At 42.8% G+C, this 144,179-nt stretch overlaps 2 protein-coding genes across 2 annotated transcripts; both read right to left on the bottom strand.

The window, feature by feature from the left end:
- Positions 1–19,608: 19,608 nt before the first annotated feature.
- Positions 19,609–21,045, bottom strand: LOC121560994 (putative GATA zinc finger domain-containing protein 25). The gene is made up of 3 exons (XM_045215039.1): positions 20,586–21,045; positions 20,370–20,509; positions 19,609–19,761 (listed from the first exon to the last, which is right to left on the bottom strand). The coding sequence occupies exons 1-3, from the start codon at positions 21,043–21,045 to the stop codon at positions 19,609–19,611; spliced, it is 753 nt and encodes a 250-aa protein (XP_045070974.1).
- A 23,792-nt stretch (positions 21,046–44,837) lies between these two features.
- On the bottom strand, positions 44,838–136,304 carry LOC121560995 (ecto-ADP-ribosyltransferase 4-like). Its single transcript, XM_045215041.1, has 3 exons — positions 136,230–136,304; positions 48,023–48,097; positions 44,838–45,987 (listed from the first exon to the last, which is right to left on the bottom strand). The coding sequence occupies exons 2-3, from the start codon at positions 48,086–48,088 to the stop codon at positions 45,241–45,243; spliced, it is 813 nt and encodes a 270-aa protein (XP_045070976.1). The 5' UTR covers positions 48,089–48,097; positions 136,230–136,304; the 3' UTR covers positions 44,838–45,240.
- Positions 136,305–144,179: the final 7,875 nt, after the last annotated feature.

The following is a 144,179-nucleotide window of genomic DNA, read 5'->3' as shown; positions in this document are numbered from 1 at the left end:
TCTCCTCTGGTTGCACATGTGACATGCTGGTAGAAATGAGGTAAAACAGATTTAAGTTTCCCTGCATTAAAGTCCCCGGCCATTAGGAGCGCCGCTTCTGGATGAGCATTTTCTTGTTTTCTTATGGCCTTATACAGCTCGTTGAGTGCGGTCTTAGTGCCAGCATCGGTTTGTGGTGGTAAATAGACGGCTACGAATAATATAGTTGAGATCAAAGAGAATTGAACTAGTAGTAGAACAAGTGGCAGGGACACGGTTGTGTTTTTCAAATCCCAGGATGTACACTAACTACTTTCTTAATTCAATTCAACACAACACTAACTACATACACTACTTCTTTAATTCAACAACACAACCACACTAACTTCATACACTACTTATTTAATTCAACAACACAGCCACACTAACTTCATACACTACTTCTTTAATTCAACAACACAGCCACACTAACTTCATACACTACTTCTTTAATTCAACAACACAACCACACTAACTTCATACACTACTTCTTTAATTCAACAACACAACCACACTAACTACATACACTACTTATTTAATTCAACAACACAGCCACACTAACTTCATACACTACTTCTTTAATTCAACAACACAGCCACACTAACTTCATACACTACTTCTTTAATTCAACAACACAACCACACTAACTTCATACACTACTTCTTTAATTCAACAACACAGCCACACTAACTTCCTACAATAGGATTCTTTCTCAGTCGTCTAAAAATGTTTCCTCTCCTTCACTGATCTGAAAGAAGTGACCAGGTGAAAGCTAAGCCAGTCTAATGATGAGCTTCCTTCCACCATATTGTTTTCACCTGTGAAGTATTTTCCAAGCAGTTGAATGGGAGAGAGGGATTTTTAAGTAATTGGTCTTGGTTACAGATACGCCATATCCACACTGCCATCTATTGGTCGATTCTGGTATTTACGATCACCAGCGACCGAATAATGTATCAAGCTTCTCAGAGTAACATTGCTGATTTAGGATCAGTTTAGCCTTTTAGATCACATTGAATAAGACTACATGGACAGGGAGGACCTGATTCTAGATCAGTACTCCTACTCTGAGACGTTTGACACATACATATGCACATTGTGTGCCTTTATTTGTCTTATTAAAAATAATTGCTGATTAAAAAGGTCTACAACAGATTCCAAGTGAACAAGCAATACTGGTGTTCTATTGATGGACAGTATTTCTCATGACACCAAATAATGTTTTAAACCGAATAATGATTTTAAACTGTATAATGATTTTAAACCAAATAATGTTTTTAACCAATAGTGTTTTTAACCAAATAATGTTTTTAATTGATTGGTTTTTATTCATTATCCTCTAGTATCAAGAAAATACAAAATGGAAAGTTTTTTTTAACTTTCAATGTCAACTACTTCCATCATTTCACAATATGTCTACAAACTACAGTTTACTGTATGTGTGTGTTCACTGCAAATGAAAAATAACATTTGTAAGAGATCATAAACAATATCAATATTTGTTCGATACAACTCAACTTTTTTTTTGTCTTCATCATGGTGATAGTTTTTCCAACTGAAAGCCATTTCCTGCAGGCTCTAGAGCAGGGTTCTTCAATTCTGGTCCTGGAGGGCCGAAACACCTCTGTTTTTCATCCTCTCCTTCTAATCAGGGGCTAATTCAGACCTGGGACACCAGGTGAGTGCAATTAACTACCAGGTAGAAATAAAAAACAGAAGTGTTTCGGCCCTCCAGGACCGGAATTGAAGAACCCTGCTCTAGAGAGTTCAATCTCTCATCATTATCATCATCATCATCAACTACAAAAAGAAAATCACCATCATCATCATCATCATCAACAACAACAAAAAGAAAATCATCATCATCAGTATAATTTCATCAACTGCCAAATGTATAATCACCATTGTCAACAAATATCATCATCATAATAAATGCAAACATAGTCATCTGTTACGCTATGGTTCAACCCAGCACTCAGAGAAACCAACACGACAAAGGGAGTGGAGGAAACAAAAATTCTTTAAAATAAAAGTTTAATTTGTCTTAGTCCAAAAACAACTGAAGAAAAGGAACAGAGTGGGCTAGTCGGCTCCGGAGGGAGGAGAGGCTGAGGCAGGCAGGCAGGCAGGCACGAAGGCAGGCAGGCAGGGAGGTATGTCTGAACTGAGGACAAAGCAAACGACAGGTTAAGGAGAGTAACAAGCCAGGCTGAAGACTAAGAGAATATAACTTTACTGGTGAGCCAAGTTACCGCTCTAGTAAGAACAACGATCTGGCGCCGGTGGAGAGCCATGCCCAGGAATTAATAGTGCAGGTTGATGAGAGAATAGGATGCAGCTGCGTAGGCAGGAATCACTGGAAAAAACCCGCAGCTGCACAGGAGAGGCAGATCCTGAGCACGCCCCCGATCCACTCCAGACACACCCACATAAAGGGGACAAACACACATACAGATACAACAGACAAAGAAGGGACAAAACAAGGAGGAAGGGAAACAGAAAAGGGAGAGACAAGCTGCCCACATAACATCATCAGCATCATCAATACCATCGTAATCATTAGCATCCGAAACAACAATCACAATGCAATCAAAACATACTATATACATTAAGCATAACTGAAGAGTATTAATGAAGTTACATTACTGATGGTCACTGAGCAGTACCTCAAAACATACTATATACATTAAGCATAACTGAAGAGTATTAATGAAGTTACATTACTGATGGTCACTGATTATGAATTACACTTTATCCAAACTAATGTGTTCAAAGCAATGAAGTCATTGAACAAATCACTATTTGAATGTGTGATCAATTAAAAACATTATCTTTTAAGTCTACTTAGTCATTCTTATTGAAGTAAATTAATTGAAAGACATACATGTGTAATGCCTGTATATGAAACAACATATGCATATTCTCTAAATAAAGAATGACATTAAGATTAAAAAGTAAAAGCCAAACAACATGCATATTTCCTAAATAAAGAATTACATTAAGATTAAAAAGTAAAAGCCAACTGTTTCCCACTGTACCATGCCAACTGTTTCCCACTGTACCATGCCAACTGTTTCCCACTGTACCATGCCAACTGTTTCCCACTGTACCATGCCAACTGTTTTCCACTGTACAATGCCAACTGTTTCCCACTGTACCATGCAGCCCTTCATAATCTGTGATTAAGGCATATGAAGCCATAGGTTAGATGGTAAGTAAATGAGAGAATAATAATTTTTATAATTGAAACTAAATGAACAATGTCAGACTAGATCCTTATTTACCTGTGTATTGTGTTTATCTATGGACATTATCAAGTCAAACACTCTGAATCTGTTGGTTAACCTGTTGATGTTGATGTTGTCTTTTCTTATTTGTAGGATTTCTGAATTAATTTGCTGATGTACTTTATGATTCGAATATTGTATTCCTTTCACATAAAATTCAACGTGTTCGCTATTTCATTATGGAACATCAGATCTGTAAATTGCTAAGAGGTCATATTGTTTATGAATGTATTTGCAAGTATTACTTTCTGTGATCCAGTTGTGTATTTCCAGATCTGCACATTATTTCAACAACTTGTGTGGGCGACTGGATCCTTATATTTTGATTCTGTGATATATCCATGTAATGAGAGTTATTTCTGGTTGTCAAGTCTTTGAATGTTCAATTATATGTTAACATGTTGGTCAACAAGAGTCATTATCTACAGTAGTACTCCACTTTATGTCATGTGGAAAGACTCTTTCAAGCTCTTCATTGCATCATCAGGTGTTAATGCCTTCCAGTCCTCTGGGATATCAGCAGGGAGTGCCTTTCTGTCTTTAGCGATTCTCTCAATGAATGTGGCCATCACATACTTCCAGTAGTCTGAAGCCTTGATGCTGGAATCTCCAATTATGATCCAGTCAGGGTAATATTTCTGGTAGTCCTTGAAGGGATGACCTTTCTCTCCCGTTAGAGTGTTGATGAATGTTAAATTACTGGTCACATCAGAGGAACATATGTTAATTACTAATTTATTTGAAGGTATGAACTTTACACCATTTAGACCTTGTGGACGATGAATAGATGAAAAGTGTTTGGCATGCTCGTTCCCCCCTGCTTCACAGGGTACACCGCAGAAAAGGACATTGCTTGCCACAGCCAAACAGACTGGTGAACATCTTGTCCTGAGGCTTGAATGGCAGAGATTTGAGTCTCTCTTTGATGTCTCGTACCGTGTCATACTTAGTTCCTCTTCCCTTCTCATACTCTGATGCCAGGGACTGCTCCATTTTTCTCACAGAATCTATGAGGAAGTTAGAAAACTGTTCTGTGTTTGCAGGTTTCAGAATCATGATGGAATCCAGAGCATCCTTCAGAGATAGCTTGTCTTCAAGGACACTACAGATGTTCTGAATGAAGGTCTTGACATCACTTTCATTTTTGGTGCAAGTTGTTTTTCTGATTTTAGAAATCGCATCAGTAATTGCATTGACTATCTCTGTAAGATGTTTATTTTCCAATTCTGCCAGACGTCTCTCAGACAGTTGTTCGACAATTTGGTCTAATAGCAACTTCTTCACAAACCTTTCATAATGAATCATGTACTCTCTATAATTCTCATATTCTCCATCAAACAGGAGCTGTTTCAAAATGGAGAACTGGAAGGCCGTCCGTGTGCTGTAATCCTGTGATCCTTTACCTGTCTTCATTTCATCAACTACATCAGGACCAATCATTTTGGTCACATAGTCCTGTACAGCTGGCTGTACGAGCTTTGAGAACTCCTCAGCTTTCTTTTGGCACTGGTCTTGGTTATGAAACAAGTCTATGAACTCAGTAAGGTACTTGCTCTTAGACGGTTCCAGACACTTCCTTGGATCATTGACTGCAATGAAATCATCATGCATCTTCTGAAACTCTCTGGTTGCTATGCCAAAGATGTGCAGCTTCAGTGATACCTCACATTCCTCGCTGACGTTAGCGGTCTCGTGTTGTTTCAGTGTTTCATCAATCCTGTTCAGCAGGTCTTTGATGTAAGTGTCATGATAATCTGATTGTCCTTTAACCTTCTCTTTTATAAACTCCTGACACTGTGTTATGATGTCGTCACAGAAGACTTGTAGTTTCTTCCTGTGATGGTCATGATCCAAGTGCTTTGCAAGGCCTGTAGCCTTCCGCCACCAATCAACTGATTCCACAACAAAGACAGTCTTTCCACAATCCACCAGGTTTCCATCCAACATACTTTTGACATGACTCCCCCTTCTTGACAAATGTTTACTTAACACGTGGAAGGCTTCGTGAGCCACAGCTTGTCTTGGGAGACCTTTGAAGTTGATCTCAGACAGAGTTTCCTCCCACATTCTTTCAAACTCTTCTCTGAGGGCCTGATCTGATAAATCAGTATTTTTCTGTCTACAGTCTTGCAGCAAAGCCAGCACCTTCTTCTCCATCGTCTTTTCTTGTGAACTCTTAATGTCATCCACTTTAACCTTTCCTTCTTTGATCTCAACAGCTCCATGTAGAGTGTTCCTCACTGTGTTTTCTGTCTCTCGTCTCAGCATTGTGGCACTGGATTTAAAACCCTCCTTGTATCTTTCCACCAGATTGACATGGTCATCCTGCTTTTCAAAGTATTTCACCAGATTGTCTTGGATCTTCATTTCCCCTACTTCCAGGTTTTCATTTGCTTCCCTCATCAAGACCTTCAGCAGATCTCTTACTGTGGACATTGTGGGATTTAGACCTGTCATGCCAAAATTTGAAATTTTGTTTTCGGCACCGAACATCCAGGATTCCATCTCCTTCTGAAATGCCCACTCCCAACCATTGTACTCAGTGCACAATTTGGAGTATGCATCCGCAACCAAGCTGTTTTTGAAACTGAAGATGAAGTTCTCAAATTTAACAGACTCCCACAAGCTTTTTGTCCACTTCATGAAATGTGTCAAATCATCATTTTTCTGGAATTTAAAAAAATCTTCCATCAAGCTCTTCTTGAAGTTGTACACAGCCTCACTGTAGCCTGCGTTGACTGGAGCCATCGGGGGAGTCCCATGCCAGAGTCCTGGGATGTAGCAGCTGCTTGTGTCTGGATCATACTCCATCACGTCAGTGAACTTGGTGATATTCTCCTTCTTCTCCATTCTGGCTGCTGCCAGGGTCATTTCATTCAACTGTTCCAACAACTTCTTCCTGTCCCTCATGTTGTTGTCATGAGCAGACATGTCTGACACATTCTGGTGCAGGAAATGACATACTGGCTTCTTCCCCACTTCCTTCATCCTGATAAAAGCATGAACAACAATCTGCAGAATGTCTTTCATCTCTGTGGAGTTCTCCATGGCGATGTTGATAATCGTAACATCACTGAGTCCTATCACCAGTGTGGCCAATTCATTGTCATGTTCATAGCTATCATCTAGTTGAGCCAGCTCTGGTGATTTCAACCCCTCTGTGTCAATGATCATGATGAAGTCACATTTCAGTTCCTCCTTGAGTTCTTTGTTGACTTTAATCAGTAGCATGAAGGCCCCTCTGGTGCATCTTCCACTGCTGACAGCAAACTGGACCCCAAACATGGTGTTGAGGAGAGTGGACTTCCCAGTGCTTTGGACCCCTAAAACTGTCACAACCCGGATCTTGCTGTTAGAGTCCACAAGAGTATGAAGCTGAGTCAGTACAGCTGATATCCATTTCAAAGGGATATTTGATGCATCCCCATCCACAAGCTCAATGGGGAAACCATCCAACAGCATCTGAGCACACAATCCAGGTAGATGCTCCATCTGTTTCCTTTGTAGGCTACTTTCAGGGAGGGAGCAGGAAGCTTCATATAACTGGCCCAACTCACGAAGAAAGTGTTCAAGACCTAATGAACAGTCAGATAATTGCTTATCCAAATTTTTTATGTCGTCTTTTTTCTCCGGAGAATATTGGCAAAGATCTTTGTACTGGTCCCGCAAACCAGACAGGTTCTGACGTGACAGATTGTCCAGATTTATGCGCATCCATTTGAGGAAATAGGATCGCTCAGGTCCTGATCTTGACATTCCTAACATAAAGTTTGCCATTGCATCTGACATGTCAAATGTATGTTGTTTCTCTCTCAGCTCTTCCTCCTTTCTCTTCAGAGAGCTCTTGTAGTGTTCAATGTTTTGATCCCCTTGTTTTCTCAGCCTACATCTCTCTTTCTCCAACTGGGAAAGCTCTTTCCAGATTTGCCCTTGTAAGGGTAGCTGTTTGTCTTTGAATTTAATTGTGTCTTTGATGTTAATGGTGATTTCATCTGCCATCTTCCTGGCACTCTGACACTCATCACTGTCTTCATCAACCAGAATCTTACTCTGACGAGCCACGTCAGCCATGTTTTCAATTGTCAATCGGTTTATACTTTTTTCCACGATGTCACCCACCGAGGACTGAAGGGTCTTGACAAATTCTGCATCATTCTGCTTCTTCTTCACAATCACGTTTTTTTCTTTGATCCTGCAGTTTGTGATCATTTTTTTCAATGTGTCTACTCTGAATGTTTTTCTTTGAGAGTTGACGACCAGAAATAACTCTGCCTTTGTGTCTTTGGTTTTCAACAACTTGAGATCTGTCTTTAAATCATCAGTGAAAATGTAAACTGCAGCTGATGTTTGACACAGAAAGGAGAACTGTTTTTCAAAAGACCTGATGTCTCCTCTGAGATTGGCCACAGCGACAGGTTCTTTGAACATGTCTATATTTCTGTTCCCACATGGAAAGTACCAGCTGATTTCAACTAGACCATCTGAAATCCACTGAGGTACATTGCCACATTCCATATCATGATGAACAAATGTATCATGGTACTGTTGAGGGTTACTAAGCAACTTGTTCAAAATCTGAGACTTGGACAAGCTGCTCTCTCCTAGCCTAACAAAAGACACCATAGGAATATCAGAGAGAACTATTCTCTCCTCCACAAAAGCTTTTTTGGCTGTTTGGGAAGAGGGTCTAAACTTCTTCACTATGTCCCTCAGGGCCCACAGCATCAACGTGCTTTGTTCTGTGTCACAGTTTGGCAGCAGGAGAGGAACAGCAAACTGACACATGGACATTTTCTGGACCATCTCCTGCTGCAGGAAACTATCTGAGCACAGAAACAGGGCTGTAATCAGGTCCAGTGGATTAATTACATTGCTGCTATCAGAGTCAGTGTCCTGGTTGTCTACTCCATAATATGGAACTTCCTGGTCAGTGGACATACATTTGACACTCCTAGCATTTACATTTGCCATCATTAATTTCTTAAGGAAGGCCCCTGGAAGTGACTGCATAGTGGTAAGTGGTTCATCTGATGTAGTATTATCATTTATCTCAAGGACAGTACTTAACGTCAGTTTGTTTTCATAATGATCTTTTAGTCCAGCCTTTGACAACAGCTCCATGAAACAAGATCCTGTAAATAGAAATAAAAAAGCTGCCATGATTACAAATACCCTTTTCCACAGCCATTAGCAGAATAGTACACCAACAGGTGTTTTACACAGTATTTAGAGCAGGGATGGGCAACTTTAGGTGGGGGCCACAAAAAAATCACAACTCATCATGAGGGGCCACAGTTGCTCGCAGGTTGCCCATCCCTGATTTAGAGTAAAGTTCAGTAAAGTAAGCCGAGTCAGACCAATTCCTTGACACAATGAGTCACAGGAATTCTGGCATGTAATTAACACAGAAGTAATTTAAGGGCGGTATAGTGAGATAAGATATGGTAAGGCAATTGCAATTCTGATGCTCTGGTAAAATGTCTACTGCAATGCAAATGAGAGATCCAATCAATGGAGAAATGGTAAGCTAAAGAGCAACAGTCAGAGCATTACTATAATTATTACACCATCCACCTTATACAGCCTGGCAACAAGAATGCATCCAATTTGTTACGGTTGTCTTCCAACTTCAGGCGCAATGACACTCAGCTGGTGATGTCGATAAATCTAAATGATTAAATAATGAAGTGTAAGGGAGATGGCATGAAGAGCTTTTAAACAGGAGACAATACCTTTGCTTGTTTCCCTGTTTTTTCCTGAAGAACCATCCTTCTCTGGTTTTGACTTAGTGGCTTTTGGTGAAACCTGTTGGACCTTTTCTGATTTCTGTCAAAAAGGTTAGATGTGTGTTAACTTATTTAAATTCAAGATGACATTGAATCTACAATTCCAGGTATTTTTTAGAATAAAACACTATAGTTTCCATGTAGTACTCTGGATGGGGTTTTGGGTAAATAATAGATCAAAACATTAATGATTTCACTAGATCCACACAGTTACAATGAACCCTTCATTGATGTTCGTAGTGTATGTTCAAAATGTATATTTCACAAGTGACTGACTCGTTCTACACCATATACTACCATTCTGCCTAATATTTATTATAATATTATTATCAGCATGTTAATCATTATAGGTATCAGCATGTCTTATCAATTACTATCATACCCTAATTATGAGTACCTTTTTAATCACGTCTGCTGTTTGACATTTACAATGATGGACATTCACTTGGTTCTTTCCATTCTCACGTGTGAATTCAATTGAATTGCATGAATTTGTCGCTTTTTATACATGGTGTGTTGTGCTTCCGCAGATTGGCACGGACTAAATTACTGTGGGGAAAACTGTTGCCAATCCCTACCACCTCTTCACTCCCTGAACTGATTACAAAACATGCCCCAGAACTATTAAGAAAAGGGAACGTGAACTTGCCTTGGACAAGCCTCTCCACCCGGCATTTCTCCACGGAGGGACCTCTGCCTTGCTGCTTCTCCCCACTGCTAGCCTGCTGCTGCGGGGAAAAACACCATGACAATGCTTGCTACAGCACTACTAAAGGAAAGCATTTATTCCTAACGTGTGAGTGAGGCTCCCATTGTTGATCAGTATACACACTACTAGTTTGAATTAAAGCCACAGCACAGCTGAGAAGCTCCCCAACACTACAACTCAGCCGGCACAGAGTGATGGACCACCCTGCAGACGGCCAACGACTAGAGAGAGGACTGGCAGAACACTCACAAAGGCACTATCTAAACAAAGGAATGTGCTTGTTCCGGTGTATGAGTGAGTCTCTACATCATTGATCAGTACAGCCTCTCATTGTGCTTTTGTGTTCCCAATCCCTTCACAATTTTTTTTTTTATCAGCATATGCCAGCACAAACATACAGTGAGGGAAAAAAGTATTTGATCCCAAGCTGATTTTGTATGTTTGCCCACTGACAAATAAATTATCAGTCTATAATTTTAATGGTAGGTTTATTTGAACAGTGAGAGACAGAATAACAACAACAAAAAACCAGAAAAACGCATGTTAAAAATGTTGAAATTGATTTGCATTTCAATGAGGGAAATAAGTATTTGACCCCCTCTCAATCAGAAAGATTTCTGTCTCCCAGGTGTCTTTTATACAGGTAACGATCTGAGATTAGGAGCACACTCTTAAAGGGAGTGCTCCTAATCTCAGCTTTTTACCTGTATAAAAGACACCTGTCAACAGAAGCAATCAATCAATCAGATGCCAAACTCTCCACCATGGCCAAGACCAAAGAGCTCTCCAAGGATGTCAGGGACAAGATTGTAGACCTACACAAGGCTGGAATGGGCTACAAGACCATCGCCAAGCAGCTTGGTGAGAAGTTGACAACAGTTGGTGCGATTATTCGCAAATAGAAGAAACACAAAATAACTGTCAATTTCCCTCGGCCTGGGGCTCCATGCAAGATCTCACCTCGTGGAGTTGCAATGATCATGAGAGCGGTGAGGAATCAACCCAGAACTACACGGGATGATCTTGTCAATGATCTCAAGGCAGCTGGGACCATAATCACCAAGAAAACAATTGGTAACACACTACGCCGTGAAGGACTGAAATCCTGCAGCGCCCGCAAGGTCCCCCTGCTCAAGAAAGTTCATATACAGGCCCATCTGAAGTTTGCCAATGAACATCTGAATGATTCAGAGGAGAACTAGGTGAAAGTGTTATGGTCAGATGAGACCAAAATGGAGCTCTTTGGCATCAACTCAACTCACCGTGTTTGGAGGAGGAGGAATTCTGCCAATGACCCCAAGAACACCATCCCCACTGTCAAACATGGAGGTGGAAACATTATGCTTTGGGGGTGTTTTTCTGCTAAGGGGACAGGACAACTTCACCGCATCAAAGGGACGATGGACGGGGCCATGTACCGTCAAATCTTAGGTGAGAACCTCCTTCCCTCAGCCAGGGCATTGAAAATGGGTCGTGGATAGGTATTCCAGCATGACAATGACCCAAAACACACGGCCAAGGCAACAAAGGAGTGGCTCAAGAAGAAGCACATTAAGGTCCTGGAGTGGCCTAGCCAGTCTCCAGACCTTAATCCCATAGAAAATCTGTGGAGGGAGCTGAAGGTTCGAGTTGCCAAACGTCAGCCTCGAAACCTTAATGACTTGGAGAAGATCTGCAAAGAGGAGTGGGACAAAATCCCTCCTGAGATGTGTGCAAACCTGGTGGCCAACTACAAGAAACGTCTGACCTCTGTGATTGCCAACAAGGGTTTTGCCACCAAGTACTAAGTAATGTTTTGCAGAAGGGTCAAATACTTATTTCCCTCATTAAAATCTAAATCAATTTATAACATTTTTGACATGCGTTTTTCAGGATTTTTTTGTTGTTATTCTGTCTCTCACTGTTCAAATAAACCTACCATTAAAATTATAGACTGGTCATGTCTTTGTCAGTGGGCAAACGTACAAAATCAGCAGGGGATCAAATACTTTTTCCCTCACTGTACTTAAAAAACAACAGTGATTTAAACTCAAATTAACTAAACTAACACTGAGATTGTCATTTGTTTTTTCCTGAATTTGTAATAAATAACCTTTGTACTGACCTGTGTCTTAAGTTGTGTTCGCTGGGGGATCCTAGAATCTGTAGAGTCAAGACGCTGTTAGTGAATTCTACTTAGGTAACCAGATCGACCTCTTGACATATATACAGTGCCTTCGGAAAGTATTCAGACCCCTTGACTTTTCCACATTTTGTTAGGTTACAGCCTTATTCTAAAATGAATTAAATAGTTTTTTCCCCTCATCAATCTACACACAATACCCCGTAATGACAAAGTGGGGGGTTTCAGTGGCAGGGACTGGGAGACTAGTCAGGATCGAGGGAAAGATGAACGGAGCAAAGTACAGAGAGATCCTTGATGATAACCTGCTGCAGAGCGCTGAGGACCTCAGACTGGGGCGAAGTATCACCTTCCAACAGGAAAACAACCTTAAGCACACAACCAAGACAACACAGGACTGGCTTCGGGACAAGTTTCTGAATGTCCTTGAGTGGCCCAGCCAGAGCCCGGACTTGAACCCGATCGAACATCTCTGGAGAGACCTGAAAATAGCTGTGCAGCAACGCTGCGCATCCAACTTGACAGAGCTTGAGAGGACCTGCAGAGAAGAATGGGAGAAACTCCACAAATACAAGTGAGCCAAACTTGTAGCGTCATACCCAAGAAGACTCAAGGCTGTAATTGCTAACAAAGGTCCTTCAACAAAGTACTGAGTAAAGGGTCTGAATACTTATGTAACTGTGGTATTTCTGTTTTTTATTTTTTATAAATTTGCTAAAACATTTGTGATCTTTGTCATTATGGGGCATTGTGTGTAGATTGCTGAGGAATATTTTTTTGTTCATTTGAGAATAAGGCTGTAACGTAGCAAAATGTGGAAAAGGTCAAGGGGTCTGAATACTTTCCGAAGGCACTGTAACTAGAAAACCATGCTGGAACTCACTTTTATATAACCTTAAACAGAGACATTGAGTTTTAAACTTGAAATTAAACATAATTACATTAACATAATCAGCATGACCATTAAGGATGTAACCTATGTAAATGTGTCTTATTGTAATTAATTGGTTCTTAAAAACAGTTGTCATTTAAAACTCTGAATTACTTTGCTGTTACAATAAAACATTACATTAACTTAACAGACTCTCTTATACAGAGCGATTTACAGGAGCAATTAGGCTTAAGAGCCTTGCTCAAGCGCACATCAGCAGATTGTTTAACATGGTCGGCTCAGGGATTCGAACTCGTGACCTTTCGGTTACTGGCCCAACGCTCTAAACCGCTAGACTACCTGCCACCATCAAAGTTAAATAAATATTATACAATGGGTGGTTTGGAATTCTCATTGTTAGAGCCTATCCTGCCCATGGCATACTAGACAACATACACATGGCCACGTTCATAAAAAGTGCCATTGTTTACGTCGTTACTTAGCAACGCACTACCACTACCACTACTACAGGAATGCGATCTTTTGAAGAACATTTGGAGTGAGATTTGCTGTGTGAATTTCATTGCCCCCTGCCATAACCCCTAGATGGGAGACTGGGAGTCCTCCCCAAGGAAAATTTTACTTTTTTAAAGCTAATTTTCTGCAATTCTACGTATTTTGACATGGCTTAGGCCTATGACCAGGGTGAAAAAAATTAAATAAAATAAAACACAGGTCAGGTGTATTCAGAATGATTTTAACATGAAATGAAAACAAAAAAATTCAATGACTAAGCGATTTTGGGTGAACTCTCTCTTTAAAATAGGGCTGACAGAAAATTCTGCTTGCTCTCCAGGAGGGTTGGCCACCACTGATCTATGTTTCCCAAGTGCTCGGTGTTTGAAAATGTTCTTATTATACAGTAACAATTAATTTCTCAAAATCAACCAACCTTCAAGAAAAATCTAATGAAAATCACTATTCAGGTGGTTTATGTCTACTAGTTGAAGATCCTTGCTATCATCTTACTGTACATAGACAACATGTTATGTGTTTATGAGTTGTGAGTCCCCTAAAATAATAAAAATTGAATTTGATTGCTGGAGCATGTAATATCCAATGCTTATTTGTGTAACTTATTCAAAAAACTGTCCATGATTGGCTGCAAAAATATATAGCCTCATATCATTCATTTTCAGAAACAAGCAGGCATATCAGATTTCAAATGTGACTACACAAAATTGTGAAGAAGTGGATTAATAAAATAAGTGTGGTGAATAACAGTAGTGTTGTTGCTGACAAGCACATTAATTACCCTATATTTTAGCCCGTTGTTAAGAATGAGAATTGTTCCACTGATCAAACTAAATGAAGTATACTGAACAAAAATATAAACGCATCATGCAAAAATGTAAACGATTTTACTGAGTTACAGTTCATAAAAGGAAATCAGTCAATTTCAATAAATTCATTAGGCCCTAATATCACATGACTGGGCAGGGGCACAGCCATGGGTGGGCCTGGAAGGGCATAGGCCCACCCACTGGGGAGCCAGGCCCAGCCAATAAGAATATGTTTTTCCCCACAAAAAGGGCTTTATTACAGACATAAATACTCCTCAGTTTCATTAGCTGTCCGGGTGGCTGGTCTCAGATGATCCCGCAGGTGAAGAAGCCGGATGTGGAGGTCCTGGGCTGGCATGGTTACACGTGGTCTGCGGTTGTGAGGCTGGTTGGACGTACTACTAAATTCTCTAAAACGACGGAGGCAGCTTATGGTAGAGAAATGAACATTACATTCTCTGGCAACAGCTCTGGTGGACATTCCTGCTGTCAGGATGCCAGTTGCCCAGTCCCTCAAAACATGAGACGTGTGTCATTGTGTTGTATGACAAAACTGCACATTTTAGAGTGGGATTTTATTGTCCCCAGCACAAGGTGCACCTGTGTAATGATCATGTTGTTTAATCAGCTTCTTGATATGCCACACCTGTCAGGTAGATGGATTATCTTGGCAAATGAGAAATGCTCACTAAAAAGGGATGTAAACAAATTTTTGCACAAAATTAGAGAAATATATTTTTTGTGCTTATGGAACATTTCTGGGATCTTTTATTTCAGCTCATAAAACATGGGACCAAAATTGTGCATTTATATTTTTGTTCAGTATAAATAGATAATAAAATCTGAATACAAGATGACATAAATCTGCCCCTACACCCTAACCAAATTATATTTTATTTATTGTCCACCCTCTAGAATCAAACTTACACTTTTGGGTTCACAATCTGTAATGCAAAAGTATTTTCATAGTTACAAATCAGGTCACCCTACCAAACTTCCCTGCTAAAACAGACTGTAGGTCTCTGTCTGCTGCCTTTTCGTTGTCACAGCCTAAATGCCCATCACCAAACGAGGGGACTAATGCAAGTGTGGATTAAATCAACTTTAGTACATGCTTTCAAAAGGCTGCATTCTGCAACAGGGACGGGAGTAACAACAACCTAATTTTGTTGACAACATTGTACATAAAACAGCGCTACCGTGCTGCTCTTTTGACAGTTTTATTAACTCAGCGGAAAACGTTCTGTCTTCCCATTCAGCTCCACTCTAATCTTGAGGGGCATTTCTTTAAAACATGCATCCAATGCCCTTGATCCCTTACATAACTAGACCAACGATATGCTTCAATGTGCCACGGTTCACAGTGCTGTGGCAAGACAGGACCCTCAGCTTCGCCTGGTGGCTATGTCCACGTCACAGCCATGATCCAAATGTCATAACACATGGCCTCGAGTGTATTATAATTTTTTATGTCATTTCAAAGTGTAAAAGAGATAGTTACTGGATTCTTTAGCCAACACATGAAGCAGCCATCTTGGGCGCCACCCACTGATCCACTTACCCTCTTTGCCTCCTTCTTGTTAACGGGCTCTTCCAATACCTCCCCTGCTGGGCCTATAATTGAGGTTGAGATACAATACTGTAATGACAGCAGTAATTTAAAGTCATGCAGTGAGATCAGATAAAGTAAAACCCTTTTGATGACAAGCTTACTATTTACAACACAAATGATAAATCCATTAAAAACGTCAAGTTCAGTCTTTTCAACTTAAGACAGATTTAGTTGTTTCATATGGTCGCAAGCAAATCTCAACCAGAAACAGTCTGGGATCAACATGTTTTTATAGTGTCAGTTTGAACATCAGATCGAGTTGTGAAAAAGTTACATGATGTAGTAGCTGGGTTAAACAGTATTGTTTAAGTGCTTATGCAGTTTGATAGTGGAAAAAAGGTGTGATAGTCATATACAGTCACGACCAAAATTATTGGCACCCTTGATAAAGCGTAAACTGTCTAAAATAAATAAAACAAATACTGAGCTATACTGTATGATTAAAACATTGAAATGAACACTGCCTGTCAAAAGTTTTAGAACACCTACTCATTCAAAGGTTTTTCTTTATTTTTACTATTTTCTACATTGTAGAATAATAGTGAAGACATCAAAACTATGAAATAACACATATGGAATCATGTAGTAACCAAAAAAGTGTTAAACAAATGAAAATATATTTTATATTTGAGATTCTTCAAATAGCCACCCTTTGCCTTGATGACAGCGTTGCACACTCTTGGCATTCTCACAACCAGCTTCATGAGGTAGTCACCTGGAATTTATTTCAATTAACAGGTGTGCCTTCTTAAAAGTTAATTTGTGGAATTTCTTTCCTTCTTAATGCATTTGAGCCAATCAGTTGGGTTGTGACAAGGTAGGAGGGGTATACAGAAGATAGCCCTATTTGGTAAAAGACCAAGTCCATATTATGGCAAGAACAGCTCAAATAAGCTGCAGAGGATAAGTTCATTACAGTTACCAGCCTCAGAAATTGCAGCCCAAATAAATGCTTCACAGAGTTCAAGTAACACACACATCTCAACATCAACTGTTCAGAGGGGACTGTGTGAATCAGGCCTTCATGGTCGAATTGCTGCAAAGAAACCACTACTAAAGGACACCAATAATAATAAGAAACCTGCTTAGGACAAGAAACACGAGCAATGGACATTAGACCGCTGGAAATGTGTCCTTTGGTCTGGAGTACAAATTGGAGATTTTTGGTTCCAACCGCCGTGTCTTTGTGAGATCCGGTGTGGGTGAACTGATGATCTCCGTATGTGCAGTTCCCACCGTAAAGCATGGAGGAGGAGGTGTTATGGTGTGGGGGTGCTTTGCTGGTGACACTGTCAGTGATTTATTTAGAATTCAAGGCACACTTAACCAACATGGCTACCACAGCATTCTGCAGCGATACGTTATCCCATCTGGTTTGGGCTTAGTGGGACTATCATCAGGGCTATTTTACCAAGAAAGAGAGTGATGGAGTGCTGCATCAGATGACCTGGCCTCCACAATTCCCCGACCTCAACCCAATTGAGATGGTTTGGGATGAGTCTGACGGCAGAGTGAAGGAAAAGCAGCCAACAAGTGCTCAGCATATGTGGAAACTCCTTCAAGGCTGTTGGAAAAGCATTCCAGGTGAAGCTGGTTGAGAGAATTCCAAGAGTGTGCAAAGCTGTCATCAAGGCAAAGGGTGGCTATTTGAAGAATCTCAAATATAAAATATATTTTGATTTGTTTAACACTTTTTTTGTTACTACATGATTCCATATCATGCCTGTGTTTCAGACATAAGGAAGTGGATGGCTGAAAACGTTCTACTTTTAAACTCGGACAAAACAGAGATGCTTGTTCTAGGTCCCAAGAAACAAAGAGATCTTCTGTTAAATCTGACAATTCATCTTGATGGTTGTAAAGTCGTCTCAAATAAAACTGTGAAGGACCTCGGCGTTACTCTTGACCCTGATCTCTCTTTTGACGAACATATCAAGACTGTTTCAAGGACAGCTTTTTTCCATCTACGTAACATTGCAAAAATCAGAAATATTCTGTCCAAAAATGATGCAGAAAAATTAATCCATGCATTTGTTACTTCTAGGTTAGACTACTGCAATGCTCTACTTTCCGGCTACCCGGATAAAGCACTAAATAAACTTCAGTTAGTGCTAAATACGGCTGCTAGAATCCTGACTAGAACCAAGAAATTTGATCATATTACTCCAGTGCTAGCTTCCCTACACTGGCTTCCTGTTAAGGCAAGGGCTGATTTCAAGGTTTTACTGTTAACCTATAAAGCGTTACATGGGCTTGCTCCTACCTATCTTTCCGAGTTGGTCCTGCCGTACATACCAATACGTACGCTACGGTCACAAGACGCAGGCCTCCTAATTGTCCCTAGAATTTCTAAGCAAACAGCGGGAGGCAGGGCTTTCTCCTATAGATCTCCATTTTTATGGAACAGTCTGCCTACCCATGTGAGAGACGCAGACTCGGTCTCAACCTTTAATTCTTTACTGAAGACTTATCTCTTCAGTAGGTCATATGATTGAGTGTAGTCTGGCCCAGGAGTGTGAAGGTGAACGGAAAGGCTCTGGAGCAACGAACAGCTCTTGCTGTCTCTGCCAGGCCGGTTCCCCTCTCTCCACTGGGGTTCTCTGCCTCTAACCCTGTTACAGGGGCTGAGTCACTGGCTTGCTGGTGCTCTTTCATGCCGTCCCTAGGAGGGGTGCGTCACTTGAGTGGGTTGAGTTACTGACGTGATCTTCCTGTCTGGGTTGGCGCCCCCCTTGGTTTGTGCTGTGGTGGAGACCTCTGTGGGCTATACTCGGCCTTGTCTCAGGATTGTAAGTTGGTGGTTGAGGATATCCCTCTAGTGGTGCGGGGGCTGTGCTTTGGCAGAGTGGGTGGGGTTATATCCTTCCTGTTTGGCCCTGTCCGGGGTTTCTTCGGATGGGGCCACAGTGTCTCCGGACCGCTCCTGTCTCAGCCTCCAGTATTTATGCTGCAGTAGTTTATGTGTCGGGGGCTGGGGTTAGTTGGTTATACCTGGAGTACTTCTCCTGTCTTATCCAGTGTCCTGTGTGAATTTAAGTATGCTCTCTCTAATTCTCTCGTTCTCTCTTTCTCTCTGAGAACCTGAGCCCTAGGACCATACGTCAGGACTACCGGGCATGCTGACACCTTGCTGTCCCCAGTCCGCCTGGCCTTGCTGCTATTCCAGTTTCAACTGTTCTGCCTGCGGTTACGAAACCCCTACCTGTCCCAGACCTGCTGTTTTCAACTCTTAATGATCGGCTATGAAAAGCCAACTGAGAGACCTGAGCCCTAGGACCATACGTCGGGACTACCGGCCGTGGTGACTCCTTGCTGTCCCCAGTCCGCCTGGCTTTGCTGCTATTCCAGTTTCAACTGTTCTGCCTGCGGTTATGGAACCCCTACCTGTCCCAGACCTGCTGTTTTCAACTCTTAATGATCGGCTATGAAAAGCCAACTGAGATTTATTCCTGATTATTATTTGACCATGCTTGTCACTTATGAACATTTTTGAACATCTTGGCATGGTTCTGTTATAATCTCCACCCGGCACAGCCAGAAGAGGACTGGCCACCCCTCATAGCCTGGTTCCTCTCTAGGTTTCTTCCTAGGTTTTGGCCTTTCTAGGGAGTTTTTCCTAGCCACCATGCTTCTACACCTGCATTACTAGCTGTTTGGGGTTTTAGGCTGGGTTTCTGTACAGCACTTCGAGATATTAGCTGATGTACGAAGGGCTATATAAAATAAAATTGATTGATTGATTGATTTCATAGTTTTGGTGTCTTCAATATTATTCTACAATGTAGAAAATAGTAAAAAGAAAGAAAAACCCTTGAATGTGTAGGAGTGTCCAAACTTTTGACTGGTACTGTACATTTTAGTCATTTAGCAGACAATGACAGGAGCTGGTATGAAGAGCTTTTAAAACAGGAGACAATACCTTTTCTTGTTTCCCTGTTTTTTCCTGAAGAACCATCCTTCTCTGGTTTTGACTTGTTGGCTTTTGGTAAAAGCTGTTGGACCTTTTCTGATTTCTGTAAAAAAAAAAAAAAGGTTAGATCTGAGTGTTCACTTTTTTTTTAATACAAAATTACATTGAATGTACAATTCCAGGTCCTTTAAGCACTAAAGTCTATATTTAGAATTAGGGCACTTGCATGCTTAGTTGGGAATGCCTGGTTTCACACTAGGGTTACCATTGCCAGATTGACCTCTGTCATACTGATACTGATGCTGAAAACTTTACATAATTAAGTTGAAGGTACAGTATATCTGTGTGGAGACAGCAGCCGTAACATTACCGAATGGTAATAAAACTATTATACAAAATTCCAAGTGTACCTCTATGAAATGTAAGATCTCACAATGCAAGAGAACAACAGTGGATTATATCTTGCATTTTATGGAGGTACTCAATAATACATCCACAAATGAGTGATCTCACTAGATCAACAGTTACAATGTACTTTTAAAAAATGCGGTATTCACTTTACATACGGTAGCTTATGATCAAAATTTTAATTACAACAAAATCATGCTGGAACTCAACCTCATATAACATTAGCTTTGACCTTGAAATTAAATCATAACTCATTACAGGAACATGATCAACATGACCACTGGGGATGTAAAAGTGTCTTACCCTCTCTGCTTCCTCCTTCTTGCCAACGTGTTCACCTAATGCCTCCTCTGATGGGCCTTTCTTGTCAAGGTGTTCACCTAATGCCTCCTCTGATGGGCCTTTCTTGTCAAGGTGTTCACCTAATGCCTCCTCTGCTGGGCCTAAAATGGAGGGTGAGATATAGTATTGCATCGTTTGATCGTTATAAGAGCTGCATCTTTTTGATGAACAACTTACCTTGGGACTGAGGAGCTTGTCTTGTCAAAGTGTCTGGGTTATCTGCTGTCCGAGGGGTCACAACACATTGCTGCTTTGTCTTTCCTTTCTGCACCTCCTCCTGTAGCTGGCTGATCTGCTGCTGCATCTGCTGCTGCATCTGTTGCTGCATTGCTTGCATTGACTGTTGCATTGACTGTTGCATTGCCTGTTGCATTGCTTGTTGCATTGCCTGCTGTTGCTGCTGCTGCTGATTCAACATGAAGCCCTGTAGCATTGCTAACATCTCTGGTGTGCTATCAGGAGTGCCAGTACTGTGAACAGATGTGGTGACTCTTCTGTCCCCTTCACCACCCGTTGCACCTGGTGACTCATCATCATCAGGCCTCTCCATCACTATATCCCCACCTGGTGACTCCTCATCATCAGGCCTCTCCACCTCTATAACCCCACCTGGTGACTCCTCATCAGGCCTCTCCATGACTATAACTCCACCTGGTGAGGATTCCCACCACCAAAAGATGGACGGGCTGCAGCAGTCTTCTAAAGTCTGGCAGGGAAAACATAATATGGTTTTTGGAGTTTCTCAAAGGTTAAAAAAACATTATATAAATACTCTCACAAAAAAGTGGATGATCAACCAACACTGAAGACACATGGGCAAAGATACATCAAAATGTATTCTGTTTCAAAGTACAAAATACCTTCCAACAAATTATCAAAATAAATTACAAAATACTAGTGCCAGAAACGGCATTGTATTTTAAAATACTGAAAATATTAAATAGATGTGCAAGTAGCCTCCTTAAATGAGTTATAAAACAACCTGTGACCAAACCCATTCATAGACGCTAACTGCTTTAGTGCCTATTGACGATAGTATCTTTCGGTCAGTAGTTTTGTTAGGGCTAGTGTTCTGACGCGGCCATATCTCCATGTTACAGCGCTTGTTTATGGAAAACAGACGGAAGATATAGGTGGCCACCTTTTAATTAGCTATGTAGCGTGTAAGTGACCCTGACTCTTACTAAAGTAGAGACTGACCCTGACTCTTACTAAACTATAGACTGACCCTGACTCTTACTAAACTAGAGACTGACCCTGACTCTTACTAAACTAGAGACTGACCCTGACTCTTACTAAACTAGAGACTGACTCTGACTCTTAGGAGTTGTTTTATTTATATATTTTTATTTAACCTTTATTTAACTAGGCAAGTCAGTTAAGAACACATTTTTATTTACAATGACAGGGACTGGGATTAAACATAAAAATATAGGACAAAACACACATCATGACAAGAGAGACACCACAACACTACAAAAAGAGAGACCTAAGACAACAACATAGCATGGCAGCACCATATGACAACACAGCGTGGTAGCAACACCACATGACAACAACATGGTAGCAACACAACATGGCAGCAGCACAACATGGTAGCAGCACAAAACATGGTACAAACATTAATGGACACAGACAACAGCACAAAGGCAAGAAGGTAGAGACAACAATACATCATGCAAAGCATCCACAACTGTCAGTAAGAGTGTCCATGATTGAGTCTTTGAATGAAAAGATGGAGATAAAACTGTCCAGTTTGAGTGGTTTTTGCAGCTCGTTCCAGTCGCTAGCTGCAGCGAACTGAAAAGAGGAGCGACCCAGGGATGTGTGTGCTTTGGGGACCTTTAACCGAATGTGACTGGCGGAACGGGTGTTGTATGTGGAGGATGAGGGCTGCAGTAGGTATCTTAGATAGGGGGGAGTGAGGCCTAAGAAGGTTTTATAAATAAGCATCAACCAGTGGGTCTTGTGACGGGTATACAGAGATGACCAGTTTACAGAGGAGTATAGAGTGCAGTGACGTGTCCTATAAGGAGCATTGGTGGCAAATCTGATGGCCGAATGGTAAAGAACATCTAGCCGCTCGAGAGCACCCTTACATGCCGATCTATAAATTATGTCTCCATAATCTAGCATGGGTAGGCTGGTCATCTGAATCAGGGCCTTGGAGTACTCCCTTGGTGACAGGCAGTGGCTGAGACAGCTTGTTCTGACTTTATACACTGCACTCTTCGAGAGAGGTAGTTAGCAAACCAGGCCAAAGACCTCTCAGAGACACCAATACTCCTTAGCCGGCCCAGAAGAATGGAATGGTCTACCGTATCAAAAGCTTTGGCCAAGTCAATAAAAATAGCAGCACAACATTGCTTAGAATCAAGGGCAATGGTGACATCATTTAGGACCTTTAAGGTTGCAGTGACACATCCATAACCAGAACGTGAACGTGTAGCTTGTTGTCAACTAATCATAAGTCATCAAATTGGCACTAGGCTACAGTCAAAGGTAAGTCATATCAATAGAAGATGGAATTAAAATAACGGAATTAAAAGGAGAAGGAGAAGGATAGACTACAACGGCCAACAGGTAGGCTGCTACTTAATATTCTGAATGGAGTTGTTGTTAATTGTAACTGTAGGAAAAGAAAGGCATGCAGCCTAAATTAGCCTAACTAGCTAACTTTAGCTAGTTTAACTAGCTTCTCCCGGTTTGATGCAGTCAAGACAGGTACTACGTAATCATATTGGATGATAAATAACCTAGCTACGGCAGCTATTAGACTAGCGACACTGCCTTCCTCTTCCTTCCTTCTACCTTCTTTCACACGCCGACACCGCCTGAAGACCGACTCTACTGCTCGGGAGGAAGCGCCGAACCATCCTCTAAATATTTAGCGGAACATTGGGTATGTTACAAAGCTGTATTCCAAAGATTCCCTTGACATATCCAACACACAGTTAAAAGCGTAGGAGAGTGTTTATAGTGCAGGCTGAAATTGTTGAATTAATTGCCAGAGATCATTAGAAATGCAGAAGGTTTATTCAATATTTAAGACCATATTAGTCCCGTTTTAGGAATGTGCACAATGCCAACATCATAATGCCTTTATCATAATGTCAACATCATAATGTCATTATCATAATACCTATATTTACAAATTAAATGTATGCATTAGTTACTATCGTAACAATAAACTTATTACAGAAGGCTTTTTACATTAGTTATCTTGTTGTTATTAGTCCCTCCCTTCAGCTCCATTCAACCCCTCCCATCTATCTCTTAACACCATACAGAAGGCTTTGTATAAAATAATTAGCATATAGTCTTTACAAAAGTCGTACTTAATTTTTTATGTCAATTTGTAGAGACAAAACACCCATTTGTTCAGTGGTGGAAAAAGTTCCCATTTGTCATACTTGAGTAAAAGTAAAGATACCTTAATAGAAAATGACTCAAGGAAAAGTGAAAGTCACCCAGTACAATATTACTTGAGTAAAAGTCTAAAAGTGTTGGGTTTTAAAATATACCTAAGTATCAAAAGCAAATGTAATTGCTAAACTATGCTTAAGTATCAATTGTAAAAGTATAAATACTTTAAAATTCCTTATATTAAGCAAACCAGACTGCACCATTTTCATATTTAAAAAATTAACATGTACAGATAGCCAGGGGCACACTCAGGGGCACACTCAGGGGCACACTCAGGGGCACACTCAGGGGCACACTCCAACACTCAGGCATCATTTACCAACCAATACAGTAGAGATGGCCAGGGACGTTCTCTTAATAAGTGTGTGAATTAGACAATTTTCCTGTCATGTTAAGCATTCAAAATGTAATGAGTACTTATGGGTGTCAGGGGAAAAAAGTACATTAAAAAGTTCATTATTTCCTTTAGGAATGTAGTGAAGTAAAAGTTGTCCAAAAGTATAAATAGTAAAGTAAAGTACAGATACCCCCAAAAAACTACTTAAGTAGTACTTTAAAGTATTTTTACTTAAGTACTTTACACTACTGCATTTGTTGTATCAAAACATCTAACAAGACTGTGGTTCAGGCTTGTGTCTTGAAATAGTAACTTTATAGACGCCCTTACCTGCCTGTTGAGTTGGGTATCTAGAATCGTATGTCTACTTTACAGCGATGTGGGTTGTAGTTGTACTTCCTGAAGTGATAGGTCACCCTTCTCGTGAAAGTGTTCCCTTTCTAGTCAGTCAGGTGATTTCTTGTAAATCATGGAAGTCATTCCAGTCTGTCTAGCTCAGTTGCAGAAGCAGTTGCCCCTCCCTCGCATGCCTCCTGCCTCACCTGGGACAACATTAGATATTGCTGTTTCTCTACAGTCAAAACACTACAAAAGCCACAAGGCTGTAGACAACCAAGCCAACCATGACTGCAGTTGTTTAACATAGCAGACAACATATTTCCTGTAGTTAAAAAAATGATTGAACATTTTGTTTAAAGTAATAACGTTTTTTTTTCTTCCATTTCTACTTCAAATGGAGCACACTTTTTTAACATGTATTAAATCATTCAAATAAGTTGACTCACCCACATACAGTGGAATTATTGGATCCCTTGATCAAGATGAGCAAAAAATACCTGTATAAAATAAAGTATACAAATACTATTAATACTAATAATAAATATATATTGATATTGATAAATACTGAGCGATACTGTATGCTCATGTTTTTATTTAACAAGTAAAAAATAAAAAAATGGGTCAAAATGATTGGATGCTCTGTTTTCAATACTCCAGCCCCATCCCCTTGTGATGAAACACAGCCTTCTTCTAAAATGTGTTATGAGATTGGAGGGGGATCTCATAAATCATTGGGAGGGATCTTAGACCATTCCTCCATACAGAATCTTTCCTTATCCTTGATATCCTTCATCTGCGCTTATGGACTGCCCTCTTCGAATCAAACCACAGGTTTTCAAATGGGCTTTAAGTCCGGAGACGGAGATGGCATTGCAACATGTTGTGGCCCTACAAACTAATACAAAAGCTGAGACCCTCATCATGAACACGTACTGTACATGTCGGTTGTTTTGCTCTACGACGCCCTCAAGCATCACAAGACTCGTCTGAATGTAACCTGGTATCAGTTTAAAAAATGAATGGAATGACATTAGTGCCAAAAAAGGGGTTAAATATGGGGGGGAAATATTCTACACTGAACAAAAATATGAATACAACATGTAAGGTGTTGGTCCCATGTTTCATGAGCTGAAATAAAAGATCCCAGAAATGTTCCATAAGCACAAAAAGTTTATTACTCAAATGTTGTGCACAAATTTATTTACATCCCTGTTAGTGAGCATTTCTCCTTTGGCAGGATAATCCATCCACCTGACAAGTGTGGCATATCAAGAAGCTGATTAAACCGCATGACCATTTCACAGGTGCACCTTGTGCTGGGGACAATAAAAGGGCACTCTAAAATGTGCAGTTCTGTCACACAACACAATGTCACAGATGACTCATGTTTTGCAGGAGTGTGCAATTGGCATGCTGACTCCAGGAATGTCCACCAGAGCTGTTGCCAGAGAAATGAAGGTTATTTTCTCTACCATAAACCGATTCCAATGTTGTTTATTTATTATTATTTATTATTTTTTTTTTGGGGGGGGGGGGTAGATCAACTTAATATTGCAGATAGATTGTAACTTCCATCAATGTAATTGTCTGCATCACTTCCAATCCCCCATGTTTTTTATATATATACTCCCCTTTATTACTTTTCAACCCCGCCATCCTTTCCCTACTTGAGGTAAATTAGTGAACAACAATGCCCAGGCCTCTACTTCCAGCCTATACTTACTATCTACACCTTATGGACACAGTCAATTTTACAATAATTATATTTTATTTGTTTTTGCTCCTGAACTTCTTCTACTCTCAACCTCTCCGATCATTTTCATGATGTCCATCTGGTTTGCTTCTATATGCCATATCTTTCTAACTGTGCTCTTTCCCAAAAGCTCCCAACATACGACCTAAATACTTATTATGGACACAGTATGCCTACATCACCAGTTATCTTGTTATTATTTGTTGTTATTTGCTATTAGTCCCATCCTTCAACTCCATTCAACACCTCCCATCTATCTCTTAACACCATCCATATAGGATTTCTATTTGCCATATATATTTCAACCGTACTGTGATGTTTTACAAAAGTTCTGAACCTTTCTATTCTCATTGCTTCTACAGATTGTGAATTGAAAATAAACATTTTTGCTAAAAGTATTATTATATTATTGATCGATTGACTATGACTTTTCAGATCACCCAGAGGTACTTTACACCACGTTTTAAAGAATTTAGCAGTTCGTCAAACTGGCCTCACAACCGCAGACCACATGTAACCATAACAGCCCAGGACCTCCACATCAGATTTAATTAAAACACAGTATGTATCTTGTTGACATTCATCCAAGGACATATTAACTTACATTACACACCCTCACTGCAGAAAGATTTCTAATGAAATCATGTGACTTATAGTTAGAGAAAAGGATTCCTGTAAATTCACCCTGCTACAAGCAGGAAACAGGTTATGGCCAAACCAGAAATCTGACACCTGTTTGATAGTTCACACAGTCACAACCTAGAGTTGCTATCTTATCATCTTTTTGGCTAACCACATTGGAACCTTCTAATATTTTATGACATGAACTGGCAGAACAGGTTGAAGCAAAGTATAGTGTTATTGTTTTCAGGAAGGTGTCTCCATGGTGATAGGAGGGATGGGAGGCAGACTAAGGACAAGGGCAGGGGAGCCACCTGAGGACAATGAGGCTCTGGTCAAATTAAGTGCACTACATAGGGAATATGGTGCCATTTGGGATGCAACCCTTGTCTCTTCCACCTCACAGAGCACAGCACAGTTAGCATTGTCAGACAGACAGTGCATTCGGAAAGTATTCAGACCTCTTGACTTTTTCCACATTTTGTTATATTACAGCCTTATTCTAAAATTGATTAAAAAAAAAAATCTCATCAATCTGCACACAATACCCCATAATGACAAAGCGAAAACAGGTTTTTAGACATTTTTGCAAATGTATTAAAAACAAAAAACTGATAACTTATTTACATAAGTATTTAGACCCTTTGCTATGAGACTCGAAATTGAGCTCAGGTGCATCCTGTTTCCATTGATCATCCTTGATATGTTTCTACAACTTGTTTGGAGTCCACCTGTGGTAAATTGAATTGATTGGACATGATTTTGAAAGTCCCACACCTGTCTATAAAAGGTCCCACAGTTGACAGTGCATGTCAGAGCAAAAACAACGCCATGAGGTCGAAAACATTGTCTTTAGAGCTCTGAGACAGGATTGTGTCGAGGCACAGATCTGGGGAAGGGTACCAAAAACTTTCTGCAGCATTGAAGATCCCCAAGAACACAATTGCCTCCATCATTCTTAAATGGAAGAAGTTTGGAACCACCAAGACTTCCTAGAGATGGTCGCCCTGCCAAACTGAGCAATCGCGGAAGAAGGGCCTTGGTCAGGGAGGTGACCAAGAACCCGATGGTCACTCTGACAGAGCTCCAGAGTTCCTCTGTAGAGATGGGAGAAACTTCCAGAAGGACAACCATCTCTGAGGCACTCCACCAATCAGGCATTTATGGTAGAGTGGCCAGACGGAAGCCACTCCTCAATAAAAGGCACATGACAGCCCACTTGGAGTTTGCCAAAAGGCACCTAAAGGACTCTCAGACCATGAGAAACAAGATTCTCTGGTCTGATGAAACCAAGATTGAACTCTTTGGCCTGAATGCCAAGTGTCACGTCTGGAGGAAACCTGGCACCATCCCTACATTGAATCATGGTGGTGGCAGCATCATGCTGTGGGGATTTTCTTTCAGCGACAGGGACTGGGAGACTAGTCAGGATTGAGGGAAAGATGAACGGAGCAAAGCACCGAGAGATCCTTGATGAAAACCTGCTCCAGAGCGCTCAGGACCTCAGACTGGGGCGGAGGTTCACCTTCCAACAGAACAACGACCCTAAGCACACACGCCAAAATAACACAGGAGTGGCTTCGGGACAAGCCTCTGAATGTCCTTAAGTGGCCCAACCAGAGCCCAGACTTGAACCCGATCGAATATCTCTGGAGAGACCTGAAAATAGCTGTGCAGCAACGCTCCCCATCCAACCTGACAGAGCTTGAGAGGATCTTCAGAGGAGAATGGGAGAAACTCCCCATATACAAGTGTGCCACGCTTGTAGTGTCATACCCATGAAGACGTGAGGCTGTAATCGCTGCAATGGTGCTTCAGCAAAGTACTGAGTAAATCGTCTGAACTTACTGTATGTAAATGTTATATTTCCGTTTTTAATACATTTGCAAACATTTCTAAAAACCTGTTTTTGCTTTGTCATTATAGGGTATTGTGTGTAGATTGATGAGGGGGAAAAACAATTTAATCAATTTTAGAATAAGGCTGTAACGTAACAAAATGTGGATAAAATCAAGGGGTCTGAGTACTTTCCGAATGCACTGTATTTTCAGGCTCACTGTACTAGAAAAAGTGTTGGTGCCATCCATGATACATTCAGAAAGCATATTACGCCATGTCAAATTAGCATTTTCTGCTATCTCTCGCTCTGTGTGCATTTGTGTGTTCACTCTCTAAAGGCTAATTTGCTAAACCTCACAGACACAGGAAACTACTAACCCTGCTCCTGCTCTCCCTCCCTCCCATCTCCCGCTGACCTCACAGACACAGGAAACTACTAACCCTGCTACTGCTCTCCCTCCCTCCTATCTCCCTCTGACCTCACAGACACAGGAAACTACTAACCCTGCTACTGCTCCCCCTCCCTCCCATCTCCCTCTGACCTCACAGACACAGGAAACTACTAACCTTGCTACTGCGCTTCCTCCCATCTCCCTCTGACCTCACAGATACAGGAAACTACTAACCCTGCTACTGCTCCCCCTCCCTCCCATCTCCCTCTGACCTCACAGATACAGGAAACTACTAACCCTGCTACTGCTCTCCCTCCCTCCCATCTCCCTCTGACCTCACAGACACAGGAAACTACTAACCCTGCTACTGCTCTCCCTCCCTCCCATCTCCCTCTGACCTCACAGATACAGGAAACTACTAACCCTGCTACTGCTCTCCCTCCCTCCCATCTCCCTCTGACCTCACAGATACAGGAAACTACTAACCCTGCTACTGCTCTCCCTCCCTCCCATCTCCCTCTAACCTCACAGACACAGGAAACTACTAACCCTGCTACTGCTCTCCCTCCCTCCCATCTCCCTCTAACCTCACAGACACAGGAAACTACTAACCCTGCTACTGCTCTCCCTCCCTCCCATCTCCCTCTGACCTCACAGACACAGGAAACTACTAACCCTGCTACTGCTCTCCCTCCCTCCCATCTCCCTCTGACCTCACAGATACAGGAAACTACTAACCCTGCTACTGCTCTCCCTCCCTCCCATCTCCCTCTAACCTCACAGACACAGGAAACTACTAACCCTGCTACTGCTCTCCCTCCCTCCCATCTCCCTCTAACCTCACAGACACAGGAAACTACTAACCCTGCTACTGCTCTCCCTCCCTCCCATCTCCCTCTGACCTCACAGACACAGGAAACTACTAACCCTGCTACTGCTCTCCCTCCCTCCCATCTCCCTCTGACCTCACAGACACAGGAAACTACTAACCCTGCTACTGCTCTCCCTCCCTCCCATCTCCCTCTGACCTCACAGATACAGGAAACTACTAACCCTGCTACTGCTCCCCCTCCCTCCCATCTCCCTCTGACCTCACAGATACAGGAAACTACTAACCCTGCTACTGCTCTCCCTCCCTCCCTCCCATCTCCCTCTGACCTCACAGACACAGGAAACTACTAACCCTGCTACTGCTCTTCCTCCCATCTCCCTCTGACCTCACAGACACAGGAAACTACTAACCCTGCTACTGCTCCCCCTCCCTCCCATCTCCCTCTGACCTCACAGACACAGGAAACTACTAACCTTGCTACTGCGCTTCCTCCCATCTCCCTCTGACCTCACAGATACAGGAAACTACTAACCCTGCTACTGCTCCCCCTCCCTCCCATCTCCCTCTGACCTCACAGATACAGGAAACTACTAACCCTGCTACTGCTCCCCCTTCCTCCCATCTCCCTCTGACCTCACAGATACAGGAAACTACTAACCCTGCTACTGCTCTCCCTCCCTCCCATCTCCCTCTGACCTCACAGACACAGGAAACTACTAACCCTGCTACTGCTCTCCCTCCCTCCCATCTCCCTCTGACCTCACAGATACAGGAAACTACTAACCCTGCTACTGCTCTCCCTCCCTCCCATCTCCCTCTGACCTCACAGATACAGGAAACTACTAACCCTGCTACTGCCCTCCCTCCCTCCCTCCCTCTGACAGCCACATCTTCTCTCTCTGGTTAGCCAGCCTACTTGTTACTCTTTGGCCTCAAGTTCATTTCAAAGCCATGTCTAAGTGTTACTGCTCTGTAAAACGATGTCTAATGATTCATTTCAAAGCCATGATTAAGTGTTACTTCTCTGTAAAACGTATGTCTAATTATTAAATTCGAAGTCAATAATAAGTGTTACTGTATGTCCTACCTGCATGTAAGTGGAATGACAGTGTTGATCAGATTAGCCACATAGCTTATACAGTGGGGGAAAAAAGTATTTAGTCAGCCATCAATTGTGCAAGTCCTCCCACTTAAAAATATGAGAGAGGCCTGTAATTTTCATCATAGGTACACGTCAACTATGACAGACAAAATGAGAATTTTTTTTCCATAAAATCACATTGTAGGTTTTTGAATGATTTTATTTGGAAATTATGGTGGAAAATAAGTATTTGGTCAATAACAAAAGTTTCTCAATACTTTGTTATATACCCTTTGTTGGCAATGACACAGGTCAAACGTTTTCTGTAAGTCTTCACAAGGTTTGTTGCTGGTATTTTGGCCCATTCCTCCATGCAGATCTCCTCTAGAGCAGTGATGTTTTGGGGCTGTCGCTGGGCAACACGGACTTTCAACTCCCTTCAAAGATTTTCTATGGGGTTGAGATCTGGAGACTGGCTAGGCCACTCCAGGACCTTGAAATGCTTCTTACGAAGCCACTCCTTCGTTTCCCGGGCGGTGTGTTTGGGATCATTGTCATGCTGAAAGACTCAGCCACGTTTTATCTTCAATGCCCTTGCTGATGGAAGGAGGTTTTCACTCAAAATCTCATGATACATGGCCCCATTCATTCTTTCCTTTACACGGATCAGTCGTCCTGGTCCCTTTGCAGAAAAACAGCCCCAAAGCATGATGTTTCCACCCCCATGCTTCACAGTAGGTATGGTGTTCTTTGGAAGCAACTCAGCATTCTTTGTCCTCCAAACACGACGAGTTGAGTTTTTACCAAAAAGTTATATTTTGGTTTCATCTGACCATATGACATTCTCCTAATCCTCTTCTGGATCATCCAAATGCACTCTAGCAAACTTCAGACGGGCCTGGACATGTACTGGCTTAAGCAGGGGGACACGTCTGGCACTGCAGGATTTGAGTCCCCGGCGGCGTAGTGTGTTACTGATGGTAGGCTTTGTTACTTTGGTCCCAGCTCTCTGCAGATCATTCACTAGGTCCCCCCGTGTGTTGTGGACAGGTGTCTTTTATACTGATAACAAGTTCAAACAGGTGCCATTAATACAGGTAACAAGTGGAGGACAGAGGAGCCTCTTAAAGAAGGAGTTACAGGTCTGTGAGAGCCAGAAATCTTGCTTGTTTGTAGGTGACCAAATACTTATTTTCCACCATAATTTGCAAATAAATTCATAAAAAATCCTACAATGTGATTTTCTGGATTTTTTTTCCTCAATTTGTCTGTCATAGTTGACGTGTACCTATGATGAAAATTACATGCCTCTCTCATCTTTTTAAGTGGGAAAACTTGCACAATTGGTGGCTGACTAAATACTTTTTTCCCCCACTGTAGCTTCCTATTTGAGGTGTTAGTTACTAGGGGGTGCTGCTACTGCTTACCATTTTAAACCAATCAGAGAACAACCTGAGAACTAGTGGATTTGCTTTTAATGAGATAGAAAATTATCTTCTGTAGGTTAATACCAGATTTACACATGTTTGATAAAGAGGACAGGAGATGTAATATATATTCTGGGGGTTTATACCAGATTTACACATGGTGGATCAAGAGGACAGGAGATATATTGCTCAATGCTTTTCTTTATTGGTTTCAACACAAGTTCTAGTGCACATTGCAACAAATTTACCATCAGAGTTGTCATGCCCATAGGGGGAACAGGGGCTCGTGCCCCCTCACATTTCTCCTGTTTAAAATCTATATATATAAACCGTTTTTTTTCCTTCTCTAATACTACTAGCCACAATTTATGAAGTTGGCTTTAGCTAGCCCAAATAGGTTCCCAATTTCCCAACCTCATAACTAGCTACCACGAAGCCATTTCAGGCTATCAATAAAGTTAGAGTAGCTAGCTTGTCTAACTATCTTAGCTGGCATGCCTGCTGGCTAGGTTGATAGACTTTAGAAAAGCAAGCAATAACTAAATGTACTGAATAAGACTCACATTCCTTTCAATATTTTACCCATATTTGAGCAGAGAGCCAGCATATTTATTTTAAAAAAAATAGAACCACCAGTCAGGCGGATACAGACAGCTCAAGAGGTATGGTTAGATATGCAGAAAAAAATAGCAGGTTTTTGAAAAATAGAAAATGTTCCAACTTACGGCCTAGCACCCCTACAACACAATATTGATGGGGTGGGAGGGAATCAGTAACATAATGGGGAATATAAAACAAATCAAATCACATTTTATTTGTCACATGCGCTGAATACAACAGCTGTAGACCTTACAGTGAAATGCTTACTTACAAGCCCTTAACCAACAATGCAGTTTTAAGAAAAATACGTGTTAAATAAAAAATAGATAAGTAAAAATAAAAAACAAAGAAACATAGAAAAATTATTAAAGAGCAGCAGTAAAATAACAGTAGCGAGGCTATATACAGGGGATACCGGTACAGAGGCAATGTGCGGGGGCACAAGTTAGTCGAGGTAATTGAGGTAATACAGTGGGGAAAAAAAGTATTTAGTCAGACACCAATTGTGCAAGTTCTCCCACTTAAAAAGATGAGAGAGGCCTGTAATTTTCATCATAGGTACACGTCAACTATGACAGACAAATTGAGGAAAAAAAATCCAGAAAAACACATTGTAGGATTTTTTATGAATTTATTTGCAAATGATGGTGGAAAATAAGTATTTGGTCACCTACAAACAAGCAAGATTTCTGGCTCTCACAGACCTGTAACTTCTTCTTTAAGAGGCTCCTCTGTCCTCCACTTGTTACCTGTATTAATGGCACCTGTTTGAACTTGTTATCAGTATAAAAGACACCTGTTCACAACCTCAAACAGTCACACTCCAAACTCCACTATGGCGAAGACCAAAGAGCTGTCAAAGGACACAAGAAACAAAATTGTAGACCTGCACCAGGCTGGGAAGACTGAATCTGCAATAGGTAAGCAGCTTGGTTTGAAGAAATCAACTGTGGGAGCAATTATTAGGAAATGGAAGACATACAAGACCACTGATAATCTCCCTCAATCTGGGGCTCCACGCAAGATCTCACCCCGTGGGGTCAAAATGATCACAAGAACGGTGAGCAAAAATCCCAGAACCACACGGGGGGACCTAGTGAATGACCTGCAGAGAGCTGGGACCAAAGTAACAAAGCCTACCATCAGTAACACACTACGCCGCCAGGGACTCAAATCCTGCAGTGCAAGACGTGTCCCCCTGCTTAAGCCAGTACATGTCCAGGCCCGTCTGAAGTTTGCTAGAGTGCATTTGGATGATCCAGAAGAGGATTGGGAGAATGTCATATGAAACCAAAATATAACTTTTTTGGTAAAAACTCAACTCGTCGTGTTTGGAGGACAAAGAATGCTGAGTTGCATCCAAAGAACACCATACCTACTGTGAAGCATGGGGGTGGAAACATCATGCTTTGGGGCTGTTTTTCTGCAAAGGGACCAGGACGACTGATCCGTGTAAAGGAAAGAATGAATGGGGCCATGTATCGTGAGATTTTGAGTGAAAACCTCCTTCCGTCAGCAAGGGCATTGAAGATGAAACGTGGCTGGGTCTTTCAGCATGACAATGATCCCAAACACACCGCCCGGGCAACGAAGGAGTGGCTTCGTACGAAGCATTTCAAGGTCCTGGAGTGGCCTAGCCAGTCTCCAGATCTCAACCCCATAGAAAATCTTGGAGGGAGTTGAAAGTCTGTGTTGCCCAGCGACAGCCCCAAAACATCACTGCTCTAGAGGAGATCTGCATGGAGGAATGGGCCAAAATACCAGCAACAGTGTGTGACAACCTTGTGAAGACTTACAGAAAACGTTTGACCTGTGTCATTGCCAACAAAGGGTATATAACAAAGTATTGAGAAACTTTTGTTATTGACCAAATACTTATTTTCCACCATAATGTGCAAATCAATTCATTAAAAATCCTACAATGTGATTTTCTGGAATTTTTTTCCTCATTTTGTCTATCCTAGTTGACTTGTACCTATGATGAAAATTACAGGCCTCTCTCATCTTTTTAAGTGGGAGAACTTGCACAATTGGTGGCTGACTAAATACTTTTTTTCCCCACTGTATGTACATGTGGGTAGAGGTAAAGTGACTATGGATAGATAATAAACAGAGAGTAGCAGCAGCGTAAAAAGAGGGGGTTGGGGGGGACAATGCAAATAGTCCGGGTAGCCATTTGATTAGCTGCTCAGGAGTCTTATGGCTTGGGGGTAGAAGCTGTTAAGAAGCCTTTTGGACCTAGACTTGATGCTGCGGTACCGCTTGCTGTGCGGTAGCAGAGAAAACAGTCTATGACTAGGGTGGCTGGAGTCTTTGGCAATTTTTAGGGCCTTCCTCTGACACCGCCTGGTATAGAGGTCCTGGATGGCAGGAAACTTGGCCACAGTGATATACTGGGCCGTACGCACTACGTTGCAGTCGGAGGCTGAGCAGTTGCCATACCAGGCGGTGATGCAACCAGTCAGAATGCTCTCGATGGTGCAGCTGTAAAACTTTTTGAGGATCTGAGGACCCATGCCAAATATTTTCAGTCTCCTGAGGGGGAATAGGCTTTGTCGTGCCCTCTTCATGACTGTCTTGGTGTGTTTGGACCATAATAGTTTGTTGGTGATGTGGACACCAAGGAACTTGAAGTTTTCAACCTGCTCCACTACAGCCCGTCGATGAGAATGGGGGCGTGCTCGGTCCTCCTTTTCCTGTTGTCAACAATCATCTCCTTTGTCTTGATCACGTTGAGGGAGAGGTTGTTATCCTGGCACCACACGGCCAGGTCTCTGACCTCCTCCCTATAGGCTATCTCATCAGGCCTACCACTGTTGTGTCATCGGCAAACGTAATGATGGTGTTTGAGTCGTGCTTGGCCATGCAGTCAATGGTGAACAGGGAGTACAGGAGGGGACTGAGCACGCACCCCTGAGGGGCCCCCGTGTTGAGGATCAGCGTGACAGATGTGTTGTTACCTACCCTTACCACCTGGGGGCGGCCCTTCAGAAAGTCCAGGATCCAGTTGCAGAGGGAGGTGTTTAGTCCCAGGGTCCTTAGCGTAGTGATGAGCTTTGAGGGCACTATGGTGTTGAACGCTGAGCTGTAGTCAATGAATAGCATTCTCACATAGGTGTTCCTTTTGTCCAGGTGGGAAAGGGCAGTGTGGAGTGCAATAGAGATCATCTGTGGATCTGTCGGGCAGAAAGCAAATTGGAGTGGGTCTACAGGTTCTGGGATAATGGTGTTGATGTGAGCCATGACCAGCCTTTGAAAGCACTTCATGGCTACAGACGTGAGTGCTACGGGTCGGTAGTCATTTAGGCAGGTTACTTTAGTGTTCTTGGGCACAGGGACTATGGTGGTCTGCTTGAAACATGTTGGTATTACAGACACAGTCAGGGACAGGTTGAAAATGTCAGTGAAGACACTTGCCAGTTGGTCAGCGCATGCTCAGAGTACACGTCCTGGTAATCCGTCTGGCCCTGCGGCCTTGTGAATGTTGACCTTTTTAAAGGTCTTACACACATCGGCTACGGAGAGCCGTCCGGAACAGCTGATGCTCTCATGCATGCATGCTTCAGTGTTGCTTGCCTCGAAGTGAGCACAGAAGTAATTTAGCTAATCTGGTAGCCTCGTGTCACTGGGCAGCTCGCGGCTGTGCTTCCCTTTGTAGTCCGTAATAGTTTTCAAGCGCTGCCACATCCGATGAGCGTCGGAGCCGGTGTAGTACGATTCAATCTTAGTCCTGTATTGACACTTTGCCTTTTAGATGGTTCGTCGGAGGGCATAGCAGGATTTCTTATAAGCGTCCGGGTTAGAGTCCCGCTCCTTGAAAGCGGCAGCTCTACCCTTTAGCTCAGTGCGGTTGTTGCCTGTAATCCATGGCTTCTGGTAGGGGTATGTACGTACGGTCACCGTGGGGATGACGTCATCGATGCACTTATTGATGAAGCCGATGACTGATGTGGTGTACTCCTCAATGCCATCGGAAGAATCCCGGACAATATTCCAGTCTGTGCTAGCAAAACAGTCCTGTAGCTTAGCATCTGTGTCATCTGACCACTTCTGTATTGAGCGAGTCACTGGTACTTCCTGCTTTAGTTTTTGCTTGTATGCAAAAGGATAGAATGGTCAGATTTGCCAAATGGAGGGCGTGGGAGAGCTTTGTACGCGTCTCTGTGTGTGGAGTAAAGGTGGTCTAGAGTTTTTTTCCTCTAGTTGCACATTTAATATGCTGCTAGAAATGAGGTAAAACGGATTTAAGTTTCCCTGCGTTAAAGTCCCCGGCCACCAGCAGTGCCGCCTCTGGATGAGCATTTTCTTCTTTGCTTATGGCCTTATACAGCTCATTAAGTGTGGTCTTAGTGCCAGCATTGGTTTGGGGTGGTAATTAGACAGCTACGAAAAATACATAAAATAAATGTTGGTAAATAGTGTGGTCTACAGCTTATAATGAGATACCTCAGGCGAGCAAAACCTCAAGACTTCCTTAATATTAGATTTCAAGCACCAGCTGTTATTTACAAATATACACAGACCGCCATCCCTTGTCTTAGCGGAGGCAGCTGTTCTATCTTGCCGATGCACCAAAAACCCTGTCAGCTGTATGTTATCCATGTCGTCGTTCAGCCACGACTTGTGAAACATAAGATATTACAGTTTTTAATGTCCCGTTGGTGGAATATTCTTTATCGGAGCTCATCCATTTTATTATCCAATGATTGTACGTTGGCTAATAGGACTGATGGTAGAGGCAGATTAGCCACTCACGGTCGGATCCTTACAAGGCACCCCAACCTTTGTCCCCGATATCTCCGTCTCTTCTTCATGCGAATGGCGGTGATTTGGGCCTTGTCGGGTGCCTGAAGTAAATCCTTCGCGTCCGAATCATTAACGAAAAATCTTTGTCCAGTACGAGGTGAGTAATCGCTGTCCTGATATCCAGAAGCTCTTTTTGGTCATAAGAGACGGTGGCAGAAACATTATGTACAGAATAAGTTACAAGTAATGCGAAAAAACACACACAATAGCACAGTTGGTTAGGAGTCCGTAAAACTGCAGCCATCTCCTCCGGCGCCATTATCCACCCCACAATATTGATGGGGTGGTGGAGGGAATCAGTAACATAATGGTGAATATAAACACAATATTGATGGGGTGGAGGGAATCAGTAACATAATGGTGAATATAAACACAATATTGATGGGGTGGAGGGAATCAGTAACATAATGGTGAATATAAACACAATACTGATGGGGTGGAGGTTATCAGTAACATAATGGTGAATATAAACACAAGATTGATGGGGTGGAGGGAATCAGTAACATAATGGTGAATATAAACACAATATTGATGGGGTGGAGGGAATCAGTAACATAATGGTGAATATAAACACAATACTGATGGGGTGGAGGTTATCAGTAACATAATGGTGAATATAAACACAAGATTGATGGGGTGGAGGTTATCAGTAACATAATGGTGAATATAAACACAATATTGATGGGGTGGAGGGAATCAGTAACATAATGGTGAATATAAACACAATATTGATGGGGTGGAGGGAATCAGTAACATAATGGTGAATAACATAAACAGAGCACATGCTAACAAATGTCAACAAATTACTATACAATATCCAGAAATATATGATCTGAATCTGAGCAAGCGATGCAGGTTAAACAGTTTTTTTTTTAAAGCATGAGCTGGCACACACCCAGCATTGTTTTCTGTCTAGAGGTGTTGACTTACGGGGAATAAACTGTAGGCTATAAAAATAAAGAGTCGTACACTATAAACAAGCTCCCAGTCATTGATTGGGTAAACCACCAACGTTTGAGCACCACTGTGCCTTCTTCACAGCTGAATTAAGATTTTCCTCTCTTCAGGAAGCCGAGAGTAATATGATATGTCAACGCCAAAACATGTGTAGATCTCAAAGCAGGGCCTCACTCCAAATGAATCTTGGTCTATTTCCCTGCCTAGAGTGCTCGAGGTGAAGGTGCTGAAACTTATATTTTTGTTGACACTCTAAGGCAGGTGATCCTACATGTTTGGCTTCGTTTGAGATTCGTCTGAATGGCATCAGATATATAAGTGCAGGGAATGATACTGGAATGATCTTCCATACCTATATCTTCCTACCCAAACTGCTTTGATGAAGTCTAGGTAGTTGGATTCAGATAGAGGTTGGGGTTTGTTATACTATATGTGTGCAAATACATAGCTATGGAATGCACTTTTTGCAGACCATCTTTTGGAATGGATGCATGTTTCTCTGCTATGTCCCAGGATCTTCTGAAGTTAGTGGTGGTGTTTTTCTCATGTGGGGGGTAGTACTGTAGCTACCCATCCATTTAAAACCCCATAGAGTGGATTTCTGGCCCCACATTAAAGGTGTTCTCCGTTTTACTCAAGGAAAGTCACGGGACTCGTCTGAAGTCGGTACCGCCGATCTGCCAACTTCTGTCTGTAGCGTCCGAACAGTTTGGGATATACACTAATATGGAAATGGTGAGACTCTCACAAACACGTACATGTCGGTTATTTTGCTCTAAGATGCCTGTAAGCCTCACAAGACTCCTCTGAAGGTCCCCCGGTACCAGTTGAAAAAATGAATGGAAGTATACAGTACCAGTCAAAAGTTTGGACACACCTACTCATTCAAGGGTTTTTCTTTATTTTTACTATTTTCTACATTGTAGAATAATAGTGAAGACATCAAAACTATGAAATGAAACATATGGAATCATGTAGTAACCAAAAACGTGTTAAACAAATAATTATTCAAATTAGCCACCCTTTGCCTTGATGACAGCTTTGCACAGTCTTGGCATTCTCTCAACCAGATTAATGAGGTAGTCACCTGGAATGTGTTTCAATTATCAGGTGTGCCTTGTTAAAAGTTAATTTGTGAAATTTCTTTCCTCAATGCGTTTGAGCCAATCAGTTGCTTTGTGACAAGGTAGGGGTGGCATACAGAAGATAGCCCTATTTGGTAAAATTCCAAGTCCGTATTATGGCAAGAACAGCTCAAATAAGCAAAGAGAAACGACAGTCCTTCATTACTTTAAGACATGAAGGTCAGTCAATCCGGAAAATGTCAAGAACTTTGTCAGTAAAATATATTAAAGCTCTTGATTCAACAACAGCTCCAGTGATAGGCCTGAACCAAAGACGGTAATTGAAAAGAGAGAAGCACTGACCTGTATTCAATTGAGGAGTCCTTTGAATCTCTACAATCAAACTCTTTGGATCTCTCTGTTATATTAGTAAAATCCTTACCATGTTTTATGACGGTGGTAAGGAAGTTATAAACCGTCCCAGACGGTGACGTTGAGGTCTTGACTGAAAGAGAATCTTTAAAGTTACTTTATTTTCATCTTCAACACATCTTAAGTAAATAGGACAATAAATACTGCTCAATGGTTTTTCTTTATTGGTTTTAACAAAAAATGTGGTGCACATGCTAACAAATGCCAATTCACTGGCAGAGAAATATTAAATCTAAGTAAACAATATTTGTAACAACGTGTCTACATAACTAAATCCATTTAATCTCAAGAAATTTCACAACAGTATCAGGAACAGAAGAACCCCCCAGAAAATCTTAACAGCAATAATTGTGGGTTAAGCATGATCATTACAATTTAGAGCTGGGACCGTTAGATTTTTTGTATAATGTATCATTCATTGTACATTGGTGGAGGTTGGGGAATGATCAGTTCTATACAGTGAATATTAACATAATGTAGAGCATTATGTAGCCTGTATCTGATGTTCTGCTGAATGCAAAAAAGCTGCTTCTCAGATTTTATTTTGCTCAATTTAGGTAATGAACGTTATCATTTAGAGAGTGAATGTTATTTCTAATAAGAGTTACATGGAGAAAATCAGAACTCTCTGTAATGAAAATGGATGGTCCTCCCTTCAGCAAAATATATTTAACCTAAACCCTCCCTGAAAGCTTGAAAAAAAAAAACAAGTGACCCTCCTCTATACCCAAAATAATTACATTTATAAAGTGGATAGCAGAGACCTTTCTAACCGTTTACCCCCACTTCTTGGACAGACCAGAGCCTTAGATATGTCGTTTTAGAAACTGTTCTTCGTCCTGTCAGCATTACATTGCAATGCAGGAATTTTGATAGTGCACAGGGCTGCAGGCCAGAAGGTTGTGTGTGGAAAGATCTCCTTTATGGTAAAAGCATTGCATGAATCTAACATCGTATTTGCAGGTCCATCAAAAAAAAATCATGCAATTCCACGTCATTTTACATATTAGCAGAATATTTTTTAATGCCGAACAAAGTACCAAAATTACAGACTAAGAATGGACAGATGCCAAATCAGTGTCTTGTTTGCAACGAAACTGGCCCTGTTTGCAAATAATGAAATCTGACATGTCAATCTTAGCATGGTACTTTCAAATGTTAGTCCTGTTTTTCCAGTAGGCCTAATGACACAGAAAATGTCAGCGTGAACTTACAATCCATGTATATAGCAGCCGATAGCCTCATTTTGTTTGTCAATAGGAAGAAATAGTCTCCAACACAAAGCCCTGCTGTTGTTAAAGCCTAATTAAAATGAAGACTCTTTGCCTACTTTCAGCACAACGAGCTGAATAATTGTTGGACTCTCCTCCTGAACAGCCACTGAAGGTCTGCACAGCACAGCGTTGGTTAGGCAGTACAAAATAAGGTTTTGATCAGCAAGAGCAGAGCCGCCCGGGGCTCAGGGTTGGAATATCCATTGCAGTGTGTAATGCAGCCTAGTTTTATTTACACCATAAATAAAAACCAGAAAATGCACTTCGTAGTCTATAGGCTATGGATCATGTGATTGAGACCACACTAATTAGCCTATAGGTTATAGATCATGTGATTGAGACCACACTAAATAGCCTATAGGCGCACTTGATATTGCGCACCCAGCAGCGAATCGGCACACAATCGGCTGCATCGGCACATATCTATATACCGTATAGCCTAATAACCGACTTATTCTAAAACAGTAAGCAATATTGAAATTTCATCAATTACAAATTAAAAGTACTAAACCCTCCCCCTGACTGAAATTGAAAAAGCATGACCCTCCCCCATTTTCCTCCAGGTACCCACTCTGTACATTTTGATCCATCCCTTAGCAACTTGCAATTCAGGTTGCTCTGAACCCTGCTCACTAAGTTTAGACTACGTCACAATCACCTAATGTGTCACTCACTGGTGGGTTTGTCTGGACTTTAGTGACCGCAAATACCTCAATTGCTGGGATTAAAACTTCAGTCTCATCAACTATGGCAGAGTAGGGAGACACACCTGCACCATTGCACCTATTGATCTTAAAGCAGGACACCTTTCCAAAGTGGACTATATCGGGACTAAAAGAACGTGGGGTGAAGTTGAACTTTTTGTTGACAACATTCTGATCTAACTGCACTTTGGTTCTGCAGAAGGTGTTCTGTTACGATGTTTTGATTTTGTGCCAGAGTATGACATCGGTTAGATAGAAGTGCACGGAGTGCCACTGGAATGTTGTGCCACAATTAGCTCTACTTTCTCTAACTCTACAAAGTCCTGGTAGATGGTAGTGTGGTCGTCTGCTACAGTAACCCATTTGTAACAAGGACGACGAGTTGTGTGTTCCGTGATGCCGTTCTGCATTCTGTTGCCAGTGGTGTAAAGTACTTAAGTAAAAATACTTGAAAGTAATACTTAAGTAGTTTTTTGGGGTGTCTGTACTTTACTTTTTATATTATTGCCAACTTCTACTTCACTACATTCCTAAAGAATTTACTTTTTACTCCAAACATTTTCTAGATAACCAACTGTACAGGGAGGTAAGGATGTCAATAAAGTTACTATTTCAAGACGCAAGCCTGAACCGCATTCTTGTTACATGTTTTGATACAACAAATGCAGTAGTGTAAAGTACTTAAGTAAAAATAATTTTAAGTAATACTTAATTAGTTTTTTGTGGGGTATCTGTACTTTACTTTACTATTTATGCTTTGGACAACTTTTACTTTTACACCACTACATTGCTAAAGAAACTCATTTACTTTTTAATGTACTTTTTTCCCTGACACCGAAAAGTACTTGTTACATTTTGAATGCTTAGCAGGACAGGAATATTGCCTAATTCACACACTTATCAAGAGAACATCCCTGGTCATCCCTACTGCCCCTGATCTGGCAGACTCACTTAACATATGCTTCGTTTGTAAATTATGTCTGAGTGTTGGAGCGTGCCCTTGGCTTTCCATAATAAATAAAAAAAACAAGAAAATGATGCCGTCTGGTTTGCTTTATTTAAGGAATTTGAAATTAATCATACTTTTACTTTTAGTTTTGATACGTAAGCATATTTTAGCAATTACATTGACTTTTGATACTTAACTATATTTAAAACCAAATACTTTTACTCAAGTAGTATTTTACTGGGTAACTTTCACTTGAGTCATTTTTTATTAAGGTATCTTTACATTTACTCAAGTATGACAATTGGATACTTTTTCCACCACTAACTGTTGCACTCCGCCATTATTTGCATGATTCTTGCCTTTCTCCTTCAAACTCTCATCAATGAGCTGTTTTCGCCCACAGGACTGCCGCTGACTAAATGTTTTTTGTTAGTCGCATCATTCCATGTAAACCCTAGACACTGTCGTGTGTGAAAAGCCCAGGAGGCCGGCCGTTTCTGAGATAGTGGAACAGGCACGCCTGGCACCTGACGATCATACTGTGCTCGCTTAGGTCACTCGTTTTGCCCAGTCTAACGTTCAATCGAGCAGTAACTACCTGCTTTATATAGCAAGCCACGGCCATGTGACTGTCTGTAGGAGCAAACCATTTTCTTGAACGGGGGTGGTGTAACTAATAAACTGACCACTGAGTGTATAGCCATGAACTGGTAACTGACTCTTTCCATTCGCCCTCTGCTATCTTTACATTTTAGTCATTTAGCAGACGCTCTTATCCAGAGTGACTTACGGGAGCAATTAGTGTTAAGTGCCTTGCTCAAGGGCACAAGGACAGATTTTGCACCAAGTCGGCTCAGGGATTCGAACCAGCAACCTTTCGGTTACTGACCCAACGCTCTTCATCACTAGGCTACCTGACTCTTTCCATTCGCCCTCTGCTACCTTCCAATTGAAGCCTGAATTGGTATTTATTCAGTAGACAGTACACGTTCACATCATTTTACATGAAGCTTGTGCTGGTTCAGATATCATATTTGTGTATGCGTTCACTCATATAGCCTCTGAAATAGTATGCAGATGGAATGCTCATTTCCTGTCACCAAACCTTTATATTTTGTCTTTGTAACTGCAGGTGATGTGAAAAAACACTTTTGAGCAAAATAAATAACATCTAACTTCCAGACTGAGGTCTTATGTGGAGGATCAGAACTGACCTTTCGCTAACCCCTTGAAGGTTGTAGTCTGGCAAGCCACCGAATGGCTCTGAATGCACTGTCAGCATGCAGTCAAAGCTATAACCCCTTTGGAGCCAACTAGTGCTCTCAAATTCTATCCTGATGTTGACAGCTGATGAGTTATATTAATAATATAGCTAACTTAGCTACTTTGTCTTTCAGTTTGATTCCTCTTTACCTTAATTAAAGTTTTATTTGTATTTTTATCATCCATAGATCTATAACAGAGTTGGTATATAAAAAGGACTTGAGATGTGATAAGAAGAACAATATCATAATATACAATCAACACATTTATCATACAAAAGAGCCCAAACTCAGAGTGACTTTCAAATGTTTACTCAGAGAAGATGCACAGCTGAATACAGTACATCCAACACAGTGGATAATTATAACTAAATAATTATACTCTTCTCATACACAAAGAGGTTAACCTAACATTACTTTCATTTAATTTACAATCTATCAGATAATCATTTTTTTCTTTTTTGATCAAAGCAAAAGCTGCATGCACATGCTAAACAATGTCAACAATATCATAGAAGAAGAATCGTAATATGTGCAAGCAATGTCTTGACTGAGCAAGCAATGTCTTAACTGAGCAAGCAATGCAAATCACACCATTTTGACAGTAGCATAACAGCTGAGATTTGGGAATGATTGATCATTCTCTAGTTATGATGGAGGGAACTTGAGGAAGGGTGTACTGCACCCTGCAGATAATGTTTTACTGACTGTAGAAAAGCAGATATGCTGGTTTTATTTCACCCTATTTGGACCGACTTCACCATTTTGCAATTCAGGTCACTCTGTGTTTTGTTGCCCTGTAGTTTGTACACAACATCACACCAAAGATCCTTCACTTTTTCTTTCTTGATCACGGCAGTAATGTTGAACACTTCATAGGGCGGAATCAACACCTCCTTCTCTTTTTCACGCAACACTGGGTAGGACTTGAGGTAAGCGCCAAAACATGTCTTTATTTCAAAGCAGGACTTCTCTCCAAATTGTGTCAAGTTCTGTAGGAAAGAGCTGGAGGCAAATGAGCCAAAACGGATTTCCTTGTTCACTTCACCTGCAAACTCAATTTTGGTTCTTCTGTACGTGGTGTAACAGCCCTGTTGGTCTGGGTTTTGTTTCAGGAGGAGAATAGCTTCAGTCAGCAGGAAATGCAGGGAGTGGAAATTGAAGGAAGAGGTGTAGATGCTCTTGTTGGTGAGACATGCTTGGTTAAAATCTTTGTATATATCTGGGTGTTCTGCACTGTAAGCACAGATAGCCTGGACATGCTTCAGTTTAAGATTGTCTTGAATGGTCCTGTTTCTTGCACACTTTTCTGCTTTTGTCCAGGATGCGTTGAAGTTTTTAGTTGTTTTTCTCTCCTCCTCAAGATATGTGTTCTCTACCAGCCCGGACATTTCCTGTCTACAGCCGTTGTACATGTCGTCAACAGAGGTATTGACCATGTTCAGGGGAATCGGAGCAGAGACAGAGCGACAACCACCCGTTTTCTGTAGAGAGAGAGAACATAACTACCTCCATCACACTGACTGTAGAGAGAGAACATAACTACCTCCATCACACTGACTGTAGCGAGAGAACATAACTACCTCCATCACATTGACTGTAGAGAGAGAACATAACTACCTCCATCACACTGACTGTAGAGAGAGAACATAACTACCTCCATCACACTGACTGTAGAGAGAACATAACTACCTCCATCACACTGACTATATAGAGAGAACATAACTACCTCCATCACACTGACTATAGAGAGAGAACATAACTACCTCCATCACACTGACTGTAGAGAGAGAACATAACTACCTCCATCACACTGACTGTAGAGAGAGAACATAACTACCTCCATCACACTGACTGTATAAGGCCATGGATGAGATATACATAACACACACACACACACACACACACACACACACACACACACACCGAGGGGTGATAAATGCCATAAATCAACCAAAGGGGTTGACCTAATCAAGATATATTAGTGTTTTTTTGTATTTTTTTTTTTAAATAAATGTTTGAATTTTTTCTTCTTCTTCGACATTACAGAGTAAATCCATTTTAATCCCACCTTGTAACAAAATGTGAAAAAAGTCCAGGGGTGTTTGACAAACTGATTTGTTAGAAAGGTGGCATCCTATTACGGTGCCACCTTGAAAGTCACTGAGCTCTTCAGTCAGGCCATTCTTCTGCCAATGTTTGTCTATGGAGGTTGCATGGCTGTGTGCTCGAATTTACACACCTATATATAGTGCACAGTGCATTCGGAAAGTATTAAGACCCCTTCACTTTATCCACATTCTTTCCTCATCATTCTACACACAATACCCCATAATGACAAAGCAAAAACAGGTTTTTAGAAATGTTTGCAAATGTATTCAAAATAAAAAACTGAAATATAACATTTACATAAGTATTCAGACCCTTTACCCAGTACTTTGTTGAAGCACCTTTGGCAGTGATTACAGCCTTGAGTATTCTTTAGTATGACGCTACAAGTTTGGCACACCTGTATTTGGGGAGTTTCTCCCATTCTTCTCTGCAGATCCTCTCAAGCTCTGTCAGGTTGGATGGGGAGTGTCGCTGCACAGCTATTTTCAGGTCTCTCCAGAGATGTTCGATCGGGTTCAAGTCCGGGCTCTGGCTGGGCCACTCAAGGACATTCAAAGACTTGTCCCGAAGCCACTCCTGCATTGCCTTGGCTGTGTGCTTAGGGTCGTTGTCCTGTTGGAAGGTGAACCTTCGCCCCAGTCTGAGATCCTGAGCGCTCTGAAGCTCCGTTCATCTTTGCCTCAATCCTGACTAGTCTCCCAGTCCCTGCCGCTGAACTGGTTTTTGCTCTGAAATGCACTCTCAACAGTTGTAGAAACATCTCAAGGATGATCAATGGAAACAGGATGAACCTGAGCTCAATTTCGAGTCTCATAGTAAAGGGTCTGAATACTTATGTATATAAGATATCTGTTTTTTATTTTTAATACATTTGCAAAAATGTCTAAAAACCTGTTTTCACTTTGTCACTATGGGGTATTGTTTGTAGATTGATTAGGGAAAAAACGATTTAATCAATTTTAGAATAAGGCTATAACGTAACAAAATGTGGAAAAAGTCAAGGGGTCTGAATACTTTCAGAAAGCACTGTATGTGTAGGATCTTAATTTGAGCCAGTTTGCTACAGCAGGAAAATAATCCTGCAGCAGCAGGAAATGTACATTATTATGTGGATTATAATCAATGTTAAAAAAAAATGAGTGGTTGTTACATTTTTCGTTAGGGCAAATTAAGTATGTACAAACTTTAGAAGCCTTTTTAAACATTGAATGGACTACACTAACTCGAATACACTACATGTTTGGATTTCCTGCTGAACTGGACATTTCTCAGCAACAAAAGAGTGATCAAATTAAGATTCTACATCTGTATCAGTAGCTACATTAGGCTCAATTCAGTCCCCTTTTCACCCCTCATAAACACACAGCCACACACACACACACAAAAGATACATTTAACTCAGCTTACCATCGCTATGGCCACACCAGAGGTCAACAGAAGAAATGTCCACACTGCAATGATTGCCATCTTCATTAAAATCAACTTCAGACATAAAGGGGGAAAGAGAAAACACATTATTGATGACTGTGTTAAACAGGAAATTGTCCTCCTGAAGAGCTACAGTATTGTGTGTGCAGGGTTTTACTCCAGCCCTGCTTCAACACATCCAATTCAACTATTCTGCAGGTAGCTTAGCGGTTAAGAGGGTTGGGCCAGTAACTGAAAGGTCGCTGGTTTGAATCCCAGAGCCGACTGGGTGAAAAATATGTCTGTGCCCTTGAGCAAGGCGCTTAACCTTAATGGCTCTGGATAAGAGTGTCAGCTAAATTATTAAAATGTAATCAGGATGTTGTCACTGTATGTTGAATCAGGTGTGTTAGAGCAGGGCTGGAACACAGTAGCTTTCCAAGCGGAGGGTTGTCCACCTCTGGAGTTAAAGGTTACAAACAAACGTGTCTGTGGGGGAGCAATGTAAACCCTGTGTCCAGAGACACATATGGAACAGAACATGCCTTTGTGTTCAGTTGAGGCTTCGTTAAGATGCTGTATCTTATACTAGTATTGTCACGGTAGTTTCACAACTCCTCCTCTGTCCTTCTGAGAAACAACACTTACATAGTGTACCCCTCAAACCTCAAACTCAGAAGCACAACACACACACACAGGCAGGAAACAGCACATGGCTACTGTGAAATGTCACTTATTTCATACTGAGCTATGTGTGAACATGACTAAGAACAGCAACACCACTGCTGATACGGAGAAAAGGTTCCCCATTGTAACAGTGTATCATAATGATCAATATCTTTCATCTAATCAGGGACTGTATACATACAGTACACTAATGTAAAACTGCAAAAAACTGGAAGTCTGAGGGTAGTTTTGTGCCCAGAAAAACAAGGGGTTAAATGTTTAAAATAAAAATAATCTATCTCTATATATACAGTTCATTCTGAAAATATTCAGACCCCTTTACTTTTTCCACATTGTGTTACATTACAACCTTATTCTGAAATGGATTAAATGTTTTTTTCCCCTAATCAATCTACAAACAATACCCCATAACGACAAAGCGAAAACAGGTCTTTAGAATTGTTTGCTAATTTACAAATAATACAAAACTGAAATACCTTATTTACATAAGTATTCAGACCCTTGCAATGACACTCAAAATTGAGCTCAGGTGCATCCTTTTTCCATTGATCATGCTGAGATGTTTCTACAACTTGATTGGAGTCCACCTGTGGTAAATTCAATTGATTGGACATGATTTGGAAAGGCACACCTGTCTATATAAGGTCCCACAGTTGACAGTGCATGTCACAGCGAAAACCAAGCCATGAGGTCTAAGGAATTTTCCGTAGAGCTCCGAGACAGGATTGTGTTGAGGCACAGATCTGGGGATGGGTTCCAAAAAATGTCTACTGCATTGAAGGCCCCCAAGAACACAGTGGCCTCCATCATTCTTAAATGGAAGCAGTTTGGAACCACCAAGACTCTTCCTAGAGCTGGCCGCCCGGCCAAACTGAGCAATCCGGGGGAGAAGGGCCTTGGTCAGGGAGGTGACCAAGAACCCAATGGTCACTCTGACAGAGCTCCAGAGTTCCTCTGTGGAGATAGGAGAACCTTCCAGAAGGACAACCATCTCTGCAGCACTCCACCAATCAGGCCTTTATGGTAGAATGGCCAGATGGAAGCCACTCCTAGGTAAAAGGCACATGACAGCCCGCTTGGGGATTGCCAAAAGGCACCTAAAGGACTCTCAGACCATGAGAAACAAGTTTCTCTGGTCTGATGAAACCAAGATTGAACTCTTTGGCCTGAATGCCAAGCGTCAGGTCTGGAGGAAACCTGACACCATCCCTACAGGGAAGCATGGTGCTGGCAGCCTCATGCTGTGGGAATGTTTTTCAGCGGGTGGGACTGGGACACTGGTCATGATCGAGGCAAAGATGAATGGAGTACAGATAGATCTTTGATGAAAAACCTGCTCCAGAGAACTCAGGACCTCAGACTGGGGCGAAGGTTCACCTTCCAACAGGACAACGACCCTAAGCACACAGCCAAGACAATGCAGGAGCGGCTTCGGGACACGTCTCGGAATGTCCTTGAGTGAACCAGCCAGAGCCCAGACTTGAAACCCGATCGAACATCTCTGGAGAGACCTGAAAATAGCTGTGCAGCGACGCTCCCCATCCAACCTGGCAGAGCTTGAGAGGATCTGCAGAGAAGAATGGGAGAAACTCCCCAAATACAGGTGTGCCAAGCTTGTAGCGTCATACCCAAGAAGACTCGAGGCTGTAATCACTGCCAAAGGTTTCTCAACAAAGTACTGAGTAAAGGGTCTGAATACTTATGTAAATGTAATATTTTTGTATACTTTTTTTTTTATACATTTGCAAACATTTCTAAAAACCTGTTTTGTCATAATGGGGTATTGTGTGTAGATCGATAAAAACGAACAACAATTAGAATAATAACAAAATGTGGAAAAAGTCAATGGGTCTGAATACTTTCTGAATGCACTGTATTTAGCAGATGTTATTGCGGGTGTAGCGAAATGCTTATGTTCCTAGCTCCAACCGTGCATTAATAACAAAACAAAAATATACATGAAAATCAAAAAAATTAAAGAAAGGAATTAAGAAATACTGTATAAAAATATTAGAACTAACAATATCAGGGTCAGGAATATAAATATATATATATATATATATATATATATATATATATATATATATACATTATGGACAGTATATTGATAGAAGATATGTGTACATGTCACGCCCTGGCTCTGGGGACTCTGTTATGTTGAGCCAGGGTGTTTTGTGTTTCTATGTTCATTATCTAGTTCATGTGTTTCTGTGTTGGCCGGGGTGGTTCTCAATCAGAGGCAACGAGAATCAGCTGTTGCTTGTTGTCTCTGATTGGGAACCATACTTAGGCAGCCTGTTTGCCACAGTGTATTGTGGGATCTTGTTCCGTGTATGGTTTGTGTTTGGTTACCAAGGACTTCACGTATCGTTTTGTTCGTGTGGTGATTTAAAATATAATAAAGTATGTTCGCATTCCACGCTGCGCATTGGTCTACTCCTTTCAACGATCGTGACAGTACAGAAGAAGTTAAATAGGATAGGTATTGACTAGAATACAGTATATACGTATGAAGTGGGTATAACTTTATCTAAACATTATTCAATTGATTTGTGTTCATTGACAATGTATATAGGGCAACAGTCTGTAAGGTTCAGGATTGAGTACCCTGTTGCAGCGGGTGCTGTTAGATGTCCTGGAAGCCAGGCAGTGTGATGCGTTAGGCTGACCTCAACACCCTCTGGAGAGCCCTGAGATTGCGGATGGGGCAATTGCCGTACCAGGCGGTGATAAAGCCCGACAGGATGCTCTCATTGGTGCATCTGTAGAAGTTTGTGTGGATCTTAGGGGCCAAGCCAAATTTCTTCAAACTCCAGGGAGGAGGTGAGGGCCCTGGCGGAGTGGTGCCAGGACAATAACATCTCCCTCAACGTGAACAAAACAAAGGAGCTGATCGTGGACTTCAGGAGACAGCAGAATGAGCAAGCACCCATCCATATCAACGGGATGGGTGAAAAGCTTAAAGTTCCTCTGCGTGCATATCACTGACAACCTGAAATGGTCCATCCACACAGACAGAAGGCACACTGAGGAAGAGGTTATTTTCCTGCCACCACTCTGCAAGGGCCCTCACCTCCTCCCTGTAGGCTGTCTCGTCGTTGTTGGTAATCAGGCCTACCACTGTTGTGTCGTCTGCAAACTTGATGATTGAGTTGGAGATGTGCGTGGCCACGCAGTCATCGGTGAACAGGGAGTACAGGAGGGGGCTGAGCACGCACTCTTGCTGAGGATCAGCGTAGCGGACGTGTTGTTGACTATCTTCACCAACTGGGGGGCGGCCCGTCAAGAGCTCCCGGTTGCAAAGGGCAAGGTTCAGACCCAGGGCCCCGAGCTTAGTGATGAGCTTGGAAGGCACTATGCTATTGAATGCTGAGCTGTAGTTGATGGACAGCATTCTTACATAGGTATTCCTCTTGTCCAGATGGGATAAGGAAGTGTGCAGTGTGATGGCAATGCTTATTGTACTGGTTCTAGGGTGTCTGGTAAGGTGGAGGTGATATGATCCTTAACTAGCCTGTCAAAGCATGTCATGATGACCGAAGTGAGTGCTACGGGGCGGCAGTCATTCAGTTCAGTTACCTTTGCTTTCTTGGTTACAGGAACAATGGTGGACATCTTGAAGCAAGCGTGGACAACAGACTGGGATATGGAGAGATTGAATATGTCCGTAAACACTCGAGCCAGCTGGTCTACACATGCTCTGACGATGCGGCAAGGGATGCCGTCTGGGCCGGCAGTCTTGCAAGGGTTAACACACTTAAATGTCTTAGTCACGTCGTCAACGGAGAAGGAGAGCTCACAGTGCTCGTGAGCATCAGCGGCACTCTGTTTTCCTCGAAGCGTGCAAAGAAGGTGTTAAGCTTATCCGGGAGCAAGGTGTCGGTGTCAGTTTTCCCTTTGTTATCCGTGATTGTCTGGAGTCCCTGCCACATACGTCTTGTGACTGAGCCTTTTAATTGTGACTCCACTTTGTATATGTACTGACGTTTTTCCTGTGTGATTGCGTTACGGAGGGCATAGCTTGACAGTTTGTACTCATCCATGTTCCCTGTCACCTTGCCAATGTTGCCATCTATCAAAATTCTGGGCACAATATCCCGTATGCACTTCCTGATGAGCTCAGTCACTGAGTCAGTGTATAGGTCAATGTTATTCTCTGAGTCAACACTGAACAAAGGTCCTTCCTGTTTAAGTTTCTGCCCATAGGAAGGGAGGAGCAGAATGGAAGTGTGAACTGAAGGCCTGATAGGGGTAGTGCAGGCGATGTGTTGATCGTCGTAGTGCAGGCTGTTGGTCAATTTTAAGTGTTTGAAGCAGAGATGAACAGCTCTGAATGATGTGTGTGTGTGTGTGTGTGTGTGTGTGTGTGTGTGTGTGTGTGTGTGTGTGTGTGTGTGTGTGTGTGTGTGTGTGTTTAACTATTCTTGTGGGAACCAGAAGTCCACACAAGAAATGTAAACAAACAAAAATTTGACCAACTGGGGACATTTTGTTAGTCCCCACGAGGTCAAACACTATTTCTAGTGGGTTTAGGGTTAAGGTTAGAATTAGTGTTAGGGTTAGAATTACGTTAAGAGTTTGGGTTAGAAGCTAGGTTTAGGGTTAAGGTTAGGTTTTTGGGATAAGGTTAGGGTTAGGTTAAGAGTACGGGTTAGGATTAGCTTTAGGATTAGGGGTTAGGGAAAATAGGATTTTGAATGGGACTGAATTTTGTTTCCCCACAAGGTTAGATGTACAAGATTGTGTGTGTGTGTGTGTGTGTGTGTGTGTGTGTGTGTGTGTGTGTGTGTGTGTGTGTGTGTGTGTGTGTGTGTGTGTGTGTGTGTGTGTGTGTGTGTGTGTGTGTGTGTGTGTGTGTGTGTGTGTGTGTGTGTGTGTGTGTGTGTGTGTGTGTGTGTGTGTAATCCTGATACCAATCTGGGACAAAGGATTGAATGTATTGTATCATATCTGGGATCAAGGATTTAATTAAGATGACAATATTCAGGATAGAGATTCTGACAACACACTGATCACATTTCAAAATTTAGTTTATGCCTAAAATCAAGTTGATCCTCTGGACGGACTGATGTTCCTCTGTCCATCCTGTGCTGAAATAGGCCTATATTGCTTCATGTCATGATCAACTTGTGAATACCTTTTAGGCCAATTGCAGATGAGGGTCATATGTTGGTGGTTCCTGGAAAATGCACGGCAGTCTACAGACAGGTAAAAACAACTATAACAGACACTACAAGTTTGAACTGTGATTTATTGGCGATGCTTGTTCCCATGCACAATGATGCAAAATCGCGCCGCCTGCTGGTGAAACCCGTGAACTACACCACCGACACAGCACAGCAGAGATGAACAGATCATAACCACTCTGGAACAAGCTGATTCTCTGAGTCCCCGACCCCATCACCATCACCATTTATTGTAGTGTAGAGTCACCTGCTGGTGAAACACTTGTCTGTTTGTCCATAAGAGTGTATTTTTAGAAAGGACAAGGCTGTGGTCTAAAAGTGACATAATAAAATGTATCTGAAGCCAATGACGTGTTCAACTATGGCTAGAGGTTTAATTCCAAACGTTAATATGATTTCGGTGTTGATGTATTAGATAAAACAAGTGAGATGGGTGATATGCAGACGCTCAAATGTAATTCGTTTTTGCTTTTCATTACAAATCAGACAAATACTAAGCCACCTAAACATGGAAAGATATCTACGCCTCTCGTTTTCTGATCACAGCGCTGTTGTTGTTCTTTCTCTGAGCACATCGCCGTTCAAATAATCAGTGTTGGTTGACAAACCACCGGTATCATACCATCGGCATTATACCTAAAGCGGGCATTGCTATTCGCTGCACGGAGTCGTATTAAGAGAAATCCCCATGTAACCTTGTTTACAAGTTCGATCACTGCAATGTAAAATGTAATCTACACCTAGATTAGGCTGATAGAAATCCTCATTATTTAGTTGAATGATTTTAAATTTGGTCGTCATAATTTCTATATAGCCTACACTTTCTCGTTCTGAACTTCTTTAGCGAGTGGGATGGGAGTGGCTTCGTGATAATGAACACAAGAGCAGCTTCTCCCGGATTTGACAGCTACAACGCTGTTACACACTTCAGACACCACCAAAATATCAGCTATGCAGGTTAATGTTTTTGCATCAATTAAGGATTCTAGCTTTGAACGGGTTAGAGAGCTTTTATACTTCAGGCTTCAAATGATTTAATTCATTGCCATCATTAGAAATGCAGAATGTGTATTAGATATTTAAATCCATATTAGTCCCGTTTTAGGAATGTGCATAATGTCAACATCATAATGTCATTATCATAATGTCAACATCATAATGTCAACATCATAATGTCAACATCATAATGCCTTTATCATAATATCAACATCATAATGCCTTTATCATAATATCAACATCATAATGTCTATCACAATGCCTTTATCATAATGTATTTATCACAATGGCTTTATCATAACGCCTATATTTAATCAAATAATTTTTTTAATTTTTTTATTTAATGACATGTATTCATTAGTTACTCTCATTACAATAAACATATTATAGAAGGCTTTGTATAAAATAAATTGCATATGCAGTCTTTCCAAAAGATTCACAGATATTAAACTTTGTCAATTTGGAAAGAACACCCATGTGTAATATCAGAACATACAACAAGAATGTGGTTCAGGCTTGTGTCTTGTAATAGTACCTTTATAGATGTCCTTACCTTTGCCTGTTGAGTTGGTATCTAGAATCATATGTCTACAAGTGGAGATGCAGATGACGTTTTATATAGATTTATAGTGGGGTGTAGTTGCACTTCATGAAGTGATTGGTCAGCCTCATCTTGCAGAACAAAACAAGATTTCACCTAATGGGACAAACACCCCATTGAAACCCTGCATTCAGATTTCTGTAAGATAATCCTACATGTCCAGAGGAAAACTACAAACAATGCATGCAGGGCAGAATTAGGCCAATACCCATTAATAATAAAAACTCAAAAAAATAGTAATTAAGTTTTGGAAACATCTAAAATACAGTGACTCCCTGTCATATCATTACCAAGCCCTGCAATGCCAAGAGCTGAGCAAAGAAAATAGTCCCCTCATCCAGCTGGTCCTGGGGCTGAGTTCACAAACCTGGTCTACTAACACACTGAAGCCTCAGGACCAGAACATCCAATCAATCAGAATAAACCAAATTACAACACAGTCAAAACAAAACTACATTACCTATTGGGAAATACAAGCACAAAGCAAAATGCAGTGCTATCTGGTCCTAAATCGACAGTACACCATTGACACTGATCAAAACCTTAGAAAAACCTTGACAAAGTACAGACTCCAATGCTTCCCACAGTTGTGTGAAGTTGGCTGGATGTCCTTTGGGTGGTGTAACATTCTTGATACACACGGGAAACTGTTGAGCGTGAAAAACCCAGCAGCGTTGCAGTTCTTGACACATTCAAACCGGTGCGCCTGGCACCTACTACCATACCTCATTCAAGGCACTTAAATATTTTGTCTTGCCCATTCACCCTCTGAATGGAACACATACACAATCCATGTCTCAATTGTCTCAAGGCTTAAAAATCCTTATTTAACCTGTCTCCTCCCCTTCAACTACACTGATTGAAGTGGATTTGTTTTTACACTGCTGCTACTCACTATTTATTATATACGCATAGTCACTTTACCCCTACCTACATGTACAAATTACCTCGACTAACCTGTACTCCTGCACATTGACTTGGTACCAGTACCCTCTGTATATAGCCTCGTTATTGTTAATTTATTGTATTATATTTTATTTTTTACTTTAGTTTATTTAGTAAATCTATTTATTGAACTGCATTGTTGGTTAAGGGCTTGTATGTAAGCATTTCACAGTAAGGTCTACACCTGTTGTATTCGGCGCATGTGACAAATTAAATTTGATTCGATTTAACAAGTGACATCAATAAGGGATCATAGCTTTCACCTGGTTTCACCATGTCAGTCTATGTCATGGAAAGAGCTGGTGTTCTTAATGTTTTGTACACTCAGTGTATATAAGTAGTTCCTTGTATAGGGCATTTAGTGGACTAGGATAAATGGTGTTAGTGGACGAGAACAAAAGAGAAAGTAAGAAGTTGTTTGTCAGGAGCATAAATCCTGCTTTTTAAATGTTTACCAAAAATAGTGGTGGGGATGACCGCACTTTGTTATTGTATGAATACCAGATTACCTCTTTAAACTCTGATTCTCCATATTGTTTACAGGTATATGTTGGATGACAGAACAACCAAATAACATGCATGACAAGTGGGCTTATGTTGAGATCTCACAGACGGCATAAGACCCATTAAAGAGTTGGAAGGATGGACCATGTGTTAAACAACACTGGGTCTGTGAGAAAGTACAGTAATTATAATAGCTACTGTAAGCCTCCATCTCAGGGGTTCACCGTCTTTATTCACACAACCTCAAATTGACACTAGAAAATTATATTCCCTACAGTAGTTAATGCTTTGTGTTCATATTCACTCAATGTTAGGTACTGCAGGTTGTCCCAACACATAATAATGGCGTGAAAACATCTTATAGTGCAAAATGACCATAGTTGACACTAAAAGGTTGCATTCTATACCCACAGATTTTCTCAGGGGACCCATTTCAATTTTAGGGGATCCCACATAGGGTCCCGACCCCAGGTTTTGGAACCACTGAACTATCTTATGGAGTTGCACTGGATGTGATGTCACTCCATGTGAGAGTTGAGCTGTTGTTGTTTCTATTTGTAACTAAATTCAAATATGTATTTGATGTATTTAAAGCAGGATTCGTCAACTAGTTTTGTCCTCGGGCCTTATTCTTTCTGAGCTAATAGTCGGCAGCCCAGAACATAATTAGTATATTATATTAGCACAATGAATTGGCCCACACTACAAATTGAACAGTATTTTTAACACATCCGATTAGTACATAATGCATTCAGTGACAATAACATAATAATTTCGATCTGATTAGGCTCATAAAATCATCATGTCTTTATTCAAATATATATTTCTCTGTAAGTTGATTGGTGGGGAGAAACAGGTCAACGTAGCCAACTGTTGGCTGCACTACTTTTTTTAACGTCAACATTCTTTCAGAACAATTAGCTTGATAGCAAGAGAAGATGTCACTCTCAAAAAGTATCAAAATAAAGGTGGATAATGAAAATCGAAGTTTCAAGGAAGAATGTACAGAGCGATATGCGTTAATCTTACCATATTTTCCCAATGCCAAGCCAGTGTGTCTTATTTGCAATGAAAATGTCGCTGTTTGCAAAGAATTCAATCTCAGACGTCATTATGAATCCAAGCATGGAACTTTCGAAGTGGCCTTCCTGCCCAAGACAGAGGACCGACGCAGAAACATTGAAGCGTTGACTGCAAGCTACACACAAGGCTTTTCTGACTGACATATTCTGTCACATAAACGGGTTAAATCTCCAGCTACTAGGAAGAGGGGAAAATGTCGTGGACATGGTGGAAAAACTGGAGGCCTTTACTAGGAAGCTTGAGTTGTTCGATTTGGACACTGAAGAAACGACAGGCAGAGGGACCAGGCTGCAGCATTGTCACAGAGGTGATGGAAGATTTCATCAAGCAGCTGAGGCACAACTTCTCCACCAGATTTGAAGACTACAGCATGTCCAAGGATATCATTGCGTTTGTACGTGATCCTCTCACAGTCAGCCCAGGTGGAGAATTCTCCTCCCTTGCTAAGAAAACGATACCCTCGCAGGATTATGCCGCAATTCAAACTGAGCTGATTGAATTCCAGACATCGAGCCAAATCAGGAATGCGCTCAGGAGTGCTGAATCCTTTTGTGCGTTTTTGGTTACATGCTCAGAGGAATACGGCACAATAAAGAAATGTGCACTTTATGTGCTAACAATGTTTGGATCGACTTACACCTGCACGTCCTCATTTTCCTCTATGAACGCAATATAGACTCACGACAGCAACTGGCTTTCACATAAGTCAATCGAGGACTGCCTGCGCATCAAAATCACACCCATCTTATGCGACATCCACCAGACCGTGTAAACCGTAGATCGTGGGAAATGCAACTTTTCCCATTGAGTAAGTCACTTAGTGGCCTATATGACTGTATTTAGTAAATACTAACATTATTGTGAGTGCTTATCCAGGGATATTTAGGTCTCAAGCTGACAGTATTTTCTGTTTGTTCTGTCGTTAAAGGAGCAGGCTTTCCCGATACAGACATTCAGACGGATGATTGTTTTATGTAGGATGCTACATTTTCAGCCAGTTGCAATTGTAAGTAGGACTAATAACAAACTTCCCACTTCTATTTGGCCATATAGTGTTTTATTGTGAAAGATGCTGTTAAGCCTCAAAGCCTACCTCAGCCAGTTAAGTTATTTTAAATGGGACTAGCCTCGGAAGAAATAGACGCCAATTAAGCCCTCTTGTTGTTTGTAAAGTCAAATTAAAATGACGATTATTGTTTAAATGAATTACTCGACTGGTGTAGCTTTTCTCCATTTGTTGCTGTGCAAAACTTGCATAACAAGTTAGCTATATTTTCAGCACCAGGCGCTGTTCACCTCCTATTGAATGCTCTGCGGTTGCAGCTTTACGTTTCAGCACCACAAAATGGTCCACTGCCTGCTTTATTAGTTGACTGTCTCCTGCATTCTCTCTCTTCTCATGAATGAAGTTAAAATGTAACTTTTGCATTAATTAGGTAGGGTAACTTCCTTCTTGGGACATTGCATTTGGGAGTTTTTGCATCTCGGGTCCGATATTTTTTTATTATAATAGTTTTTTTAAATCAAATAAATATTCATAATTAATTTTGGGGGCTTTGGGGGGCCAAATAATATTGCTTGCGGGCCAAGCCAGTTGGGGAACCCTGCTTTAAGGAGACCAGAGCTATGTAGAGTTTGTCTACCGTTCATGAGGCCCAGGGGAGTGGAACTGTGGTCTAATAGGCTCTAACTGTGGCCTAACTAGACTAACTGTGGTCTAACTGGGCTCTAACTGTGGTCTAACTAGGCTCTAACTGTGGTCTATATAGACTAACTGTGGTCTAACTAGGCTCTAACTGTGGTCTATATAGACTAACTGTGGTCTAACTAGGCTCTAACTGTGGTCTATATAGACTAACTGTGGTCTAACTGGGCTCTAACTGTGGTCTAACTAGGCTCTAACTGTGGTCTAAACAGACTAACTGTGGTCTAACTAGGCTCTAACTGTGGTCTAATAGGCTCTAACTGTGGTCTAATAGGCTCTAACTGTGGTCTATCTAGGCTTTAACTGTGGTCTAACTAGGCTTTAACTGTGGTCTAACTAAACTAACTGTGGTCTAACAAGACTAACTGTGGTCTAACTAGACTCTAACTGTGGTTTAACTAGACTAACTGTGGTCTAACTAGGCTTTAACTGTGGTCTAACTAGACTAACTGTGGTCTATCTAGACTCTAACTGTGGTCTTTTGTAAGTCGCTCTGGATAAGAGCGTCTGCTAAATGATGTAAATGTAAATGTAAATGTCTAACTAGACTCTAAATGTGGTCTAACTAGACTAACTGTGGTCTAACTAGACTAACTGTGGTCTATATTTGTTACATTATATTGTGCATATAAAGGTAAACAGTGATGTTAAAGAGTTACGTTTTTACAGCTATCAATACATATTAAATGACAGCAGTTTTCTATTTTTGCTTCCATTCTGTTCCATATGTAACATGTGTTCATTCTATTGATGAAATACATCTATATACTGTGATCCAGGTATGTCATTTACTTGTCAGGTACACTGTATTACTAAGTGTTATAATGTACTAATAGTAACTCCAGTGTTTTCCTTCTAAATGGTGTCAGTTATTAGTTGACATAGCAAAGTAGCACAGTTAAAAAAAAAAAACTCTTTAGATAATAGATAGAAAATAGTCCTTATCAGTAAAGGTATAGCAGTACCAGAATTGACCACTAGATGGGTTACGTAATCTATGGAAAGTGGCCGATTCTGATTCAGGAATGTATGCTTTTTCCTAAGACTTCTCATTATTTAGTATTCACACTGACCTTATTCAGTCGCGGAATGTGCTCTGCAGGTGTGGCTACCTTGCGCGTTCTGAATGCATTTCATTCAACCACTGAAAATCCTTCCATTTGCTGGCTAACCGTTTTTCTTGTGGAGTTTTCATTCAATAGGGTTTTCAGCACATTTATCTTAAGACATCCCTTTAAATACGCTGTAACTTTTAGTTAGAAAGGACAAGACACCTCTCTGTTTTATACTTGATCTAATATTAACATGGAATCTAGAAGGACAAGACACCTCTGTTTTATACTTGATCTAATATTAACATGGAATCTAGAAGGAAAAGACACCTCTCTGGTGACAAAATCACAATGTATGAAAAGCAAAACAAAAAAACTTGCCCAACAAAAGAGATCCAAACAAACTGTAGGAAAACCACCTGGTTGGGAGGCTACTTTCATATAGCTTCTCTGATCAGTAATCACCTGTCAATCATCCACACCTCAGAGCAACAGGGTTGGGGTCATTTCCATTTCAAGAAATAAACTGAAATTCCAATTCCACAATGTTCCTCTCAGGCTGTTTATCTGGCAGCTCAATTCTGATTTGTAACCCAATGGCGAAGGTACACAAAGATCGAGGAATTCATGGTTCATTGTGCCTATAAAGCAGCACAATCTACTTTTTTGTTTTTCAAATTTCCGCTGTCTTGGAGCTAGAAGTGGGATCATGTATACTGTGCTAATGCCCATACAAAAAAAGAGTAATGGAGAGCACTGTACAATACGGCAAACTTAGCAAATTAGGTGTTTGTGGTAAGTACATGAGGGCCGCCATCTTCATGCACCTTCGCCATTATTGGCAAACGAGCTGATCTGATTGGTCCAAAGACCAATTATGAAGAAAAAAAAAATCAGAATTGAGAAAATGTGGATTTCAGTTTGTTCCTTGAATTGACTTCCAAATCTCTATTGCTTGCTGTCTATCAAGGCTCTGTCGTAGCCGGCCGCGACCGGGAGACATATGGGGCGGCGCACAATATGCCCAGCGTCGTCCAGGGTAGGGGAGGGAATGGCCGGCAGGGATGTAGCTCAGTTGGTAGAGCAAAGCGTTTGCAACGCCAGGGTTGTGGGTTTGATTCCCATGGGGGGCCAGTATATAAAAATAATGTATGCACTCACTAACTGTAAGTCGCTCTGGATAAGAGCGTCTGCTAAATGACTTAAATGTAAATGTAAATGTTTGGGGTTTTAGGCTGGGTTTCTGTATAAGCACTTTGTGACATCTGCTGATGTAAAAATGGCTTTATACATACATTTCATTTGATTTTGATTTGACTGAATGGAATTGACCTCAACCCTGGTGAGAAATCAGTCTTCCTTAAAGGCCCAGTCCTCCAAGAACCTGGCCCTGCCTGCTGCTGCCCCCTGGTGGTAGGATGTGGATACCTGGCCCTGCCTGCTGCTGCTCCCAAGTGGTAGTATGTAGATAACTGGCCCTGCCTGCTGCTGCCCCCTGGTGGTAGGATGTGGATACCTGGCCCTGCCTGCTGTTGCCCCCTGGTGGTAGGATGTGGATACCTGGCCCTGCCTGCTGCTGCTCCCTAGTGGTAGGATGTAGATACCTGGCCCTGCCTGCTGCTGCTCCCTAGTGGTAGGATGTAGATACCTGGCCCTGCCTGCTGCTGCTCCCTAGTGGTAGGATGTAGATACCTGGCCCTTCCTGCTGCTGCTCCCTAGTGGTAGGATGTAGATACCTGGCCCTGCCTGCTGCTGCTCCCTAGTGGTAGGATGTAGATACCTGGCCCTTCCTGCTGCTGCTCCCTAGTGGTAGGATGTAGATACCTGGCCCTGCCTGCTGCTGCTCCCTAGTGGTAGGATGTAGATACCTGGCCCTGCCTGCTGCTGCTCCCTAGTGGTAGGATGTGGATACCTGGCCCTGCCTGCTGCTGCCCCCTAGTTGTAGGATGTGGATAACTGGCCCTGCCTGCTGCTGCCCCCTAGTTGTAGGATGTGAGTAGTGGAAATAGACAGGTTTTGTCTCCAAAATCTCTCCCTCCTGATGTGTGCACTCGTTCACTACTCTCCACACATGTAAAAGCATTGGGTTGGTGTAGGCATGGAGGGAGTTTCTATATACCCGTCATTTCCTTTCAAATCCATGAAGGGAAGTGAACAAGTGCACATTACAGGAGAAAGGAGATATTATTTGGATGCAACCTGTTTCCCTGGCATAATCCACTTATCTACCTCCATTCCTAACATCATATCACTGTATCCCAAATCAAATGTTTATTTTTGCGAGTTGTGACAGTTACTAAATGCTTTGGATAGAACGTGATTGAATGTGGCAGGAAAAAACGGTTTGAAAGTAGTTCTGTTTTGAACGTTGTTCATTAAATGGGTGATATTTTCCTTGTCCCAAATGACAGGTATTTATCCATGGCTTGAGCAGGGAAGTCTGGATAGGACTTCATGACAGCCATACAAAGGAAGTTTGGGAGTGGGTTGATGGGACACCTTACTTCTTCATGACAGATATACAGAGGGAGTTTGTTAGTGGGATGATGGGACACCTCACTACTTCATGACAGATATACAGAGGGAGTTTGTTAGTGGGTTGATGGGACATCTTACTACCCAGTGAGTGGACAACCTGGTTCTCTGTGTTGTTGAACCAGATGATTTGGTTACACTTTATAACAACGCTCATGAATAGGCTATTATAAATGTCAATAAATGTTTTTTTAAATGAATTTGTTATAAATGCTTAAGAATTGTAATGGTTATGTTTATAAATGCTTTATAAATGTTACAAATAAGACAATAATAATGTATTAATACTATGTACACTATTTATGAATAGTCTATTAATATATGCTTAATTATCAGTAATGCAATGTAATTTTAAACAACTTCTTTGGCATGAAGGACTGTGCTATGGTCACCCAAAGGTCATCAGATCCATTGAAGAGCTGGAACAATGTAGGGTGCATTATGAAAATCAACTGTGTCTGTCAGAACCAGACATACATCCATGTTGAACATTAGTTGTAATGATTATGGGTCCATGGTTAAAGAAAGAGAAGTCTGGGATTGTCCAAGTGGCAGGGTGCTGGCCGCTTTGATGTTTGAATCCCAGATTGCCCCTTTATTAAGTATATTTGATGGAGTTGTGTTGGATATCCATGTGAAGTTTTAAGCAGGTTTAGTGTTGGGTTAAGGTCAATACTGTATAAACTCAGTATAGACCAGGTTATGATGTTGCTAGGTGTTGGGTTAAGGTCACTACAGTATAAACTCAGTATAGACCAGGTTATGAGGTTGCTAGGTGTTGGGTTAAGGTCACTACAGTCTAACTCAGTATAGACCAGGTTATGATGTTGCTAGGTGTTGGGTTAAGGTCACTACAGTATAAACTCAGTATAGACCAGGTTATGATGTTGCTAGGTGTTGGGTTAAGGTCACTACAGTATAAACTCAGTGTAGACCAGGTTATGAGGTTGCTAGGTGTTGGGTTAAGGTCACTACAGTATAAACTCAGTATGGACCAGGTTATGATGTTGCGAGGTGTTGGGTTATGGTCACTACATTCTAAACTCAGTTTAGACCAGGTTATGATGTTGCTAGGTGTTGGGTTAAGGTCACTACAGTATTACCTCAGTATAGACAAGGTTATGATGTTGCTAGGTGTTGGGTTAAGGTCACTACAGTATAAACTCAGTATGGACCAGGTTATGATGTTGCGAGGTGTTGGGTTAAGGTCACTACAGTCTAAACTCAGTATAGACCAGGTTATGATGTTGCTAGGTGTTGGGTTAAGGTCACTACAGTATTACCTCAGTATAGACAAGGTTATGATGTTGCTAGGTGTTGGGTTAAGGTCACTACAGTATAAACTCAGTATAGACCAGGTTAGGATGTTGCTAGGTGTTGGGTTAAGGTCACTACAGTATAAACTCAGTATAGACCAGGTTATGATGTTGCTAGGTGTTGGGTTAAGGTCACTACAGTATTACCTCAGTATAGACCAGGTTATGATGTTGCTAGGTGTTGGGTTAAGGTCACTACAGTATAAACTCAGTATAGACCAGGTTATGATGTTGCTAGGTGTTGGGTTAAGGTCACTACAGTATAAACTCAGTATAGACCAGGTTATGATGTTGCTAGGTGTTGGGTTAAGGTCACTACAGTATAAACTCAGTATAGACCAGGTTATGATGTTGCTAGGTGTTGGGTTAAGGTCACTACAGTATTAACTCAGTATAGACCAGGTTATGAGGTTGCTAGGTGTTGGGTTAAGGTCACTACAGTATAAACTCAGTATAGACCAGGTTATGAGGTTGCTAGGTGTTGGGTTAAGGTCACTACAGTATAAACTCAGTATGGACCAGGTTATGATGTTGCTAGGTGTTGGGTTAAGGTCACTACATTCTAAACTCAGTTTAGACCAGGTTATGATGTTGCTAGGTGTTGGGTTAAGGTCACTACAGTATTACCTCAGTATAGACAAGGTTATGATGTTGCTAGGTGTTGGGTTAAGGTCACTACAGTATAAACTCAGTATGGACCAGGTTATGATGTTGCGAGGTGTTGGGTTAAGGTCACTACAGTCTAAACTCAGTATAGACCAGGTTATGATGTTGCTAGGTGTTGGGTTAAGGTCACTACAGTATAAACTCAGTATAGACCAGGTTATGAGGTTGCTAGGTGTTGGGTTAAGGTCACTACAGTATTACCTCAGTATAGACCAGGTTATGAGGTTGCTAGGTGTTGGGTTAAGGTCACTACAGTATAAACTCAGTATAAACCAGGTTATGAGGTTGCTAGGTGTTGGGTTAAGGTCAGTACAGTATAAACTCAGTATAGACCAGGTTATGATGTTGCTAGGTGTTGGGTTAAGGTCACTACAGTATAAACTCAGTATAGACCAGGTTATGATGTTGCTAGGTGTTGGGTTAAGGTCACTACAGTATTACATCAGTATAGATCAGGTTATGATGTTGCTAGGTGTTGGGTTAAGGTCACTACAGTATAAACTCAGTATAGACCAGTTTATGATGTTGCTAGGTGTTGGGTTAAGGTCACTACAGTATTACCTCAGTATAGACCAGGTTATGATGTTGCTAGGTGTTGGGTTAAGGTCACTACAGTATAAACTCAGTATAGACCAGGTTATGATGTTGCTAGGTGTTGGGTTAAGGTCACTACAGTATAAACTCAGTATAGACCAGGTTATGAGGTTGCTAGGTGTTGGGTTAAGGTCACTACAGTATTACCTCAGTATAGACCAGGTTATGAGGTTGCTAGGTGTTGGGTTAAGGTCACTACAGTATAAACTCAGTATAAACCAGGTTATGAGGTTGCTAGGTGTTGGGTTAAGGTCAGTACAGTATAAACTCAGTATAGACCAGGTTATGAGGTTGCTAGGTGTTGGGTTAAGGTCAGTACAGTATAAACTCAGTATAGACCAGGTTATGATGTTGCTAGGTGTTGGGTTAAGGTCACTACAGTATAAACTCAGTATAGACCAGGTTATGATGTTGCTAGGTGTTGGGTTAAGGTCACTACAGTATAAACTCAGTATAGACCAGGTTATGAGGTTGCTAGGTGTTGGGTTAAGGTCACTACAGTATAAACTCAGTATGGACCAGGTTATGATGTTGCGAGGTGTTGGGTTAAGGTCACTACATTCTAAACTCAGTTTAGACCAGGTTATGATGTTGCTAGGTGTTGGGTTAAGGTCACTACAGTATTACCTCAGTATAGACAAGGTTATGATGTTGCTAGGTGTTGGGTTAAGGTCACTACAGTATAAACTCAGTATGGACCAGGTTATGATGTTGCGAGGTGTTGGGTTAAGGTCACTACAGTCTAAACTCAGTATAGACCAGGTTATGATGTTGCTAGGTGTTGGGTTAAGGTCACTACAGTATAAACTCAGTATAGACCAGGTTATGAGGTTGCTAGGTGTTGGGTTAAGGTCACTACAGTATTACCTCAGTATAGACCAGGTTATGAGGTTGCTAGGTGTTGGGTTAAGGTCACTACAGTATAAACTCAGTATAAACCAGGTTATGAGGTTGCTAGGTGTTGGGTTAAGGTCAGTACAGTATAAACTCAGTATAGACCAGGTTATGATGTTGCTAGGTGTTGGGTTAAGGTCACTACAGTATAAACTCAGTATAGACCAGGTTATGATGTTGCTAGGTGTTGGGTTAAGGTCACTACAGTATTACATCAGTATAGATCAGGTTATGATGTTGCTAGGTGTTGGGTTAAGGTCACTACAGTATAAACTCAGTATAGACCAGTTTATGATGTTGCTAGGTGTTGGGTTAAGGTCACTACAGTATTACCTCAGTATAGACCAGGTTATGATGTTGCTAGGTGTTGGGTTAAGGTCACTACAGTATAAACTCAGTATAGACCAGGTTAGGATGTTGCTAGGTGTTGGGTTAAGGTCACTACAGTATAAACTCAGTATAGACCAGGTTATGATGTTGCTAGGTGTTGGGTTAAGGTCACTACAGTATTACCTCAGTATAGACCAGGTTATGATGTTGCTAGGTGTTGGGTTAAGGTCACTACAGTATAAACTCAGTATAGACCAGGTTATGATGTTGCTAGGTGTTGGGTTAAGGTCACTACAGTATAAACTCAGTATAGACCAGGTTATGATGTTGCTAGGTGTTGGGTTAAGGTCACTACAGTATAAACTCAGTATAGACCAGGTTATGATGTTGCTAGGTGTTGGGTTAAGGTCACTACAGTATTAACTCAGTATAGACCAGGTTATGAGGTTGCTAGGTGTTGGGTTAAGGTCACTACAGTATAAACTCAGTATAGACCAGGTTATGAGGTTGCTAGGTGTTGGGTTAAGGTCACTACAGTATAAACTCAGTATGGACCAGGTTATGATGTTGCGAGGTGTTGGGTTAAGGTCACTACATTCTAAACTCAGTTTAGACCAGGTTATGATGTTGCTAGGTGTTGGGTTAAGGTCACTACAGTATTACCTCAGTATAGACAAGGTTATGATGTTGCTAGGTGTTGGGTTAAGGTCACTACAGTATAAACTCAGTATGGACCAGGTTATGATGTTGCGAGGTGTTGGGTTAAGGTCACTACAGTCTAAACTCAGTATAGACCAGGTTATGATGTTGCTAGGTGTTGGGTTAAGGTCACTACAGTATAAACTCAGTATAGACCAGGTTATGAGGTTGCTAGGTGTTGGGTTAAGGTCACTACAGTATTACCTCAGTATAGACCAGGTTATGAGGTTGCTAGGTGTTGGGTTAAGGTCACTACAGTATAAACTCAGTATAAACCAGGTTATGAGGTTGCTAGGTGTTGGGTTAAGGTCAGTACAGTATAAACTCAGTATAGACCAGGTTATGATGTTGCTAGGTGTTGGGTTAAGGTCACTACAGTATAAACTCAGTATAGACCAGGTTATGATGTTGCTAGGTGTTGGGTTAAGGTCACTACAGTATAAACTCAGTATAGACCAGGTTATGATGTTGCTAGGTGTTGGGTTAAGGTCACTACAGTATTACATCAGTATAGATCAGGTTATGATGTTGCTAGGTGTTGGGTTAAGGTCACTACAGTATAAACTCAGTATAGACCAGTTTATGATGTTGCTAGGTGTTGGGTTAAGGTCACTACAGTATTACCTCAGTATAGACCAGGTTATGATGTTGCTAGGTGTTGGGTTAAGGTCACTACAGTATAAACTCAGTATAGACCAGGTTATGATGTTGCTAGGTGTTGGGTTAAGGTCACTACAGTATAAACTCAGTATAGACCAGGTTATGAGGTTGCTAGGTGTTGGGTTAAGGTCACTACAGTATTACCTCAGTATAGACCAGGTTATGAGGTTGCTAGGTGTTGGGTTAAGGTCACTACAGTATAAACTCAGTATAAACCAGGTTATGAGGTTGCTAGGTGTTGGGTTAAGGTCAGTACAGTATAAACTCAGTATAGACCAGGTTATGAGGTTGCTAGGTGTTGGGTTAAGGTCAGTACAGTATAAACTCAGTATAGACCAGGTTATGATGTTGCTAGGTGTTGGGTTAAGGTCACTACAGTATAAACTCAGTATAGACCAGGTTATGATGTTGCTAGGTGTTGGGTTAAGGTCACTACAGTATAAACTCAGTATAGACCAGGTTATGAGGTTGCTAGGTGTTGGGTTAAGGTCACTACAGTATAAACTCAGTATGGACCAGGTTATGATGTTGCGAGGTGTTGGGTTAAGGTCACTACATTCTAAACTCAGTTTAGACCAGGTTATGATGTTGCTAGGTGTTGGGTTAAGGTCACTACAGTATTACCTCAGTATAGACAAGGTTATGATGTTGCTAGGTGTTGGGTTAAGGTCACTACAGTATAAACTCAGTATGGACCAGGTTATGATGTTGCGAGGTGTTGGGTTAAGGTCACTACAGTCTAAACTCAGTATAGACCAGGTTATGATGTTGCTAGGTGTTGGGTTAAGGTCACTACAGTATAAACTCAGTATAGACCAGGTTATGAGGTTGCTAGGTGTTGGGTTAAGGTCACTACAGTATTACCTCAGTATAGACCAGGTTATGAGGTTGCTAGGTGTTGGGTTAAGGTCACTACAGTATAAACTCAGTATAAACCAGGTTATGAGGTTGCTAGGTGTTGGGTTAAGGTCAGTACAGTATAAACTCAGTATAGACCAGGTTATGATGTTGCTAGGTGTTGGGTTAAGGTCACTACAGTATAAACTCAGTATAGACCAGGTTATGATGTTGCTAGGTGTTGGGTTAAGGTCACTACAGTATTACATCAGTATAGATCAGGTTATGATGTTGCTAGGTGTTGGGTTAAGGTCACTACAGTATAAACTCAGTATAGACCAGTTTATGATGTTGCTAGGTGTTGGGTTAAGGTCACTACAGTATTACCTCAGTATAGACCAGGTTATGATGTTGCTAGGTGTTGGGTTAAGGTCACTACAGTATAAACTCAGTATAGACCAGGTTAGGATGTTGCTAGGTGTTGGGTTAAGGTCACTACAGTATAAACTCAGTATAGACCAGGTTATGATGTTGCTAGGTGTTGGGTTAAGGTCACTACAGTATTACCTCAGTATAGACCAGGTTATGATGTTGCTAGGTGTTGGGTTAAGGTCACTACAGTATAAACTCAGTATAGACCAGGTTATGATGTTGCTAGGTGTTGGGTTAAGGTCACTACAGTATAAACTCAGTATAGACCAGGTTATGATGTTGCTAGGTGTTGGGTTAAGGTCACTACAGTATAAACTCAGTATAGACCAGGTTATGATGTTGCTAGGTGTTGGGTTAAGGTCACTACAGTATTAACTCAGTATAGACCAGGTTATGAGGTTGCTAGGTGTTGGGTTAAGGTCACTACAGTATAAACTCAGTATAGACCAGGTTATGAGGTTGCTAGGTGTTGGGTTAAGGTCACTACAGTATAAACTCAGTATGGACCAGGTTATGATGTTGCGAGGTGTTGGGTTAAGGTCACTACATTCTAAACTCAGTTTAGACCAGGTTATGATGTTGCTAGGTGTTGGGTTAAGGTCACTACAGTATTACCTCAGTATAGACAAGGTTATGATGTTGCTAGGTGTTGGGTTAAGGTCACTACAGTATAAACTCAGTATGGACCAGGTTATGATGTTGCGAGGTGTTGGGTTAAGGTCACTACAGTCTAAACTCAGTATAGACCAGGTTATGATGTTGCTAGGTGTTGGGTTAAGGTCACTACAGTATAAACTCAGTATAGACCAGGTTATGAGGTTGCTAGGTGTTGGGTTAAGGTCACTACAGTATTACCTCAGTATAGACCAGGTTATGAGGTTGCTAGGTGTTGGGTTAAGGTCACTACAGTATAAACTCAGTATAAACCAGGTTATGAGGTTGCTAGGTGTTGGGTTAAGGTCAGTACAGTATAAACTCAGTATAGACCAGGTTATGATGTTGCTAGGTGTTGGGTTAAGGTCACTACAGTATAAACTCAGTATAGACCAGGTTATGATGTTGCTAGGTGTTGGGTTAAGGTCACTACAGTATTACATCAGTATAGATCAGGTTATGATGTTGCTAGGTGTTGGGTTAAGGTCACTACAGTATAAACTCAGTATAGACCAGTTTATGATGTTGCTAGGTGTTGGGTTAAGGTCACTACAGTATTACCTCAGTATAGACCAGGTTATGATGTTGCTAGGTGTTGGGTTAAGGTCACTACAGTATAAACTCAGTATAGACCAGGTTATGATGTTGCTAGGTGTTGGGTTAAGGTCACTACAGTATAAACTCAGTATAGACCAGGTTATGAGGTTGCTAGGTGTTGGGTTAAGGTCACTACAGTATTACCTCAGTATAGACCAGGTTATGAGGTTGCTAGGTGTTGGGTTAAGGTCACTACAGTATAAACTCAGTATAAACCAGGTTATGAGGTTGCTAGGTGTTGGGTTAAGGTCAGTACAGTATAAACTCAGTATAGACCAGGTTATGAGGTTGCTAGGTGTTGGGTTAAGGTCACTACAGTATAAACTCAGTATAGACCAGGTTATGATGTTGCTAGGTGTTGGGTTAAGGTCACTACAGTATAAACTCAGTATAGACCAGGTTATGATGTTGCTAGGTGTTGGGTTAAGGTCACTACAGTATAAACTCAGTATAGACCAGGTTATGAGGTTGCTAGGTGTTGGGTTAAGGTCACTACAGTATAAACTCAGTATGGACCAGGTTATGATGTTGCGAGGTGTTGGGTTAAGGTCACTACATTCTAAACTCAGTTTAGACCAGGTTATGATGTTGCTAGGTGTTGGGTTAAGGTCACTACAGTATTACCTCAGTATAGACAAGGTTATGATGTTGCTAGGTGTTGGGTTAAGGTCACTACAGTATAAACTCAGTATGGACCAGGTTATGATGTTGCGAGGTGTTGGGTTAAGGTCACTACAGTCTAAACTCAGTATAGACCAGGTTATGATGTTGCTAGGTGTTGGGTTAAGGTCACTACAGTATAAACTCAGTATAGACCAGGTTATGAGGTTGCTAGGTGTTGGGTTAAGGTCACTACAGTATTACCTCAGTATAGACCAGGTTATGATGTTGCTAGGTGTTGGGTTAAGGTCACTACAGTATAAACTCAGTATAGACCAGGTTATGATGTTGCTAGGTGTTGGGTTAAGGTCACTACAGTATTACATCAGTATAGACCAGGTTATGATGTTGCTAGGTGTTGGGTTAAGGTCACTACAGTATAAACTCAGTATAGACCAGTTTATGATGTTGCTAGGTGTTGGGTTAAGGTCACTACAGTATTACCTCAGTATAGACCAGGTTATGATGTTGCTAGGTGTTGGGTTAAGGTCACTACAGTATAAACTCAGTATAGACCAGGTTATGATGTTGCTAGGTGTTGGGTTAAGGTCACTACAGTATAAACTCAGTATAGACCAGGTTATGAGGTTGCTAGGTGTTGGGTTAAGGTCACTACAGTATTACCTCAGTATAGACCAGGTTATGAGGTTGCTAGGTGTTGGGTTAAGGTCACTACAGTATAAACTCAGTATAAACCAGGTTATGAGGTTGCTAGGTGTTGGGTTAAGGTCACTACAGTATAAACTCAGTATAGACCAGGTTATGATGTTGCTAGGTGTTGGGTTAAGGTCACTACAGTATAAACTCAGTATAGACCAGGTTATGATGTTGCTAGGTGTTGGGTTAAGGTCACTACAGTATAAACTCAGTATAGACCAGGTTATGAGGTTGCTAGGTGTTGGGTTAAGGTCACTACAGTATAAACTCAGTATGGACCAGGTTATGATGTTGCGAGGTGTTGGGTTAAGGTCACTACATTCTAAACTCAGTTTAGACCAGGTTATGATGTTGCTAGGTGTTGGGTTAAGGTCACTACAGTATTACCTCAGTATAGACAAGGTTATGATGTTGCTAGGTGTTGGGTTAAGGTCACTACAGTATAAACTCAGTATGGACCAGGTTATGATGTTGCGAGGTGTTGGGTTAAGGTCACTACAGTCTAAACTCAGTATAGACCAGGTTATGATGTTGCTAGGTGTTGGGTTAAGGTCACTACAGTATTACCTCAGTATAGACAAGGTTATGATGTTGCTAGGTGTTGGGTTAAGGTCACTACAGTATAAACTCAGTATAGACCAGGTTATGATGTTGCTAGGTGTTGGGTTAAGGTCACTACAGTATAAACTCAGTATAGACCAGGTTATGATGTTGCTAGGTGTTGGGTTAAGGTCACTACAGTATTACCTCAGTATAGACCAGGATATGATGTTGCTAGGTGTTGGGTTAAGGTCACTACAGTATAAACTCAGTATAGACCAGGTTATGATGTTGCTAGGTGTTGGGTTAAGGTCACTACAGTATAAACTCAGTATAGACCAGGTTATGATGTTGCTAGGTGTTGGGTTAAGGTCACTACAGTATAAACTCAGTATAGACCAGGTTATGATGTTGCTAGGTGTTGGGTTAAGGTCACTACAGTATTAACTCAGTATAGACCAGGTTATGAGGTTGCTAGGTGTTGGGTTAAGGTCACTACAGTATAAACTCAGTATAGACCAGGTTATGATGTTGCTAGGTGTTGGGTTAAGGTCACTACAGTATAAACTCAGTATATACCAGGATATGATGTTGCTAGGTGTTGGGTTAAGGTCACTACAGTATTACCTCAGTATAGACCAGGTTATGATGTTGCTAGGTGTTGGGTTAAGGTCACTACAGTATAAACTCAGTATAGACCAGGTTATGATGTTGCTAGGTGTTGGGTTAAGGTCACTACAGTATAAACTCAGTATAGACCAGGTTATGAGGTTGCTAGGTGTTGGGTTAAGGTCACTACAGTATTACCTCAGTATAGACCAGGTTATGAGGTTGCTAGGTGTTGGGTTAAGGTCACTACAGTATAAACTCAGTATAAACCAGGTTATGAGGTTGCTAGGTGTTGGGTTAAGGTCAGTACAGTATAAACTCAGTATAGACCAGGTTATGATGTTGCTAGGTGTTGGGTTAAGGTCACTACAGTATAAACTCAGTATAGACCAGGTTATGATGTTGCTAGGTGTTGGGTTAAGGTCACTACAGTATTACATCAGTATAGATCAGGTTATGATGTTGCTAGGTGTTGGGTTAAGGTCACTACAGTATAAACTCAGTATAGACCAGTTTATGATGTTGCTAGGTGTTGGGTTAAGGTCACTACAGTATTACCTCAGTATAGACCAGGTTATGATGTTGCTAGGTGTTGGGTTAAGGTCACTACAGTATAAACTCAGTATAGACCAGGTTATGATGTTGCTAGGTGTTGGGTTAAGGTCACTACAGTATAAACTCAGTATAGACCAGGTTATGAGGTTGCTAGGTGTTGGGTTAAGGTCACTACAGTATTACCTCAGTATAGACCAGGTTATGAGGTTGCTAGGTGTTGGGTTAAGGTCACTACAGTATAAACTCAGTATAAACCAGGTTATGAGGTTGCTAGGTGTTGGGTTAAGGTCAGTACAGTATAAACTCAGTATAGACCAGGTTATGATGTTGCTAGGTGTTGGGTTAAGGTCACTACAGTATAAACTCAGTATAGACCAGGTTATGATGTTGCTAGGTGTTGGGTTAAGGTCACTACAGTATTACATCAGTATAGATCAGGTTATGATGTTGCTAGGTGTTGGGTTAAGGTCACTACAGTATAAACTCAGTATAGACCAGTTTATGATGTTGCTAGGTGTTGGGTTAAGGTCACTACAGTATTACCTCAGTATAGACCAGGTTATGATGTTGCTAGGTGTTGGGTTAAGGTCACTACAGTATAAACTCAGTATAAACCAGGTTATGAGGTTGCTAGGTGTTGGGTTAAGGTCACTACAGTATTACCTCAGTATAGACCAGGTTATGATGTTGCTAGGTGTTGGGTTAAGGTCACTACAGTATAAACTCAGTATAGACCAGGTTATGAGGTTGCTAGGTGTTGGGTTAAGGTCAGTACAGTATAAACTCAGTATAGACCAGGTTATGATGTTGCTAGGTGTTGGGTTAAGGTCACTACAGTATAAACTCAGTATAGACCAGGTTATGATGTTGCTAGGTGTTGGGTTAAGGTCACTACAGTATTACATCAGTATAGATCAGGTTATGATGTTGCTAGGTGTTGGGTTAAGGTCACTACAGTATAAACTCAGTATAGACCAGTTTATGATGTTGCTAGGTGTTGGGTTAAGGTCACTACAGTATAAACTCAGTATAGACCAGGTTATGATGTTGCGAGGTGTTGGGTTAAGGCAGTGCTTCTCAATTATTTTCTGTTGCGCCCCCCCTAGGAAGAAGTAAACATTTTGCGCCCCCCAACTCTCCGCCGCAACTGGAAATAGTATCATTTGTCTATGAAATTGTTCTAAGTACACCTCTGCATAACATTGTATCCTTATTAACATTAAATAAAATAAAAATAAAATAAAGAAATATAGATCAACTTACAACAAAGAATAACTTTATTAATATTGTTTTTTAGTCTGTAACAGAAAAGACTTAAAGTGCATCAATTTGCCTGAAATTTGCCTTATTTAAACTGTACATTTTTTTTGACCATTTGATAGTGAAAAATAAAATAAAATATAATCAATAAATAATAATAAATTCAAATTGATCAGCAACATGAACTCAGGAGCCCAATATATGAAACACTGACCTATAAAACAAAAATGAATAAAACTATTTGTGCTGATTTTTTTTTAGCAAAATGAGGAAGTCAGGATTAATGGCAAAAGGCACGTTTGTCTTTGAGTTTATCTAGCAGCTGTTCTTTAAGATCGTTAGCAATGTCATTTATACGTCTGGCGACAGTGTCATTGGACAGAGGGATAGTTTTTATTTTTGTCATCCAGCATGACAGAGACCATGTCTAATGCTGCAGGCAGTATCAGCTCCTCTGCTATGGAGTGTTTTTTTTTGCACTGAGCAATTTGGTACGCCACCTTATATGATGCTAACAGTGCTCGCTGGTTTACTGAAGTAGCATTCACAAAGCGGGACGATTGTTGGCAATATTCGGCACGTTTTCGCTGAAAAAACACAAGCGGCTTAACAGCGTGATTGGGGTGTAATGTATTTAAGTGACGCCTTAATTTATTTGGCTTCATGCTGTCCGCTGCCAAAATTTTTAGACACAGTAAACATACCGGTCTTTCCTCTTCTCCCACCGTAGTCACAGTGAAGCCAAGCGCTACATACGCTTCATCATATTTCCTCGTCTTAGCTTTCGGGAGACATACGTTTGTCTCATTATCTCCGTCTCTCTCCGCCTTTCTTTTCATCCCTGTTAGATATGTTTCCATGGCGTCTCTTAAGGGTTTGTTATCTGCACTTCATATCTCCTACTCTGTGCTTTTGATCGGTGCAAAAAAAAAACTACTCCCTGCGGCAAAAAAAAGCATGTTCCCCGGGGTCACACGCGCCCCCCAGCATCGCTCCGAGCCCCCCCAGGGGGGCGCGCCCCACTATTTGAGAAGGACTGGATTAAGGTCACTACAGTATAAACTCAGTATTGACCAGGTTATGATGTTGCTAGGTGTTGAGTTAAGGTCACTACAGTATAAACTCAGTATAGACCAGGTTATGGTGTTGCTAGGTGTTGGGTTAAGGTCACTACAGTATAAACTCAGTATAGACCAGGTTATGATGTTGCTAGGTGTTGAGTTAAGGTCACTACAGTATAAACTCAGTATTGACCAGGTTATGATGTTGCTAGGTGTTGAGTTAAGGTCACTACAGTATAAACTCAGTATAGACCAGGTTATGATGTTGCTAGGTGTTGGGTTAAGGTCAATACAGTATAAACTCAGTATAGATCAGGTTATGATGTTGCTAGGTGTTGGGTTAAGGTCAATACAGTATAAACTCAGTATAGACCAGGTTATGATGTTGCTAGGTGTTGGGTTAAGGTCACTACAGTATAAACTCAGTATTGACCAGGTTATGATGTTGCTAGGTGTTGAGTTAAGGTCACTACAGTATAAACTCAGTATAGACCAGGTTATGATGTTGCTAGGTGTTGGGTTAAGGTCAATACAGTATAAACTCAGTATAGATCAGGTTATGATGTTGCTAGGTGTTGGGTTAAGGTCAATACAGTATAAACTCAGTATAGATCAGGTTATGATGTTGCTAGGTGTTGGGTTAAGGTCACTACAGTATAAACTCAGTATAGACCAGGTTATGGTGTTGCTAGGTGTTGGGTTAAGGTCACTACAGTATAAACTAAGTATAGACCAGGTTATGGTGTTGCTAGGTGTTGGGTTAAGGTCACTACAGTATAAACTCAGTATTGACCAGGTTATGAGGTTGCTAGGTGTTGAGTTAAGGTCACTACAGTATAAACTCAGTATTGACCAGGTTATGATGTTGCTAGGTGTTGAGTTAAGGTCACTACAGTATAAACTCAGTATAGACCAGGTTATGATGTTGCTAGGTGTTGGGTTAAGGTCAATACAGTATAAACTCAGTATAGATCAGGTTATGATGTTGCTAGGTGTTGGGTTAAGGTCACTACAGTATAAACTCAGTATAGACCAGGTTATGAGGTTGCTAGGTGTTGAGTTAAGGTCACTACAGTATTAACTCAGTATAGACCAGGTTATGAGGTTGCTAGGTGTTGGGTTAAGGTCAGTACAGTATAAACTCAGTATAGACCAGGTTATGATGTTGCTAGGTGTTGGGTTAAGGTCACTACAGTATAAACTCAGTATAGATATCACTATCACCAGATAACTGACCTGTTATAGTAGTGTAGATGTCAGAACACTATACTATCACCAGATAACTGACCTGTTATAGTAGTGTAGATGTCAGAAAACTATACTATCACCAGATAACTGACCTGTTATAGTAGTGTAGATGTCAGAACACTATACCATCACCAGATAACTGACCTGTTATAGTAGTGTAGATGTCAGAACACTATACCATCACCAGATAACTGACCTGTTATAGTAGTGTAGATGTCAGAACACTATACTATCACCAGATAACTGACCTGTTATAGTAGTGTAGATGTCAGAACACTATACTATCACCAGATAACTGACCTGTTATAGTAGTGTAGATGTCAGAACACTATACTATCACCAGATAACTGACCTGTTATAGTAGTGTAGATGTCAGAACACTATACTATCACCAGATAACTGACCTGTTATAGTAGTGTAGATGTCAGAACACTATACTATCACCAGATAACTGACCTGTTATAGTAGTGTAGATGTCAGAACACTATACTATCACCAGATAACTGACCTGTTATAGTAGTGTAGATGTCAGAACACTATACTATCACCTGATAACTGACCTGTTATAGTAGTGTAGATGTCAGAACACTATACTATCACCATATATCTGACCTGTTATAGTAGTGTAGATGTCAGAACACTATACTATCACCAGATAACTGACCTGTTATAGTAGTGTAGATGTCAGAACACTATACTATCACCAGATAACTGACCTGTTATAGTAGTGTAGATGTCAGAACACTATACTATCACCAGATAACTGACCTGTTATAGTAGTGTAGATGTCAGAACACTATACTATCACCAGATAACTGACCTGTTATAGTAGTGTAGATGTCAGAACACTATACTATCACCAGATAACTGACCTGTTATAATAGTGTAGATGTCAGAACACTATACCATCACCAGATAACTGACCTGTTATAGTAGTGTAGATGTCAGAACACTATACTATCACCAGATTACTGACCTGTTATAGTAGTGTAGATGTCAGAACACTATACTATCACTAGATAACTGACCTGTTATAGTAGTGTAGATGTCAGAACACTATACTATCACCAGATAACTGACCTGTTATAGTAGTGTAGATGTCAGAACACTATACTATCACCAGATAACTGACCTGTTATAGTAGTGTAGATGTCAGAACACTATACCATCACCAGATAACTGACCTGTTATAGTAGTGTAGATGTCAGAACACTATACTATCACCAGATAACTGACCTGCTATAGTAGTGTAGATGTCAGAACACTATACTATCACCAGATAAATGACCTGTTATAGTAGTATAGATGTTAGAAGAACTGGAGAACAAGGATGGTGTTGAACCTAGTTATCTGTGTGATCACCAGACAGATGTTGCTCTCCAGTGTTGTGATTAAACAAAAGGTGTGGGTGAATTTATTCTGCCACTGTCTTCTTATTGTCTCGGCTTTAGGCCTATATATCATGGTGTCAAGGCATATGAACTAACAGGTTATAGAGCAAACAACACAATTATAACAACACATTGGTTGTAATATGGCTTTTTTCTGACTTCCCCAGTGTTTTTACCCACACACCTCTACTGGTGTGATGACTAGTTGTGATTATTAAATATAATTAAACTAGTAAACAAGTGGTGCAGATGCTGTTTGGTTGTTTTTCAATAATCCCAAATTAAATTGAAGATTAAATATTGAATTCAGATGAGTAGAGGAGTGATGAGACGACTCAAAGAATCTATGACAGGTTCTCCAGGTCCAATATTATTTTAATACACCATGGTGGAAGGGTTGCACTTCAACAAACACTTTGAAAATGTCTACATGTCTTTTATGTTGCCAACTCACACACAATTTTATTGGTCGACATGGGGAGGCTCCTCGGCCATCACTACAACCGATAATTAGAGTTGACAGGTGAAAACCACTTATCCAAATATGGCATAAACATTTATATCAGACAGATAACATGGTACTAAGAGTGCTGACATGGTACTTAAAAATACATGGTTCGATCTGGTCAACAACTCAACTTTCAGAATGTCTTGGTCAGTGTATTCACTGGTCTAGAATGAGCAGGTAGAGGAATTTCTCTGTCAGCTTGGCTGCGGACGTTTTAAGTGTGTTTTCTGATTTCTGAACAGGAGTGAGGATTCCAATACAGTATAAACATTCTAACGATTCACACAGTGTATGCATATAATATATAGAATATACTGGATAAATGTATTGGGTATATATTGGATTAGAATAATTGAGAATATATATAGGTTCAAATGTTGGTCTTCAAAACTATAGAACCAAGGACTACTTATTTTATTCAACACACAACACTACCCTTATACACTTTGGCTCTTTCTCAGTCGTCTAAAAATCGCTCCTCTCCTTCACTGATCTGCCAATCAGTGCAGATTCAGGGGAGGAGACAAGGAGAGAAGGGATTTTTAAGCAATTGGTCTGTTTACATTTCCACAGATGACATACCAACACCACCATCTAGTGGTCAATTCTGTTTTTTTATTAACAGGGGCTGAACGTATCAAGCGTCTCAGAGCAAGAGCGCTAACTTAGGATATGTTTAGCCTTTTAGATCACATTGAATACGACTACGTGGACAGGGTTAGTCTGGTCCTAGATCAGCACTTCACTCTTAGATACTTGATTCACACATTGTGTATTGGCTGAAAAGTAATTCCCTCAATCTCACATTATTATCACCACACTTGTTGTCATGAACTACAAAAATGTAATCATCAATAGCAAAAATGTAATCATCTTTAACAACAAAAATGCAATTATCATCAACAAGAAGAAAATCATCATCATCAACAACAACAAACATAAAATCATCATAAAATCATTGTTATCAACATCATTAAAAATAAAATCATCATTGAATAGATTGACGCTAAGGAAATACCTTCAAAACTGGCCACGTCATTGGACAAATCACTATTAAGGTGTGGTCCAATAAAAACATTTTAAATCTACTTAGTAAGTAATCATTTTTGATTAAGTAAATTGTTGAAAGTATAATCAATGTGAAACAAGAAATGCATTTTGTTCACAATTAAAATAAAAACAAAAAACAACTGTTTCCCACTGAACCATGCAGTCCCTTCTAAATCATTAAACTGTGATTAAGGCATATGAAACCATAGGTTAGATGGTAATTAAATGACAGAAATATATTTTTTATAATTGAAACTAAATGAACAATGTCAGACTAGCTCCTTATTTACCTGTGTATTGTGTTTATTTATGGACATTATCAAGTAAAACACTGAATCTGTTAGTTAACATGTTGGTGTTCACCTTTACTTTTCTTATTTGTAGGATTTCTGAATTTGCTTACATCTACATCTATTAGAAAATGTTATTCCTTTCGCATCAAATTCAAAGTGTTAGCTATGTATTTCATTATGGAACATCAGATCTGTAAATTGCTAAGACGTCAAATATTTATGAATGCATATAGATTAAATATGTTTTTCCAAGCTGCATTTGTTCTTTTTCAAAATTGCATTGGGTATTGCCAGAACTGCACATTATTTCAAAAACTTTATTGAGACAACTGGCTCTACATATGTTGATTCTGTGATATGTAATTCCTGGTTGTTAAGTCTATGAAAAGTCAATCATGTTTTTGGTCAACAAGTCATTATATAGTACTTCATTTCATGTTGAATGACATTTTTAAGCTTCTCATTGCATCATCAGGTGTTAATTCCTTCCAGTCCCCTGGGATATCAGCAGGAAGTGCATTTACTTCTTTAGCGATTCTCTCATGGAATGTGGCCATCACATACTTCCAGTAGTCTGACGCCTCCACGCTGGCATCACCAGTTAGGGTCCAGTCAGGGTAATATGTCTGGTAGTCCTTGTAGGGGTGAACCTTTCCTCCAGTCTCAGTGTTGGAGAATGTTGCTTTGCAACTAACCACAAGAGATGAACATATCTCAATTACTAGTTTCTGTGAATAAGTATCCCTATAACCACAGATACCTTGTGAACGGTGAATGGAGGAATGGTGTTTGTTGTGCTCTATCCCCCCTGCTTCACAAGGTACACCACAGAAGGGACATTGCTTCCCACAGCCAAAAAGACTGGTGAACATCTCGTCGTGAGGCTTGAATGGAAGAGATCTGAGTCTCTCTTTGATGTCTTCTCCTATGTCATACGTAGCTGTCAGTGACTGCTCCATTTCTCTCACACACTCTGTGAGGTAGACAGCAAACTGTTTTGTGTCTGCGGTGTTCAGAATCAAGATGGAATCCAGAGCGTCCTTGAGGACCAGCTTCTCTTCAAGGGCGCTGCAGATGTTCTGAATGAATGTCTTGACATCATTTACATGTTTTATGCCAGTAGTTTCACTGATGTTAGAGATTGTGTAAGTGATCATCTTGACCATCTCTGAAAGATGTTTCTTCTCCAATTTCTCCAGACCGCGGTCCTTTGACTGTTGTTGGACAATCTGGTCAAACAGCCAGTCCTTCACAAACCTTTCATAATGACTAATGTACTCTTTATATTTCTCATATTTTCCATCAGCCAGGAGCTGTTTCAAAATGGAGAACTGGAAGGCCGTCCGTGTGCTGTAATCCTCTGACCCTTTACCGATCTTCACTTCATCAACTACATCAGGACCAATCATTTTGGTCACATAGTCCTGTACAGCTGGCTGCAAACAGAGCTTTGTGAAGTCATCAGCTTTCTTTTGGCACTGGTCTCGGTTATGAAATACGTCTCTGAACTCAGTAAGGTACTTGTTCTTAGACGGTTCCAGACACTTCTTTGGGTCATTTTTATTTTTATTTTTTTCATTGACTTCAATGAAATTATCATGCATCTTCTGAAACTCTCCGGCTGCTCTGCCACAGATGTGTAGCTTCAGAGAAACCTCACATTCCTCATTGATTTTTACATTCTTGTGTTGTTGCAACATTTCATCAATCTTGTTCAGCAGCTCTTTGATATAAGTATCATGGTAATCTGTTTTGCTTTCCACCTTCTGGGTTATCAAGTCCTGACAGTGTGTTATGATGTTACCACACAACTTTTTGAGTTTCTTCCTGTAATGGTCGCTATCCCAGTGCATAACTAAGCCCCCAATTTTCTTCCCTAAACCCCCAGATTCCACAGCAAATTCCTTTTTACCACAATCCACCAGATTGTTTCGAACCACCATTCTATTGACATGCCCACTAATTGTTGATAGATTTCCTCTTAACATAAGGAAGGCATCTTGAGCCACATCTCGTTGTGGGAGTCCTTTGAAGTGTATCTCAGAAAGAGTTTTCTTCCACATGATTTCAAACTCTTTCCTGAGGGCCTCATCTGATAGACCAGATTTTTCCTGTCTACAAATCTGAAGCAATTCTAGTACCTTTTGCTCCATTGTACTTGCCTGAGAGCGCTTGATGTTGTTCAGTTCTGTCATTCCCTCTTTGATTTCAACTGCTCCTTGCAGTTTGTTCTTCACTGTGTTTTCTGTCTCTCGTCTCAGTGTTTTAGCACTACACACAAAATCCTCCTTGTATTTTTCCACCAGATTGACATGGCCATCTTCCTTTTCAAAGTATTTTACTAGATTGTCTTGGATTTTATTTTCTCCCTCTGCAAGCTTCTCAGATGCTTCTCTCAACAAGTCATTTAGCACATCTTTTAAGGACCTCTGGGGATATTGATCTGTCATGACAATATTGGATATTTTAGTTTCAGCACTCACTATCCAGGAATACATCTCCTTCTGGAAGGCCCATTCCCAACCATTGTATGCAGAGCATAATCTGAAGTATGTATCTGCAACCAAGCTGTTTCTGAAACTAAAGATGAATTTCTCAAATTTCACTGCCTTCCACAAGCTTTGTGTCCATTTCAGGAAATGTGTCAAATCATCATTTCTCTGACAGATTCTAAAATCTTTCATCAAGGTCTTCTTGAAGTTGTACACCGCCTCACTGTAGCCAGCATTGACTGGAGCCATAGGGGGAGTCCCATGCCAGAGTCCTGGGATGTAGCAGCTGCTTGTGTCTGGATCATAGTCCATCACGTCAGTGAACTTGGTGATATTCTCCTTCTTCTCCATTATGGTTGCTGCCAGGGTCATTTCATTCAACTGTTCCAACAACTTCTTCCTGTCCCTCATGTTGTTGTCATGAGCAGACATGTCTGACACATTCTGATGCACAAAATGACATACTGGCTTCTTCCCCACTTCCTTCATCCTGATAAAAGCATGAACAACAATCTGTAGAATGTCTTTCATCTCTGTGGAGTTCTCCATGGCAATGTTGATAATCGTGACATCACTGAGTCCTATTACTAGTGTCGCCAATTCATTGTCATGTTCATAGCTATCATCAAGTTGAGCAAGCTCTGGTGATTTCAACCCCTCTGTGTCGATGACCATGATGAAGTCACATTTCAGCTCCTCCTTGAGTTCTTTGTTGACTTTAATCAGTAGCATGAAAGCCCCTCTGGTGCATCTTCCACTGCTGACAGCAAACTGGACCCCAAACATGGTGTTGAGGAGAGTGGACTTCCCAGTGCTTTGGACCCCTAAAACTGTGACCACCCGGATCTTGCTGTTGGATTGGACAAGAGTATGAAGCTGAGTCAGTACAGCTGATATCCATTTCAGAGGGATATTTGATGCATCTCCATCCACAAGCTCAATGGGGAAACCATCCAACAGCATCTGAGCACACAATCCAGGTAGATGCTCCATCTGTTTCCTTTGTAGGCTACTTTCAGGGAGGGAGCAGGAAGCTTCATATAACTGGCCCAACTCACGAAGAAAGTGTTCAAGACCTAATGAACAGTCAGATAATTGCTTATCCAAATGTTTAATGTCGTCTTTTTTCTCCGGAGAATATTGGCAAAGATCTTTGTACTGGTCCCGCAAACCAGACAGGTTCTGACGTGACAGATTGTCCAGATTTATGCGCATCCATTTGAGGAAATAGGATCGCTCAGGTCCTGATCTTGACATTCCTAACATAAAGTTTGCCATTGCATCTGACATGTCAAATGTATGTTGTTTCTCTCTCAGCTCTTCCTCCTTTCTCTTCAGAGAGCTCTTGTAGTGTTCAATGTTTTGATCCCCTTGTTTTCTCAGCCTACATCTCTCTTTCTCCAACTGGGAAAGCTCTTTCCAGATTTGCCCTTGTAAGGGTAGCTGTTTGTCTTTGAATTTAATTGTGTCTTTGATGTTAATGGTGATTTCATCTGCCATCTTCCTGGCACTCTGACACTCATCACTGTCTTCATCAACCAGAATCTTACTCTGACGAGCCACGTCAGCCATGTTTTCAATTGTCAATCGGTTTGTACTTTTTTCCACGATGTCACCCACCGAGGACTGAAGGGTCTTGACAAATTCTTCATCATTCTGCTTCTTCTTCACAATCACGTTTCTGTCTTTGATCCTGCAGTTTGTGATCATTTTTTTCAATGTGTCTACTCTGAATGTTTTTCTTTGAGAGTTGACGACCAGAAATAACTCTGCCTTTGTGTCTTTGGTTTTCAACAACTTGAGATCTGTCTTTAAATCATCAGTGAAAATGTAAACTGCAGCTGATGTTTGACACAGAAAGGAGAACTGTTTTTCAAAGGACCTGATGTCTCCTCTGAGATTGGCAACAGCCACAGGCTTAGTGAACATGTCTATGTTTCTGTTCCCACATGGAAAGTACCAGCTGATTTCAACTAGACCATCTGAGATTTGCCGAGAGACATCACCACATTCCATATCATGATGAACAAATGTATCATGGTACTGTTGAGGGTTACTAAGCAACTTGTTCAAAATCTGAGACTTGGACAAGCTGCTCTCTCCTAGCCTAACAAAAGACACCATGGGAATATCAGAGAGAACTATTATCTCTTCCACGAAAGCATTTGTGGCCGTTTGGGAAGAGGGTCTAAACTTCCTCACGATGTCCCTCAAGGCCCACAGCATCAAAGTGCTTTGTTCTGTGTCACAGTTTGGCAGCAGGAGAGGAACAGCAAACTGACACATGGACATTTTCTGGACCATCTCCTGCTGCAGGAAACTATCTGAGCACAGAAACAGGGCTGTAATCAGGTCCAGTGGATTAATGACATTGCTGGTATCAGAGTCAGTGTCCAGGTTGTCTACTCCATAATATGGAACTTCCTGGTCAGTGGACATACATTTGACACTCCTAGCATTTACATTTGCCATCATTAATTTCTTAAGGAAGGCCCCTGGAAGTGACTGCATAGTGGTAAGTGGTTCATCTGATGTAGTATTATCATTTATCTCAAGGACAGTACTTAACGTCAGCTTGTTTTCATAATGATCTTCTAGTCCAACCTTTGACAACAGCTCCATGAAACAAGATCCTGTTTAATAGAAATAAAAAAGCTGCCATGATTACAAATACCCTTTTCCACAGCGATTAGCAGAATAGTACACCAACAGGTGTTTTACACAGTATTTAGAGCAGGGATGGGCAACTTTAGGTGGGGGCCACAAAAAAATCACAACTCATCATGAGGGGCCACAGTTGCTCGCAGGTTGCCCTTCCCTGATTTAGAGCCGAGTCAGACCAACTGCTTGACACAATGAGTCACAGGAATTCAGGCATGTATGTAACACAGAATTAATTTAAGGGAGGTATAGTGAGATAAGATATGGTAAGGCAATTGCCTGTGGGGCGGCAGGTGGGGCGGCAGGTAGCTTAGTGGTTAAGAGCATTGTGCCAGTAACCGAACGGTCGCTGGTTCTAATCCCCGAGCCGACTAGGTGAAAAATCTGTCGATGTGCCCTTGAGCAAGGCACTTAACCCTACTTGCTCCTGTAAGTCGCTCTGGATAAGAGCGTCTGCTAAATGACAAAAAAAAATTTTTGCAATCTGATGCTCTGGTAAAATGTCTACTGCAATGCAAATGAGAGATCCAATCAATGGAGAAATGGTAAGCTAAAGAGCAACAGTCAGAGCATTACTATAATTATTACACTATCCACCTTATACAGCCTGGCAACAAGAATGCATCCAATTTGTTACGGTTGTCTTCCAACTTCAGGCGCAATGACACTCAGCTGGTGATGTCGATAAATATAAATGATTAAATAATGAGGTGTAAGGGAGATGGTATGAAGAGCTTTTAAACAGGAGACAATACCTTTGCTTGTTTCCCTGTTTTTTCCTGAAGAACCATCCTTCTCTGGTTTTGACTTATTGGCTTTTGGTAAAAGCTGTTGGACCTTTTCTGATTTCTGTCAAAAAAGTTAGATGTGTGTTAACTCATTTAAATTCAAGATGACATTGAATCTACAATTCCAGGTATTTTTTTAGAATAAAGCACTATAGTTTCCATGTAGTACTCTGAATGGGGTTTTGGGTAAATAATAGATCAAAACATTAATGATTTCACTAGATCCACACAGTTACAATGAACCCTTCATTGATATTCGCTTTGCATAGCGTATGTTCAATATATTTACTTTACATAGCGCATGTTCAATATATTTACTTTACATAGCGCATGTTCAATATATTTACTTTACATAGCAAATGTTCAATATATTTACTTTACGAAGTGCATGTTCAATATATTTACTTTACATAGCGCATGTTCAATATATTTACTTTACATAGCGCATGTTCAAAATATTTACTTTACATAGCAAATGTTCAATATATTTACTTTACATAGCGCATGTTCAATATATTTACTTTACATAGTGCATGTTCAATATATTTACTTTACATAGCGCATGTTCAATATATTTACTTTACATAGCGCATGTTCAATATATTTACTTTACATAGCGCATGTTCAATATATTTACTTTACATAGCGCATGTTCAATATATTTACTTTACATAGCGCATGTTCAATATATTTACTTTACATAGCGCATGTTCAATATATTTACTTTACATAGCGTATGTTCAATATATTTACTTTACATAGCGTATGTTCAATATATTTACTTTACATAGCGTATGTTCAATATATTTACTTTACATAGCGTATGTTCAATATATTTACTTTACATAGCATATGTTCAAAATGTATATTTCACAAGTGACTGACTCGTTCTACACCATATACTACCATTCTGCCTAATATTTATTTTAATATTATTATCAGCATGTTAATCATTATAGGTATCAGCATGTCTTATCAATTACTATCATACCCTAATTATGAGTACCTTTTTAATCACGTCTGCTGTTTGACATTTACAATGATGGACATTCACTTGGTTCTTTCCATTCTCACGTGTGAATTCAATTGAATTGCATGAATTTGTCGCTTTTTATACATGGTGTGTTGTGCTTCCGCATATTGGCACGGACTAAATTACTGTGGGGAAAACTGTTGCCAATCCCTACCACCTCTTCACTCCCTGAACTAATTACAAAACATGCCCCAGAACTATTAAGAAAAGGGAACGTGAACTTGCCTTGGACAAGCCTCTCCACCCGGCATTTCTCCACGGAGGGACCTCTGCCTTGCTGCTTCTCCCCACTGCTAGCCTGCTGCTGCGGGGAAAAACACCATGACAACGCTTGCTACAGCACTACTAAAGGAAAGCATTTATTCCTAACGTGTGAGTGAGGCTCCCATTGTTGATCATAATACACACTACTAGTATGAATTAAAGCCACAGCACAGCTGAGAAGCTACCCAACACTACAACTCAGCCGGCATAGAGTGAGGGACCACCCTGCAGACAGCCAACGACTACCGAGAGAGAGAGAGGACTGGCAGAACACTCACAAAGGCACTATCTAAACAAAGGAATGTGCTTGTTCCGGTGTATGAGTGAGTCTCTACATCATTGATCAGTACAGCCTCTCATTGTGCTTTTTGTGTTCCCAATCCCTTCACAATTTTTTTTTTTTTATCAGCATATGCCAGCACAAACATACAGTGAGGGAAAAAAGTATTTGATCCCCTGCTGATTTTGTACGTTTGCCCACTGACAAATAAATTATCAGTCTATAATTTTAATGGTAGGTTTATTTGAACAGTGAGAGACAGAATAACAACAACAAAAAACCTGAAAAACGCATGTCAAACATGTTAGAAATTGATTTGCATTTCAATGAGGGAAATAAGTATTTGACCCCCTCTCAATCAGAAAGATTTCTGGCTCCCAGGTGTCTTTTATACAGGTAACGATCTGAGATTAGGAGTACACTCTTAAAGGGAGTGCTCCTAATCTCAGATTGTTACCTGTATAAAAGACAGCTGTCCACAGAAGCAATCAATCAATCAGATGCCAAACTCTCCACCATGGCCAAGACCAAAGAGCTCTCCAAGGATGTCAGGGACAAGATTGTAGACCTACACAAGGCTGGAATGGGCTACAAGACCATCGCCAAGCAGCTTGGTGAGAAGTTGACAACAGTTGGTGCGATTATTCGCAAATAGAAGAAACACAAAATAACTGTCAATTTCCCTCGGCCTGGGGCTCCATGCAAGATCTCACCTCGTGGAGTTGCAATGATCATGAGAGCGGTGAGGAATCAACCCAGAACTACACGGGATGATCTTGTCAATGATCTCAAGGCAGCTGGGACCATAATCACCAAGAAAACAATTGGTAACACACTACGCCGTGAAGGACTGAAATCCTGCAGCGTCTGCAAGGTCCCCCTCCTCAAGAAAGTTCATATACTGGCCCATCTGAAGTTTGCCAATGAACATCTGAATGATTCAGAGGAGAACTAGGTGAAAGTGTTATGGTCAGATGAGACCAAAATGGAGCTCTTTGGCATCAACTCAACTCGCCGTGTTTGGAGGAGGAGGAATTCTGCCAATGACCCCAAGAACACCATCCCCACCGTCAAACATGGAGGTGGAAACATTATGCTTTGGGGGTGTTTTTCTGCTAAGGGGACAGGACAACTTCACCGCATCAAAGGGACGATGGACGGGGCCATGTACCGTCAAATCTTAGGTGAGAACCTCCTTCCCTCAGCCAGGGCATTGAAAATGGGTCGTGGATAGGTATTCCAGCATGACAATGACCCAAAACACACGGCCAAGGCAACAAAGGAGTGGCTCAAGAAGAAGCACATTAAGGTCCTGGAGTGGCCTAGCCAGTCTCCAGACCTTAATCCCATAGAAAATCTGTGGAGGGAGCTGAAGGTTCGAGTTGCCAAACTTCAGCCTCGAAACCTTAATGACTTGGAGAAGATCTGCAAAGAGGAGTCGGACAAAATCCCTCCTGAGATGTGTGCAAACCTGGTGGCCAACTACAAGAAACGTCTGACCTCTGTGATTGCCAACAAGGGTTTTGCCACCAAGTACTATGTAATGTTTTGCAGAGGGGTCAAATACTTATTTCCCTCATTAAAATGCAAATCAATTTATAACATTTTTGACATGCGTTTTTCTGGATTTTTTTGTTGTTATTCTGTCTCTCACTGTTCAAATAAACCTACCATTAAAATTATAGACTGGTCATGTCTTTGTCAGTGGGCAAACGTACAAAATCAGCAGGGGATCAAATACTTTTTTCCCTCACTGTACTTAAAAAACAACAGTGATTTAAACTCAAATTAACTAAACTAACACTAAGAGATTGTCATTTGTTTTTTCTTGAATTTGTAATAAATAACCTTTGTACTGACCTGTGTCTTAAGTTGTGTTCGCTGGGGGATCCTAGAATCTGTAGAGTCAAGACGCTGTTAGTGAATTCTACTTAGGTAACCAGATCGACCTCTTGACATATATACAGTGCCTTCGGAAAGTATTCAGACCCCTTGACTTTTTCCACATTTTGTTAGGTTACAGCCTTATTCTAAAATGGATTAAATTGTTTTTTCCCCTCATCAATCTACACACAATACCCCGTAATGACAAAGTGTGGGGGGGGGGTTCAGTGGCAGGGACTGGGAGACTAGTCAGGATCGAGGGAAAGATGAACGGAGCAAAGTACAGAGATATCCTTGATGATAACCTGCTGCAGAGCGCTGAGGACCTCAGACTGGGGCGAAGGTTCACCTTCCAACAGGAAAACGACCTTAAGCACACAACCAAGACAACACATGACTGGCTTCGGGACAAGTTTCTGAATGTCCTTGAGTGGCCCAGCCAGAGCCTGGACTTGAACCCGATCGAACATCTCTGGAGAGACCTGAAAATAGCTGTGCAGCAACACTGCGCATCCAACTTGACAGAGCTTGAGAGGACCTGCAGAGAAGAATGGGAGAAACTCCCAAAATACAAGTGAGCCAAACTTGTAGCGTCATACCCAAGAAGACTCAAGGCTGTAATTGCTGCCAAAGATCCTTCAACAAAGTACTGAGTAAAGGGTCTGAATACTTATGTAACTGTGGTATTTCTGTTTTTTATTTTTTATAAATTTGTTAAAACATTTGTGATCTTTGTCATTATGGGGCATTGTTTGTAGATTGCTGAGGATTATTTTTTTGTTCATTTGAGAATAAGGCTGTAACGTAGCAAAATGTGGAAAAGGTCAAGGGGTCTGAATACTTTCCGAAGGCACTGTAACTAGAAAACCATGCTGGAACTCACTTTTATATAACCTTAAACAGAGACATTGAGTTTTAAACTTGAAATTAAACATAATTACATTAACATAATCAGCATGACCATTAAGGATGTAACCTATGTAAATGTATCTTATTGTAATTAATTGGTTCTTAAAAACAGTTGTCATTTAAAACTCTGAATTACTTTGCTGTTACAATAAAACATTACATTAACTTAACAGACTCTCTTATACAGTGCGATTTACAGGAGCAATTAGGCTTAGAGCCTTGCTCAAGCGCACATCAGCAGATTGTTTAACATGGTCGGCTCGGGGATTCGAACTCGTGACCTTTCGGTTACTGGCCCAACGCTCTAAACCGCTAGACTACCTGCCACCATCAAAGTTAAATAAATATGATACAATGGGTGGTTTGGAATTCTCATTGTTTGAGCCTATCCTGCCCATGGCATACTAGACAACATACATTTACATTTTTACATTTTAGTCATTTAGCAGACGCTCTTATCCAGAGCGACTTACAGTTAGTGAATACATATATTTTTTTATACTGGCCCCCCATGGGAATCGAACCCACAACCCTGGCGTTGCAAACGCCATGCTCTATCAACTGAGCCACATCCCTGCCGTCCATTCCCTCCCCTACCCTGGACGAATTGTGCGCCGCCCATGAGTCTCCCGGTCGCGGCCGGCTGCGACAGAGCCTGGATTCGAACCAGGATCTCTAGTGGCACAGTTAGCACTGCGATGCAGTGCCTTAGACCACTGCGCCACTCAGGAGGACATACACATGGCCACGTTCATAAAAAGTGTCATTGTTTACGTCGTTACCTAGCAACGCACTACCACTACCACTACTACAGGAATGCGATCTTTTGAAGAACATTTGGAGTGAGATTTGCTGTGTGAATTTCATTGCCCCCTGCCATAACCCCTAGATGGGAGACTGGGAGTCCTCCCCAAGGAAAATTTTACTTTTTTAAAGCTAATTTTGTGCAATTCTACGTATTTTGACATGGCTATGACCAGGGTGAAAAAATGTAAATAAAATAATACACAGGTCAGGTGTATTCAGGATGATTTTAACATGAAATGAAAACAAAAAAATACAATGACTAAGCGATTTTGGGTGAACTATCACTTTAAAATAGGAATGACAGAAAATTCTACTTGCTCTCCAGGAGGGTTGGCCACCACTGATCTATGTTTCCCAAGTGCTCGGTGTTTGAAAATGTTCTTATTATACAGTAACAATTAATTTCTCAAAATCAACCAACCTTCAAGAAAAATCTAATGAAAATCACTATTCAGGTGGTTTATGTCTACTAGTTGGAGATCCTTGCTATCATCTTACTGTACATAGACAACATGTTATGTGTTTATGAGTTGTGAGTCCCCTAAATTAAAAAATTTTTGAATTTGATTGCTGGAGCATGTAATATCCAATGCTTATTTGTGTAACTTATTCAAAAAACTGTCCATGATTGGCTGCAAAAATACATAGCCTCATATCATTAATTTTCAGAAACAAGCAGGCATATCAGATTTCAAATGTGACTACACAAAATTGTTAAGAAGTGGATTAATAAAATAAGTGTGGTGAATAACAGTAGTGTTCTTGCTGACAAGCACACTAATTACCCTATATTTTAGCCCATTGTTAAGAATGAGAATTGTTCCATTGATCAAACTAAATGAAGTATACTGAACAAAAATATAAACGCATCATGCAAAAATGTAAACGATTTTACTGAGTTACAGTTCATAAAAGGAAATCAGTCAATTTCAATAAATTCATTAGGCCCTAATTTCACATGACTGGGCAGGGGCACAGCCATGGGTGGGCCTGGAAGGGCATAGGCCCACCCACTGTGGAGCCAGGCCCAGCCAAAAATAATATGTTTTTCCACACAAAAAAGGGCTTTATTACAGACTTAAATACTCCTCAGTTTCATCAGCTGTCCAGGTGGCTGGTCTCAGATGATCCCGCAGGTGAAGAAGCTGGATGTGGAGGTCCTGGGCTGGCGTGGTTACACGCGGTCTGTGGTTGTGAAGCTGGTTGGACGTACTACTAAATTCTCTAAAACGACGGAGGCAGCTTATGGTAGAGAAATTAACATTCAATTCTCTGGCAACAGCTCTGGTGGACATTCCTGCTGTCAGCATGCCAGTTGCAAGCTCCCTCAAAACTTGAGATGTGTGTCATTGTGTTGTATGACAAAACTGCACATTATAGAGTGGGATTGTATTGTCCCCAGCACAAGGTGCACCTCTGTAATGATCATGCTGTTTAATCAGCTTCTTGATATGCCACACCTGTCAGGTAGATGGATTATCTTGGTAAAGGAGAAATGCTCACTAAAAGGGATGTAAACAAATTTCTGCACAAAATTAGAGAAATATATTTTTTGTGCTTATGGAACATTTCTGGGATCTTTTATTTCAGCTCATAAAACATGGGACCAAAATTGTGCATTTATATTTTTGTTCAGTATAAATAGATAATAAAATCTGAATACAAGATTATATAAATCTGCCCCTACACCCTAACCAAATTATATTTTATTTATTGTCCACCCTCTAGAATCAAACTTACACTTTTGGGTTCACAATCTGTAATGCAAAAGTATTTTCATAGTTACAAATCAGGTCACCCTACCAAACTTCCCTGCTAAAACAGACTGTAGGTCTCTGTCTGCTGCCTTTTCGTTGTCACAGCCTAAATGCCCATCACCAAACGAGGGGACTAATGCAAGTGTGGATTAAATCAACTTTACTACATGCTTTCAAAAGGCTACATTCTGCAATAGGGATGGAAGTAACAGCAACCTAATTTTGTTGACAACATTGTTCATAAAACAGCGCTACCGTGCTGCTCTTTTTAAAGTTTTATAAACGTTCTCTCCCCATTCAACTCCACTCTACTCTTGAGGGGCGTTTCTTTAAAACATGCATCCAATGCCCATCCGATCCCTTACATAACTAGACCAATGATATACTTCAATGTGCCACGGTTCACAGTGCTGTGGCAAGACAGGACACTCAGCTTCGCCTGGTGGCTATGTCCACGTCACAGCCATGATCCAAATGTCATAACACACGGCCTCGAGTGTATTATAATTGTTTATGTAATTTCAAAGTGTAAAAGAGATAGTTACTGGATTCCTTAGCCAACACATGAAGCAGCCATCTTGGGCGCCACCCACTGATCCACTTACCCTCTTTGCCTCCTTCTTGTTAACGGGCTCTTCCAATACCTCCCCTGCTGGGCCTAGAATTGAGGTTGAGATACAATACTGTAATGACGGCAGTAATTTAAAGTCATGCAGTGAGATCAGATAAAGTAAAACCCTTTTTATGACTAGCTTACTATTTACAACACAAATTATAAATCCATTCAAAAACGTCGAGTTCAGTCTTTTCAACTTAAGACAGATTTAGTTGTTTCATATGGATGCAAGCAAATCTCAACCAGAAACAGTCTGGGATCAACATGTTTTTATAGTGTCAGTTTGAACATTTGATCGAGTTGTGAAAAAGTTATATTATGTAGTAGCTGGGTTACACAGTATTGTTTAAGTGCTTATGCAGTTTGATAGAGGAAAAAAGGTGTGATAGTCATATACAGTCACGACCAAAATTATTGGCACGCTTGATAAAGCGTAAACTGTCTAAAATAAATAAAACAAATACTGAGCTATACTGTATGATAAAAAATGTTAAATGTACACTACCGGTCAAAAGTTTTAGAACACCTACTCATTCAAATGTTTTCTTTATTTTTACTACTTTCTACATTGTAGAATAATAACCCTTCAATGTGTAGGTGTGTCCAAACTTTTGACTGGTACTGTACATTTTAGTCATTTAGCAGACATGAAGTGTAAGGACAATGACAGGAGCTGGTATGAAGAGCTTTTAAAACAGGAGACAATACCTTTTCTTGTTTCCCTGTTTTTTCCTGAAGAACCATCCTTCTCTGGTTTTGACTTAATGGCTTTTGATAAAAGCTTTTGGACCTTTTCTGATTTCTGTTAAAAAAAGGTTAGATCTGTGTGTTCACTTTTTTTTTTAAATACAAAATTACATTGAATGTACAATTCCAGGTCCTTTGAGCACTAAAGTCTACATTTAGAATTAGGGCACTTGCATGCTTAGTTGGGAATGCCTGGTTTCACACTAGGGTTACCTTTGCCCCATTGACCTCTGTCATACTGATACTGATGCTGATAACTTTACATAATTAAGTTGAAGGTACAGTATATCTGTGTGGAGACAGCAGCCATAACATTACCGAATGGTAATAAACTATTATACAAAATTCCAAGTGTACCTCTATGAAATGTAAGATCTCACAATGCAAGAGAACAACAGTGGATTTGTCACGGTTTCGGCCGAGGCTGCTCCTTCTCCTTGTTCGGGCAGGCTTCGGCGGTCGTCGTCTCCGGAGTACTAGCTGCCACCGTTCTTTGTTTTCGATGTTTGTTTGGTTTGGTCTGTTTGGTACACCTGTTCTCGTTTAGTGTTGATTATGTGTCCTTTAAGTTCTCGTTGTTTCTGTCTTGTGTTTGTGTGTAGTTGTTCTTTTGTCAGCTGGAGCAGTCAGTACATTTTTCTCTATTTGTTTTGTTTATAGAGAGTCCGCACTTGTTGTGCGCGTTTGTTGCATTTTGCTCGTTTACGCAGTGTGCGTAATTTTCTTGTGCCTCCGGCTCTGTTTTGTAGCCGTGTCATTTTGTCTTGACTAAAGACTTTTGGACTAAGCCTCTGTGTCCTGCGATTGATTCTTACACCACATCCACGCCTTCTGACAGAACTACACACCTTTCATGGAATCAGCAGGAGCAGCAGCAGCGACCGAGTCATGGGAGGAGCGGGTTCGCGGACAGGATGACAGGATAGCCCAAATCACAACCGCTCTGCAGGGAGTGATGAATACCCTGCATCGACTGGAGACCAATTGGGTACCCGCGCCTCCTCCTACCTTACCACCATCACCGGTCAGTCCGTTCGTCCAAGCTCCGGAACCCAGTGGGATTTGGCTCTCGCTCCCGAGGGCGTATGATGGCACCGCTGCCGGGTGTCAGGGTTTTCTCCTACAAGTAGAACTCTACCTAGCCACCGTACACCCGGCGCCCTCGGGACACGAGAGCGTTTCCGCCCTCATCTCCTGTCTCACCGGCAAGGCGTTGGAATGGGCCAAAGCCGAATGGAGAAGGATAGACGCCGCGACGATCACCTATGCAGTGTTCTCCCGTCGCTTCAGGGCTGTGTTCGACCATCCACCTGAGGGGAAAGCGGCGGGAGAGCGTCTATTCTACCTCCGACAGGGGAGGAGGAGCGCCCAGGAGTTTGCACTGGAGTTCCGGACTCTAGCGGCAGATGCAGGGTGGAATGAGCGGGCCCTCATAGACCACTTCTGATGCAGCCTACGGGAGGACGTCCATCGTGAGTTGGCTTGCAGGGACACCAACCTTACGTTTGACCAGTTGGTGGACATGGCCATTCGTCTCGACACCCTGCTGGCTACCCGCGGACGTCCTGAGTGGGGGTCGTCCATTCCACCCTCCAGCACCTCCGAGCCGAGTCCTATGGAGCTCGGGGGTGCTGGCGCTAGAGAGGAGAGGAGAAGGAGTCCGAAGGGGGCCACCCCCTGTACCAACTGTGGCCGTGGAGGACACACTGCGGCTAGGTGCTGGGGGGGGTCTCCAAGGGGATGAGACGGCAGGCCACGCACTGGGGAGTCCTTCCAGGTGAGTAGGCGCCCCACTTACCCAGAGCTCTCTGTTGTGCACCTAACCATACCTGTTTGTTTTCCACAGGTTGCACCTCGTTCCCAGCATAAGGCGCTAGTAGATTCAGGCGCAGCCAGGAATTTTGTAGATCGGAAATTCTGTGTAGAGTTAGGGATTCCTCTCCTTCCTGTCAACAATCCTTTCCCTGTACATGCTCTAGATAGCCGTCCGTTGGGATCGGGGTTGATTAGGGAGGTCACAGCGCCACTTAGGATGGGGACGCAGGAGGGTCATGAGGAGACTATTCAGCTATATCTTATCGACTCTCCTGCGTATCCGGTGGTGCTGGGGCTTCCCTGGTTGATGACCCATAATCCCTCTATTTCGTGGCAACAGAGGGCTCTTAAGGAGTGGTCTGCCCAGTGTGTGGGGTGATGTCTGGGTGTTTCCGTGGGGGCGACCTTGGTGGAGAGTCCAAACCAAGTGCCCGCAATGCACGTTCCCCCCGAGTATGAGGATTTAGCTCTTATGTTTAGCAAGGCGAGGGCGACGCAATTGCCACCACATAGACAGGGGGATTGTGCGATAGACCTCCAGGTAGGAGCTGCGCTTCCGCGGAGCCATGTGTATCCTTTGTCTCAAGAGGAGAAGAGAGCTATGGAGACTTATATAGCCGAGTCTCTGAGACAGGGATACATATGGCCCTCCACTTCCCCTGCGTCCTCGAGCTTCTTTTTTGTGAAGAAAAAAGATGGGGGTTTGCGCCCGTGTATTGATTACCGCAGTCTCAATCAGATTACTGTGAAATACAGTTATCCACTCCCTCTGATTGCGACTATGACGGAGTCATTACACGGAGCGCGGTTCTTCACAAAGTTGGACCTCAGGAGCGCCTACAACTTGGTGCGCATTAGGGAGGGAGACGAATGGAAGACAGCATTTAGTACCACATCGGGTCATTACGAGTATCTCGTCATGCCATACGGGTTAATGAATGCTCCTTCAGTCTTCCAATCATTCGTAGATGAGATCTTCCGGGATATGCAGGGGCAAGGAGTGGTCGTGTACATTGACGACATTCTGGTGTACTCTTCTACCCGAGCCGAGCATGTAGCCCTGGTGCGCCGAGTGTTGAGGAGGTTGTTGGAGCATGACCTATATGTCAAGGCAGAGAAACGTCTGTTTTTCCAGGAGTCTGTCTCCTTTTTGGGTTATCAGTTGTCTGCGTCAGGGGTGAAGATGGAGGTTGACCGAGTGTCTGCCGTGCGTAATTGGCAAACCCCAACCACCGTTAAAGAGGTGCAGCGGTTCTTGGACTTTGCGAATTACTACAGGAGGTTTATCCGGGGTTTTGGACAGGTGGCAGCTCCCATAACGTCCCTTCTTAAGGGGGGTCCGGTGCGCTTGCAGTGGTCTGCTGAGGCTGATAGGGCTTTTGGGAGACTGAAGGACCTGTTTACTTCAGCTCCGGTGCTGGCGCATCCGGATCCCGCGCTACCATTCCAGGTCGAGGTGGACGCGTCTGAGGCCGGTATAGGGGCCGTGCTCTCGCAACGGTCTGGCACGCCACCTAAACTCCGTCCCTGTGCTTTTTACTCTAAAAAGCTCAGCCCAGCGGAGCGAAATTATGACGTAGGGGACAGGGAGCTGCTAGCCGTGGTACAGGCCCTAAAGGTGTGGAGGCATTGGCTTGAGGGGGCTCAACACCCTTTCCTCATTTTGACTGACCACCGGAACCTGGAGTACATCCGGGCAGCTAGGAGACTGAACCCTCGCCAGGCTTGGTGGAACATGTTTCTGGCCCGGTTCGTATTTAAGATCACGTACATCCCTGGGTCCCAGAATGGTAAGGCAGACGCCCTGTCCCGGCGGTATGACACGGAGGAGAGGTCCGTTGAGCCCACACCCATACTACCGCCGTCTTGTCTGGTGGCACCGGTGGTGTGGGAAGTCGACTCCGAAATCGAGCGGGCGTTGCGTACCGATCCTAGTCCTCCCCAGTGTCCTGTGGGTCGGACGTACGTTCCGTTCGAGGTTCGGGATCGACTTATTTATTGGGCTCACACGTCACCCTCCTCTGGACATCCAGGTATTGGCCGGACAGTGCACTGCCTTAGCACTAAATACTGGTGGCCAACGTTAGCCAGGGATGTGAGGGTTTATGTTTCCTCCTGCTCAGTGTGTGCCCAGTGTAAGGCACCCAGACACCTGCCCCGGGGTAAGTTACAACATTTACATTTACATTTTAGTCATTTAGCAGACGCTCTTAACCAGAGCGACTTACAGGAGCAATTAGGGTCAAGTGCCTTGCTCAAGGGCACATTAACGTCATTTAGCAGACGCTCTTAGCCAGAGCGACTCACAAATTGGTACGTTCACCCTATAGCCAGTGGGATAACCACTTTACAATTTGGGGGGTTAGAAGGATTACTTTATCCCTATCCCAGGTATTCCTTAAAGAGGTGGGGTTTCAAATGTCTCCGGAAGGTGGTGAGTGACTCCGCTGTCCTGGCGTCGTGAGGGAGCTTGTTCCACCATTAGGGGTGCCAGAGCAGCGAACAGTTTTGACTGGGCTGAGGGGGAGCTATGCTTCCGCAGAGGAAGGGAGCCAGCAGGCCAGAGGTGGATGAACGCAATGCCCTCGTTTGGGTGTAGGGACTGATCAGAGCCTGAAGGTACAGAGGTGCCGTTCCCCTCACTGCTCCATAGGCAAGCACCATGGTCTTGTAGCGGATGCGAGCTTCAACTGGAAGCCAGTGGAGTGTGCGGAGGAGGGGGGTGACGTGAGAGAACTTGGGAAGGTTGAACACCAGACGGGCTGCGGCATTCTGGATGAGTTGTAGGGTTTAATGGCACAGGCAGGGGAGGCCAGCCAACAGCGAGTTGCAGTAGTCCAGACGGGAGATGACAAGTGCCTGGATTAGGACCTGTGCCGCTTCTTGTGTAAGGCAGGGTCGTACTCTCCGAATGTTGTAGAGCATGAACCTGCAGGAGCGGGTCACCGCCTTGATGTTGGCGGAGAACGACAGGGTGTTGTCCAGGGTCACGCCTAGGCTCTTCGCACTCTGGGAGGAGGACACAGCGGAGTTGTCAACCGTGATGGCGAGATCATGGAACGGGCAGTCCTTCCCCGGGAGGAAGAGCAGCTCCGTCTTGCCAGGGTTCAGCTTGAGGTGGTGATCCGTCATCCATACTGATATGTCTGCCAGACATGCAGAGATGCGATTCGCCACCTGGTTATCAGAAGGGGGAAAGGAGAAGATTAGTTGTGTATCGTCAGCGTAGCAATGATATGAAAGGCCATGTGAGGATATGACAGAGCCAAGTGACTTGGTGTATAGGGAGAAAAGGAGAGGGCCTAGAACTGAGCCCTGGGGGACACCAGTGGTGAGAGCGCGTGGTGCGGAGACAGCTTCTCGCCACGCCACTTGGTAGGAGCGACCGGTCAGGTAGGACGCAATCCAGGAGTGAGCCGCGCCGGAGATGCCCAGCTCGGAGAGGGTGGAGAGGAGGATCTGATGGTTCACAGTATCAAAGGCAGCAGACAGGTCTAGAAGGACAAGAGCAGAGGAGAGAGAGTTAGCTTTAGCAGTGCGGAGAGTCTCCGTGACACAGAGAAGAGCAGTCTCAGTTGAATGACCAGTCCTGAAACCTGATTGGTTTGGATCAAGAAGGTCATTCTGAGAGAGATAGCAAGAGAGTTGGCTAAAGACGGCACGCTCAATAGTTTTGGAAAGAAAAGAAAGAAGGGATACTGGTCTGTAGTTGTTGACATCAGTGGGGTCGAGTGTTGGTTTTTGAGAAGGGGAGCAACTCTCGCTCTCTTGAAGACGGAAGGGACATGACCAGCGGTCAAGGATGAGTTGATCAGCGAGGTGAGGTAGGGGAGAAGGTCACCGGAGATGGTCTGGAGAAGAGAGGAGGGGATGGGGTCAAGCGGGCAGGTTGTTGGGCGGCCCTGCAGTCACAAGTCGCAGGATTTTATCTGGAGAGAGAGGGGAGAAAGAAGTCAGAGCATAGGGTAGGGCAGTGTGAGCAGGACCAACAGTGTCATTAGACTTAACAAACGAGGATCGGATGTCGTCAACCTTCTTTTCAAAGTGGTTGACGAAGTCATCCACAGAGAGAGAGGAGGGGGGAGGAGGATTCAGGAGGGAGGAAAATGTGGCAAAGAGCTTCCCTAGGGTTAGAGGCAGATGCTTGGAATTTAGAGTGGTAGAAGGTGGCCTTAGCAGCAGAAACAGATGAAGAAAATGTAGAGAGGAGGGAGTGAAAAGAAGCCAGGTCGGCAGGAGTTTAGTTTTTCTTCCATTTCCGCTCCGCTGCCCGGAGCTCTGTTCTGTGAGCTCGCAATGAGTCATCAAGCCACGGAGCTGGAGGGGAGGGCCGAGCCGGCCGGGAGGATAGGGGACACAGAGAGTCAAAGGATGCAGAAAGGGAGGAGAGGAGGGTTGAGGAGGCAGAATCAGGAGATTGGAGGGAGAAGGATTGAGCAGAGGAAGAGATGATAGGATGGAAGAGGAGAGAGTAGTGGGAGAGAGAGCGAAGGTTGCGGCGGCGCATTACCATCTGTGTAGGGGCAGAGTGAGTAGTGTGGGAGGAGAGCGAGAGAGAAAAAGGAAACAAAGTAGTGGTCAGAGACTTGGAGGGGAGTTGCAGTGAGATTAGTAGAGGAGCAGCATCTAGTGAAGATGAGGTCAAGCGTATTGCCTGCCTTGTGAGTAGGGGGGACGGTGAGAGGGTGAGGTCAAAAGAGGAGAGGAGTGGAAAGAAGGAGGCAGAGAGAAATGAGTCAAATGTGGACATAGGGAGGTTGAAATCCCCCAAAACTGTGAGGGGTGAGCCATCCTCAGGGAAGGAACTTATCAAGGCGTCAAGCTCATTGATGAACTCTCCAAGGGAACCTGGAGGGCGATAGATGACAAGGATATTAAGCTTAAATGGGCTAGTGACTGTGACAGCATGGAATTCAAATGAGGAGATAGACAGATGGGTTAGGGGAAAAATTGAGAATGTCCACTTGGGAGAGATGAGGATTCCTGTACCACCACCCCTCTGACCAGATGCTCTCGGGGTATGTGAGAACACATGGTCAGACGAGGAGAGAGCAGTAGGAGTAGCAGTGTTTTCAGTGGTGATCCATGTTTCCGTCAGCGCCAGGAAGTCGAGGGACTGGAGGTTGGCATAGGCTGGGATGAAGTCAGCTTTGTTGGCAGCAGAACGGCAGTTCCAGAGGCTGCCTGCGACCTGGAACTCCACGTGGGTGGTGCGTGCAGGGACCACCAGGTTAGAGAGGCAGCAGCCACGCGGTGTGGTGCGTTTGTGTAGCCTGTGCACAAACGCCCGTTCCACAACGACCCTGGTCTCACCTCTCGGTGGATTTTGTTACAGACCTTCCCCCCTCCCAGGGGAATACCACCATCCTGGTCGTTGTGGATCGGTTCTCGAAGGCCTGTCGTCTCCTTCCCATGCCGGGGCTCCCTACTGCCCTACAGACCGCTGAGGCTCTATTCACTCACGTCTTCCGGCATTACGGGGTACCCGAGGATATAGTGTCTGATCGAGGCACCCAGTTTACCTCTCGAGTCTGGAGAGCGTTCATGGAGCGCTTGGGGGTCTCGGTGAGCCTTACCTCGGGGTACCACACGGAGAGCAATGGGCAGGTCGAACGGGTAAACCAGGATGTGGGTAGGTTTCTGAGGTCGTATTGCCAGGGCCGGCCGGAGGAGTGGGCGAGGTATGTTCCCTGGGCCGAGATGGCACAGAACTCTCTTCGCCACTCCTCCACCAAACTAACTCCTTTCCAATGTGTATTAGGGTACCAACCGGCTCTGGCACCTTGGCATCAGAGCCAGATCGAGGCCCCTGCGGTGGATGAGTGGGTGCGGCGCTCGGAGGAGACGTGGAACGCTGCACACGTCCATCTGCAGTGGGCCATCCGTCGACACAAGGCGAGCGCCGATCTCCACCGCAGTGAGGGACCGGTGTACGCACCGGGAGATGGAGTCTGGCTCTCGACCAGAAACCTGCCCCTCCGCCTGCCCTGCCGGAAGCTGGGTCGGCGGTTTGTGGGGCCTTTTAAAGTCCTGAGGAGGTTGAACGAGGTGTGTTACAGGTTACAACTACCTATTGATTATAAGAATATTAACCCCTCGTTCCATGTGTCTCTCCTCAGGCCGGTGGTAGCTGGTCCACTCCAGGACTGTGAGATAGGAGAGACTCCTCCGCCCCCACTGGACATCGAGGGGGCTCCGGCGTACACAGTTCGGACCATCCTGGATTCGAGACATCGGATGGGGGGTCTCCAATATCTCGTGGAGTGGGAGGGGTACGGCCCGGAGGAGCGGTGCTGGGTGCCGAGGAGAGACATCTTAGACCCGTCTCTTCTGACTGAGTTCCATCGTGGTCATCCCACGCGCCCTGCACCGCGTCCTCCTGGTCGTCCCCGAGGCCGGGGTCGGCGCACGGCTGGGGCCGCGCGTCAAGGGAGGGGTACTGTCACGGTTTCGGCCGAGGCTGCTCCTTCTCCTTGTTCGGGCAGGCTTCGGCGGTCGTCGTCTCCGGAGTACTAGCTGCCACCGTTCTTTGTTTTCGATGTTTGTTTGGTTTGGTCTGTTTGGTACACCTGTTCTTGTTTAGTGTTGATTATGTGTCCTTTAAGTTCTCGTTGTTTCTGTCTTGTGTTTGTGTGTAGTTGTTATTTTGTCAGCTGGAGCAGTCAGTAAATTTTTCTCTATTTGTTTTGTTTATAGAGAGTCCGCACTTGTTGTGCGCGTTTGTTGCATTTTGCTCGTTTACGCAGTGTGCGTAATTTTCTTGTGCCTCCGGCTCTGTTTTGTAGCCGTGTCATTTTGTCTTGACTAAAGACTTTTGGACTAAGCCTCTGTGTCCTGCGATTGATTCTTACACCACATCCACGCCTTCTGACAGGATTCTATCTTGCATTTTATGGAGGTACTCAATAATACATCCACAAATGAGTGATTTCACTAGATCAACAGTTACAATGCACTTTAAAAAAATGCGGGATTCACTTTACATACGGTAGCTTATGATCAAAATGTTAATTACAACAAAAGCATGCTGGAACTCAACCTCATATAACATTAGCTTTGACCTTGAAATTAAATCATAACTCATTACAGGAACATGATCAGCATGACCACTGGGGATGTAAATGATGAAAGTGTGTCTTACCATCTCTGCTTCCTCCTTCTTGACAAGGTGATCACCTAATACCTCCTCTGCTGGGCCTAGAATGAAGGGTGAGATATAGTATTGGACATCAGCATACATACAGAAAGTGGTTATTTTGCAGAATGAACATATGAGCTGTTTAAGTGTTGTGTACTGTGTCTTTATCTTCAAAGAGCTGCATCTTTTTGATGAACAACTTACCTGGGGACTGAGGAGCTTGTCTTGTCAAAGTGTCTGGGTTTGCTGCAGGCAGAGGGGTCACAACACACTGTTGCTTTGACTTTCCTTTCTGCATCTCCTCCTGTAGCTGGCTGATCTGCTGCTGTAGCTGCTGCTGCATCTGTTGCTGCATTGCTTGCATTGCCTGTTGCATTGCTTGCTGTTGCTGCTGCTGTTGATTCAACATGAAGCCCTGTAGCATTGCTAACATATCTGGTGTGCTATCAGGAGTGCCAGTGCTGTGAACAGCTGTGGTGTCTCTGCCGCCACCTTCACCACCTGCTGCACCTGGTGGCTCCTCATCATCAGGCCTCTCCATGACTATAACCCCACCTGGTGACCCCTCATCATCAGGCCTCTCCACCTCTATAACCCCACCTGGTGGCTCCTCATCATCAGGCCTCTCCATCACTATAACCCCACCTGGTGGGGAATTCCACCACCAAAAGATGGACAGGCTGCAGCAGTCTTCTAAAGTCTGGCAGGGAAAACATAATATGGTTTTTGGAGTTTCTCAAAGGTAAAAAAACATTATATAAATACTCTCACAAAAAATGTTATGAGTGGATGATCAACCAACACTGAAGACACATGGGCAAAGATACATCAAAATGTATTCTGTTTCAAAGTACAAAATACCCTCCAACAAATTATCAAATTAAATTACACAATACTAGTGCCAGAAACGGCATTGTATTTTAAAATACTGAAAATATTAAATACATTTGCAAGTAGCCTCCTTAAATGAGCTATAAAACAACCTGTGACCAAACCCATTCATAGACGCTAACTGCTTTAGTGCCTATTGACGATAGTATCTTTCGGTCAGTAGTTTTGTTAGGGCTAGTGTTCTGACACGGCCATACCTCCATGTTACAGCGCTTGTTTACGGAAAACAGACGGAAGATATAGGTGGCCACCTGTTAATTAGCTATGTAGCGTGTAAGTAACCCTGACTGTTACTAAACTAGAGACTGACCCTGACTCTTACTAAACTATAGACTGAACCTGACTCTTACTAAACTAGAGACTGACCCTGACTCTTACTAAACTAGATACTGACCCTGTCGCTTACTAAACTAGAGACTGAACCTGACTCTTACTAAGCTAGAGACTAACCCTGACTCTTACTAAACTAGAGACTGACCCTGACTCTTACTAAACTAGAGATTGACCCTGACTCTTACTAAACTAGAGACTGACCCTGACTCTTACTAAACTAGAGACTGACCCTGACTCTTACTAAACTAGAGACTGACCCTGACTCTTACTAAACTAGAGATTATGTATATTCTTTAATAAATTAGAAGATAGAACTGGGTTAGTCACGAACATTGAGTTAGAATTGTTTGTTACTGGGCTAGGAATTTTATTGGGGAATTTCACTGTGTGTGTGGGGGAGTAGAGAGGAAAACTGCCCTAGGGTCAAAGTGCTTGCTCTTACTTAAATCCATGGCTGCCTTTTGTCTCTCTCTTCAAACATTGTGAAGGTAGCGGCACCAGGGTTGAATGGAGTTTGGGCTAGACCTTGGTCTCCTTGGTATCTTCTTGATTGATTACAGCATGATGGGGTGGGGTGTGTGTCAAGAATTTAGGGCCTTGTCATATTGAGACTAAACATGAGTGTGTGTGCAAGACAGGGGAGCAGTGATTGGTTGGAGTAATAGTTCAGCCGTCCTCAGGGACAAAGGAAGTGGGTGTGGAGTGATAAAGAGCGGGAAACTAAGGAGGGAGGGATTTGAACCTAGGGTGGAAGAAAGGAAACTATATAGGTAGGGGAGAGAGAGAGACGAGGCGAATCTGCAGGTTGGCCTGACTTTGTTGACATTATGTCATTCTTGATCCCACGAACACTCTGTGATACCTTATTTGTAATAAAGTATAGTGTATAGTATATAGCGTGGTCCTCTGTAGCTCAGCTGGTAGAGCACGGCGCTTGTAACGCCAAGGTAGTGGGTTCGAACCCCAGGACCACCCATACACAAAAAAATTAAATAAAATGTATGCACGCATGACTGTCAGTCGCTTTGGATAAAAGCGTCTGCTAAATGGCATTTTATTATTTTTATATTTATAGTGGTTATTTTCCACAACAGAGACTGACCCTGACTCTTACTAAACTAGAGACTGACCCTGACTCTTACTAAACTAGAGACTGACCCTGACTCTTACTAAACTAGAGACTGACCCTGACTCTTACTAAACTAGAGACTGAACCTGACTCTTACTAAACTAGAGACTGACCCTGACTCTTACTAAACTAGAGACTGACCCTGACTCTTACTAAACTAGAGACTGAACCTGACTCTTACTAAACTAGAGACTGAACCTGACTCTTACTAAACTAGAGACTGACCCTGACTCTTACTAAACTAGAGACTGACCCTGACTCTAACTAAACTAGAGACTGACCTTGACTCTTACTAAACTAGACACTAACCCTGACTCTTACTAAACTAGAGAATGACCCTGACTCTTAGGATTTATTGTATTTATATATTTTTATTTTAACCTTTATTTAACTAGGCAAGTCAGTTAAGAACAAATTTGTATTTACAATGACGGAGGCTGGGATTAAAAATAAAAATATAGGACAAAACACACATCACGACAAGAGAGACACCTCAACACTACATAAAGAGAGACCTAAGACTACAACATAGCATGGCAGCAACACATGACAACACAGCGTGGTAGCAACACCACATGACAACAACATGGTAGCAACACAACATGGCAGCAGCACAAAACATTGTACAAACATTATTGGACACAGACAACAGCACAAAGGGCAAGAAGGTAGAGACAACAATACATCACATGAAGCAGCCACAACTGTCAGTAAGAGTGTCCATGATTGAGTCTTTGAATGAAGAGATGGAGATAAAACTGTCCAGTTTGAATGGTTTTTGCAGCTCGTTCCAGTCGCTAGCTGCAGCGAACTGAAAAGAGGAGCGACCCGGGGATGTGTGTGCTTTGGGGACCTTTAACAGAATGTGACTGGCAGAACAGGTGTTGTATGTGGAGGATGAGGGCTGCAGTAGGTATCTCAGATAGGGGGGAGTGAGGCCTAAGAGGGTTTAATAAATAAGCATCAACCAGTGGGTCTTGCGACTGGTACACAGAGACGACCAGTTTACAGAGGAGTATAGAGTGCAGTGATGTGTCCTATAAGGAGAATTGGTGGCAAATCTGATGGCCGAATGGTAAAGAACATCTAGCCGCTCGAGAGCACCCTTACATGCCGATCTATAAATTATGTCTCCGTAATCTAGCATGGGTAGGCTGGTCATCTGAATCAGGGCCTTGGGGTACTCCCTTGGTGACAGGCAGTGGCTGAGACAGCAGATGTTCTGACTTTATACACTGCACTCTTTGAGAGAGGTAGTTAACCAGGCCAAAGACCCCTCAGAGACACCAATACTCCTTAGCCGGCCCAGAAGAATGGAATGGAATGGTCTACCGTATCAAAAGCTTTGGCCAAGTCAATAAAAATAGCAGCACAACATTGCTTAGAATCAAGGACAATGGTGACATCATTTAGGACCTTTAAGGTTGCAGTGACACATCCATAACCTGAGCGGAAACCAGATTGCATACCAGAGAGAATACTATAGACATCAAGAAAGCCAGTCAGTTGATTATTGACAAGTTTTTCTAACACTTTTGATAAACAGGGCAAAATAGAAATTGGCCTATAACAGTTAGGATCAGCTTGATCTCCCCCTTTAAATAAAGGACGCACCGTGGCTGCCTTCCAAGCAATGGGAACCTCCCCAGAGAGGAGAGACAGGTTAAAAAGGTCAGAGACAGGCGATGATAGGGGCTGCAACCTTAAAGAAGAAGGGAGCAAAACCATCTGACCCAAATTGTTTTTTGGGGTCAAGTTTAAGGTGCTCCTTTAGCACCTCAGACTCCGTGACTGCCTGCAGGGAGAAACTTTGAAGCGGGGCAGGGGAAAAAGAGGGAGGAGCATCGGGGCTAGTCGCATTAGAAGGACTGGGAGATGAGGAAATGTTGGACGGGCAATGAGGCATGGTCAAATAGGAATCCTGACTTAATGAAGTGGTGATTAAAGAGCTCAGCCATGTGCTCCTTGTCAGTAAAGTATAAATAATTTCAAATTCCTTATTAAGCAAACCAGACAGCACCATTTTCATGTTATTTTTTTAAATTTACGGATAGCCAGGGGCACACTCCAACACTCAGACATAATTTACAAACAAATCATTTGTGTTTAGTGAGTCTGTCAGATCAGAGGCAGTAGAGATGGCCAGGGATGTTTTCTTGATAAGTGTGTGAATTAGACAATTTTCCTGTCATGCTAAGCATTCAAAATGTAATGAGTAATTATGGGTGTCAGGGAAAAAAGTACATTAAAAAGTTCATTATTTCCTTTAGGAATGTAGTGAAGTAAAAGTTGTCCAAAGTATAAATAGTAAAGTAAAGTACAGATACCCACAAACAACTACTTAAGTAGTACTTTAAAGTATTTTTACTTAAGTACTTTACACTACTGCATTTGTTGTATCAAAACATGCAACAAGACTGTGGTTCAGGCTTGTGTCTTGAAATAGTAACTTTATTGACGCCCTTACCTGCCTGTTGAGTTGGGTATCTAGAATCGTATGTCTACTTTACAGCGAAGTGGGTCAAAATAAGTGCACTACATAGGGAATATGGTGCCATTTGGGATGCAACCCTTGTCTCTTCCACCTCACAGAGCACAGCACAGTTAGCATTGTCAGACAGACAGTGCATTCGGAAAGTATTCAGACCTCTTGACTTTTTCCACATTTTGTTACGTTACAGCCTTATTCTAAAATTGATTCAAAAAAAAAATTATAATCAATCTGCACACAATACCCCATAATGACAAAGTGAAAACAGGTTTTTAGACATTTTTGCAAATGTATTAAAAACAAAAAACGGATAACTTATTTACATAAGTATTCAGACCCTTTGCTATGAGACTCGAAATTGAGCTCAGGTGCATCCTGTTTCCATTGATCATCCTTGAGATGTTTCTACAACTTGTTTGGAGTCCACCTGTGGTAAATTCAATTGATTGGACATGATTTTGAAAGTCCCACACCTGTCTATAAAAGGTCCCACAGTTGACAGTGCATGTCAGAGCAAAAACAACGCCATGAGGTCGAATAAATTGTCTTTAGAGCTCCGAGACAGGATTGTGTCGAGGCACAGATCTGGGGAAGGGTACCAAAAACTTTCTGCAGCATTGAAGGTCCCCAATAACACAATTGCCTCCATCATTCTTAAATGGAAGAAGTTTGGAACCACCAAGACTCTTCCTAGAGATGGCCGGCCTTCCAAACTGAGCAATCGCGGAAGAAGGGCCTTGGTCAGGGAGGTGACCAAGAACCCGATGGTCACTCTGACAGAGCTCCAGAGTTCCTCTGTAGAGATGGGAGAAACTTCCAGAAGGACAACCATCTCTGAGGCACTCCACCAATCAGGCATTTATGGTAGAGTGGCCAGACGGAAGCCACTCCTCAGTAAAAGGCACATGACAGCCCACTTGGAGTTTGCCAAAAGGCACCTAAAGGACTCTCAGACCATGAGAAACAAGATTATCTGGTCTGATGAAACCAAGATTGAACTCTTTGGCCTGAATGCCAAGCGTCACGTCTGGAGGAAACCTGGCACCATCCCTACATTGAATCATGGTGGTGGCAGCATCATGCTGTGGGGATTGTTTTCAGCGGCAGGGACTGGGAGACTAGTCAGGATCGAGGGAAAGGTGAACGGAGCAAAGCACAGAGAGATCCTTGATGAAAACCTGCTCCATAGTGCTCAGGACCTCAGACTGGGGCGGAGTTTCACCTTCCAACAGAACAACGACCCTAAGCACACACGCCAAAACAACACAGGAGTGGCTTCGGGACAAGTCTCTGAATGTCCTTAAGTGGCCCAACCAGATCCCAGACTTGAACCCGATCGAACATCTCTGGAGAGACCTGAAAATAGCTGTGCAGCAACGCTCCCCATCCAACCTGACAGAGCTTGAGAGGATCTTCAGAAGAGAATGGGAGAAACTCTCCAAATACAGGTGTGCCAAGCTTGTAGCGTCATACCCAAGAAGACGTGAGGCTGTAATCGCTGCAATGGTGCTTCAGCAAAGTACTGAGTAAATCGTCTGAATACTTACTGTATGTAAATGTTATATTTCAGTTTTTAATACATTTGCAAACATTTCTAAAAACCTGTTTTTGCTTTGTCATTATATGGTATTGTGTGTAGATTGATGAGGGGGAAAAACAATTTAATCAATTTTAGAATAAGGCCGTAACGTAACAAAATGTGGATAAAATCAAGGGGTCTGAGTACTTTCCGAATGCACTGTATTTTCAGGCTCACTGTACTAGAAAAAGTGTTGGTGCCATCCATGATACATTCAGAAAGCATATTACGCCATGTCAATTTAGCATTTTCTGCTATCTCTCGCTCTGTGTGCATTTGTGTGTCCACTCTCTAAGGCTAATTTGCTAAACCTCACAGACACAGGAAACTACTAACCCTGCTCCTGCTCTCCCTCCCTCCCATCTCCCTCTGACCTCACAGACACAGGAAACTACTAACCCTGCTACTGCTCTTCCTTCCATCTCCCTCTGACCTCACAGATACAGGAAACTACTAACCCTGCTACTGCTCTCCCTCCCTCCCATCTCCCTCTGACCTCACAGATACAGGAAACTACTAACCCTGCTACTGCTCTCCCTCCCTCCCATCTCCCTCTGACCTCACAGACACAGGAAACTACTAACCCTGCTACTGCCCTCCCTCCCTCCCATCTCCCTCTGACCTCACAGACACAGGAAACTACTAACCCTGCTACTGCTCTCCCTCCCTCCCATCTCCCTCTGACCTCACAGACACAGGAAACTACTAACCCTGCTACTGCTCTTCCTCCCTCCCATCTCCCTCTGACCTCACAGACACAGGAAACTACTAACCCTGCTCCTGCCCTCCCTCCCTCCCATCTCCCTCTGACCTCACAGACACAGGAAACTACTAACCCTGCTACTGCTCTCCCTCCCATCTCCCTCTGACCTCACAGACACAGGAAACTACTAACCCTGCTACTGCTCTCCCTCCCTCCCATCTCCCTCTGACCTCACAGACACAGGAAACTACTAACCCTGCTACTGCTCCCCCTCCCTCCCATCTTCCTCTGACCTCACAGATACAGGAAACTACTAACCCTGCTACTGCTCTTCCTCCCTCCCATCTCCCTCTGACCTCACAGACACAGGAAACTACTAACCCTGCTACTGCTCCCCCTCCCTCCCATCTTCCTCTGACCTCACAGATACAGGAAACTACTAACCCTGCTACTGCTCTTCCTCCCATCTCCCTCTGACCTCACAGATACAGGAAACTACTAACCCTGCTACTGCTCTTCCTCCCATCTCCCTCTGACCTCACAGACACAGGAAACTACTAACCCTGCTACTGCTCCCCCTCCCTACCATCTCTCTCTGACCTCACAGATACAGGAAACTACTAACCCTGCTACTGCGCTTCCTCCCATCTCCCTCTGACCTCACAAACACAGGAAACTACTAACCCTGCTACTGCGCTTCCTCCCTCCCATCTCCCTCTGACCTCACAGATACAGGAAACTACTAACCCTGCTACTGCTCCCCCTCCCTCCCATCTCCCTCTGACCTCACAGATACAGGAAACTACAAACCCTGCTACTGCTCCCCCTCCCTCCTCTCCTCTGACCTCACAGATACAGGAAACTACTAACCCTGCTACTGCTCCCCCTCCCTCCCATCTCCCTCTGACCTCACAGATACAGGAAACTACTAACCCTGCTACTGCGCTTCCTCCCATCTCCCTCTGACCTCACAGATACAGGAAACTACTAACCCTGCTACTGCTCTCCCTCCCTCCCATCTCCCTCTGACCTCACAGATACAGGAAACTACAAACCCTGCTACTGCTCTCCCTCCCTCCCATCTCCCTCTGACCTCACAGATACAGGAAACTACTAACCCTGCTACTGCTCTCCCTCCCTCCCATATCCCTCTGACCTCACAGATACAGGAAACTACTAACCCTGCTACTGCTCTCCCTCCCTCCCATCTCCCTCTGACCTCACAGATACAGGAAACTACTAACTCTGCTACTGCTCCCCCTCCCTCCCATCTCCCTCTGACCTCACAGATACAGGAAACTACTAACCCTGCTACTGCTCCCCCTCCCTCCCATCTCCCTCTGACCTCACAGATACAGGAAACTACTAACCCTGCTACTGCTCTCCCTCCCTCCCATCTCCCTCTGACCTCACAGATACAGGAAACTACTAACCCTGCTACTGCTCTCCCTCCATCTCCCTCTGACCTCACAGATACAGGAAACTACTAACCCTGCTACTGCTCTCCCTCCCTCCCATCTCCCTCTGACCTCACAGATACAGGAAACTACTAACCCTGCTACTGCTCTCCCTCCCTCCCATCTCCCTCTGACCTCACAGATACAGGAAACTACTAACCCTGCTACTGCTCTCCCTCCTATCTCCCTCTGACCTCACAGATACAGGAAACTACTAACCCTGCTACTGCTCTCCCTCCCATCTCCCTCTGACCTCACAGATACAGGAAACTACTAACCCTGCTACTGCGCTTCCTCCCTCTCTCCCTCCCTCCCTCCCTCCCATCTCCCTCCCTCCCTCCCTCTCCCCCTCCCTCCCTCCCTCCCTCCCTCCCTCTGACAGCCACATCTTCTCCCTCTGGTTAGCCAGCCTACTTGTTAATCTTTGGCCTCAAGTTCATTTCAAAGCCATGTCTAAGTGTTACTGCTCTGTAAAACGATGTCTAATGATTAATTTCAAAGCCATGTCTAAGTGTTACTGCTCTGTAAAACGATGTCTAATGATTCATTTCAAAGCCATGTCTAAGTGTTACTGCTCTGTAAAACGATGTCTAATGATTCATTTCAAAGCCATGTCTAAGTGTTACTGCTCTGTAAAACGATGTCTAATGATTCGTTTCAAAGCCATGATTAAGTGTTACTGCTCTGTAAAACGTATGTCTAATTATTAATTTCGAAGTCAATAATAAGTGTTACTGTATGTCCTACCTGCATGTAAGTGGAATGACAGTGTTGATCAGATTAGCCACATAGCTTATAGCTTCCTATTTGAGGTGTTAGTGACTAGGGGGTGCTGCTACTGCTTACCATTTTAAACCAATCAGAGAACAACCTGAGAACTAGTGGAGTTGCTTTTAATGAGATGGAAAATTATCTTCTGTAGGTTTATACCAGATTTACACATGTTGGATAAAGAGGACAGGAGATGTAATATATATTCTGGGGGTTTATACCAGATTTACACATGGTGGATCAAGAGGACAGGAGATATATTGCTCAATGCTTTTCTTTATTGCTTTCAACACAAGTTCCAGTGCACATGACAACAAATCAGAACTTACCATCAGAGGTGTCATGCCCATAGGGGGAACAGGGGCTTGTGCCCCCTCACATTTGTCCAGTTTAAAATCTATATATATAAACTGTTTTTTTTTTCCTTCTCTAATACTACTAGCCACAATATATGAAGTTGGCTTTAGCCCAAATAGGTTCCCAATTTCCCAACCTCATAACTAGCTACCACGTAGCCATTTCAGGCTATCAATAAAGTTAGAGTAGCTAGCTTGTCTAATTATCTTAGCTGGCATGCCTGCTGGCTAGGTTGGTATACTTTAGAAAAGCAAGCAATAACTAAATGTACTGAATAAGACTCACATTCCTTTCAATATTTTACCCATATTTTAGCAGAGATGCAGCATATTTATAAAAAAAAAAAATAGAACCACCAGTCAGGAGGATACAGACAGCTCAAGAGGTATGGTTAGATATGCAGACAAAAATAGCAGGTTTTTGAAAAATACAAAATTCTCCAACTTATGGCCTAGCACCCCTACAACACAATATTGATGGGGTGGGAGGGAATCAGTAACATAATGGGGAATATAAAACAAATCAAATCAAATTGTATTTGTCACATGCGCCGAATACAACCGCTGTAGACCTTACAGTGAAATGCTTACTTACAAGCCCTTAACGACAATGCAAATAGTCCGGGTAGCCATTTGATTAGCTGTTCAGGAGTCTTATGGCTTGGGGGTAGAAGCTGTTAAGCCTTTTGGACCTAGACTTGACGCTGCGGTATCGCTTGCTGTGCGGTAGCAGAGAAAACAGTCTATGACTAGGGTAGCTGGAGTCTTGGGCAATTTTTGGGCCTTCCTCTGACACCACCTGGTATAGAGGTCCTGGATGGCAGGAAACTTGGCCACAGTGATGTACTGGGTCGTACGCACTACCCTCTGTAGTGCATTGCGGTCGGAGGCTGAGCAGTTGCCATACCAGGTGGTGATGCAAACAGTCAGAATGATCTCGATGGTGCAGCTGTAAAACTTTGAGGATCTGAGGACCCATGCCAAATCTTTTCAGTCTCCTGAGGGGGAATAGGCTTTGTCGTGCCCTCTTCACGACTGTCTTGGTGTGTTTGGACCCTAATAGTTTGTTGGTGATGTGGACAGCAAGGAACTTAAAGCTCTCAACCTACTCCACTACAGCCCGTCAATGAGAATGGGTGCGTGCTCGGTCCTCCTTTTCCTGTTGTCATCAATCATCTCCTTTGTCTTGATCACGTTGAGGGAGAGGTTGTTATCCTAGCACCATATGGCCAGGTCTATGACCTCCTCCCTATAGGCTATCTCATCAGGCCTACCACTGTTGTGTCATCGGCAAACTTAATGATGGTGTGCCTTGTTTAAAGTTAATTTGTGGAATTTCTTTCCTTCTTAATGCGTTTGAGCCAATCAGTTGTGTTGTGACAAGGTAGTGGGGGTATACAGAAGCTAGCCTTATTTGGTAAAATTCTAAGTCCGTATTATGGCAAGAACAGCTCAAATAAGCAAAGAGAAACGACAGTCCATCATTACTTTAAGACATGAAGGTCAGTCAATCCGGAAAATGTCAAGAACTTTGTCAGTAAAATATATTAAAGCTCTTGATTCAACAACAGGTCCAGTGATAGGCCTGAACCAAAGATGGTAATTGAAAAGAGAGAAGCACTGACCTGTATTAAATTGTCCTTTGGATTTCTACAATCAAACTCTTTGGATCTCTCTGTTATATTAGTAAATCATTACCATGTTTATGACTGTGGTAAGAAAGTTCTAAACCGTACCATAAGGTGACATTGAGGTCTTGACTGAAAGAGAACCTTAAAGTTACTTTATTTTTCAGTTTGGTTCATCTTCAACTCATCTTAAAATAAATAGGACAATAAATATTGCTCAATTATTTTTCTTTATTGGTTTTAACAAAAAATGTGGTGCACATGCTAACAAATGCCAATTCACTGGCAGAGGAATATTAAATACAAGTAAACAATATTTGTATCAACGTGTCAGAAATTACACGACTAAAACCATTTCATCTCAAGAAATTACACGACTAAAACCATTTCATCTCAAGAAATTATACGACTAAAACCATTTAATCTCAAGAAATTTCACAACAGTATCAAGAATAGAATAAAAAAATATCATTTTGTAAACATTTTATGCAATTCTACGTCATTTTACATATTAGCAGAATATTTTTAACTGCCACACAAAGTACCAAAATTACAGGCTAAGAATGGACAGAGAGATAGGCCTACAGTGAGGGAAAAAAGTATTTGATCCCCTGCTGATTTTGTATGTTTGCCCACTGACAAAGAAATGATCAGTCTATAATTTTAATGGTAGGTTTATTTGAACAGTGAGAGACAGAATAACAACAAAAAAATCCAGAAAACGCATGTAAAAAATGTTATAAATTGATTTGCATTTTAATGAGGGAAATAAGTATTTGACCCCCTCTCAATCAAAAAGATTTCTGGCTCCCAGGTGTCTTTTATACAGGTAACGAGCTGAGATTAGGAGCACACTCTTAAATGGAGTGCTCCTAATCTCAGTTTGTTACCTGTATAAAAGACACCTGTCCACAGAAGCAATCAATCAATCAGATTCCAAACTCTCCACCATGGCCAACACCAAAGAGCTCTCCAAGGATGTCAGGGACAAGATTGTAGACCGACACAAGGCTGGAATGGGCTACAAGACCATCGCCAAGCAGCTTGGTGAGAAGGTGACAACAGTTTGTGCGATTATTCGCAAATGGAAGAAACACAAAAGAACTGTCAATCTCCATCGGCCTGGGGCTCCATGCAACATCTCACCTCGTGGAGTTGCATTGATCATGAAAACAGTGAGGAATCAGCTCAGAACTACACGGGAGGATCTTGTCAATGATCTCAAGGCAGCTGGGACCATAGTCACCAAGAAAACAATTGGTAACACACTACGCCGTGAAGGACTGAAATCCTGCAGCGCCCGCAAGGTCCCCCTGCTCAAGAAAGCACATATACAGGGCCGTCTGAAGTTTGCCAATGAACATCTGAATGATTCAGAGGAGAACTGGGTGAAAGTGTTGTGGTCAGATGAGACCAAAATCGAGCTCTTTGGCATCAACTCAACTCGCCGTGTTTGGAGGAGGAGGAATGCTGCCTATGACCCCAAGAACACCATCCCCACCGTCAAACATGGAGGTGGAAACATTATGCTTTGGGGGTGTTTTTCTGCTAAGGGGACAGGACAACTTCACTGCATCAAAGGGACGATGGACAGAGCCATGTACCGTCAAATATTGGTTGAGAACCTTCTTCCCTCAGCCAGGGCATTGAAAATGGGTCGTGGATGGGTATTCCAGCATGACAATGACCCAAAACACACGGCCAAGGCAACAAAGGAGTGGCTCAAGAAGAAGCACATTAAGGTCCTGGAGTGGCCTAGCCAGTCTCCAGACCTTAATCCCATAGAAAATCTGTGGAGGGAGCTGAAGGTTCGAGTTGCCAAACGTCAGCCTCGAAACCTTAATGACTTGGAGAAGATCTGCAAAGAGGAGTGGGACAAAATCCTTCCTGAGATGTGTGCAAACCTGGTGGCCAACTACAAGAAACGTCTGACCTCTGTGATTGCCAACAAGGGTTTTGCCACCAAGTACTAAGTCATGTTTTGCAGTGGGGTCAAATACTTATTTCCCTCATTAAAATGCAAATCAATTTATAACATTTTTGACATGCGTTTTTCTGGATTTTTTGTTGTTATTCTGTCTCTCACTGTTCAAATAAACCTACCATTAAAATTATAGACTGATCATGTCTTTGTCAGTGGGCAAACGTACAATATCAGCAGGGGATCAAATACATTTTTCCCTCACTGTATGTGTTCATCTTATCTTTCTCCAATGTCAACTCATTGTCTTGTTTGCAACGAAACTGTCCCTGTTTGCAAATAATGAAATCTGACGTGTCAATCTTAGCATGGTACTTTCAAAAGTTAGGTCTGCTTTTCCAGTAGGCCTACTGAAGCAGAAAATGTCAGCATTAACTTACAATCCATGGATATAGCAGCCGATAGCCTCATTTTGTTTGTCAATAGGAAGACATAGTCTCCAACACAAAGCCCTGCTGTTGTTAAAGTCTAATTCAAATGTTTAAGGTACAGGACGAAGAACAGTTTCTAAAACGGCACATAGGAAGACATAGTCTCCAACACAAGGCCCTCTTGTTGTTAAAGTCTAATTAAAATGAAGACTCTTTGCCTACTTTCAGCACAACGAGCTGAATAATGGTTGGACTCTCCTCCTGAACAGCCACTGTAGGCCTGCACAGCACAGCGTTGGTTAGGCAGTACAAAATAAGGTTTTGATCGGCAAGAGCAGAGCCGCCCGGGGCTCAGGGTTGGAATATCCATTGCAGTGTGTAATGTAGTTTTATTTACACCATAAATAAAAACCCGAAAATGTCTATAGGCTATGGATCATGTGATTGAGACAACACTAAATAGCCTATAGGTTATAGATCATGTGATTGACACCACACTAAATAGCCTATAGGCTATTGATCATGTGATTGACACCACACCACACTAAATAGCCTATAGGTTATATACAGTGGGGAGAACAAGTATTTGATACACTGCCGATTTTGCAGGTTTTCCTACTTACAAAGCATGTAGAGGTCTGTAATTTTTATCATTGGTACACTTCAACTGTGAGAGACGGAATCTAAAACAAAAATCCAGAAAATCACATTGTATGATTTTTAAGTAATTAATATGCATTTTATTGCATGACATAAGTATTTGATACATAAGAAAAGCAGAACTTAATATTTGGTACAGAAACCTTTGTTTGCAATTACAGAAATCATACGTTTCCTGTAGGTCTTGACCAGACTAGTTAAGGATCATATCACCTCTACCTTACCTGCCACCCTAGACCCACTTCAATTTGCATACCGCCCCAATAGGTCCACAGACGATGCAATCACCATCAAACTGCATACTGCCCTATCCCATCTGGACAAGTGGAATACCTATGTAAGAATGCTGTTCATTGACAAAAGCTCAGCATTCAACACCATAGTACCCTCCAAGCTCATCATCAAGCTTGAGGCCCTGCATCTCAACCCCGCCCTGTGCATTTGGGTACTGGACTTCCTGACGGGTCGCCCCCAGGTGGTGAAGGTTGGAAACAACATGTCCACTTCGCTGATCCTCAACACTGGGGCCCCAATAGGGTGTGTGCTCAGCCCCCTCCTGTACTCCCTGTTCACCCATGACGGCGTTGCCAAGCACGCCTCCAACTCAATCATCAAGTTTGCAGACGACACAACAGTAGTAGGCTTGATTACCAACAATGACGAGACAGCCTACAGGGAGGAGGTGAGGGCTCTCGGGGTACACATCACTGACAAACTGAAATGGTCAACCCACACAGAGAGTGTGGTGAAGAAGGCGCAACACCGCCTCTTCAACCTCAGGAGGCTGAAGACATTTGGCCTGTCACCTAAAACCCTCACAAACTTTTACAGATGCACAATGGAGAGCATTCTGTCGGGCTGTATCACCGACTGGTACGGCAACTTCACCGCCCACAACCACAGGGCTCTCCAGAGGGTGGTGCGGTCTGCACAACGCCTCACCGGGGGCAAACTACCTGCCCTCCAGGACACCTACAGCACCTGATGTCACAGGAAGGCCAAAAAGATAATCAAGGACAACTACCGCCTGAGCCACTGCCTGTTCACCCCGCTAACATCCAGAAGGCGAGGACAGTACAGGTGCATCAAAGCTGGGACCGAGAGCCTGAAAAACAGCTTCTATCTCAAGGCCATCAGACTCTTAAACAGCAATCACTAGCACATACAGACTTGAAAATCACTGGCCACTTTAATAAATGGAACTCTAGTCACTTTAATAATGCCACTTTAATGTTTACATATCTTGCATCACCCATCTCATATGTATATACTGTATTATATACTATCTATTGCATCTCAGCCTATGCCGCTCTGATAATGACATTGCTCATCCATATATTTATATATTCTTATACCATTCCTTTACTTAGATTTGTGTGTATTAGGTTTTTGTTGTGGAACTGTTAGATATTACTTGCTAGATATTGCTGCACTGTCGGAACTAGAAGTACAAGCATTTCGCTACACTCGCAATAACATCTGTATGTGACCAATACATTTGATTTGATTTGACATTGGTTCACTTATGCCCTAAAATAAATGTGTTCATACGGGCAGAATATTGCATAAAATAAATTAATACAAATATACTGCATTCATTGCCTTCCTTATAGACAAAATAAATAAAACAGGGTTGGGCGAATAACTTCAAAAATGTAATCCATAAGCCTACTATTACATTAATTAATACATTAAAAAAACATATAAATACATATTATTTCTACCTACTAATAATGTAATAAGTATCAGGCTATAGTGATCAGCACCAACAGCTTATGTATCAATCAGCGACGGCTCGCCCATTAGGACGTTAGGGGCGGTGCCCCACTTATGATGAGAACATTGCTTGGATTGTGTTGCCAGCTATTTAATATGAGGGAAAACGTCCCCAATGAAATCACAGGATTTCATAGTATAAATTAGAACAGCACAAAGTAAACAGACCGTCCTGGTCAAATGTGCGCTTAGTCAGAACTTCTGGGATTGCCCAAGTCTCCTCCTCCCAATGAGTCTCTCATGCCAGGGTCGGTGATATCTGTCTTGGGACGTCCGTAGCCTAAACCCTAAACCTAGGCTAACCTTAGCCCCTACCCTTACCCTAACCCTAACCTTAACCATAACCATAACCCTTAACAACTAACTCTAACCTTATCCCTTAAACATTTAGAATTTTAACATCAATAGGGTAGGGACATCCCAAGGATCCTTGATAGCATTGACTCTCGCACCAGACAGCTTATTTCTGCACGTGACTACATCTACTCTATCAGGTAGCGCTAAAGCAAAAAGCAAATTGTCATTAACTTGTAAATAAATAATCATAACATTCATGGGAGCCTGGGACTTGATAAACCGGACAAATATATCCAAAACGAGTCGAAGGACCTCGTCTGGTAGGACAAAAAGAATGGCCAATTTGATTGTTTTCCCCAGATGTTGTTTATCATGTTCTACTGTAGGTGACAGGGCAACATGTTGTGTAGATTAAAACAGCATAAAACTGTGTTCATCACAAAGCATGATCTAATTAATTAGCCAGCTACAGTAATTTTTAGAAACATTAAGAAATAGTTTGGTAGATTTGATTTTTTGGGTCAAATTATCCAGTTATCTAACTTTGATAAGCAGCTAGAGAGCCATAGCTGGCTGGTAGCTTGCTAGATAGTTAGCTGCCATGCCAATGTCAAGTCTTTCTAAACTCTTATCTGACTAACTTGAAAATATGAAGTTATTTCAGAATGAACGTGACATTATGTTAGCAAGCTATCCCAGTTAGATAATGTGTTTTCACTTATTGCATCTGATGGTTGTGTTCTCCCTGGTTCATTTGTCAGCTGGCTACTTGTTCTAAATAGTATAATCTAATCTGTTCAAAACAGTGGCAGCATGTGCAGCAGTGGTCATTCATTCGTTTTTTTTTTTACATGCAAAAGTGAAATAGTTGTATTTATGCTGTTGTTCAAATGCACATATTGCTTTATATATCTTCTCAAAGAAATTAACGGTATTTCAAAAACTTAGCATTATATTTCTGTCATGCTGCTTTGTTCACAACTCTAACCATCTCGCGCCCCGGGTATTCAGACAATCAACGGCCCACAACTGCTCTCAATAGGCTACCACTTGCATTTTTTCGATGTGAAAAGGAGAGGGTAATATGACTGACCTGCACTGCACATAGGAACGTGTCCAGATGACTGTGATCTTATTGTGGCTAGTTGTGAATGTTCTGAAACCTTGCTGAGTCCATGAGATGGTACGCTATTAACAGCGTCACCTCTTTATCAAATCTTCATATATATATTTTAGGCTACGCCGTGAAAACTGTTTTCATGGACACACAAATCCAAAAGGAAGTAGGCCTGTGCAAAATCAAATGTTTCTAACTGAAAGAGTCACCTAACTTGCGTGGTTCTTCAATAGGCTATGTGTAGACCTACCTGTTGGGTGCACAGTTGGTATCCAGCTGTTTAGTTAGGCCTTGTGATATTGTCGACCATCATCAGCTGATCCAATCATTTTTTTTCAGAATGCCCTGCCAAACTGAGCAATCGGGGGAGAAGGGCCTTGGTCGGGGAGGTGACCAAGAACCCGATGGTCACTCTGACAGAGCTCCAGAGTTCCTCTGTGGAGATGGGAGAACCTTCCAGTGTCACGGTTTCGGCCGAGGCTGCTCCTCCTCCTGGTTCGGGCAGGCTTCGGCGGTCGTCGTCCCCGGAGTACTAGCTGCCACCGATCTATGTTTCATGTTCGTTTGGTTTGGTCTTAATGTTGTATACCTGTGTCTAGTTAGTACTCGTTAGTGTTCTATTTAGTTCTCGTTGTGTGTGTCTGTGTATGTGTGTGATTGCGCCTCTGTTACGTGTTGGAGCTACTATTTCCCTCCAGTGTTTTGGAGTGATTACTTTGCACATGTTTTGTGCGCCGTTTATTTTGTCGCCTGTGTGTGCCTTGTATTCGCCTTCAGGCTTATTGTGCTTTTGTTTGTGTGAATTTTGCACTAAAGCCTTTGAACTGAGCCTCTGCGTCCTGCGCCTGATTCATACACCACACCCACCTTCAGCACCTTATGACAGAATCACACACCACAATGGAATCAGCAGGATCGGCAGAAACCGTGACAGTGTCGCTCGAGGAGCATATCCGTGGACAAGATGGCCAGATTCGACAACTGGAGACCGCTCTACAGGAGGTAATCTACACCTTGCACCGATGGGAGGCCAGCCGGGTACCCACACCTCCACCTACCCTGCCCACCCCATCGGTCGGTCCACCAGTCCTAGGTTCGGAACCCAGGGGGATTCGGCTCTCGCTCCCGAGGGCGTATGACGGAACAGCTGCCGGGTGTCAGGGGTTCCTCCTGCAGGTGGAGCTCTACCTGGCCACTGTACATCCGGTGCCCTCGGGACACGAGAGCGTTTCCGCCCTCATCTCCTGTCTCACGGGCAAGGCGTTGGAGTGGGCTAACGCCGAGTGGAGGAGAATGGACGCCAACACCATGACCTACGCAGAGTTCTCCCGCCGCTTCAAGGCCGTGTTCGACCATCCACCTGAGGGCAAAGCGGCGGGGGAGCGTCTAGTCCAGTTGAGACAGGGGAGGAGGAGCGCGCAGGCGTTCGCTCTAGAGTACCGGACTCTAGCGGCTGATGCAGGGTGGAATGAACGGGCTCTCATCGACCATTTTCGATGTAACCTACGAGAGGACGTTCAACGTGAGTTGGCCTGCAGGGATACCCATCTTACATTCGACCAGTTGGTCGATATGTCCATCCGTCTGGACACCCTGCTGGCCACCCGTGGACGTCCCGAGGGGAGTCCGTCCATTCCGCCCTCCGGCGCCTCCGAGCCGAGCCCTATGGAGCTCGGGGGTGCCGGCGCTAGAGAACGGAGTAGGAGGAGCCCGAGGGGGCCTGTCTCCTGCACCAAGTGCGGTCGTGGAGGGCACACTGCGGCCAGGTGCTGGGGAGGGTTCTCCGGGGGAGAAGACAACAGGCCACGCACTGGGGGGGCCTCCCAGGTGAGTAGACGTCCCACTTACCCAGAGCTTTCTGTTGCGCACTTTTGCATACCTGTGTGTTTTCCACAGGTTGCACCTCATTCCCAGCATAAGGCGCTCGTAGATTCAGGCGCAGCTGGGAATTTTGTTGATCGGAAGTTTTGTTTTGAGTTAGGGATCCCTCTCCTACCTGTTCACAAACCTTTTCCCGTTCACGCCTTAGATAGCCGTCCGTTGGGGTCGGGGTTGATCAGGGAGATCACAGCGCCACTTCGGATGTGTGCGCAGGGGGGTCATGAGGAGACTATACAGCTGTATCTGATCGACTCTCCTGCGTACCCAGTGGTGCTGGGGATTCCTGGTTAAGCACCCACAACCCTGCTATTTCGTGGCAACAGAGGGCTCTCGATGGGTGGTCTGCTCAGTGCGAGGGGCGATGTCTGGGTGTTTCCGTGGGGGCGACTTCGGTGGAGAGTCCAAACCAAGTGCCCGCACTGCACATTCCGCCTGAATATGGGGATTTAGCTCTCGTGTTTAGCAAAACTAGGGCGACGCAGTTGCCTCCTCATAGACAGGGGGATTGTGCGATTGATCTCCAGGCAGGAGCAGCGCTCCCACGGAGCCATGTGTATCCTTTGTCTCAAGAGGAGAGAAAAGCTATGGAGACTTACATAGCCGAATCTTTGAGACAGGGATACATTCGGCCCTCCACTTCTCCCGCCTCCTCGAGCTTCTTTTTGTGAAAAAGAAAGATGGAGGGTTGCGCCCGTGCATTGATTACCGTGGTCTCAATCAGATTACTGTGAAATACAGTTATCCACTCCCTCTGATTGCGACCATGACGGAGTCATTGCATGGAGTGCGGTTTTTCACAAAACTGGATCTCAGGAGCGCGTATAACTTGGTGCGCATTAGGGAGGGTGACGAATGGAAGACAGCGTTTAGTACCACGTCAGGTCATTTCGAATATCTCGTCATGCCATATGGGTTGATGAATGCTCCATCAGTCTTCCAATCCTTCGTAGATGAGATTTTCCGGGATATGCAGGGACAAGGGGTGGTCGTGTACATTGATGACATTCTGGTGTACTCGTCTACCCGAGCCGAGCATATAACCCTGGTACGTCGTGTATTGAGGAGGCTGTTGGAACACGACCTATATGTCAAGGCAGAGAAATGTCTGTTTTTCCAGGAGTTGGTCTCCTTTTTGGGTTATCGGTTGTCCGCGTCAGGGGTGAGAATGGAGGTGGATTGTGTGTCCGCTGTGCGTAATTGGCAAACCCCAACTACTGTAAAAGAGGTGCAGCAGTTTTTGGGCTTTGCGAATTACTACCGGAGGTTTATCCGGGGTTTTGGACAGGTGGCAGCTCCCATCACGTCCCTTCTGAAGGGGGGTCCGGTGCGACTGCAGTGGTCAGCCCGATGCGGACAGGGCCTTTAGGAGACTGAAGGACCTGTTTACGTCGGGCTCCGGTGCTGGCGCATCCGGATCCCGCATTACCCTTTCAGGTTGAGGTAGACGCGTCTGAGGCTGGTATAGGGGCCGTTCTCTCTCAACGGTCCGGCACGCCACCTAAACTCCGCCCCTGTGCTTTTTACTCTAAGAAGCTCAGCCCGGCGGAGCGTAACTATGACGTTGGGGACAGGGAGCTGTTAGCTGTAGTTCAAGCCCTTAAGGTGTGGAGGCATTGGCTTGAGGGGGCTCAACACCCTTTCCTCATTTTGACTGACCATCGGAACCTGGAGTACATCCGGGCAGCGAGGAGACTGAACCCTCGCCAGGCTCGATGGAGTATGTTTCTCACCAGGTTCGTATTTAAAATCACGTACATCCCTGGGTCCCAGAATGGTAAGGCAGATGCGCTGTCCCGGCGGTATGACACGGAGGAGAGGTCCGTTGAGCCCACTCCCATACTACCGGAGTCTTTCCTTGTGGCACCGGTGGTGTGGGAGGTCGATTCCGAAATCGAGCGAGCGTTGCGTACCGACCCCAGCCCTCCACAGTGTCCTGAGGGTCGGAGGTACGTTCCGCTCGAGATTCGGGATCGACTCATTTACTGGGCTCACACGTCACCCTCCTCTGGACATCCGGGTATCGGCCGGACAGTGCATTGCCTTAGCACTAAATACTGGTGGCCCACTTTGGCTAGGGATGTGAGGGTTTATGTCTCCTCCTGCTCGGTGTGCGCCCAGTCTAAGGCGCTCCGACATCTGCCCAGGGGTAAGTTACAGCCCCTACCCGTTCCACAACGACCATGGTCCCACCTCTCGGTGGATTTTGTAACAGACTTTCCCCTCTCTCAGGGGAATACCACCATCCTGGTCGTTGTGGACCGGTTCTCTAAGGCCTGTCGTCTTCTCCCTATGTCGGGTCTTCCTACTGCCCTACAGACTGCTGAGGCCCTATTTACCCACGTCTTCCGGCATTACGGGGTCCCCGAGGATATAGTGTCTGATCGAGGCCCCCAGTTTACCTCCCGGGTGTGGAGAGCGTTTATGGAGCGGTTGGGGGTCTCGGTTAGCCTTACCTCGGGGTACCACCCGGAGAGTAACAGGCAGGTAGAACGTGTAAACCAGGATGTGGGTACGTTTCTGAGGTCGTATTGCCAGGACCGGCCTGAGGAGTGGGCGCGTTACATTCCCTGGGCCGAGATGGCCCAGAATTCTCTCCGCCACTCCTCTACCAACCTAACCCCTTTCCAATGTGTATTAGGTTACCAGCCGGTTCTGGCACCGTGGAAGCAGAGCCAGATCGAGGCCCCTGCGGTGGATGATTGGATGAGGCGCTCGGAAGAGACGTGGAACGCTGCCCACGTCCACCTGCAGCGGGCCGTCCGTCGTCACAAGGCGAGCGCCGATCTCCACCGCAGTGAGGGGCCGGTGTACGCACCCGGAGATCGAGTCTGGCTCTCTACCAGAAACCTACCCCTCCGCCTGCCCTGCCGGAAGCTGGGTCGGCGGTTTGTGGGGCCCCTTTAAAGTCCTGAGAAGATTGAACGAGGTGTGTTATAAGTTACATCTACCTGTTGAATATAAGAATATTAACCCCTCGTTCCATGTGTCTCTTCTCAGGCCGGTGGTAGCTGGTCCACTCCAGGACAATGAGATAGGAGAGACTCCTCCGCCCCCATTGGACATCGAGGGGGCTCCGGCGTACACCGTTAGGTCCATCTTGGACTCCAGACGCCCGGATGGGGGTCTCCAGTATCTCGTGGAGTGGGAGGGGTACGGCCCGGAGGAGCGGTGCTGGGTGCCGCGGAGGGACATCCTAGACCCATCTCTCCTGTCGGAGTTCCACCGGGACCATCCCGCGCGCCCTGCTCCGCGTCCTCCTGGTCGTCCCCGAGGCCGGGGTCGGCGCACGGCTGGAGCCGCGCGTCAAGGGGGGGTACTGTCACGGTTTCGCCGAGGCTGCTCCTCCTCCTGGTTCGGGCAGGCTTCGGCGGTCGTCGTCCCCGGAGTACTAGCTGCCACCGATCTATGTTTCATGTTCGTTTGGTTTGGTCTTAATGTTGTACACCTGTGTCTAGTTAGTACTCGTTAGTGTTCTATTTAGTTCTCGTTGTGTGTGTCTGTGTTTGTGTGTGATTGCGCCTCTGTTACGTGTTGGAGCTACTATTTCCCTCCAGTGTTTTGGAGTGATTACTTTGCACATGTTTTGTGCGCCGTTTATTTTGTCGCCTGTGTGCGCATTGTATTCGCCTTCAGGCTTATTGTGCTTTTGTTTGTGTGAATTTTGCACTAAAGCCTTTGAACTGAGCCTCTGCGTCCTGTGCCTGATTCATACACCACACCCACCTTCAGCACCTTATGACATCCAGAAGGACAACCATCTCTGCAGCACTGCACCAATCAGGCCTTTATGGTCGAATGGCCAGACGGAAGCCTATCCTCAGTAAAAGGCACATGACAGCCCGCTTGGAGTTTGCCAAAAGGCACCTAGAGGACTCTCAGACCATGAGAAACAAGTTTCTCTGGTCTGATGAAACCAAGATTGAACTCTTTGGCCTGAATGCCAAGTGTCACGTCTGGAGGAAACCTGACATCATCCCTATAGGGAAGCATGGTGCTGGCAGTATCATGCTGTGGGAATGTTTTTCAGCGGCAGGGACTGGGACACTAGTCAGGATCGAGGGAAAGATGAACGGAGTACAGAGAGATCTTTGATGAAAAACCTGCTCCAGAGCGCTCAGGACATCAGACTGGGGAGAAGGTTCACCTTCCAACTGGGACAACGACCCTAAGCACACAGCCAAGACAATGCAGGAGTGGCTTCAGGACACGTATCTGAATGTCCTTGAGTGGACCATCAGAGCCCAGACTTGAACCCGATCGAACATCTCTGGAGAGACCTGAAAATAGCTGTGCAGCGACACTCCCCATCCAATCTGACAGAGCTTGAGAGCATCTGCAGAGAAGAATGGAGAAACTCCCAAAATACAGGTGTGCCAAGCTTGTAGTGTCATACCCAAGAAGACTCGAGGCTGTAATCACTACCAAAGGTGCTTCAACAAAGTACTGAGTAAAGGGTCTGAATACTTATGTAAATGTGATATCAGTTTTTTATTTTTAATACATTTGCAAACATATCTAAAAACCTGTTTTGTCATTATGGGGTATTGTGTGTAGATTAATAAAAACAAACAAAAATTAGAATAAGGCTGTAACGTAACTAAATGTGGAAAAAGTCAACGGGTCTGAATACTTTCCGAATGCACTGTATTTAGCAGATGTTATCGCGGGTGTAGCGAAATGCTTATGTTCCTAGCTCCAACCGGTCAGTAACAACAATACAATAATATACATGCAAATCCAAAAAATAAAATAAAGGAATTAAGAAATACTGTATAGAAATATTAGAACTAGCAATGTCAGGGTCAGGAATATATATATATATATATATATATATATGATGGGATGCATAGACATTATGGACAGCATATGGATTGAAAATATGTGTACAGGATAAGTTAAATAGGATAGGCATTGACTAATAATAATAATAATAATAATATGCCATTTAGCAGACGCTTTTATCCAAAGCGACTTACAGTCATGTGTGCATACATTTTTACGTATGGGTGGACTATAATGCAGTATACAGTGGGGAGAACAAGTATTTGATACACTGCCGATTTTGCAGGTTTTCCTACTTACAAAGCATGTAGAGGTCTGTAATTTTTATCATAGGTACACTTCAACTGTGAGAGACGGAATCTCAAACAAAAATCCAGAAAATCACATTGTATGATTTTTAAGTAATTAATTTGCATTTTATTGCATGACATAAGTAACTGATCCATCAGAAAAGCAGAACTTAATATTTGGTACAGAAACCTTTGTTTGCAATTACAGAGATCATATGTTTCCTGTAGGTCTTGACCAGGTTTGCACACACTGCAGCAGGGATTTTGGCCCACTCCTCCATACAGACCTTCTCCAGATCCTTCAGGTTTCGGGGCTGTCGCTGGGCAATACGGACTTTCAGCTCCCTCCAAAGATTTTCTATTGGGTTCAGGTCTGGAGACTGGCTAGGCCACTCCAGGACCTTGAGATGCTTCTTACAGAGCCACTCCTTAGTTGCCCTGGCTGTGTTATTCGGAATCGTTGTCATGCTGAAAGACCCAGCCACGACCCATCTTCAATGCTCTTACTGAGGGAAGGAGGTTGTTGGCCAAGATCTCGCGATACATGGCCCCATCCATCCTCCCCTCAATACGGTGCAGTCGTCCTGTCCCCTTTGCAGAAAAGCATCCCCAAAGAATGATGTTTCCACCTCCATGCTTCATGGTTGGGATGGTGTTCTTGGGGTTGTAGTCATCCTTCTTCTTCCTCCAAACACGGCGAGTGGAGTTTAGACCAAAAAGCTCTATTATTGTCTCATCAGACCACATGACCTTCTCCCATTCCTCCTCTGGATCATCCAGATGGTCATTGGCAAACTTCAGACAGGCCTGGACATGCGCTGGCTTGAGCAGGGGGACCTTGCGTGCGCTGCAGGATTTTAATCCATGACGGCGTAGTGTTTTACTAATGGTTTTCTTTTAAACTGTGGTCCCAGCTCTCTTCAGGTCATTGACCAGGTCCTGCCGTGTAGTTCTGGGCTGATCCCTCACCTTCCTCATGGTCATTGATGCCCAACGAGGTGAGATCTTGCATGGAGCCCCAGACCGAGGGTGATTGACTGTCATCTTGAACTTCTTCCATTTTCTAATAATTGCACCAACAGTTGTTACCTTCTCACCAAGCTGCTTGCCTATTGTCCTGTAGCCCATCCCAGCCTTGTGCAGGTCTACAATTTTATCCCTGATGTCCTTACACAGCTCTCTGGTCTTGGCCATTGTGGAGAGGTTGGAGTCTATTTGATTGAATGTGTGGACAGGTGTCTTTTATACAGGTAACGAGTTCAAACAGGTGCAGTTAATACAGGTAATGAGTGGAGAACAGGAGAGCTTCTTAAAGAAAAACTAACAGGTCTGTGAGAGCCGGAATTCTTACTGGTTGGTAGGTGATCAAATACTTATGTCATGCAATAAAATGCAAATTAATTACTTAAAAATCATACAATGTGATTTTCTGGATTTTGTTTTAGATTCCGTCTCTCACAGTTGAAGTGTACCTATGATAAAAATGACAGACCTCTACATGCTTTGTAAGTAGGAAAACCTGCAAAATCGGCAGTGTATCAAATACTTGTTCTCCCCACTGTATATATATGAAGTGGGTAAAACATTATCTAAACATGATTCAATTGATTTGTGTTCAATGACAATGTATATAGGGCAACAGTCTGTAAGGTGCACGGTTGAGTACCGGGTGGTAGCCGGCTAGTAACAGTGACACATTTTCAGGGCAGGGTACTTGGCGGAGAACAGCTAGTGGTGACTATTTAACAGTCTGATGGAGATAGAAGTTGCTTTTCAGTCTCTCGGTCCCAGCTTTGATGGTAGCTGGGTGAACAGGCTGTGGTTTGGGTGTCTGAGGTCCTTTATGATCTCCTTGGCCTTCCTGTGACAGCGGGTGCTGTAGATGTCCTGGAAGCCAGGCAGTGTGATGCGTTAGGATGACCTCAACACTCTCTGGAGAGCCCTGAGATTGCGAATGGGGCAGTTGCCGTACCAGGCGGTGATAAAGCCAGACAGAATGCTCTCAATGGTGCATCTGTAGAAGTTTGTGTGGGTCTTAGGGGCCAAGCCGAATTTCTTCTAACTCTAGGGAGGAGGTGAGGGCCCTGGCGGAGTGGTGCCAGGAAAATAACCACTCCTTCAACGTGAACAAAACAAAGGAGCTTATCGTGGACTTCAGGAGACAGCAGAAAGAGCAAGCCCCCATCCACATCAATGGGATGGGTGAAAAGCTTAAAGTTCCTCGGCGTGCACATCACTGACAGCCTGAAATGGTCCATCCACACAGACAGAAGGCACACTGAGGAAGAGGTTATTTTCCTGCCACCACTCTGCAAGGGCCCTCACCTCCTCCCTGTAGGCTGTCTCGTCGTTGTTCATCTACCACTGTTGTGTCGTCTGCAAACTTGATGATTGAGTTGGAGAGGTGCGTGGCCACGCAGTCATTGGTGAACAGGGAGTACAGGAGGGGGCTGAGCACACACTCTTGTTGAGGATCAGCGTAGCGGAGATGTTGTTGCCTATCTTCACCAACTGGGGGGCGGCTAGTCAAGAGGTCCCGGTTGCAAAGGGCAAGGTTCAGACCCAGGGCCCCGAGCTTAGTGATGAGCTTGGAATGCACTATGCTATTGAATGCTGAGCTGTAGTCAATGGACAGCATTCTTACATAGGTATTCCTCTTGTCCAGATGGGATAAGGAAGTGTGCAGTGCGATGGCGATGCTAATTGTACTGGGTCTAGGGTTTTGGGTAAGGTGGAGGTGATATGATCCTTAACTAGCCTGTCAAAGCATGTCACGATGACAGAAGTGAGTGCCACGGGGCGACAGTCATTCAGTTCAGTTACCTTTGCTTTCTTGGGTACAGGAACAATGGTGGACATTTTGAAGCAAGTGTGGACAACAGACTGGGACATGGAGAGATTGAATATGTCTGTAAACACTCGAGCCAGCTGGTCTACGCATGCTCTGAGGATGCGGCTAGGGATGCCGTCTGGGCCGGCAGTCTTGCGAGGGTTAACACGCTTAAATGTCTTACTCACGTCATCCATGGAGAATGAGAGCTCACAGTCCTCATGAGTGTCGGCGGCACTCTGTTTTCCACGAAGCGTGCAAAGAAGGTGTTAAGCTTATCCGGGAGCAAGGTGTCGGTGTCCGCGACGTGGCTGGTTTTCCCTTTGTTATCCATGATTGTCTGGAGTCCCTGCCACATACGTGTTGTGACTGAGCCTTTTAATTGTGACTCCACTTTGTCTCTGTACTGACATTTTGCCTGTGCGATTGCGTTATGGAGTGCATAGCTGGACTGTTTGTACTCATCCATGTTCCCAGTCACCTTGCCATGGTTAAATGCAGTGGTTCACACTTTTAATTTTGCGCGAATGCTGCCATATATTGCACTTCCTGATGAACTCAGAATGGAAGCGTGATCAGATTTGCTCAAGGGAGGGCGGGGAGGGCCTGATAGCCATCCTGGAAGGAGGATTAACAATGGTCCAGACTTTTGAAGAGTGGGTAGCGCAGGTGATGTGTTGATAAAACGTTGGTAGTGTTTTCCTCAGACTTTATTAAAGTCCCCAGCTATAATAAATGCAGCCACAGGATATGCGGTTTCCAGTTTGCACAAAGTCCAGTGTAGTTCCTTGAGAGCCGTCGCGGTGTTGGCTTGAGGGGGAATATACACGGCCGTGACGATGGCCGAAGACAATTCTCTAGGGTGGTAATGCGTTCGCCATTTGATAGTGAGCTATTCCAGATCAGGGGAGCAAAAGGACTTGAGTTCCTGTCCACACGATGTACTGAGAACCCAGCTGGCTGTATGGGTGGGAACAGTATATCTGTAGAGAGCCATGATACCGTACAACAGAGTATGTTACAGTCCCTGATGTCTCTCTGGAAGGAGATCCTCGCCCTAAGCTCTTCCACTTTATTGTCCATAGACTGAACATTAGCGAGTAATATACTCGGAACTGGTGAATGCTATGCACACCTCCTGAGTCAGACTAAAAGTCCACTCCGTATTCCCCGTATCCGTCGGCTGGGATGAGTGGAAATGCCTCAGGGGGTACGAACAAAGGATCCAATTCAGGAAAGTCGAATTTCTGGTCAAAAGGCTGGTGAGTGACCTTCGATCTAATATCTAAAATATATTTCCGGCTGTAAGTAATAAAGCAAGAAACGCAAATAATGTAAGAAATAACACAACAACAACAAAAAATACTGTAAAGTTGGTAAGGAGCTAGGAACAGGGTGTCCATGTCTATCTGCACTATCTTGTACATTGTGCTTGAGGCGGTGAACAAACATCACTGGACACTACCCACTGGGCACAGGCAATTCAACGTCTATTCCACGTTGGTTCAACGTAATTTCATTACAAATGACGTGAAAACAACATTGATTCCACCAGTGTGTACCCAGTCAGTAATAGTAAGTGTGATCATGTCACATATGTTACCTTCTTTGTAGTTCACAAGAAAATGTAAATTCATGTGTTGCTTCTCAACTTCTGGTGACTTTGTGCAGAGACAAAGCTGCCCATAATCCATTTGGAAATGTTCCAGTCTTCCCCACCCCCTGTAGACTGATGGATTCTCCTGTGGAGTTTTTGTTTGTAAAGTTAGTCCTCTTACTCGTTATGATAGATTTGTTAGATTATTCAACTATTTAAAAGTATACTGTCATTGCAGAGTATTTGGATGGTTATTTATTACTGCAGTAATTTAAAGTTACTTTGAATGCCTTTTAAGGGATCTGTGTAACCCCTGTTCAGTTTGCAGAACACATTATCCTGGGGGCCAACATGTCCTCCTCTGGAGACAAGGAGAGCATCAATGCCATCCGGAGGGATATAGCTCTGTGGTTGCTGAGAGACACCGGTTAATTTAACTTGTGATGATTGGTTGACTTCAACCGTCCTTTCACAGATGACCTGAGCAAATCATGTAGAGCTTGTAGGCTACAATACTCTCCTACAGACCTGGTGGACAACTGGGTAACATTCCACTTATTTAAGAACCGGATTATTTCTACAGTGACGTTTACCCTGAACAATATATCTTTAGTCAGAAATGTGATCACAAAAAAATAATTAAAACAAATAATGTGGAAGTGTTTGATATTCACAAGTTTAACACTGGTTTGTATTGTTTGTGACAGCTGCAACTTTGCTCAACACTGGATCTGTGTAGGAAAGGAGTTCAAAAAAATGATGTTCTCTTCACACTCTAGAAGCTTTTTTATTTCTTTATAAATTGCCTAGATTCTTCATTTGATTGATACAGTCGCATGGCAACTACTTCAACTGTAATTCATTCCTTGAACACGACCCTGTGCAATCGATGCTTCCAGTATGCGCAATTACCTGACAATGTGCATTTGAGTACCCAAGTAGAACATTTTTCAGGCACAATCATTGTAGAACAGTGCAGGCTGTTGGTCAATTTTAAGCGTTTGAAGCAGAGATGAACAGCTCTGAATGATGTGTGTGTGTGTGTGTGTGTGTGTGTGTGTGTGTGTGTGTGTGTGTGTGTGTGTGTGTGTGTGTGTTAACTATTCTTGTGGGGACCAGAAGTCCAGTAGGGTGACCAGAAGTCCCCACAAGAAATGTAAACAAACAAAAATTGGACCAACTGGGGACACGAGGTCAAACGCTATTTCTAGGGGGTTTAGGGTTAAGGTTAGAATTAGTGTTAGGGTTAGAATTAGGTTAAGGGTTAGGGTTATGAGCTAGGGTTAGGTTTAGGGTTTGGAGCTAGGGTTAGGTTTAGGGTTAGGAGCTAGGGTTAGGTTTAGGGTTAAGGTTTTTCGGTTAGGGTTAGGGTAAGAGTACGGGTTAGGGTTAGGTTTAGGATTAGGGGTTAGGGAAAATAGGATTTGGAATGGGACTGAATTTTGTGTCCACACAAGGTTAGCTGTACAAGACTGTGTGTGTGTGTGTGTGTGTGTGTGTGTGTGTGTGTGTGTGTGTGTGTGTGTGTGTGTGTGTGTGTGTGTGTGTGTATAATCCTGATGCCAATCTGGGACAAAGGATTTAATTTATTGTATCATATCTGGGATCTAGGATTTAATTAAGATGACAATATTCAGAATAGAGATTCTGACAACACACTGATCACATTTCCAAATTTTGTTTATGCCGAAAATCAAGTTGATCCTCTGGACGGACTGATGTTCCTCTGTCCATCCTGTGCTGAAATAGGCCTATATTGCTTCATGTCATGATCAACTTGTGAATACCTTTTAGGCCAATTGCAGATGAGGGTCATATGTTGGTGGTACCTGGAAAATGCACGGCAGTCTACAGACAGGTAAAAACAACTATAACAGACTACGAGTTTGAACTGTGATTTATTGGTGATGCTTGTTCCTATGCACAATGATGCAAAATCGCGCCGCCTTCTGGTGGAACACTTGTCTGTTTGTCCATAAGAGTGTATTTTTTAGAAAGACAAGGCTGTGGTCTGAAAGTGACATAACAAAATGTATCTGAAAATATGAAGAGTGAAAAATAGAGCAAAGTACATAGACATTTTGACTGAAGCCAACTATGGCTAGAGGTTCAATTCCAAATGTTAATATGATTTTGGTGTTGATGTATCAGATAAAACAAGTGAGATGGGTGATATGCAGACTCTCAAATGTAATTAGTCTTTGCTTTTCATTACAAATCAAGACAAATACTAAGCCACCTAAACATGGAAAGATATCTACGCCTCCCGTTTTCTGATGACAGCGCTTTTGTTGTTCTTTCTCTGAGCACATCGCCGTTCAAATAATCAGTGTTGGTTGACAAACCACCGGTATCATACCACCGGCATTATACCTAAAGTCGTATTAAGAGAAATCCCCATGTAAACTTGTTTACAAGTTAGATCACTGCAATGTAAAATGTAATCTACACCTAGATTAGGCTGATAGAAATCCTCATTATTTAGTTGAATGATTTTAAATTTGGTCGTCATAATTTCTATATAGCCTACACTTTCTCGTTCTGAACTTCTAACGCGAGTGGGATGGGAGTGGCTTCGTGATAATGAACACAAGAGCAGCTTCTCCCGGATTTGACAGCTACAACGCTGTTACAAACTTCAGACACCACCAAAATATCAGCTATGCAGGTTAATGTTTTTGTGTCAATTAAGGAATCTAGCTTTGAACGGGTTAGAGAGCTTTTATACTTCAGGCTTCAAATGATTTAATTCATTGCCATCATTAGAAATGCAGAAGGTGTATTAGATATTTAAGTCCATATTAGTCCCGTTTTAGGAATGTGCATAATGCCAACATCATAATATCAACATCATAATGTCTTTATCATAATGCCTTTATCATAATGTCAACATCATAATGTCTTTATCACAATGCCTTTATCATAACACCAACATCATAATGTCTTTATCACAATTCCTTTATCATAACGCCAACATCATAATGTCTTTATCACAATGCCTTTATCATAATGACTACATCATAATGGCATTATCACAATGCCTTTATCATAACTTCAACATCATAATGCCTATATTTACTAATTACATGTATTAATTAGTTATTCTCGTTACAATAAACATATTATAGAAGGCTTTGTATAAAATAAATTGCATATGCAGTCTTTCCAAAAGATTCACAGATATTAAACTTCGTCAATATGGAAAGAACACCCATGTGTAATATCAGAACATACAACAAGAATGTGGAACAGGCTTTTGTCTTGTAATAGTAACTTTATAGACGTCCTTACCTTTGCCTGTTGTGTTGGGTATCTAGAATCGTATGTCTACAAGTGGAGATGCAGCTGACGCTTTATAGAGATATGGGGTGTAGTTGTACTCATGAAGTGATTGGTCATCCTCATGTTACAGGCGTTCCCTTTCCAGTCAGTCAGGCGATTTCTTGTAAATCCTGGGTTGAGTTGCTGCCAGACTACGCATCCATTAAAGCAAATCGAGTTGAGAGAGAGAGAGAGAGACAATGAACCAAATAATGCATGCAGAGCAGAATTAGGCCAATACCCGCTACTTATCAAAATCCAGAAAAGAGCCGTTAAATTCTATAACCACTTAAAAGGAAGCGATTCCCAAACCTTCCATAACAAAGCCATCACCTACAGAGAGATGAACTTGGAGAAGAGTCCCCTAAGTAAGCTTGTCCTGGGGCTCTGTTCACAAACACAAACAGACCCCACACAGCCCCAGGACAACAACAACAACAACACAACTAGACCCAACCAAATCATGAGAAAACAAAAAGAGAATTACTTGACACATTGGAAAGAACAAACAAAAAAACAGAGCAAACTAGAATGCTATTTGGCCCTAAACAGAGAGTACACAGTGGCAGAATACCTGACCACTGTGACTGACCCAAACTTAAGGAAAGCTTTGACTATGTACAGACTCAGTGAGCATAGCCTTGCTATTGAGAAAGGCCGCCGTAGGCAGACCTGGCTCCCAAGAGAAGACAGGCTATGTGCACACTGCCCACAAAATGAGGTGGAAACTGAGCTGCACTTCCTAACCTCCTGCCAAATGTATGACCATATTAGAGACACATATTTCCCTCAGATTACAGCGATCCACAAAGAATTCGAAAACAAACCCAATTTTGATAAACTCCCTTATCTACTGGGTGAAAAACCACAGTGTGCCATCACAGCTGCAAGATTTGTGACCTGTTTTTATTTTATTTTTTTATTTCACCTTTATTTAACCAGGTAAACCAGTTGAGAACAAGTTCTAATTTACAACTGCGACCTGGCCAAGATAAAGCAAAGCAGTGCGATAAAAACAACAACACAGAGTTACATATGGGGTAAAACAAAACAAAGTCAAAAATACAACAGAAATACATATAATATACAGTGTGCAAATTTAGCAAGTTATGGAGGTAAGGCAATAAAATAGGCTATAGTGCAAAATAATTACAATTTAGTATTAACACTGGAATGATGTGCAAGAGATGATGTGCAAATAGAGATACTGGGGTACAAATGAGCAAAATAAATAACAATATAGGGATGAGGTAGTTGGGTGGGCTAATTTCAGATGGGCTGTGTACAGGTGCAGTGATCGGTAAGGTGCTCTGACAACTGATGCTTAAAGTTAGTGAGGGAGATAAGTGTCTCCAGCTTCAGAGATTTTTGCAATTTGTTCCAGTCATTGGCAGCAGAGAACTGGAAGGAATTGCGGCCACAAGAAACACAAGGAACTGTTGCCACAAGAAAAGGGCAACCAGTGAAGAACAAACACCATTGTAAATACAACCCATATTTATGTTTATTTATTTTCCCATTTGTACTTTAACTATTTGCACATTGTTACAACACTGTATATATACATAATATGACATTTGAAATGTCTTTATTCTTTTGAAACTTCTGAGTGTAATGTTTACTGTTAATATTTATTGTTTATTTCACTTTTGTTTACTATCTACTTCACTTGCTTTGGCAATGTTAACACACGTTTCCCATGCCAATAGAGCCCTTAAATTGAAAAAAAAAATTGAGAGAGAGAGAGAGAGAGAGAGAGAGAGAGAGAGAGAGAGAGAGAGAGAGAGAGAGAGAGAGAGAGAGAGAGAGAGCTCATGGACTCCTGAGTTCTTCTGCAAAAAGATAGAATTAGAGTTGGATAAATGTAGATAAACTTGAAAGTTTTCGCAAGGACTTATACAGGATACTAACCTCAACATCAAAACCTTCAATCCAAATTAAAATTCCAAACCTAAAACCTTGATTTTGGACAAAATGACCTGAACGGACTATTACTACCAAGAACTATCAAGAAAAAACTTCTAACAAACCAAAACCTGCAGAAGAAACACAGCGGAAACCTGGAAATACCATCCAACACACAACTGAGTGAGTAATATTCAGTCTGAAGCTACTTCTGAAGCCAAAAAGTAAAAGACAATAATCTGTAGGTAATTTTGTTCTATATAGCTAAGTAAATAAGTCTACTAAGCTACCAAGCTGCTAGGACAGAACAGACCTAGCTGCAACTTCAATCAGCACTGAAGTGTGAAGTCAGATGTGTGAAAACTCTTGAGCCCAACAATGGCAGGAGAGTTTCACAGCCCCCCCCTCCCCACAAATGCAGAGGCCTTTGAAGGCCCCATGGCTTATCCCTGTGCAGAGGTCAATACAATACAGTACCCAATGGATATTAAAAATAACAGTGCACGGAATAAGTACAAAAAAAAGCTCCTCAAGGACAATCCAGAGACACTATTTGCTGACTGCTAAACAGAGGGGAATGTAAGCAACTTAATTTTCCACACAGACCATCCCCTGGCATGGCACAGTGCTATAAGAGCACAAGAGAGAGGGTATTGGCCCAGGGTGGAAACTCAGAATACTAGACATTGAGGAAATTGAAACAACCTCTGTCAACGTGTACAAATCTGGGAAAGTAATGGTGCAGGGCATCCTCATGCAGTTCCAGCAGGACTTTTACGGGATCAAATAGAGAGCACAGCAGGAAAAGCTCTCCCTCTGTTACGACTCCCCGATCCTGAGTGAGTCTGATCACACCTCTTCAAACTGTTCTGCAGACGAGGATAGTCACTGCTCCTCCATCATTGAGAGGGATACATTCACAGAGCTGGAGAGAGACATGGTGGAGCTCAGAGAGCTAGTGCACACAATCTAGACAGAACAAACCCACAAAACAGACCAGCACAACAACACCCCCCCCCAACAAGACCTGGAGGGCAGAAGGTGGAGATGGACGGCTGTCTGAGAGAGCTGGCTGCTCTACGGCTGTCTGAGAGAGCTGTCTGCTCTACGGACTGAGGTGAGAGAATTTAAAGAGGCACACATGGCACTGAAGGAGTAAGTGAGAAAGCTGAGGTGTGACAGAGAGCAGGACACTCCCCCAGAGAAGCCAGCAGAACAGCCCACTACAGGACCCACCAACCCAACAGACCCCACCCACTCCTAACAGCCCTCCTGTCAGCTCCCCCGATAGCCCTCCTGACAACCCCCCCACATCCACCGAGGACACACAAAAGCCAGAGATTGTGCTCCTCATCGACTCAAATGGCAAATACATTCAAGAGGATAAACTATTTCCCAAACACAAAGTGGATAAACTCTGGTGCCCAAGCATGCCCTGGAGCTGTTGTCAGAGGACAGACTAGGGTCCCCCAACCACATCATAATTCACACGGCAGAAATGACCTGAGGGCCCAGCAGGAAAGGGTGGCCACAGCACTCAAGGGAGTGATTGAAAAAGCTTCTTCCACTTTCCCCAGCGCACAAGTGGTTATCTCCACCCTGCTACCACGAAATGACTTTCACCCTGCCTCCATACAGTGGGTGAATGCAAGCATTTTGCGAGACTGTGCCTCAAAACCTAATGTCTACCTGGCCCACCACTCCACCCTGGACTTGAAAAGCCTTTATGACCAGGTCCACCTCTACAAGGCAGCAATCCCAACTTTTGCCAGGACCCTGAAGGAAGTCACCCTCAACCGCAGCCCCAGCACCTCACACAGGAGCAACAGAGCAACGGGCACCCCGCCCAGACCAGCGAGACACCCTCCCAGACCTGCAAGACCCCCTAACGAAGGACCTGCACCGAGAGAACCCACACCAAGAGGACCTACACCCAGACCACAGCATCACCAGCCACACCCCAACCAGCTAAGACCACCCCTTGCAAACCCTGGCCACACCCTATATAGCCCCCCCCCCATATCAGACCTATGCCCCTTCTGCCCACCCCATGCCCCCTGCCCCTGTGGCAAGGACCTCAACATGACAGCAGGACATATGCCCAGGCCATGAGCAGAGCAACAGGCCCAACACTATTACACCCGACCAAGCTTCATCCTGCGACCTAAGAGGAATGTATCAGATGCTCAACATGCTCTGCTCACACCTACTGTGATGGTCCGGGCCTAAACCATACAAAAACAACACTAGACACTATGGAACACAAAGCTTGGACTATCTCATCCTGGAATACACAAGGTCTGAAATTGGAAATACAGACATTGTCATCCTACAAGAAACATGATATAAAGGAGACGGACTCACTGGTTGCCCTCTAGGTTACAGAGAGCTGGTAGTCCCATCAACCAAACTACCAGGTATGAAACAGAGAAGAGACTAATTTGGTAAAGAGCAGACCTAACGCACTCTATTAAATTAGTCAAAACAGGAACATTTTATATCTGACTAGAAATTAATAAGGAAATTATCTCAACAGAGAAAAATGTCCTCATGTGTGCTACCTATATCCCCCCAATATAATCCCCATACTTTAATGATGACAGCTTCTCCATCCTAGAAGGGGAGACCAACAATTTCCAGGCCCAGGTACATGTACTAGTGGTGACCTAAATGCCAGAACTGGACAAGAACCTGACACCCTCAGCACACAGGGGGACAAACACCTACCTGGAGGGGACAGAATTACCTCCCCCATATGCCCCCCTAGACACAACTACGACAACATAACCAACAAAAACGGGTCACAACTCCTGCAGCTCTGTCGGACACTGGATATGTACATAGTCAATGGTAGGCTTCGAGGGGACTCCTACGGTAGGTACATCTATAGCTCATCTCTTGGCAGTAGTACTGTAGACTACTTTATCACTGACATCAACCCAGAGTCTCTTAGAGCTTTCACAGTCAGCCTACTGACACCCCTATCAGATCACAGCAAAATCACAGTCTACTTGAACAGAGCAATACTCAATCATGAGGCATCAAAGCCAAAGGAACAGAATAATATTAAGAAATGCTATAGATGGAAGGAAAGTAGTGTGGAAATCTACCAAAGAACAATTAGGCAACAACAAATTCAATCCCTTCTAGACAATTTGCTGGACAAAATGTTTCACTGTAATAGTGAAGGTATAAACTTGTGTAACAATGTATGCTGGGAGTCAGAAAGCAAGTACAGGGAGTGCATTTAATGATAAATAAAACATGAAACAAAACAAGAGTAGACAGGAACAGAGTAACAGAATCAATAACGCCTAGGGAAGGAACCAAAGGGAGACGTATAAAGGGGAAGTAATCAGGAAGGTGATGGAGTCCAGGTAAGTCTGATGAGGCGCTGGTGCGCGTAACGATGGTGACAGGTGTACGGAATAAAGAGCAGGCTGGTGACCTAGAGGCCAGAGGGGGAGTATACGTGACAACTTGGCAGTAGAAAACCTAAACAGTATATTTGACCTCTCAGCTTCTCTATCAAATCTAACAATTTCAAGCAGACAACCTAAGAAAATTAATAGCAATGACAAATGGTTTGATGAAGAATGCAAAAACCTAAGAAAGAAATTGAGAAACCTATCCAACCAAAAACATAGAGAGACAGAACACCTGAGCCTACGCCTTCACTAAGGTGAATCACTAAAACAATACAGAAATACACTACGGAAAAAGAACGAACAGCACGTCAGAAATCAGCTCAATGTAATTGAAGAATCCATAGAATCTAACCACTTCTGCGAAAATTGGAAAACTCTAAACAAACAACAACACGAAGAGTTATCTATCCAAAACGGAGATGTATGGATAAACCATTTCTCCAAACTTTTTGGCTCTATAACAAAGAACAAGCAGCAAAAATATATACATGATCAAATACACATCAACTATTAAAGACTACCAGAACCTACTGGATTCTCCAATTACATTAAATGAACTACAGGACAAAATAGAAACCCTCCAACCCAAAAAGGCCTGTGGTGTTCATGGTAACCTAAATGAAATGATAAAATATACAGACCACAAATTCCAATTGTCTATACTTAAACTCTTTAACATCACCCTCAGCTCTGGCATCTTCCCCAATATTTGGAACCAAGGACTGATCACCCCAATCCACAGAAATGGAGACAAATTTGACCCTGATAACTACCGTGGGATATGCGTCGACAGCAACCTTGGAAAATCCTCTGCATTATCATTAACAGCAGACTCATACATTTCCTCAGCGAAAACAATGTACTGAGCAAATTGGATTTTTACCAAATCATCGTACGACAGACCACGTATTCACCCTGCACATCCTAATTGACAAACAAACAAACCAAAACAAAGGCAAAGTCTTATCATTCTTTGTTGATTTCAAAAAAGCTTTTGACTCAATTTGGCAAGAGGGTCTGCTATACAAATTGATGGAAAGTGGTATTGTGGGAAAATCATTATAAAATCCATGTACACAAACAATAAGTGTTCGGTTAAAATTGGCAAAAAAACACACACATTTCTTTCCACAGGGCTGTGGGGTGAGACAGGGATGCAGCTTAAGCCCCACCCTATTCAACATACAGTGGGGAAAAAAGTATTTAGTCAGCCACCAATTGTGCAAGTTCTCCCACTTAAAAAGATGAGAGAGACCTGTAATTTTCATCATAGGTACACGTCAACTATGACAGACAAATTGAGGAAAAAAATTCCTGAAAATCACATTGTAGGATTTTCTATGAATTTATTTGCAAATTATGGTGGAAAATAAGTATTTGGTCACCTACAAACAAGCAAGATTTCTGGCTTTCACAGACCTGTAACTTCTTCTTTAAGAGGCTCCTCTGTCCTCCACTCGTTACCTGTATTAATGGCACCTGTTTGAACTTGTTATCAGTATAAAAGACACCTGTCCACAACCTCAAAAAGTCACACTCCATACTCCACTATGGCCAAGACCAAAGAGCTGTCAAAGGACACCAGAAACAAAATTGTAGACCTGCACCAGGCTGGGAAGACTGAATCTGCAAAAGGTAAGCAGCTTGGTTTGAAGAAATCAACTGTGGGAGCAATTATTAGGAAATGGAAGACATACAAGACCACTGATAATCTCCCTCGATCTGGGGCTCCATGCAAGATCTCACCCCGTGGGGTCAAAATGATCACAAGAACGGTGAGCAAAAATCCCAGAACCACACGAGGGGACCTAGTGAATGACCTGCAGAGAGCTGGGACCAAAGTAACAAAGCCTACCATCAGTAACACACTACGCCGCCAGGGACTCAAATCCTGCAGTGCCAGACGTGTCCCCCTGCTTAAGCCAGTACATGTCCAGGCCCGTCTGAAGTTTGCTAGAGTGCATTTGGATGATCCAGAAGAGGATTGGGAGAATGTCATATGGTCAGATGAAACCTACTATAGATAGAACTTTTTGGTAAAAACTCAACTCGTCGTGTTTGGAGGACAAAGAATGCTGAGTTGCATCCAAAGAACACCATACCTACTGTGAAGCATGGGGGTGGAAACATCATGCTTTGGGGCTGTTTTTCTGCAAAGGGACCAGGACGACTGATCCGTGTAAAGGAAAGAATGAATGGGGCCATGTATCGTGAGATTTTGAGTGAAAACCTTCCATCAGCAAGGGCATTGAAGATGAAACGTGGCTGGGTCTTTCAGCATGACAATGATCCCAAACACACCGCCCGGGCAACGAAGGAGTGGCTTCGTAAGAAGCATTTCAAGGTCCTGGAGTGGCCTAGCCAATCTTTGACTATGTACAGACTCCGTGAGCATAGCCTTGCTATTGAAAAAGGCAGCCGAAGGCAGACATGGCTCTCAAGAGAAGACACTGCCCACAAAATTGGGTGGAAACTGAGCTGCACTTCCTAACTTCCTGCCAAATGTATGACCATATTCGAGACACATATTTCCCCCAGATTACACAGACCCACAAAGAATTAGAAACAAATCCAATGTTGATAAACT

The sequence above is a fragment of the Coregonus clupeaformis genome, unplaced genomic scaffold (assembly GCF_020615455.1).
Source record: "Coregonus clupeaformis isolate EN_2021a unplaced genomic scaffold, ASM2061545v1 scaf0357, whole genome shotgun sequence".
Lineage (NCBI taxonomy): Eukaryota > Metazoa > Chordata > Actinopteri > Salmoniformes > Salmonidae > Coregonus > Coregonus clupeaformis.
The sequence above is the reverse complement of the archived record's forward strand: the minus strand, read 5'-3'. Positions and strand labels throughout refer to the sequence as shown.

What these genes read in the sequence shown, in the direction of transcription:
- LOC121560994 (XM_045215039.1), bottom strand. Translation starts at nt 21,045, where the DNA reads ATGGAGAGGCCTGATGAGGAGTCACCAGGTGGGGTTATAGAGGTGGAG. An exon ending in ACAAGCTCCTCAGTCCCAAG is followed by an intron (nt 20,510 to 20,585) that starts GTAAGTTGTTCA and finishes CCTCCATTTTAG; the next exon opens with GCCCAGCAGAGGAGGCATTA. An exon ending in AGAAGGAGGAAGCAGAGAGG is followed by an intron (nt 19,762 to 20,369) that starts GTAAGACACTTT and finishes TTTTTTTTACAG; the next exon opens with AAATCAGAAAAGGTCCAACA.
- LOC121560995 (XM_045215041.1), bottom strand. Translation starts at nt 48,088, where the DNA reads ATGAAGATGGCAATCATTGCAGTGTGGACATTTCTTCTGTTGACCTCT. An exon ending in CTGGTGTGGCCATAGCGATG is followed by an intron (nt 45,988 to 48,022) that starts GTAAGCTGAGTT and finishes CTCTCTCTACAG; the next exon opens with AAAACGGGTGGTTGTCGCTC.